This window comes from Copadichromis virginalis, linkage group LG17, assembly GCF_057382275.1.
Source record: "Copadichromis virginalis isolate Kocher_CV1m ecotype Utaka linkage group LG17, C_Virginalis_male_GT1.1, whole genome shotgun sequence".
Taxonomy (NCBI): domain Eukaryota; kingdom Metazoa; phylum Chordata; class Actinopteri; order Cichliformes; family Cichlidae; genus Copadichromis; species Copadichromis virginalis.
Genome location: NC_140634.1, coordinates 32,716,465 through 32,860,643, shown reverse-complemented (window position 1 = coordinate 32,860,643; position 144,179 = coordinate 32,716,465). Strand labels below are relative to the sequence as shown.

The window sequence follows — 144,179 nt, the reverse complement described above, 5'->3', positions numbered from 1 at the left end:
GTGCATTTTAAGGTCCTGCACCCATCCATCGGTAAACCAAGAACCGTATAATTATAAATATGAGCGTGGTGAAAGTTGGGCAGCACGCTAACATCTTTTGTCCACTCTGTGTGCTCGTAAGGGTCTAACCCTTTCACTCCTGATTTTTTCCTCGTATCTTTTTTTTGACTTTTCATCAAGTCTGTCTTTGTACGGACCGGCATTGTTCTCCTTCGTTTTGTACATACCTTTTTTGGGGGGCAAAGAAAAAGCAAGAATTTATTGGAACTGGAGAATGAACGTTTTGCGGTGCTGCAAATGCTTGCATTTGATGCGGTACTTGGATTGTTTTGCCACGAGTTCCCGGCATGCAATGCACGAAAGTCACGTGGTCTGTCAATCTCTATAGTTTTTGCCTCTCCCCCTCCATGCTTTACCCAAGAAGTTTCATCACCTAACCGTAGTATTACAAGCTGGCTACTCAAGTACAATTGTACTGTTGGCTACTACCAAGTTCTTTATTCAGATGCTATTCTTATTCGCTCTAAATGAATGCTCTGTATTGGACATATAGAGGACTTGATAGAAATGTTGACCTGCTTTCCAAGCGGCGCATATTTCTTTAATGCGTTTCTGCAAGACTCCCTCAGGACTGTAGATTAATGAGGAGAGAGCCCGAGCTGGAGAGGTTTTGGTGACAGGGCTCTCTATCTTTGTCTCTCTCTTCTCGACCTCCTGGAGTCTCACAAAACTGAGAAGGGCCCCAGTTGGAAGCAGGACCGCTGCTGGAAGCCATACCGCACTCATGACACAAACATGCATACACTCTTTTTCTCTGTCGGACACGAAGTACACTTAAAACAAGCGTATAAAACCTTTTAATTGCACGGGGTTTTTTTTGTTTACAGCAGGGATAATGTTTGAGTATTTCTGTATGGCAAGGAAGTTTTTGTGGACAGCTGGGGGATGAATTACAAAGAGAGAGGAGGATATAACAGGAGAAGGCAAAGAAAGAGGAAAAGCAGGAGAGAAGCAAGACGGCGATCTCTTGCATTTACATTCATGATTAGGAGAGTAAACACTAAGACCGAGTTTTGTGCGTTGCATGTGTTTTTCTTGTCAGTCATTATTTGTTACAAGCACAGGAAAGACGCACAAGACTGATTTCATTTGGACTATTAGGCCACTTTGTTTTGGCTATTGCTCAATGCTCTGCCTGCTGCAGAAATCAATTACATGTGTGGAACATTTGTAGTCCAATCTCCCAATGATTCACAATACAAATTGGGAATGTGGAGCTTTAATTGAGCCCAGAGCTGTTTTTTAAGCATTTATAATTCGCTGGTAAAGGGACAAATCAAACACTCCACAACATACACATGCAAGCCATCATTGCATGTGTATATTCAGTTGTTTAGAGTGGTTTATATAACATAGTTGTAGCCAAGGTCAATGAAATTGGAAACTACTGTATACAATGTACACAATATTAAATGTTGTATGTCTTTATATACATACAGTTATTCATTACAACAAATCACAGCAGTAGCAACAGACAAAGAAACAGAAGCTTTCCCAGTGCTGATTGAGGTTACAAGTTTACATATGCATAAACAGGTAAATATGAATATGAATCTATGAATCCTGTGCATGTGTGTGTGTGTGTGTGTGCGCATGCGCTATAGTGTGAGTGCATGGACACAGAGAGAGGTTGTTCGCAGGCCCCTGTCCCTCCCCATTCCTCTACAAGCCCACATGTGTTTTATTAGCAGGCAGGCTCATCGGACTGTAAATTCCAACGGCGGGATGGCCTGAGGATACGCACGGCCCGAGGTTGAGAAAGATGACAGGCATGGGAGGAATAACTTCCCTTCTTGTCTGGCCTCCATTTTTTCTGTCTTTTTAAGTGTCTGTCTTTTGAATGTACTCCAACGAATTCTTTCTGCTCCATCTTATACTTTCCTCACACTGTCTTTTGTTTCTGCAGCTCTACCTTTCTCTCTCGTTCCTCTTCCCTCCATCTGATTTCCTCCCCCTACTTACTTTGTTTCTCTGTTAGTGCGACTCTACTGATTGTTCTGTGACTCCAAAACCACAGCATTCCCACAACAGCAAACACTTATAAGACAAGAGCTGCGGCTTAAACAATGGTTTCCGTTTGCCCCGGGACAAAATAACTCACTCTCTTCCGCCTCCAAACACACAAAACCCTCTCTCTCCCTCTCTCTCTCGCTCCCTCTCTCTCTCTCTCTCTCTCACACACACACACACACACACACACACACACACACACACACAGAGATAAAGCAGAAACATGCGCACACTCCCACACAAACACTCAGACACTGATACTCACGCCCCAGTATCTATCATTACAATTTATGTTAGCTCTCCAATTCTCCAGCCCTTTCCCTCTCCATCAATATGACAATCACAATTAGAGCATGACACGGCAGGTCGTGACCTGCACCCCTCTGATGCCCCCTGAACCCTGACACCCTCATCACGGTGACTGACACACACACACACACACACACACACACACACACACACACACACACACACACACAAAATTGGGTACAACAGCAGGCTTTCACTTTTATAGTAGAAAAGAAAAGTGCAAGTGACTGAGGTTTAGCCTATAATCAGCATTTCCTCGTCCTCTAAAAAAAGCAAAGCCTAACCTAAAGGGAAAGTTAGAGTTTAATATAGGGATTAAACTTGATGCCGTTTTCCACTACACATTTTCTCCTATCAAAAGACCCAAAGATGGCTTGTGTGTTGGCATACTATACACATAACCAATGTGTCCAAAAACCTTTCTTTAGCCTTTTTAAAAATCTAGCACACTGATATGAAAAGTTGCATTCAATTGGAGTCATACTTCTGTAAAAAATTTGCTTGCCCTGAGGGAAGCTTTGCTAGTTTATTCACCAGCCACTGCTGTTAGTTAAGTGTAGCTTTTAATTATTGTCACATGCTGCAGTGCAACTAAGAAATAATCCATCAACAACTGTATGAACCTGATTAAAATCTGTTTCAATATCTATATTATATATATTATCCTGATAACGCTGTAAGACCTGCTAGGAAAGCCGTTCTTCTACTCCACCAGGCATAACAAGATATTTTAAAAAAGGATATTTATTTATTTATTTTTAGAAGCTTAGCATAAAGATATGCTAAGCTTGGTTTCTGTGCTAATGAAAACCCACAGAAACCAAGATTGACCACTGATCTTTCTTGCTATGGCTGGTGGAGGAGAAGAACAGCTTTCCCACCTGGTAATTATCAAGATGATTCGCAGCAGTAGACCCACAACACCCTGCGCACAAAAGGACCATCAAAACTTCTTCTGGAAACCCAAGGTCAAATCGCCACAGGCTAGCAACAAGGAAGCTTGACTATGCTTTGATGACTGCTTACCTATTGTCCTGAAGAAAGTGCTAAGAAACAGCTCAGATGCTACATATTTTGTCATCTCGTCTATGTGGAAGGGGAAAGCCAATTTGGAGACATGCCTAAAAGAACCACTGTTCCAGACAAAGCAAAAGACAAGAGGGAAATCCTACAGCTGGCCAAAGAATGTTGCCTTCTGAGGAAGTCATGGAGGAAAGCCGAGGGGGAAAAAAGGCTTAGGAACCTGGGAAAGATCAGTGAAAGGCTTTAGCACCTCAAGATAACTGAAAGATCAAGAAGTGCAGAGAGCGAGGGGAAGGTTTTTCCATGCCATACCAAGGCCATGCAGCTGGAGTGTTACACTAAAGACCAGCTGTGAAGTAGTTCAAATGCAAGACCCCTTCAATAACCAGGCAGTTCCCAGTCCACCTGAGTTTGATACCACTCCTTCAAAGTGGAGGTCAAACAGATAATAGAATGAGCAAGAGCATCATCGGAACCTGGATCTATCAGTGTACCCTTCAAGCTGCTCAACTGATCATGAAACTTTATGAGAGGTGTTTGGAAAAGTCTCTTTCTCACTTAAGGTTTCCCAAAACTGTAACCAGTTCAGAGGCATTGCTCTGTTGAATGTGGAGGGAAAGATCTTCTCTCAACTGAACCATTTAAATCCTGGCAAATAACTACTTCAATACTAGTTGTGAGCAGGCAGGTGTCCCAGGGTTCCCTATACTCCACAATGATGTAGGAGCACATCCAGATAGCCAAATTCAGCAAGTAACAAGTACTGCTCTCTTTATGGCCAGATTATCCTGATAGGTACAAGACAGACTGTGAGAGAGGGTAGATCCCTGTCAGACCAACAACTCCCAGCCATCTGTTGCTACATGGATTATTTTACCACTTTTCTCTAGACACAAGCTTGTACCTCTAGATTGGTTAAAAGTCTGGAGGAGCATCTATCCCTGGCCCAGAAGGAAATCAAGCCTGCCAAGTCCAGCAACTTGTCAGTCAGGAAACTGCAAAGGAACAATAAACACCTTCTACTCAACAGACTCCCCCTCTTGGTTGAAGGACTCCTGAGAAGACTTGATAGAGAAGCCAGCACTGGAAAGCGTATTTACTCCATGTCCACTGCAGTTACAGCCCAACATCAGGATGGTCTGCAGAAGATTGACCAGTGCTTCCTTCCAGGGAAATTCAAGGTTGGTGAGTGTTACTAGTCCATTTAATACCTACAGTCCATATTATATCGATACCTAATGTGACCTCTGAAACTAAGTGACATCACATTATCAACAGTCTTAAAATTGAAAGCAAAAGCTAACCATTTCCTTTGAAAAAGGATAAGTCTCACTTGCTGTCTTTGTATCACAGCACTGTTTGTCAGAGACATCTTGAAATTTCCATCCCTGGGTTACAAAAAGGAAAAGGGTAAGACTTAGTCGAGCTGAGAAAAATCACCAGATCTGGCAAATTAAATTGCCAGCCCTCAAGTTGGCACAGGAAATAAATGACATGTGACTTATCTCCTGTACTTATTTCATGCAGTACACTATTTTTACATAGAATAAATTAGATTTTAAAAAGCTATGAGATGTTGCCTTTTAAATGACATCTTGTGCATTATTTTTGGGATTACAATATCTTTTCAACAAATGTACTTTTCATTTTGTTTGGGTTGCGTTTTCTCAATAGGTGAAAATTCTATTAATAAAATAAACTTAATAAAAAGGTGGATGTTAAATGAACTCTACACTAGACTGATCACTGTAGACCTGATGAGATACCTAGTGGACCTGAATGCAAGATAAAAGTCCAAAATTGTACAACTTTAAACCAGAGATGAGCAGTAGATGTACGCAAAACCATAAAATCCAGGAAACAATCCAGCAGCCGTCAAAGAGAGGTAGGAAAAAATCCACACGGAATACTAAAAATGGCTGGAATGTTTCACAACAAAAAGCATATGAATACAAGATAATTTATCAAGGTGTAAGGGAAAAACTGTAATGTATAGACTGAGGAGACTGAATTGAAATTGGTGACACTAACAAGCACAGGGCAACTGAGGAAGGAAGGAAAACTGATAGGAAAACCAATAAAGACAGGAAGTGCAAATACAGCAGGAAGTAGCTTTAATAATTGTTTAGTTTAATATCTAAAGTGGCAAAAAAATTCACTGGATTTCTTGAACTTTGAATTTTAGATATCTCGTAGACAATGAGAAAAACTTAAATCCAAACAAGGACATAAAAAGGAAAAAGAATAGCAAAGATTTAACACAAGTTCACAGGCTTCATTAAGATATTCATTATTATACTTTTTCAAAGCAATTAATGACATTAAGCTGAAATAAGAAAAATCCTGACACTGTTCAGTTTTATCGCTTGTTACGTGGAAGTCAACTGGAAAAGAGTTAGGAGGTAAAAACTTCTTTAGAGGAGTTTATGAGTGGTGACGCCATTGTTCTGCGCAGTTTAATTACCTCTCTGCCAGCAGGTCTGGTTCCCATTATGTCTGCTAACAGCCAGCTCTCTTCTGCTCTCCTTCCCGCTGCCTTGTCCTCAGCTGGCATCTTTTTCACCACAAAATATACTCATCTCAACATGTATTGCACTCTAGCATTCAAACTTTCAGTGCTGGTTTCACTAGAACAATTGGAAATGTTTGCCAGCAGCGCTACCCGGTTGCATTTCTGTTCAGTTAAAGCCAGTTATCACGAGTTTTCTAATTCTACATGTGGTGTACTAATGTAAAATGTCAGTCACAATGGGATACTTGCATCGTGCTGCGCTATAAAAAACTATTAATCAGAACCAGGATGCTGGCTCATGAGGGTTTTTCCATATGACAAACTTGGCACTGGAAAAGGTGTTGCATACCTTAATAATATGCTTGAAGCTCAAAGTTTTGACAGTGTACTGGCTCTGACCCAAGTGATGTTAAGATGGAGAGTGTTTGGCTCTAGCAGACAGGCTTGTCACTGTTTTCCCCTGCTGAAGACAGGATGTGGACACAGTGTCTTAGCTTACCACTGAGCTAAGGATAAGCAGGATTCAGGAGACAGATGCCCTCTCTACCTTTGAGATGAGACTTATAGCTACTTTTTTAAATAAAGCTTGTAGTTATGGCTGGATCAGGTGACCCCCGAGTCCTCCCTTAGTTTTCCTGCAGTATGTTCAGGCTGCTGGAGGCCCTTCCCATGCATTTCACTACTATTGCATGCTGTTAAATTGTGTTTTCCTTCTCCCACAGTGTCCGTTTTATGCCGTCTCTCTATGATCTCTTCCCATTATGCTCTTCTCAGTATAGCCGCTAAACATTCAGTGTGTTGGTATAACAGCAGACAACATAGTTTGATTACAGTTTGTGAAATAAAATTCTATCATCTGTGGGGTTTTTTAGTGTTTCAACCCTGAAAAAGTGACAAAGACTGCTCAAGGTAAGAAGAGGCGGTTGGTTAAGGTGAGGAAAATGGTTCAGATTGCATTCCAGAACTAATGTTTGTATACTTTTGCTTTTACTCGCTGTTTAGTTTCTAAAACTACTCGAGTATTGTTAAGCACCAAAGTTTAGGCAACAGGAAAGATTGCATTTGGGGTTACAATACTAAAGTTTTAAGTAGATTTTAAGGTGCTTTTGTCTATCATTGTCTATCATTGGACAGTTTTGACAACAAAAAGTTGTGCAATCATAAACTTGGTAAGAAAAACATTCATTTCAGAATTGTGTGTGTGTGTGTGTGTGTGTGTGTGTGTGTTAAATACACTACATGGACACAAATATTAGGCCACACTTCTTAATCTTTGAATTCAGGTGTTTTCAGTCTGATTGTTTCAGGTAAAATAAATTAAAAATCAAGCATCCATGAGGTCTGCCTTTACAAACATTTGTATAAGAATTGCTCACTGAATTCATTGTATGCTAGCATTGCAACAAGCTAGTGTGTGAAGTTCTTTTCCTTCCTTGATATTCCACAATTAACCGCAAGTGGTATTAATGCAAAGTGGAAGCATTTAGAAGCCACAGCAACTCATCTATGAAGTGGCTGACCACATAAGGTTAGAGTGGGCTTTGAATAGTGTGCTAAAATTGGACAATGAAAGATAACACTGAGAGAAAAATCTGAAAATCTCTTTTTGAACTTCAAGGAAACATTTAAACTGTGGTCACTTATGCACACGACAGTAGCTGCATGCAAAATTCCTTTCTAATCTTTGTGCTTGCAGTCAGATTACAGCTCGCGGCTGCACACTCACCCACTCAAATGCAAATTAGTGTTTCCACTGGTGCTAAAGTATTGTGTGCTATATTGCAAATAAAATTTAAATGACATCAATTAAGCATCTTGTTCCCACGGATGTTTACCCACGACATCTAGAGCTGCTCCACTCAGAAGTGCCTCCCATCCCGCCCATAACCTCCCATCTCATTACCTACACGGCTTTAGGGTGAAGAGGATGTGGTCTGCTTAGGTAGGATTTGCTAATGTTTTCCCCCCAACACAATGTGCAGACTCCAGCTGTGGGTACAGACCCACAAGTTCATGTACTTCTAGGTGTACCTACACACGATTATCCAGTGCCGCTCAGGCACTGCATACCGGGCGCTGACCTCAGAATTACCTGTGGAAGATTTTTAAAAAAGGAGGGGGAAAAAGTGAGATAATTAAACACAGATTAAAAGCCAGAGATAGAAAGAAAAATGAAGAAGGAAGAATGAAGTAGCCTCTCTGTGACACAATCTGTTGATCTATAGCTCAGGTAATCTTGCACATCAAAGTACAATATTATTCATCTGTGATTGTATGTTTATCTGAGTGAGTGGGCAGCTATTAGTTGCCATACCTTTGCATTTCAGCGTGATTAGAGTGAAGACAGTGGGCAGTATGTGGGCAGAAACAAGGATATAACTCACATCAATGGTGAAGCCTGCTCCTACAGTTGGATTCACACTGTGAGCTGGGGTATCACAGGGCATTTCTTGCCGCTCTCTCAGCTGCACGAGAGTGGGAGACCGACACTCAGTTCAACACATTAAGGATGTATAAAGAATTAAAGCGGAGGAGATGACAGAAGAAAGACTGAAGTAAGAGCGTAGGATGTGACGAATGGCACAGAGAAATGAGGAGCCTGGTGTGGGAAAGAAGGGAGAGAAGGACACAGATATGATTAGTGCTCAGCCTGGGCTCTCTTTGTAACTCGTCCAAAGCGTCTCCTTATCTGGGCTGTTGCTGCATTTGTCTGGAATGCAGCCCTATGTCTCCTATCTCCGTGTTTAAGATGCTACTAATGTAGCCATTATGTCTGTGATTTGTTTATAGGGAATGTCCAGCAACTCTCTTTTCAATTAATTACATGCTCGCTAACCTCAGCCAGGTCAGTGTGACTCAGCTGCCTTGTCAAACAATGTATCTGAGGAAAGTTAGTTTGCACTGAATGACAAAAAAAAAGTTTCTTCCGCTCTTATTTATTGTCACATACTTCAGGAAATGGAGCTGGTCTCAATAGTACAAAATAAAGGAAATTCACAAATAAATGTTTAGTTTGTTAGAGCTAACAACATAACACTGAACTGCTGTAAACGCCCCAAATGTGAACTATTAGCAGCAGTCTGAGTCAGTGAGGATATTGCTTGAGAAAGGTCATACCTACAAAGAGCTATAGAGCTAAGTGGGAAACATTGCCTGTGTGCAAGACTGCAAATGCATTCAAGAGCTCATCGTTCCTTCCCAAGAGGTGAAATGAAGCCGTGGGCAGAAGGACCAGTTTGACCCTACACTGAATAATTGTGAGAGTGAGAAATGTCTGGTTTGCTACTTGGGATGTAGAAGATGGAGGGAGGGAGACTAAGGGAGAGCCAGAAAGGGGAGGCAAACAAAGTATCTATCATATAAAAGGTTAATGCTAAAGGGAGAAACAGAGAGAGAGAGAAAAAAAAAGAGACAGAGGGAGAGATAATGAAATAATGCTGATGGGCTCGAAGTCTGCAGGTAGAACTGATGCTATCTCGCCGACAAGCTTTTTCCTCTGCACACTCGACACTAAATCACTCACACTGACTCAGAAATGCCCAAGGAGATTGGGCTTTCAACAAATGCTAAATCTTTAATCTTTAATCTCAGAGTGCGTGCATGGTACAAATATGTACAGTCTGAGAAATTAGACATGTTGAAAAATTCAAGCTACATTTGATTAGTGCTGTGTAAAACGATCCCTGGGCTGCTATAACTGTTAAAATCAGCTGCAGTTTTATAGTTGGATCCATTTTAGCAGTTATAATCCAAAATAGAAATTATGCAGTTGCTTGTCTCACTCACATTTCTTCGTAACTCACATTGTACTGTAATGTGTGACATATGGAAACCAAGTGATGTTTTCTTTTGGATGTACGGCTGAATATTGTAAGAGGAGCAGCGGTTCTTGCGAATTTTGGAGGGACGATGGGCACCTTGCTGTGGCATGAGCTCATTGGTCCTTCCAATGATGTACTGATTTTGACTCCTATCCATCCTTGGTTACGCCCAATGAAAACCTCGGCATCTTCAGCTCTGCTTCTGCAATCCTTCTGTCAAAAATCTCTGCCGACACTCATCCACACACTCAACCCTCCCTGCATTGTCTTCTTCGCTACCTTTCACTACCTCTACACCTTATATGTTCACCTTTCCACCTGTTTCCTTCTTATTCACGCACATGTTCTGTCTTCCACTTCTACTGACTTTCACCCTTCTTCTCTCCAGTGCATACTGCTGCCTACTCTTACTCCAGATCACCATGTCATCTGCAAAGTCATCGTAGTCACCATACACCTCATCTGTCCTGTCCATCACCACTGCAAACCACCAAATCTCCTCATCTTTGTTCCTCAGTCCAGAGGATACACCAAACACCTTATTGGCAGTTTCCCCTCACCACTTCAGCTGTACTTTCCCACTCATCTGGTAACACTTCACTACCACCCAAAGCCTGTCTCAACTCCTCCCTGCAACATTCTTCCTTCCTCAGCATCTGCCATTTAATCCTTGCCTCTGCCTTCACTTGCTCCCCCTTCTTGATTTTCAAAATTAGCCTAAAGACTACTATTCAATGCTGCCAAGTTATATTCTCCCCTGCCACCACCTTGCAGTCTCCTATCTCTTTTAGCATAGTCAACCCCTCTGCAGTTTACAACAGCCATTCCCACCCTTTTTGTAAAATCTAGTAGTAGTGCTTAACAACACAACTACCCAACACCTGCTCGTCACCTCTGTTTCCTTCATCTATATTGAAGCTTTCTCCAATCACCACTCCAGATACTCTCTACCAATTCAACCACTACCATTTCTAACTTACATCAGAATTCCTCTCTCTCTCTTCTAGCTGACATCCAATGTTCAGCATCAGTTGTTCAGTGTCCAGCTTTAAACTTAGGATCCTGTCTCAGACTCTCTTTACCTTCACAACACCATCCACATGATTTTTCTTTAAAATTGCCTCTAGTTCAGCGGTCCCCAACCCCCGGGTCACGGACCGGTACTGGTTTGTGAGTCATTTGGTTACTGGCCACGAGAGCTGAGGCTCAAGTGTAAAATTTATGGTTTTCAGGGTTTTTATAGTTTTTTTTGTGTGCGTTTTTATCGTTAACTCTGTTTCCCGTGTGTTATGAATAAATCTTCTTTTGCTGCATTTACCCGCGACACCTTAAAGGCCGGTCCGTGAAAATATTGTTGGACATAAACCAGTCCATGGCGCAAAAAAGGTTGGGGACCACTGCTCTAGTTCATTTCTCTTTCTATCTACACCATGGCAAAACAGTTTGAATCTACCTTCAATGCTTCTGAGCTTGCTTCCATTCCACGTGGTCTCCTGTATAAAGAGTACACCAGTTTACCTTCCATCTTTCCATCATATCACATATCCATCTCTCTCTCCTTTACCAGTCAAAGTCCCTGGATTTAAGGTCTCTACTCTCACCTCCACACTCCTGTTAACCTGACCCCAATCAATCTAATGTGTAACTCTGAGTCTTATGATCTGCAAAGATTTTATGACAAACGCCCTTTCTGATATCATGTTTGCTATTTATCCAAGCTTGGGACTGGTAGTATGAGTACACTGGGTTGTGGCTCTGCAATTGCTGGATTAGAAAGGTTCTAACATAAACAAGATAACCCTCGAGTTGTTATAATATTAAATAATTAGCAAAGACGTAGAAATTAAAAATTAACCGGACATTTGCCTTCAACAAACAAAATCAGACTAAATGAGAAGCATCCAAGTTTGGAAATCAGATTATTTTCTGAAAGGAAGACGTCACAGAAAGTTTAGTTTGCGCATTTCCATTACTTCTGATGAATTTGTTTGTCGTCCACACGTTGGCTGAGTTGAAGTGGGAAGTGAATGGACTTTCTCTGACTTGATAATGGTGTTGCTTGCAGTGTGAACACTGAGTTCAGCCTTGTGTCCACCAGCCGCCTCTTTTTTTAGTCTGCAGTGTTAAACAGATGCTCGTGGGATGTGTAAACTCTGTTGTTGCAAAGTGACTACTGGAAATCTGCTTGTTATGTATTATACATGACCTACTTTTACACATTCTTACTGATAAATGAATGTCCAAAGTGTTATAAAAGAGAAGAAAAATATGATTCTGTATGTTTTGTCCTAAAATGTGATTCTGGCACATCAGCTGGGTGACCAAAGTGTATGTTTTTTCAAGAGCCATGACTCGCAGGAAAGAGTTGTGAAAGTGCTTCTTGCCTTAGCCCAGACCTCTCGCTGGTTTTCTGAGTAAGTGTGGAAAAGCTCATTGCACAACACTTTGGTGAGCAGTAATTCTCCCTTTTAGTCAGCAGTGCACATTAAATTTCAGAAGCTTTTGAGCAAAACGTATTAAAAGGGTGAGAATGATATAGGGGAATGTGGATAAAATTATCTTTTAGAGCAAAAGAGTAAGAAAAAAAACAGATGAGGTAGAAAGGAAAGAGTTGAGTGGAAAAAAACAAGAAATAAGAGCTTTTTATGGCTTTGATTTAAGAGGTGGTTATCCATCCAATGGAAGGAGGATGTAGTTTTTATATGACAGAGCAGTAAAAGTGAGCTGGATACATAGGAGCACTTTAAATCAATAAAGAGATCCTTGGTAGAAAGTACAAAAGATGAGCTTAATTCCACCGAGGACACAAATCTGCTGGATTATGAAGACAGGTTTGACTGTAATCAGATCAGCGTTGTCAAGCTCTTGCATGTTGTTATACATGTTTTTTAATTATGCAGTGTAATTAAACAAACTGAATTACGAATTACTTGGCTTTGCTTCTAACAATAGCTCATCAAATCTATCAACAAAGGCTGTTGTGTACAAATAAAAAACCAAAAAAAACCCCCAAAAAACCCTTTTGTCTGGAGCTAATGAGCCAGCAAACTGAACACCATGAACCATAAACACTGAAACACATAAAGTGATAGTGGTACAACAAAAAAAAATGCAGCATCTGACCTGGCAGCAGGCACATAGCGGGGCTGGGTAAGACAGACTAAAATGCCAGCAGCATCTTCGGTGTGTTATTTTATAGCCACATCATTCATCTTCCTACTCACACAACTATGCACCATTTGTCATCTGTTATGTTGGAGGATGTCATAAATCTGACCACTGAGAAGTGTGTGGGTTTACAAACGTGTGTGTGTGTTTGTGTCTCTGCTGTGAATGATAAAACAGACATTATCTCCAGTATTCTGAGATCCTGTTTTCTCCTGTTTGATTGGCTCGATCAGTTGTTTTGTTTTTTTTTGTTTGTTTGTTTGTTTATAGCCGAACCTTAATCAAACAGGATTGTGCTTGGTACATTGAAACACAGTTTTACTTTAATGAAGCAGAAGCCCATAATTGTTTTAAGAAGCACATGAGATTTCTGGCTATGTTGAGACAATTAATTATGAAGATCAAGAGGGTTTTTAAGGAATAAAGATGGGTTTGGTTTGGTTGGAATGGACTAGTTTTGTTGAAAATAGGCAACAACCACAGTTTGTAAAAATGGATGTAACAACCATGATGTCACTCACTGGTTTGAGCACTATTTTTCTGAAATCTCATGTATGGCATTCTGGCCGGTACCATTTTGGTTTCTCTTAAGGCAGGCATGTTAAACTAAACAGTACAAAATGTACTTACTAGGCAAAAGGACCACAAATTTTTAGTTTTCTAGTGCAATCAGTTTCACCTTCTAAAGGCCAAGTAATCACCTTAACAATCATCCTAACTCTAACCCTTAAATTATACTAGAAAATATGTAATTTATTGCCTATTACCATTTCTCCAAATGTGTAGAGCACAGAGGGTTTAAAAATTAAAAGTTACACCTTATCACTGTGGCTTTTGATGCTACAACTTTTACTTTGAAAGCAAATGTTTCCAGTTTGCGTCACACTTTCCCAAGTTTCACTACTGCTCAGTTAGTGGTTTGCATGTAGTTGCAGACAGTTGGGACCTTCCATGCCAACCACCGGCAGCTGCAGCAATCTGCTGGTGACCAAACTGAAAACAAGATTTTTGGTGGAGCACCCTGTTTGGAACAAATTTTACCTGGAAGCAGTCAGGAACCTCCACCAAACACTTGGCAACCTGTAAGGGAATGTACATTTTTCCCTCGAAACAAGAGTTTCCCAGAAGGTCTCTAGGCCTGTATGCCTATCAAGTTGGTCAGCCCCCTTATAGATTGGGCTCTAAAGGGATTGGACCAATTTTTTTAGCCAGCCTCAAATGCCCAATTGTGGAACTGCAGTTTTTAAACACTTTTTTTAATGGTTTAATTTAAAGAACATTGCACCTTTGAAAGAAAAGCTCTCTTTCTTTCCATCAGAGCTGTGAGCGAGTTAAAGGCTATGAGGGAGAGGTGGGAACTATTTATCACAGCCCTAACAGAGAGAGGGAGAGAGAGATAACTAATCACGCTCAATACCTGTCAATCTAACATGCATGTCCTTGGAGTGTGGGACAAACTTAGAGTGTCTCTGAGTACTCAGAGAGTGCCTGTGTGAGCACGGGCAGAATATGCAAGCTCCACGTAGAAAGGCCCCAGCAAGCCAGAACATTCAAATCCAGAATCTTCTTTTAACAGTGTGCCAGCACCTTAAATCACTGCCGCCCCCCCCCCCCCCCTTCCCCTTCCCTTTAAAAACAAAAAAACCAAAAAAAAAAAAAACCCCAAACATACATGGTAGTATGGACACACTGGTTGTTTTGGGGTTCAGGCTTGTGACTTTCAAATTAAAATTTTACTTCCTTCTTTAACCTCTTCTCCACTCTCTCTCCTTCTCTGTGTGTGCGTCTCGTAGTCTGCGTGATTACGACTGGTATGGCAGGAATGTCACACATCACACACATAGACCCAGCAGCTGTCATGGTGACCCCACTCTGGGCCTAGTTGACAAGTGGATTATCAGACCTTAAGGTAGAACAACATAAGGCACAGATATACCTCTTTTTTTTTTTTTTTTTTTTTAAAAAGCAGAATAAATTCATTAAAATCAAAGCAAAACCCAGCCAGCCACTCCTCTAGATAGTACCTGGTTACTATTTCACTTTTTTTGTGCTTGTTGAGTGAGTGTAACATCCCATACCTAAAACTTCAGAGACCTCCACATCTAATGAAAAATGAAGACCAACAGAGTCTTTATTGAAGACAAATAGTATACTCTCTGTTCATCCCTAACCCTTTATACACTGAATATAGGCCTAAATCTCAGCCATTATATTTGACTGCACCATGAGGAGCTTCAGTTTTGACTCCATTTTCAGATGCTCTTCGTCTGAGTGCAATTGTGGTAGATATAGTGTAGCAGATCACCATCTCCTCATGTAGACAAGTTGATCTTGGAATCAGCTTGGGGAAATGTCATAAAATCTACTTAGCAGCCCAGCTCCCTTCTGATGAAGTGCATATAGCCTCATGCATCGAGTTAATGTGAATTCATGGTGCACGATCCCATGGCATTATGATTAGTACTTTAAGAACATGGGACAAAGGGCCAACGGCTGCTCAGTAGAACTACAGGAGGACAGCAAAGCGATATTAAAAAAAAAAAAAATACAGATGTGCAGTAAATACAGAGAGGTTAATTCTAAGAAGCAGCGAGGAAGAGATGTCGGATAAAAGAGCGAAAACAAAGGACAAAGGAGCCGGAAAAAGAATTAAGTGACATGATTTCAGAGGGACGGTCTCAGACTACAGTAGGATGACAAACTGCAACTGAAGCCACAATGTGACATTTAGAGGAGACCATGAAAATGTTTTTCTCATTCAATGCAGCCTTTATCCAAACTGCCCATCTCTTTTTCCACTGCTGACAAATGACTTAATGTTTTTCACATTAGATGCCTTCCTTTAAGCTTTGGGAGCATCATCTGTGCTACAATATTTCCATTTCTGCCATATTGATTCTGAGTTAAGCGACTGTACAAAGGCTGCATCTTACTTAAGAGACACCAATTACAGTTTCAAAAGATTAACACAGAGGTTTAAATGTGGTCATCACATTTAGCTGTTTAATGATCAGCTGTAGAAATACTTTGTTTAGATAGAAATATCCTAACACCATCATCACCAGACGATGAACTCCTACAGACTTATCTTTAGCACATGAATGGGACTGAGTGAGAAATATCAGCAACTAATCAACAGATTGACGTGGGAAACTGGTAAACTACTGGTGTTCACAATAATAAATAAGAGTAATAATAAAGCTTCCAGGTGTACGTTTCCTACCTGGATGGAAGAAGTAACAGTACAGGATACACAGTATGACGTGACAAAGAACAGAAACAAACTGAGGGTATAAATACACACAGAGACACTTGGGGAAGGTGAACATACGGGTGTAAACAATCAAGGCATCGAGACTGGGGAAAGTATAACTGAACACGTGAGACAAAGGCTTCAAAAATAATTTAAACTAACAGGAACACCCAACACTGATACAAAGGGAACATGAGGAAAGTGCAGAACTATAACTATAAAACCTAAAAGACTAAACTGAGTACAAAAGCAAACATCACTTTTAACTGGGAATAAATACAAAAGAAATACACAAAAAGGTGAAAAACTAAACAGTAAGCAAACTAAGAATCAAACTGAAAACAACTAGCCAAAAAAAATGCAGGCCATTCAAGCCTGGAGTGTCTTGAATCGCCATTTGAAGCTAGCTCCAAAAGTTCAGTTCTCATATGAGTCATTCTTGCTAAAGACGCTGTTCAAAATAGGAAGAAATATTAGGGGAAAAAGAGATTCTCACTATGATCTGACAGATGGAAACATGCAAGTAGCCAAGAGCAAGTCTGCTTTATTGTTCACTGCCTGCCCCTGCTTTTCAGGCAAAAAGGCGAAAGATTTTGATAACTTTTTGCCTGCATTTGCATCCCTAAAAAACAAAAATAACAAGAAAAAAACCCCTATTAAACATTACTTGAAATGTAACAGAAAAATGAAATAGAAAAAAAATTCAAAAGTCCATCAGAAATTACCAAAAGCTCTTTACCACTTTGGAAAAAAGTAACACTAGCAGAGCAAACAAGAGAGATATTAAATCCAGGGACTCGGGATTATATCCATGGCTTCAATTTATCTCAGCGTAAAACTAAACTTGGCCGACCTTTCACCAAGAGTCACCAAGAGAGTGTTTAATGGAGGGCAATATGACATAAAACAACAAGCAGTTCCTCTGGGATTTTACAGAAGTATTGTGTTAATTGTTTTTAGCCATTTTTATTCATAGTACCTCATTTCCATAAGTTCAAATGTAATTGGACAAACTAACAATTTTAAATATAAAGTTTGTTTTCATTTTCCAGCTGAAATTCTTTTGGTGTCAATGGCTGCCGTTAGTTGCTGCTTGTATGTGGGTCTCTCTGTCTTCAGTTTGTCTCCCATAACTGAAAAGCACGCTCTACTGGTCTGAGATCAGGTCAACAGTTGTTGAAGAATATTATATTTCATCAGGCAGATGGCTGCCCCTTGTTGAGCCTGGTTCTCCTGGAGGTTTCTTCCTGTTAAAAGAGACTTTTTCCTTCCCACTGTTGCTTTTGTTGTTCTTTCTCAAAGGGGGAGTTAGATTGTTGGGGGTTTCTTCAGAATAGTGTAGGGTTTACAGTGTAACACACCTTGAGACAACTGTTGCCTCAAGATAATTTCATTATGGTTTTATTCTCCCAAGAATAATTTACTGGAGCTTTGATCTTTAAATTTAAAGAGTGGTTTTCACCTTCTAGTAAATTCTCTGTGTTGACATTTGATGGTGATTCTCCCCAAGAGCGTTGCTGATTTTGTTAGATGTGAAGGCGTTTTCCTTAACCATGGAAATATATCTTTATCGCGGAATTCTTTATTAAAAAGAAGTTACCATATTTTTTTAATTGGCCATCTCTCTGATAGTTTTACTTTTTCAGCCTGACAATGTTTATTTATGTTGTTGATTTTGCTTACCTGCTGTTTCCTGGAGACAATTGACAGGTCCCCTGTGGTTAGGTGGAGTCCACTGCTTTCTGTGCGTCAGCTGACACACCTGTTATTAATCAGTGCATCAACCAGCTGGTATTTAAGGGTGAGCTCAGTCTTCCAGTTGTACTTTTTTTTTTTGTTGTTGTTAATAATTTCCTGTATTTTTGCTAAAAGAAGACACCCAAGACCCAGGACGTCCTCTATTAAGTGCATCACGACTTCGTAGGATATATATGGTCTGTAATTATAATATTATGCAGACACACCAAGAAAAGGTTAAAGTCATTTCTTAATTTTTCACCATCATTTTTGATATGCTGACAGCTGAGGTGGGAAAAAAGAAAATGTACTTTTTTATATCCTAAAGAATTATAACCATCAATGTTTGAACTATCATTAAAATATTAAGTTAATTTGTCTGCCTTTGAAACAACGTTCAGCACCTCATTGTCATGGCAGATTTATGATGGTGAAGAGAAATTGTTTTCTGGTTAACCTGTAAGTGGGAGTGAAAAAAAAGCTGTGCTGTCATTTATCTGCAGGTCATATTCTCTCAGACAAATATACACATTTGGGCCTCCTTTAGAGCGATCGCCCCCCCCCCCCCCCCTCCAGTCTGTCTGTCAGAGAGGAATGAGTTTAGATTAATGAGAGAGGAAGAGAAAGTCACATTAAGAGCATATGTCATTATATCCTTACAGGAGCCGCAGAAGACAAAGAGAGAAGAAACAGTAAGAAGGCCTAAATAAGCTGAGACTGAAACAGCCTCTCGGCATTGCTTAAACATCTATCAAGTCAGCAACATATGATTCACAGTATTGCCAAGAATTTCTCCCACTTAAGACAAAGCCCATAACAGCTGCCCAGGAAAGACACTGACAGCAAGGCGAGCCAAAACCAGCCTCACTACATCTCGTGTGTGTGTGTGTGTGCGTGTGTGTGTGTGTGAGTGAGAGAGAGAGAGAAAGAAATAAACGCATGGTCACAGACAGAAATGGGTCAGAGCAAAAAAAATAATGAGTGGCAGCAGATAACAACTGTACCGACAAGATACGGTGCATACAAACGGCGCATCCTGCAGTGGTTTACACCTAAAATGACGGCAGTGCAAAAGGTGACGAACATCACAGCAAAACTATGTGGTGAGATCAGGAAGTTCCACAAACACAGAAAATTTAAAAACCAAATACGTGATTTGAATTCAGATGATTTCTCCTTAAGTGTAGCCTTCTTGGTCAGTGCGGCGACACTTTAACCAGTGCTGCAACTTTTTGATTGCACCACGTAAGTCCTATTGTGTGTTTGCGGCATTCCTCCAGTGTGTCAAAATGGCAATTCCAGTTAAGCTGGACATACACTGTGCAATTTTTTTTTTCTTTCCAGTTGCGTTATTCAGCTCCTGCTCAAACTGTACAATTGAGGCTACGTCCACACCTAACCCGGATAGATTTGAAAACGGCGTTTTCGTCTGAAAACGGCGTTTTCGTCTGAAAACGCTCCGCGTCCACACTGTCGTTTTCACAGAGTTGTTCGTCCACATTGAAACAGCCGAAAACGCTTACGTTCCAGTACTGCGCATGCGTGATACTCAAGACGATTTGACCTGCCTCGTTTCTGTCTGCCGTTTATTTACTTTCCGGCTCATTGAAATGTCGCGGCAAAATGTCGACTGCATCACATGACTAAAACGTGTCATTGTTTTCAAAAAGTCTCAGTTTTTGCTGTCCACACTGCGACGCGAAAGCACCGTTTTCAAACGTATTCGTTTTCAAGAGCGTTTTCCTTGAGCGAAAACGCCGTCTCAGTCTGGACGGGAGGCCAAAACGGAGAGAAAACGATGCGTATTCAAACGAAAACGCATTAGTGTGGACGTAGCCTGAATCGCAGGGGTGAGAAGTGTCATGGTCCGGGTGTGTGCCAGTGTGTCTCCCTCTGAGCCGGCGTCTCCACCCCGGGGCGGGGCCTCAGTGTTTTTGCTGATCGCTTACACCTGTGGGTAATTTAGCCGGGGACTCATAAGGCCAGCGTACTCAATCTCTCTTCGCCAGATTCTCTGCTAACATCACTACACCCAACTGTCAACCCCTGTCGAAGAGCACCTACTTGGATGCTGGACCATCTGGCAGTCCCACAGGCTATTACCCAAATTACCTACCTGCCTCTCTGCCTCCACGCCAGGAGTTTTTTGGATTTCACACCCGGACTACTCACCCCTCTACGTCATCTCCGACCTCCTTTGGCAAGTACGCAGTACGAAGGAGGATTCTGAACCAGCAACATATTCATATGTCTCCTTATCCGTATCTGAACATCTGCACTCTGTTACAGTGACCCCGACCTTTTCCTGGATCAAATGTGACTTGCTTTCCAGTCCAATCCCTGGAATAGCTGTCCTCTCTGACCCGGACCAGATCATTACTTAGTTTCAGTGGTGGAACGTCGTACTTGTCTACTCTCACCTTTTTGTTTATGAATATTTGTGGAAACATTAAACTTTATTCTTAAAATCTACTTACGAGCTGTTCGGCGTCCTGCGTTTGAGTCCTGTCACTCGTCCAAAACGGTCTCGGCCGTAACAAGAAGTCCGTAGGTCATGATGCATGGTCTCACACTATACGGCCCGATGCTCTGATGCGACCATAGTGCTCACACTGTGCGTCCATAACATGAAGCTTTTAACACAAAATCTGTCTCACGCTCTCTTTCTCTCTTCCTCTCTGTCTTTGACTCACACAGACACACACACCGCCACCATCAACTTTGATAAATTGCTAATGAAAAACATTGACCAGGCGGCTGCAATTGAGCAGCAATGTCTATCCAACTCTTTTCACGGTTGGTGGGGTAGTGATAATTTTGCGAGGCCACATCGAAAAGGCTCGGATGAGCTTGCCAAAGTTCTACAAGTTGTGCCTCCATCTCTTGTGTCCAGATCACACGCTGCACTGCCGTGCTACTCTGTTTTTCTACTTCAATTTCTGTTTGCGTGTGCGCAGTGTGAGAGGCTGCGTTGACACCCTTACGTAGGGTGACAGGATTTCAAACAGGTTTGATTTTCTTGCAACCATACGATTGATGATCGGGAGCTGGTCGTGAGGTGTTAATCGCTTCTCGTTATGCCATGTATACTACACGATGCATGACTCACGATTAAGGCGAAACTCGTGCCGATCCCCAAAACGGTCGCATGACTGAAAAGTCAGCTCAAAATGGGCCAAAAGTTGCACAGTGTATGCCCAGCTTTAGCGGAAGAACACAAAGTTCCTGGCGGCTAAATCTGCCAGAAGATATTAAGCAAAGATTATGTGGCGAGGCTAAAAATCTTTTTTTTAAATTTAATTATATATTTTTTAAAATGTGTTGCCAGGGTAATTTACACCAAACCATCTCCCTCAGACACTTCAGGACGTCACAGCAGAACTGTGTTGACACTTTGACGAGATGGATGGGGAATTTATGGTGCACAACCCTGTAATTGTCCGGAAAAATTACAAGCATGCGCCCAGTCATGCTCCTCACCTGAATACCAACTATAGCACTGAATACTGCTGTTTAGTTTCTGGGTCATCAACATTTCCTGCTCCTGCTTCATCCTTCACACCAAAAACGGGTCATTTTGATGCTTTTTCCCCAAATTGAGTCCACAGAAAGGAACAATAGAAGGTCCTTCCTCTCTCGAATCACAGTCTTTTTAGGCAGCGCTGCCTGAATAAATATTTCATGTTTCCCTATAATAACCAAGAAGAGCGGCTGAAAATATTACAGCAGAAATAATGAAGCTAAAGAAACAGTCTCAATCTGTTCTGCAACTTGAATCTCCACTAAAAATAGATGCTAAAAATAAAACTTGAACTAAGAGTGAAAGTGACAGAGAACAAAAGAAGAGAAGAGGAAAAAGAGAATATAGAGTTAAGCCAGGCAAAGCCACAGTCAACACAACCATGCTGAAATGATCAGATAGACTTCTCAGCAGACAGCTTATCAATCAGCGATAGGAGCCATAGCACGTGCACGCGCGTGTGTGTGTGTGTAATGTGTATCTAAAAGGGCGAGGGAGAGCATGTGACGTGATCTGCCAAGAGATGTTTGTCTTAAGGCTGACTACAAAGACATGCTAACAAATGCTGCGGTCCAAGTTGTGTGTACACAGACTGTGGCTCAACACGGACACAGAAAAACACACACAGACGCACCAGACGCACACAAACATACACACACACACACACGCACACACACGTACAATCCCACTGAGAAATTGCCCTGTGTTGGTCTTCAAATTTGATAGCGATCTTACAGATTTGGGGCACTTAGCCTTGGCAGCTGAACAGACAGCATGATTGCATCTCTGTGCTTGTGTGTGTTTCCACATCTGTGTGTGTGAGCATTCCTGCTGAAGACACTTTTCAGAACAGGCAGACAAGTTGGGAGGGGAGGGACAGAAAGATGCTCACCACGATCTCACAGCTGGAAACATGCAAGACGCCAAGGACAGGCCTGCTTTCTTTGTTCGCTGCCTCCCGTCACATCCTGCAAAAGTTTCTGCAACTTCTTGCACTAAATGTGTTGCCTGCTTCTTCATCCTGAAATCAACTAGCACACATTACTTAGAGGTGAGCACACAGAAAAAAAAATTAGTCATCCACCAGATATTGCCAAAGGCTCTATGTTGATTTGGGAATCAGCCACTCTGATGCAGCAGAAAGAGAGATATTTAATCCAGGGATTTGGGTTTTAACTCCAAGTCCATGGCTGCAATTTATCGCCATGTGGAACTAAACTTGGCCGGGTTTTCTGACAAGGAGTCCGTTTTCCTTGGAGCAGAATGCTGTAAGAGTGATTCGCAGAAAATGAAATGCATACCATCATTCAAATAAACATCTGGGCTACGGATTAAAGAGTTAAAAAATTTACACATTTAAAACCTCTAGGGAAAATGTTAAAATTTTATGATGTCGCACTGTTTGTGGTTGTAGGGTATTTTATGGGTAAGCAATACATTTCTTAACTATAAAGTTGATGCAGTAATTTGATAAGACAACCTACTTTGTTAGAGTAAAACTTGGAGAATAAATTCATAGTTTTAACCCCTTCTTGGGTAAGTGTGTGCTTTTAATTTGCATAGTCCCAGAGTCAGCCTTTCATTGAGGGCAGCACTGTTGCCCCATCATCAGAAACATATCTGATTTTTCTAACACCAATCATCTTGAGATGATTTGTTCCAGCATTCGACATGTCGGGCTTATTAAATCTTTTCTCCCTCACAGCATATTTTGACTGCAAGTCCGACCATGTCTCACCTCCTGCTGCTGCTGCTTGATTGATGACATTTTTTCACCATCTAGCCTGTCATTATCACATCCATACTAAGTAGATGTGCTTAATTTATTCATAGATGACGTCTGTTTATTATGGAGACAGGTAGTTGTCATGGAGGAATGAAAGCTGCCATCCTCAGAATAGAATCCAACTTAAAGGAAACAGATTTTTTTTTTCTTACTGAAAAAGCTGAAGAAAAAAAGACTTGTGCCGAGTTACAAATGTGGTGAATTCCAAGCAGGACGCCACAGTTTATTGAGGTCTGAGATGTTGACACAATACAGCGCCGTGATTCGACCATCTGCATATGAGATTGTTTTTATTTTCCAGCCCTCACGTGGATCCCGCTATTCTCCGCTCAGATAAATGCAACCTCATGTCCCCCCACCACCCCACCCCAAAACAGAGCTCACCGCACTGTCTTTCTCTCCGAATGTGTCATTCCTTCCCCTTATACTTCAGAAATTGCAACCACATGTCTGAGGGGACCCCAGGTTCAGGCCTACACCTTGAGGAGCAGCACTATTATCGCCAATTTACTTTAAAGTTTGAGTGTATAAGGAGAGGGAGCAATCATTCAGGGAGAGATGGTGGCAGAGGGTGGATGGAGAGATGGCGAGATTAAAAAAAAAGAGACAGACGAGGTTAAGAGGGGTGAGCCCGCCGGTGTATTTGTTTGGATGTGGATGTCTGCGTGCGTGCATTTACCCCCCTGCTGCTGTCCAAATCCCAGGGAAGATTGATTGCCTTCCAAGGATAATCTGTCCCAGACACTTTAAAACACCCCTCACCCAATCCCCATCATACTCCTCTCCCCTTCTCACCCTTCTCTACCTTCACTCCCCTTTGCTCTCCCAGCTGCTGTAACCTCTCCATCCTGTCTGTGAGCACCCTGTAACCCCTTTAAGTACTTTTCCTACCTTCCTAGTGATTTGTTATCTTTATCTTTATCTGAACGCACAAACATTTTACAGAAGAACAGGACAGAGCACAGCCCTGAGCTTACATTCCACTCAAATGAAGCTAAATATGTGACAGCACAGCTCCCATGTCCAGAAGAGATGTATCAACCTCTCTCCGTGTCCTGCTGTCTCAAAAAAAGACAAAATATCCACACTTTCCACAGCCAGTGTACCCAGAAAAGCTTGATTTTGTTCTCTCCATGCTTATGTCTTGAAGAATTTATGACTCGGCTGTGTTAGAAACCTCTTCCATCTGGTTTTAAGGTAGAAAATGATAAAAAAAAAAACATCTGACGGACAGAGAGGCACCTTTGCTCTTTTTTTTGTTTCCTGTTTGTCCTTTTCAACCTTCCACCAATTAACAAACTAAGAGGACAAGCATCTCTGGGTGATATATTAAGCCAAGGTAGCAAGTAAATCTCAGGTAAACAGTCCTGCCTACTTCTGCCTGTGCCTGACGACTAGCTCTGCAGTGGCTTGTACAAGAAATGCATACCACCCTTCACTTAATGTTCAGTTATAACATAACATAACATAACATAACATAACATAACATAACATAACATAACATAACATAACATAACATAACATAATTGTCCTACATTATGGTTCTGCTACAACTATGTGCATGCAGCTTCATTTCTTAGATTTTATTCATTTTTTTAGTGTCTGAGGCATATTCAGTTATAGCATGGCAACTATAGTGAATCGTTTCAGTTATATAATGATGCTGGCACTCTTTCAATATTCCTGTCAACAGATCATTTTAGTGTCTATGTTTGCTGAATGCTGCTTGCCTCAGGTGTGGGAAGCACTGCTCTGTACAAAACTGTTTTAGTTCGTCAATATTGCTGCAATGTCTTGACTAAATAGTGCACTCTTTGCTTTAACTTTGCTGTTCCAAAACCATCATTTTTATTTTTTTATTTACTTGCTTTGAGGTATTGTCTGGTTAGATTATCTAACCTTCTTTTGTCAAATATCCTGACACAAATTTGAATTAATTGCAATACTTTCAGGCCCATAATCATGATCCTTCCTCCACCATGCTCCATTGTTGGAATGTGGTTTCGACAATGGTGGCGCCCTTTTTGATTTAAATATGAAACTTTGTTCAAGGAGTGAAACTTCTACTTCATCTGTCCACAGAAGATTGTCCCATTGATTTTGTGGAACAACCCGATTGTGTTTTACAAGTTTAAAGACATGATGCAAAGTAGCTATATTTTAATATTTATTTATTTAGATGTAATGCAATAAATACCCAGACCAATTCAAATCCCTTTCTAGCCTTTTCAGATTCATACGTAACTGTTTCTTTTAAAAACATTTAGCGACTGCGTGGTAACCATGAATTGCTTGGGAAAATAAATATTTGCCAGCTGGTAATGAGTGGTTGCTGGTTGTCTAAAACTGACTACTAAAGTTCTAGTCACACAGGACTTGATACTGGTCAGTGACTCCCTGGCTAGGGAAAAATGTGTATTCCTGTTTGTTGGCTAACAATCCCTAAAGGTTGTATAGATTTTAATAGTAAAGCATAACTGTTCTCTGTTTCTGGCTTGCATCATCTTTTTCATTTCAGCTTAGAGTAAATGGCTAGTGTTTGTGTGTTATAAGTTACATATTTGAATGAAAATCCAACTATATTTTATTATTAATCATTAAAAAACCCCAGAAATGTTATTCTCCAGGAAAACTGACCGTCACAAAATGCCAATCAGTCCATTAAACTTCACACTTTCTTGTGTCACACTGCTAGCCTACATCTCTTGTGGATGTGGACAATGCTAGCAAAACAGCAATGTAAAATGACTTAAACATTCCTTCATTTAATGATATTGGCATTGTAATAATTGGAAACTATATATTCTAAAACCAATAAACACGTGTGGACCTGCAGATACAACTACCACCAAAAGCACAGCTTGGTTAAAGAAGAAATCAGATAGAGACAATGAGTCAAACCAGATGTGATCTAGCAGTAATGGAACTAATAAACACTGAAGTCAAAACCAAAAGCCTCAACCATGGCAAAAGGCCTCAGTACTTAGAGCGAGGCTAATTGTAAAAATGATGCCCCACTTTCCTTGAACTCCCTCTGAACCTGTTCACCGTCTCCAAATGATGCCCCTGTATGTGTGTTCGACCCCTGTGTGGAAATAACAACCTCAGTTGTCCTTGGGAAATTGCAGGGTATGAATGGAGATAACTGGGACTAGTCATGGCTGTTGGCAGCTAAAGCCCCGAAAAAAAGAGAGAAGACAACACACTGTTGCTATTAGCGTGTAAGTCTGCCTTTAACAAATGGCTGATGTGTCATGACATGCTCTTCCTTTCCCTGGTGGATCTGTGACAGCGTTGGTGCAAAGACAGGTCTCTGTCGGTTTGACTTGGCACGCCAAAAACTGTTGTTGATGAGATTTGTTACATATGGATTTCAGCTAGACTGAAAACTATAAGCTCAAGGTTTTGTTCAACAAATTATCAAGTACAAATTCAGGATTTTGTTGGTCCAAAAAATACTGATGTCTGCTTGTCAAACTGTAATCTTAGGTATTTATGTAAATTCCACTAAAGAAATAGGAACATTCCTTTTTGTAACAGGCTGCTAGTCACAAAGTGTCAAAAAGATACAATTTAAAACTGATTCTTTGTAACATTTCTAAATGTGCTAACTTTTAGAAATGGCACAACACTGGTTCATTCCTTGAGTTTGGTACTTTAAAAAAAATTGAATGATTTATAGTTCGGTGTTATGTGACTTAACAAAAAGTGGTTAGATACAATCACTGGACTGAATTTAAGATCTTTGCAGAGTGTTGGATATAACGATGAGTAAAATATATAATAACTCGTAAAATGATTAATATATGAAATCATTAAAATTGCACATAAATTTTAGACTCCTGTATTTGGTTGCATCAACTTTTACTCCTTCTGCCAGGTGTTCAAGATGAGGGGATGGAATGCATTTACTGTCGATTTTGCTCCAAAAAGGAACAAAAAACAAAGTATTCATCAAAATGCAAAATGATTCATACTAAATCACAAAATGAAAACACACTGAGGTTACTTGGGTTGATAAACTGAGTTTTTAAGGCCTGAAGATAAACCATTTGACAAGCATTTCCTTAACAGGAATGCTAATGTACACATGTGTTTTCAATTTTTGAGAAAAAGTAGGACGTTACCTTGAACTTGAGGAAGTTATGTCGCATGTTTTCTTCTTGTGTGTCAAGTGTCTTCAATTACACTGCCTACTAAGTGTATTAAAGTGAGTGCTTAAATGGCACAAAGTATTTTCAAGTGTGGGTGTCACTCTTTGTCGGCTAAGGATATCATATGTTGGCATAAACCTTTGTTTTGTTTAAACGGGCTGGTAAGCTTTGAGTCTGGAGTCAGATCTCAAGATAAAGCATTGTTTGGGCCAGAAAAGCCTGCAGTCAGGATACACAAAGGTTACATTCACACTGCAGGCGAAAGCGCATCAAATCCGACTTTTTTGACACTATGCGACCCATATCCAATCGTGGTATAACAGTGTGAACAGCACAAATCCGATATTTTCAAATCCGATCTGGGTCACTTTCGTATGTGGTACTGAATCCAATACGTATCTGATGTTTTAGAAAGCGACTGCTGTTTGAATGGTCATGTCGATTTAAATCCGTCTTTTACGTCACCGGCACAAGACAGACGCCAATTATCAGCACCGGAGAAGCGCATGATAAGACATCGCGAACGCTTCCTAGCCATCCAGTGAAACTGTTGGGAAGACAACGTTGGAGAAATGTGAACATTTTATTTGTACTGTAAAATCTGCAGATTCTGACAGAAATCTGCAACTATCCTTTGAAGCACCACTCCTCTCTAAAACAGCAACAAGGATAATTATTAGGCCATATGTAAATAACAAAATGTATATCCTGTATATAAATTATGGCTGTAGCTTCAGTGTCTGAGAAGTGAATCTAATGTAGAAGAGTCTCAAATGTGCATTCAGCACGTGGCGACTCCTCTGGTTGCAAAAAGAAGTCAGATTATATATGAGAAAACGATTCTACTTCTCTCTTGATTTACTACCTCAGTTAACACTCCTATTACGAGCTTATATTCTCAATCAGTAGTTTCCAATAATCTTGAAGATATCATTGCATACATTTTGTCAAATATGGCTTCATCTAGAGGAACACAGGACCTTTTTGCTAAAGCATATAGTTAGGGCTGGACCAGGTGACCCTGAATCCTCCCTTAGTTATGCTGCAATAGACGTAGGCTGCCGGGGATTCCCATGATGCATTGAGTTTTTCCTTTCCAGTCACCTTTCTCACTCACTATGTGTTAATAGACCTCTCTGCACTAAATCATATCTGTTATTAACCTCTGTCTCTCTTCCACAGCATGTCTTTTATCCTGTTTTCCTTCTCTTACCCCAACCGGTCGCAGCAGATGGCCCCGCCCCTCCCTGAGCCTGGTTCTGCCGGAGGTTTCTTCCTGTTAAAAGGGAGTTTTTCCTTCCCACTGTCGCCAAAGTGCTTGCTCATAGGGGGTCATATGATTGTTGGGTTTTTCTCTGTATCTATGAAGCGCCTTGAGGCGACTTTTGTTGTGATTTGGCGCTATATAAATAAAATTGAAATGAATTGAATTGAATTGAATTGAATTGAGGTAGTGGTCTGCGGTGCCACTGCAGGGGAGATGGACTCACCTGCGCTGCATCTGCAATCATGCCTCGCCAGCTTAAAAGTCTGTGATGTCATTAGAATGTTGTTGTTGGTAATGTGTTCCGCTGTCAGCTTTAAAGCTGCAGCCGAGGCTTTGTACAGCAACCGTGGGAGAAAATAAAGTATACTGAAAAGCATTGACACGTTGTCACGGAGGAGCAGGGAGGACTCGGCGCAGACTGAAATCTCAGAAAAACAGGTTTATTTACACACTCCAGGTGCACTATATACAGGTGAAGGAGAAGGGGGCCAGGGTTCCCAGGGGTGCAGAGCGGGGTCGGGAAAAGCGTCCAGAGTCTCCAAACCAAACACGAGAAATCTGCATACAGAGAACAAGGGTTAGCACGGAACTTTCACGGACAGAGCTCAAAACTGGCTGAGGCTAAAGTAGCACTGACGAGCGTTATTCAATAGTCCAGCGGCGAGGTGCTCTCAGTCACTGCCTTAAGTAGCGGGAGCAAACAAGGTGAGGAGCCACAGGTGATTGCCTACAGGTGGTGGAGGCCGGGAGCTCACAATGAGCTCCGCCCAGGCAGCGAGCAGAGAGAGAGGAGAGAGAGAAAAGACAAAACATAACATGTAGCCACACAGGGCCAGCCGAGCAGGCACGGGGACCATGACACACGTGGATTGGTCTGCCATGGAGTTATTACAATGACATTATTATCGACCAAAGCATCTGCACAAATAGCATGCTAACACTAAGCTACCCAAGAACCCAGAGTGATGTTAAAGCTTAGCTCTAAAGCCCAGCAGCAAGACCATGAACTTCAACAGGTAACTGGGGTTTAACTGGGGCAAGTGAGGCCTGCAGTTTTTCTTTAAATGTTGTTTTAGGTTCATTTATGATCTCCTGGATGAGCCGCTGAAGCACTCTTGGAGTAATTTTGGTAGGTTAGCCATTCCTGGGAAGGTTCATTGCTGTTCCAAGCTTTCTCCATCTGTGGATAATGGCTCTCACTGTGGTTTACTGGAGTCCCAAAGACTTAGTAATGGCTCTGTAACCCTTTCTAGACTGACAGAGGTCAGTGACTTTGTTTCAAATGTGTTCTTGATTTTCTTGTGTGTTTCATTTTGAGATTTTTTACTCTACTTCACTTTCTCAGAAAGGTTCTATTGAAGTGATTACTTGATTCAATAGGTCTGCCAGTAATCGGGCCTGGTTGTGGCTAGTGAAATTGAACTCAGCTTTCCAAAAATGCGGCTAATCACAATTAATTTATCATTTAACAAGAGGGGTAATTACTTTTTTACATGGGTCAAGGTAGGTTTTGATAACTTTTTCCCCCTTACTAAAATAAGTAATCATTTAACCCCTTCCTTTTTCTTTTATTTCCTTAGGTTATCTTTGTCAAATGTTAAAATCAGTTTGATGTGAAATATTTAAGCGTAACAATTATGCAATCAGGAAGATGACAAGCACTTTTTCACAGCGTTGTCCAAACAGAAACAGAACTGCTGTGAATTCAGTTCTGGTAAAAACTGTTACCCATCCCACTTCAAACACATGACAGAGCCTGGCAGGAAATTCTTATATTACTCAACAATAACATTCATTAGTGATGAAATGATTACCCTGATGCAGTTTATATTGGCTAGCTGAACCTCTCACATGGCCAAGAGAAAGTAAAATGACAAAAGAAGGGGGTATAATATAAGGGGGTATAAGTCAGAGACATTAAGGTATTATCACACGCTAATTTGGACTCATTTCACTAAATCCTGCTTTATGCAGTTCAGTCTAGGACATTGCTCAGCCTCTTATAAGGACGTTTAATCCAGGCTGAAGGTGATGGCCTGTGACACTAATAACCAGCCACCTAGTGACACCGACTACCACTCCAGAAAAAAAAGTACTAACGCTTGTTCTGAAATTCACACTGCATGTTGTTCTCATATGCCAGTAATGTGTAAGTCATGAATGAGATCACTTAATTTGATTTCCAGGACAAATTACGTTTTAAACAGCCATTCTCTTCAGTGGATGAAAGCCTATTAGCAAACAAAAGACCTCCATCTAACTACCCTGAGATGGACCCATGGGTGGAGATGTGCAGTCAGGGTAATGATCCCTTTGGGGTGACAAGGAACTGATGGCCAGAAATATGAAAGTTATAATTTCCATCATGCATATCCCTTTAGTCTTACTTAATGTGGGGAATGTTTTCTTCTAGGTTGGGTTTGCAGCAAGGACTCCACGCCTAAGGACTATACAGCACAGTCAGTGACATATCAGTAACATGCAGCATAGTCTGCTCCTTTACAAAAAAAAAATTTGCTGCCAGTGTGCTTTTTTTTTTTTTTTTTTTTTTTTTTTTCAACTTTGTTTTATTAATTTCAACAATGACATACAAAGTTAGCAACAGCTAAGTCCATCTTGATTTCAGAACAGTGGTATGTCCATTATACCCTCCAACCCCCCAACCCAAATTCTCCCCCTACCAGGTCTACAATAGACAAAACACTGCAGAAAACCAGTTTCTGCCCACACACACACACACACACACACACACACACACACACACACAAAAACCCAAAAAATAAATTTAGAAAAAAAAAAAAAAAAAAACAACAACACCTCAGGACCCATACACATAACAAGCATAACCCCCAAAAAAACAACAACAACCACAACTCCCCCCCCTCCCCCCGCCCCGTAACCAAACAGACAAACAAAAACAAACAAAACAAAAACAGAGAAAACAAATAACAGAGAAAGGACCAAGCAAAACAAAAGGAAAAACAAATAGATAAGGTATAAATAAGATTAAAAAAAACAAACAAAAAAACATTATAATGTAGCTTCGCTCAGTTCACTGCAGACTCAGGAAGTAAAGTAACAGTGTCGACCAGCAAGAGAAATGATTTCCAGATTTTATTAAATTCCCTAATAGAACCTTTTAGAGAGAATCTAAGTTTTTCCAGCTTTAAGTTAAAGAGTACATCTCTCACCCAATGGTCATGAGTTGGGGGGTGGGGAAGCTTCCACTTCAACAGAATAAGCCTCCGGGCCAGTAAAGTGGTAAAGGCTAGGGCCTGTTTGAGGGGACCAGATAAGTTCAAGTCAGGAGGAATGCCAAAAATTGCAGAGAGTGGGTTAGGAAGGACAGTCTGGCCATATGCTTGGCTAAGTGTGTCGAATATATTCCTCCAAAATGCACTCAGTTTCGAACATGACCAAAACATGTGGACATGGTTGGCAGGCGATAGTCCACATCTGCTACAGGCATCACTGATGGTTGGATAGATTTTAGATAATTTTGCGTTTGTATAGTGTACTTTATGCCAGTGTGCTTTTTAACAACGGCTCAACTATCTTTTTTTCTTGGATATTGTCTATTGTTACAAGACAAAATCTGTCCTTAATCAGCAATGTGCTCCATGGGGTGGTTCAATGGTACTTTTCATGATGAAATTGTATGCTCGATGGTAAAACCTCAAGCCAGAAACGATAAACATCACAAACATATGTTTGTTTGCTTGCCAGTCAGGACCTAAACATGTGGTTGCGGTGTGGTGAATTGGTGATACTGAGATGTAGAAAGCCCGATGCCTGTCAGGAATGGATTAGTTACAGATTTCCTTCTCTTCCCTCCTTTTTCAATATTGCACACTCACTAGCCGATGGTCACTAAAACTACTATTGAGGGCATGTGTGAAACCTTTCTTTGGCCAGTGTCAGTCCACTCACATGACAGTTCTGAACTCTGACGTTTGATTCTCACCCTTTAGTCCGTCGACCTGTGAAATGCGAGTCCCATGGGAGTGTTGTAAAAAGCACATGGGAGGACTGTTCTTACAAGAAAATGTTGCAGTGGGACCATGAACATCACAGACTCTTCACAAACCTCAATGACCTCACAGTAGTTTGATCAAATTTCTGATCCTTCACAGTCTCTTGCGCTGTTTTCATACATTGCAGTCCTGAAGCTTATTAGGCTTTACCTGATGAAACTGTGTTCAAGAATGGAAGTGTCCACATAAATCAGATCCGACTCTACATGGGCTTTTACCTGCCATCTCCTTAGTACAAAGCCTGTGTAATGTTTGAGCCCCAGTGACAATAAAGCAGGTAACTGTCCGGAGAATTCAGAGTGGAAGTGGGTGTCATGTGTCCTACCTCCTGCACGGTATGACCAGGCACTACCCTTCACCTAAATAAAGCAGGGCAGCACACAGCTGCCTGTTGTGAGAAAGGGCATATCAGGGCAGGATTTTCCCAAAAGTATGTGGTCTCTTATTGAGATTTTAATGTGCTTGATTTCCTTTTGAATCTAGTTTTTATGCTAATCTAAGTTACTGCTGGCAGTAGAATTGGCTTTTATTTCTAACTCTCAGCAGGAAAGCAAGTTGGAGTATTTCTCATTCCTTCTCATAACTGTCTGTCCTCTCATATCTCCACCTTTTCCTTTATTTTTCATTTCTCCTCCTCCCTCTCTGTGCTTAGATACCTTTACTCAAAAGGATCTGATCATCATCCTAATCTGATCAACAGTCTAAGCTTGTCTTCGGTGTTATCTTAGTGTACTTGTGCGTATGCATGCACGCTTTCTCAGTTCTTGCGTATTTTGCACGCTGCATACTCTTACAGTTTGTACATGCACACAGACATCACTGTGGATTATCTGCGTAGGTGTCTGCATCTACGTGGGCTAGTTCTGACAAAGGCAGCGAGGCACGTGTGAGGCCAGATCATGCCGTCTTACCCACCCACCCTATTCTCCCACGCCTGACTGGGAGTGTGGGAATGTGTCATTTGATATCACCTCCAGCAGGATCTGTGAGGACAGGGCAATGCAGCAGGAGCGGGGCGAGTCTTGATCTGATCAGCCCAGCTATGCAGATTTGGTTTTATAGCGTGCAACTACACTCTACTTTACATTACTATGCAGTTCACAACCTTGGAGTGGAGTTGGTTCTTGTTTTAGCAAGCTGAAACAAACAATGCCCAGCAGATGTAAGAACTTGGACTATGCATCAATTTAAATTCTTTCAGAACCGGTAACAGCTGCTCAGGGGCTGCCCCTGGAGCTGCAGTGGAAATAACCTCCTGGCTGTCCCAAGTGGACGCCATGGAGAAAACGAAAATCAGTGTCACACACTTTGCACTAAAGTCCAAGCTATACTGAAGCTGTTTTGGCAGTTTATAATGGGCCAGCACTCCATTAAGAAACGGATGCAGGTGTTTTCTTTAATATATGGAATTCCTAAAGTCCAAATCAGCACGTCATCATTTTGGTTTTTCCAGTGTATAAGTGTGTTTTACACACCCTTATTTAGAAAACCGTCCTGGTCAAAGTGCCACTAGGAAACCTTTTCCACCACAGATGTGCTGCTCTTCACGAGAAGCTTACATTACCTAAAAACAAATGATGCTTTTTCACTTTGCAGCAGGCACGTGAAACTAATTTCACACTGTGGGCCACATCTAATGAAATTCCCCTCTCAGCTTAAAGAAGTTTACCTACACATTTTAATTAATGAAAAAAATCCAGTACTGTATCTACATTGTACATCCAAACAGTGCAAATAGTTTCGATGTACAATGCCTCAGCAATGAAAAACTATTTTTTTAAATCCAATTTATTATCAAAGTGATTTTAGATTCAAAAAGAAGCCAAAAGATTTGTGTATATATATTGTATAATGTGACAACCAGTGTTGGTCAAGTTACTTGAAAAACGTAATTAGTAACTAATTACTCATTACTTCTCAAAAAAGTAATCCTGTTACTTTACTGATTACTTATTTTCAAAACTAATTAGTTACTTAGTTACTTTAAAAAAAAAAGAAAAAGATACACAACCTGAATACGTAATAAAGCAATAGACCTTTGACCCCAATTCTATTTTTATGCATAATCCATCATATAAAATGTAAAAAAAAAAAATGGAAAGCCTCTTTTTAAAAATAGTTTTATGAGTTTTAATCTTTTCATTTTATGCACATTGCATTAAGCAAAAATTTAATTATATGCAACTGTCTTTGACTTGATGAAATTCTTTAACATTTAACCCTATTTTCTGCATATTCCAGCATATAAAATAAAATTAAATATTTTTTTGTGTTTACACTCACTCTTTTCAAATAGATGCAAGTAAAACACAGCAAAAAAGATTCAGCGGCACTAAATCCTGTAGCTCTTAAATCTATTTTCACCTGTTTAGCAGGAGTGGGACGGGTGGAGGTTTGACCGGTGCTGCATCGGTCATGTCAGTGGGGGGATCCGGGGGGTTTCTCTGTGAATTTCACATTCCCGTGATGGCTTGCTAGGTGCTTGCTCAGATTTAAAGTTCAAGTTTTCTTCCACGCAGAGTGTGCAGCAGACGTTAATGTTTTGTCACTTTTTACTAAGTAACTAAAAGTTAAAGTAATGCAAGTACTTCCACGCTTTAAACGTTGCATGATCCTACTCTCTCCCGCACTATGTTATCCATTGTTGATCTACACACGTCTGTTGCTGCCACGGGTGTCGCACGTGCTTACATCATTGTCATGAAACACTCTCACAAACAAAATCACGACGGTTTAGTAACGCAGTAATGCAGCGTGCTTATGGGAAAGTAACAGTAATCTAATTACTTTTTTGCAATAGTAATCCCTTACATTACTTGTTACTTGAGAAAAGTAATCGGATTACCTGGTGACAACACCTTAAAGTCAGCTTGCCTGACCATCACATGCTCCCAGAATCAAAGCAGTCTGGCTTAAAAAGCCATTCAAAGTCAATTAAGTCATTTTGTTAGTAGACGAGGGGAAGATGAAAGGGAGCGGGAGGGAACTAGGAATGACGCAGCAATACACCAGAGAGAGAAGATAAACCTAATGTGAGCCAAAAATAGTGAGACATGATTATGAGTAAGATAGGGTGATCAAGCAAGAGACAGACAGAAATATACAATTGTATGAATTTTTCTCTTCAAGCTTTTTCTTAAAATGGGTGTTTTTGTACTCATGATGTAAAAAAAAAGGAGTATGGTAAGAATAATTAGTATTTACAAATTTCTTCTCCTTTGCTCCCAGTGAGGTTGTCAGGACCACAAATCCCAATGAGCTTTTCACAGGCGAGCACAGGAATTAAAGGGAATTAAAGAGACGGGTTACGTTATTCTTCATAAGCACACCGTTTTCTTTTTCTAACTCTAATCAGCCACATCGTTTAGATAAGCTTTCTTTAACCACTTTATTCTAAACAGCCCTAAATGGGGCAATTTCCCTTTCTCTCCTATGCTTTCTTTCCCTGTGGAGTTAAGAGAAAACACATGAAAAGGTTGACGAAAAATATATTATATTTGCATCATACAGTGCTGCACGTAACTCAGCAGATGTTCAGATGTAATCTTGCTCTGCCTTGATTTGTTCCTTGAATGCTGAATAATCCTGCATGAGAATGTTTTCTTGATGTTCTCTGACAGATTGCACATGAATATTAAAAAAACCCTCACAGACGTAGAAGGTGACTCCAGTAGGAAATCATGTAAACTAAGTGTGCAGCCACCCAGCCCTTATCTTGATAAATCACGCAGCCTTTACAAAACTAAGAATCAGAGTCAAGAGTATGAGCCCACAATCATTCCTGAAGTTCTGGCTAAGGTCAACACATTATGAGCAACTTTTTCCAATGTTATACACACAACTGTTCAAACTGTCAGAAATGAACAGTGTTGTTGAAATAAGCTGATGAATTTCACACCCTGGTCTCTTGCCAGTGTGCCAAAGCCCTGCGGACATGGCCGCATATTGCACGCATGGATGTGCTGTAGTAAGCACAGCCATTTCTTTCCAGTGGCCATTTGTAGTGGAAGCTATCATTATAGGTCACAGTAATTCAGCAGTGGCAGCTGATAGGATGTCAGAACTAACTTTAACCAATTAGCTCTAAATGCAAAGCAGAGCTGGGACTGTTGAGATTGAGATTTTTTCACTGTGTGTGTACAACTATTGTTCAATCCATTTTGACCTCATAATGCAGATAGATGAAAGGTTGAGATTATAGATTCTTGGCAATCCATCCAAGTGTTGTTGAGACATTTCACGCAAAAGTACAATGTCAGGTCTACACCTGCGTTATTCCTTCTGTATCTGCAAGTATGCGAGGGTCCATTTCACTCCGAGTGAAACAAGTCTTGCCATCAGATGTTTAACACAAGGTTTGATATAGACATCTGGGTACCCTCCAATTTGACTGCATGATCCTGTTCAGTGCATTTCAGGGCACTGACCACATATGCCAACCATATGTACCAAAAATAAAAACGTCCGTAGTTGGCTTTGGCTTTGCAATGCTCACAGTATCTTAACTGTGTAACATAATGTCTGCAGTTTGTGGATAATGGTAAATGAAATCAGCTTACGCCACATAAAAACTTTTAGAGTGAGTTAAAACTTATCATGAATGCAATACTTAGAAACCAACATAACAGTTTCAGAAAACACAAGCTGCATCTATGGATACAATGCTTTTTGTAGCGTTCATCCATCTATCCAGCCATCCAGTTTCCTTATGTCCGCAGCCGGTCACTACCCTGAGCTTGTGGCCAGAGGTGAAGGCAGGAACGTAGACAGACCAGTAAATGGACTGGCTCTAATATAGAACCTTTCTACTCTAGCACTTTTTTCAATGCTGAAGCGCTTTTTACCCATCATTCACACACATTCACAACTTGGGGTTCAGTATCTTGCACAGTCTTCAATGCAGACTGAAGGAGCCAAGGATTGAACCACCAACTTTCCAATTAGCAGATGATAAGTAGCTCTACCTCCTAGGCTACAGTCGACAGCTTCACGTTTACGATCACCTATCTCTTTCTGTCAATCTCTGACTCCACTCCCTAGCCACTCTTGAACAGGACCCGGAGATACTTGGGGACACCTGGAACAATAACTCCTTCCATACCCAGAGGGGCTACTTCATCCTTTTCTGGAAAAGTACTGTAACCTCAGAAATTAGATTTAGCACCTCCAAGTCAGTTGTTTCACTGCAAACCACCCGTGTGAGCTGGAGATTACCTACTGATGAAGCCAACAGAACCACACCTTCCACAAAAAGCAAAGGGGTGATCATGAGCTCAGGAAACCGGAAACCCTCCACCACTTGGCTGTGCCTAGAAATTTTGTCCAGGAACATACTTCATTTATTTACAACCAAAAAAAGTTGTAGAAAAGTCATCTGTTTGAACAGACTCTAACATGTTTGGGGTAAAAATACGATACACTACATGTGTATAGTCACTAAAGAATTGGGAACAAATCTGGAAGGCCTAGCAAGATTTTCTTAAAAGTAAATCTAATGGTAATATATACATTAATTCATTTAATATTTTATCTTGGACCAATGAATGAACCTGGTTAGAAACTTTAATTTCTTTGAAGAAAAAACGATTCATTTAATCCTTCCATGTTTTGCAACAAGGCAATAAAGCTGGTATGAAACCTCTTCAGTCATTAAAACTGGAAACACTGAACTGTGCTTTAGTGCTCTCTGAACAACCATGAGCAAAATCCTCCAGTTCACAGTCTCATCCAGGCTATGAATCATTCTTCTGTTTTTTTTTAGTAATATACAAGCAGTTAAGAATTGTCTTTACAACTGTATTTCTCCCAGATACACATTAATGTGTAACTACTCCAACACAAACACTCAGAAGTCAGAGGACAACCTGGACTTGCCCTTTGATCGGATATATTTTGACAGGTTGACAGTGTTGATGTAGCGGATTAATTCGTTTGGAATAAACTGACTGCAGCGGATGTTCTCTTTTCTCTATCTGAATGTGTTGAACTCTTATAAGAGATCAGGGAGCCATGCAAGCTTTATGCTCCTCCAAATAACTATTTCAGTGAGAAAAGGGAGGGCATGGCGGTCGACTTATCCTGCGCATTTGCTCAAACCATAGCGAGGTACTGATAAGAGTTTGCAGGGGTGTTAGGGATCAGTCATGGTATTGTTTTGTATTGTGTTGCTACAGAGTGGTTATATTTTATCATTGCAAACATCTACAATATTCACATTTGTTTCTCCCTGTGTGGCCTTACCCAAACCAACTGCACATGATCCCATCTGTTGTTCCGCTCAGTTCCTTCTGCTCAATAGAATGCCACCAATTCAGTGTTTTCGTGTTTCATTTATGATGATGAATGATTTTTTTTCTCATTCTCTCTTTTTTCCCTTCCCCTAACTGGACCGAGTCCACTTCCTCTGCAGAACAGTTCTTTTTAAAGGACCACGCACACAAATGGATGTCAGGTTTTTCCAGATGCTCCAGCACAAAGGCACCATGCTTGGAAAATCTCCCCTCATACTTAATTCAATTAGACACTGAACTGTTCCTGCTTCTCAGCCCTTTTGTTTTTTGTCATCTCTACCCTCTTCACCGGCAGTTAAAGTAATTTGGGTTTATAGCCTAGCCGAGTGATGGTCAGCTTTTCTGAATTAAGTTTAACGGTAAGAGACTGTAAATTTCACATGTGAAAGATGACAAAGAATGCATAGAGAATAGACTTTTAAACTGTGGTTGGAGTCTGGTGGGATATCTCTGTATATGTCTGGATTATAGGGAAGGATCCATCTAATTAGCTCTAGGAAGACTTGTAGTAAGTCAAATTTATTTATTAAGAGCTTTTCACAGACAGGTGGGACAAAGTGTTAAAATAAACAAGAACATTAGGTATAGACAATACAAAAGATGAAATAAAACAGTAAAATTAATAGGTAGTTTTAAAAAGCAGTTAAAAACTTTTCTGTCTAAACAGGCTTTCTGTTGAGAATTTTTCAAATTGATTTATTTTATTTTAAAAGTATCCACAGAGTCAACCAAACATAGTTGTAGTGGTTCACTGTTCCACAGCCTTGGTACCACAGACCGAAAGACAACAACTAACAACTAACAAACTCTGAGTGTGTGAACGGAGACAACGAGCAGCAGTGTATTTTGTGAGAATAGCCAAGATAGATAATCTAGAGCCTGGCCATTTAGTGCTCTGTATGTTAAAAGAAGAATTTTTTAAAAAAAAAGCTAAAATCTATTGGGAGCCAATAGGAAGAATATAAAATTGCAGTAATGTGAGCTCGCTTGCTAGAACGTGTTAGTAGTCTGGCCGAAACATTTTGTATAGCTTGGAGGCAAGAAAGAGATGATTTGTCCAAGCTGGTAAACAGGACATTACAATAATCTAAACACGATGACAGAAGTGCATGAACAATTTCTTTTCCAGTTCAGCTTAGGAGACCATGTGTCGCAAGTTAGAAATGTTCCTTAAATGAAAGAAACAGGAACGAGACAAAGGTTTTACAAGCAAGTCAAGGCCCAGAGAAGAATCATATATCACTCCCAAGATTTTGAATGTTTGACTTAGCAGTTGGACAGAAAGAAGCAGGAACCTGACTGATTTTAGAATGTAGTTCAGGAGGAGCTATAATCATGGTCTCAGTCTAGGTTTTTAAAACAAGGTCATTGTCACAGAGCCAATCCAGCTGATGAGGCTTAAAATACATATGCAGCTGAATGTCATCAGCATAGAAATGATTTCACTTCTAGTTAAAAACCAGTGACCAGTTTAAAGTAAAATGACTCCACTCTGTGGCAATCCTATCAACATGTAATCTTCCAAGCCATTAACATTAAATAGGCATGGCTCATCTTTAAACTGAAGCTTCATCGGATGTGCATGGGCTTTTGGAAGACTGGGGAAAAAATTCCCTGATCAAATGAGTCTCAATTTTGCAAAAAAAAAAAAAAGAAGGAAAAAAAAGTAGAAGAAGCATGGATCCATCCTGACTTGTATCAACATTTCACACTGGTGGTGTAATGATGTGTGGGATATTTTCTTGTCCAGCCCTTGACCACATTGTACCAATCTTCTGATGGCTACTTCCAGCAAAATAATCCACCGTGTCACAAAGCTCAGATAATCTCAAAGTGGTTTCTTGAGCATGATACTGAGTTTGATTTTCTCAAATGGCCTCCACAGTCACCAGATCTCACTCCAATAGAAAACCTTTGATATGTGGAATAGTAGATTCCCATAATGGATGTGCAGCCAACAAATCTGCAGCAACTGTTGATGTCAATATAGACCAAAATCTCTGAGGAATGCTTCCAGTACCTTGTTGAATTTATGCCATGATGAATTAAGGTCTCCAGTCTTTGGGATCTGGTGGAACAGCAAGTTCCCATAATGGATGTGTAAACAAATCTGCAGCAACTGTGCGACCAGGCGAAAAATCAGACCAAGACTAGGCCATTTGACCCACTTTGGTAATAAAAAAAATGTCTGTTAATTGTTGACTAAGAATTGACTAAGATCAGTAAGAGAGAAATATGTTGTGAGTGGCTTAAAAATGAATATTTAGGCAACACTAGCATGTTCAGGTCACAGCTGTTCTTTACATAAACACAATTTAATGTTATTGAGATGGCTTTATGGGCTTAGGTGATGTCAAAGTCAATTTGTTTTTCATACCTTTCAAAAAAGTAACATGAACCAACTGTTGCCATGTAGGTATGAAATCAAGCTAAAACCAACAGTATATTTTGGCAGTCAGAGCAAGTGTACATGCTTTGTGGTTAAATGGCTCACAGAAGCTCACAAGTCCTCTAAAACCCTGCAGTGCACTCTCAAAAACAATATGAGTGGATGGTTGTGGTGTTATGCGGACAACACAAAGTCAGAATAACAAAGTAATTCAGCTACTTTTGCAAATGATTGTGCAAATCTCAGCAAATATAAATGATATCTTATTGCACACACTTTAACTCATGTCAGGACACGACTTTTCATGTCAATGAAATGCATGTCTTCGTAAACCCTTTCTCATAAGTCTTAATGCTCTTCTTGAACATTTATTTGCAGTCAAATTAAACAAATGAGATACATGAATGAAGCTTAGTCACTCTGTGCTTATGCTAAGCTAAGCTAATTCTAGCCTTGCCCTAGCTTCTGGTTTACCTTGCTGACCAGAGTTTCGATTTTCAAAACATTCCTTCATGAGTTGTTACATTGTAGTGAAGACGTGAAGCTGAAGGAAAGTAAGTATGATGATAAACAAAGATAACAAGTGAGAGTAAAGCTGGAATGAATAGAGTGGGACTAGCTAAACACTAGCAAGATATATTTTCTACAGGCTCGACTGATTGTGTAGACAGAGAATAACAGCATGAAATATGTGCCATATCCAATTTTAGCAGGGTATAATGTGCTTGTAAGCTTACGTCTGTGATACGCTGTGTTCACTGCATCATTCCATGTTTGGCACTGATCACCACCTGCACTCATGTATATATCATGTATATATCTATCCACTTAGCACTTTTAATTCTTATTCTTATTTTTATATTTTTATGACAGTATGTTTGCACTGAAGCACCGCAGCAATTTCCTAATGTTGTAAACCTGCTCAACATTTGGCAATAAAACCCTTTCTGATTCTGATTCTGATAAATAGTGCTTTTACTTTCCTCAACACATTATCTAATTGTCCAAGCATGGCCACATGTGAGATACTGTGGAGATAATTTGGCATATGGCGATATCAGCAAGTCATATGTAAACAGTATGTCATTCCTTTGTAAAACAAAGGGGAGAGTTAAGGGAATGGAGCATGGAGCTTTAAAGAGAGGAGGGGGAAGCAGTAAGGAAGTAAAAAAGATGAAGGGGGTTTAGGGCAGAAAGAAGCAGAATATTTAAGAGGATTGGAAAACAACGACAGTCCCTCCAAGGTCTTCAATAACCTCTATCAGGACAGGAAGCTACTCCATCAATCACTGTGAAGACAACTTTCTTTTACTTTCTTCCTCGGGCACTAAACCCAACAGACGCAGCAGCGCAGCTGCTCCAAAGTGGCCTGCCTGCTATTTTCATTCCTATCTCTCCGTGAGCACACACATTTTGCAAATACACACATACAGCTGGGATTTAGTCGGTAATTACAGGACTACGGGCAGACTCCAAACCAGTTACACCGCCGAGAAACTGATTGATGTAAAAGAGTGAGGCTGATGGCAATGAAAGGACACAGGATGCGAAACCTCAGCACTGTAACTCTTAAGATCTGTGTGTGTGAGAGAGAGAGAGAGAGAGAGAGAGAGAGAGAGTGAGAGAGAGAGTGAAAACCACCTTAAACATTTCCAACATACAACACATTTTACAGAAAAGTAAAAACTATATTCAACATTGTAAAGAGAGTTGTTTTTTTAAAATACGCTCATTGCTAGCCTGGCATTAAGACTGAAATACAGAGCCTGAGAAATGCAGTGGTGCAAACTGTTTAAAAAAATACCTCCAACTTTATTCCAGTGTTGTTTTGTGGCAAATCCATGTGCAGAACACAACCAGTCAATTGAATCAAGTGGACATAAGGCGAAAATCTGCGTCTACCTGACCCTATCGCAAGTATTTCGTACCCTGAATGCATTAATGCTTAAAGTCTTCTTACCATAGTTAGGCTGCTAGAACTGTAGTTAAAAATAATGTATAAATTCTAAGAAATGTGAGCATGTAAATGCAGGTAAGATCAAAAGTTGTTGACATTAGATTATTTGTTAAATATTTAAATAAATAGTAAAGGGTAATGTGTTAACTGAAAAAATAATACTGCATATAGACAACAGAGAGTATAAAACATTGATGTAGCTTCGGGTGACCATATTTTGATTTCCAAAAAAAGAGGACATTTGGCCCAGTCATGAAGAATTTTAATAATACTGTTTGTTTCAAGAAAATTTTAACATATTTAAAAGATGCCTTCTTTGTGCGGTTAATGAATGGTGAAATAGAAAATGTCATATAGGCTTTTACAAGTCAACAAGTGCAAAAAAAAAAACTTAAAAACCACTGGAATTAAATAATGTTACAGAAATAATGCCTCATCCGTATAAGAAAAATTATAGTGAGGTACCAGTGAGGTACCAGTGAGGTATTGTGCAATAGTTTCTGCTGTCTCATTTGGCGTTTCTAACCTCAATTAATTTTGTTTGCGCACCACCATTCTTCCAGTCAAAGTATGATTGGGAATATTTTCCCTGTTCCATGGTTACTTAAGTCTGAGAAATGCCACAGTTCTGGATTTCATTAAGAGCTTCAAGAGTGACTTCCACTGAATGTAGCACTATCACACCATTGACAATAGCTTCAGTCTTGGTGTAGTGATGTTCGATTCGTGAACGAATCGTTCAATACTTGAGAATCACTTTACTGATTCGAGAATCATGATTCACAAGCGCAACTGACTCATCCCTGTTGCTGTTAACAATCTAATTCCATTAGTAGAAATATATCTAGCTTATAATTAAAATTGTGGGGGGAAAAACAACAGCCAGTTTCTTAACAAAAACATTTCTGCTCTGAACTGGAAGAAAAACCCCTGAGTAGAAGCTCACATCAAGACAATAGCTCCTCGGTTCACAGGAGCATCGCTCAGCTAACATGCTAACAGCACATTTGAGTTACTCATCCCCTCCCTCCTGTGCTGAATCGTAGCGTAAGCGAATCACTCAGGACTCACTCACCCCCTCCCTCCTGGCTCACAGCTTCTTCTTCTTCTTGGTTGGCAACCAATGTTAAGGCGCATTACCGCCCCCTGGCTGACAGCGCAGTGGACATTTAGATGAGAAAATATATATTTGACACATTTAAGGAAAATACTAATAAAATAAAATAAAAATAAATAAATGTTCCCTTTAGAATTTTTTTGCTCTTTTTAGCTGTATAAAATAGTTGTTTTCTTTTACAATCATTCATCTTTTCAGCGCACCACTCCATGCTCTGTCCCATCTGTGAGCGCGGAACAACCAGTTACAACACAGCAGTTCGGGGATGATGTTGCACATATGGCTCCTCTGTAGGCCTATAAGCAACCCGGACATTTTCATCCATCTCGAAAATCCCCCCGGATGCCCTGGACAGAATGTGAAAAGTGGACATGTCCGGGGAAAAGAGGACGGTTGGTCACCCTAATGTAGCTTCCACATCAGAGAAATGAAGAAAATGTGGAAGTATCTTAAACCTGCATTAAATAGCAATAGCTGTGGTTCCAAAAAGACTTCCAGTCCTATATAAGTCAGCGGGTTTAATATCCCGACAGTTTAGGTCATATTGAATACAAAATCAAATTGATTTTGTAAACCTTTGCCATACTATGTTTCAACAAGGAGGCTGATACCTGGTATGGTCATTCGCTAACAACTTATAGAAAACAAGTTGTTATCCAGTGAGCAAGTTGTTTCACATCCAGGCGCTCCCCCCTTCACATCTGGATTTCTTAAAAAACAACATGGGATCTTATTCAAAATGAGACTTCCAAAATCAGTGAGTGAGTTCCCTATAGCTATGTCTATTGATGCTAGCGGCTTCCTACCGTTTCCAACAAGCTATATGCTAAGCTAAGCTAACCATCGCCTAACTCTGACTTCCTAAAAAAAGGTGTCCTAAAAACACTTGTATTGATTTCGTTTTTACTCACATTTTGGTAAATCCATAAAGGTCCCTAAACTTAAAAACATTACTATAGAACAGCTTGCATAAACAACAACTTATCTGGTCATCTCTTAGCTTCATATGTAATGTTAAGGCACGAGAAATTATATATATATTCAGGTAGACCTAATGTTTCTGCTAAACACTGGTTGCAGTGCTGCAGTCTGGAACAAGCTATTGAGCCCTCTTTCTTTTTCTCTCTTAACCAGTGGAGAGACACCATTAAAAATAATGAGCTTTCCTCTGTTTCTCTGTGCCTTGCAGTCAGTGAGAGTCTTCTGCTCTGGCACAGAGTCCACAGTGTAGGGAAGAGGTTTAACAGGTTTTTTTTTTTTTTTATCTTAACTTTTACAATGTGAGAAAAATTCCCGGTTGTAGCAAGTAACCCATTAAGGGCTCATGTGGAGGCAGTTTACCACAATCCCGCTGGTGTGCCGGAGTGTGTAAAAAGTTGGGTCACAAACAGGGCAGGAAATTAACTTTTTCCATTGGCTGGACGTGGTACCTGGTCATATCCAAAAGTTAGCAACAGGCACTTCTTATATTTTAGCAGCCAGATGTTTTATAGCTTTTTATTTTATCTTAAAAAAAAGAGATATGTTGGAGCTGTGCTTTTTTCAGCTAGAAATGGAATTGGTCTAATGGTTATAAGATTAATTTTTCCACACAAAAAAGGGATTTCCTTAAACTCTAACTGGCACAGCAGGTTTGCTGTTTTTCACTGCTGCCTGAGCCGCACTCAAACCTGGCATCAGTGCTGCTCTACACATCTGCATCACATCATTTTAATAAAAAGGAATGATATGAAATTTATACACTACTTTGAGACCGCCATTCTCATTTAGACACAACACACTACGCATTGTGGACTGACATTACACCTTTCATCATCATTGTTTTGTCCTATGAAGTGGTAGCACATCTAACATGTGCTACCAGTACCGTTCCTGCAGCACGGCAGCATTAACTTATCCCATAATCAATCTTGTTTCACTCATTCATTCCCCTCCGTTCCACTTGTCAATACCACAGCTGCAGTTACTGGGTCAGTTCATTTTCCACATGGAGGCATCTCACATGTGGGACACTGGAGAACACTAAAATGGGTGACATGGCAGCCTCTGGGCAGCAAAGAGGTTGTGTGGTGTTACTGTTGAATGGCATGGTAGCATAATAAAAGGGCATGGCCATGTGCGTTTTTTAAAATTAAAAGAAAGGAAACATGCCCTGTTAGCTCGTGTACCAGTCCAAGAAATATATTTGGAGGAAAAACCCTAAACCAAATAATCTGAAAACATTCTCTTTTAATGACACTGTGTCAATCACAATCTGAATTTTGGGGGGTTTTTTTGCAGGAAGTGTCCAAAAACGTACCAGAAGGATAACAAGCATTCGCTTTTTGATACTTCTATGTCAGCTCTTAAGTTACTGATACTATGGCAGGGCTGGTATAATGGCCAATATTAGCTATTTGCCAATATATCAGTATGAACATTTATAACAGACGATAAATGAAAATTCAAAAACTAAAGAGGAAAAAAACCTTGGTCAACTATGTTGAATAGTTTTGCTGCTATAGGGCAAGCAGCTGCAAGCAGAGTCAGGCATGGCTTAAATCAGTAATACACAACTTTTTTGCCAATAACAGAAGATGCTTTTTAAAACTACATCTTAAATAACAGCGTCAAAAAGAAAAGATTGGCCCACATACCAAATTTTTAAACCACTTTTTAAAGGTCTTTGTTTTGACAACAGCTTCCTTCGTGTTAGTTTCATTTCCCGCAAAATGACTAGAATCCAATCCAAGAAGCGCCACTGAACTCAGTGCATCATTTGAATAAACAAATACCTTAAATGTAAGTGTATGAGCAGGTTCACAGCAATGATGGGAATGTTTTCTTTTATTAGGAAGAGTCAAAACATATTTTGACACGGTAACAATAGCAGCGTTGCTCGTCCTTATCCCACCTCCCATGACAATGATCAGCCTCCAGTCTGGAGAATACTCCGCAGTGGTTACTGCATTAACACGGTAGACAGGACTTAGAAACAACAACAACACACACAGAGACAGAAACAGAGACAGAGCAGATCAAAACAAACACAGGTCCACCTGCATATCAGTGTCTGTCTAACTACACTGTGCACCACCTGTCAGTCAACTGAGTGAGGGACAGGCAGTTTAGAGAGGTCAAATGTGTTTATATGTTCAATCAGTGTGTGTGGGCATGTTTTATATTTGTCAAACCAGAAACAGCAGTGTGCACTTCAAAAATTGCCCTTAATTTCACCATTAGTCATATATAGCATTTCATTGTTTTGCATTAGATTGCTAAGTGATTTTGCCTGCTTGCTTTCCTTACTTCTTCCATTGTTCATCCAGCATTCCTTCCTTTTGTCATATAAGGCTTCCTCCTCCTCAGTAACTACAGGAGCCTCCAAACCACTACCAGAAATGGCATAAACATATATTATTGACGACTGAGTAAGAAACAACCAAATTTCACCAGGTAATGAAAAACTAGGAAAATTAAGAGTGATATACAGTGCTTCCTCATTTGATGGTGTCGTGTCTTTCACAGCCTTTCCTCCATCTCTCTTTGTGAGGGGGAAAACGTCAGACCATATCAGTGCTAAATGTCTCTCATAACTTCCTTGTCATTCTCAGGCCTTTCAGCTAGTGAGATGTGCAGTAAATTTGTCATCTTTGCTGCTGAAGTGGGTCAACATTTCTCCACAGCCGGCTGGATTGCGAATTAGCCCGAGAGTGAGGAGAAGTCACTCATCCCGTGTGTCAGTCACTCTTTGCCTATAATGTAGAGTGATACTACTCGGCACTGGTTTTAAACTGCAAGTGAGCTAAATGTTAGTGTAAAGCAAAACATTTCAAAGTACTCAATGTAAAAACAGTTTATTACTGTGAGCAATGATACTTCTGACGCTCAAAATATTAAAAGCAACCAAATCTCTGGTATAATAAAATATTATATTCATTTTAAATTAAGACAGCATGCTAATGCAAATATGCAATTAGCTAATCACATCAAAGCAACACAGCAGTGGATTTAGGCATGTAGACATGTTAAATACTTTGCGGTGTGCTTGTCGGTGCCAGGCAGACTAAGCATTTCAGAAACTGGTCATCTACTGGGATTTTCCCACACAACCGTGTCTAGGATTACAGCAAATGGTCTCAAAAAGGCAAAATTTCCAATGAGCTGCAGTTCTCTGGGTGAAAATGGTTGATATCAGAGGTCAGAGGAGAATGGCCACACTTTCCATACCGATTACAACCAAGGTATGCAGAACAGTGTAAGGTCACACCTTGGAGCAGATAGGCTACAGCAGCAGACCACACCGGGTGCCACTCCTGGTATCTACAAACAAGAAACTAAGGCTACAGTTGAATTGAACAGTAGAAAACTGGAAAAACAATCAGATGAATCTTAATTTCTGCTGCCACATTAGGATGGTTGGGTCAGACAAGAACATGTCCACCTCTTTATGACCACAGTGTATCTTCTAATGGTTGCTTCTAGCAGGATAGCAAAGCTCATCTCAGATTGGCGCTTTAAACATGACAGTGAGTTCATTGGAGTCAAATGACCTCTAAGGTCTCCCAGATCTCAATCCAAGAGAACACCTATGGGATGTGGTGGAATGGGAGATTCCCATAATGGATGCGTAGCCCACAAATCTTCCACAACTGTTTGTGTCAATGTGGAGCAAAATCTCTGAGGAATGTTTCCGGCACCTTGTTGGATCAATGGAAAATTAAACGTTTAAGCTTATATCATTAGTTTAGTAGTTTTGAGATGGTTATTTTAGTTATTTTGCTCTTTGGATTTTGATTGGTGGAAGATGGATTGGATGGGTAGATCTTAAGGTTTAGCCACTGATAAGACTCTTTGTTTAAGAGTCTTGGTTTAAGACTAAAAATGACAAAATATCAATATATAACAGTGACCTAAAAACATTTGATATCCAGAGTACACCTGTGGCATCTAACAGAATGTTCAGTACTGTAGGATGTAGTCTGTGCGCTGTGCAAGCATGCAAGTTTGCCACAAAAATCTTCAACAAGTGAAGAAACTCATTAGTGCTGATGTATTTCTTTACCAGACAGTTTAGCTTACAGGCAGATATTTTATCAAGCAGTGCAGTGGTTTGATGACAGCCTGCATGTCAGAACCCACCTTTAACAACAACACCCATGCAAGCAGTCGCTTTTCGTATTACTTACAGTGATAGCTATTAAGAATAGCTTAGAGGTATGACCAGCATGAGTTATTCATGAGATTGGTTTCATATGCTGGTGTCTGTAAACATTCTCATCAAAATTCCATAAATTAGTCACATGAGGCAAAGCTGGCTCCGTTTTAATCCAGATCGAAAGCTGCCCCTTAGCAACGTAATTACACCCGAGTTTTATCCTTCATTATGCTTTTTATTGGTTCTTAAAATGGCTCTCTCACTGGTCCACCGCTCTATGTTTAAACGAGAGGGGATCATGTGAACTGGAGGGCTGGATTCAGTCACAGAAAAGGAGTGCACTGAAATCCTAAACATTATCATTAACCTTTCAGCTATGTGGGGCAGCTGCTGTTCTGTCAGATAAGATGATGAGCATAATACCAGTTTGGAAAATAGTAAACTGGTGAACACTTAAGGAGTCCATACTCTACAAAATAGTTTAAACCACTTTACTGTGTGACACTACACCGCTAGGAGTACCTGTGACGTTTGCTTGACTAATATGGTGTGTTTTCGCCATCTGGTGGTATCTGTTTGACAGTGTAATAAATCCATGCCAGTGTTCCAAATGGAAATATGAGTATCTTAATAGGAAACAAGCCATATGCAGATTAAATCCAATGGTGAAAAAATGGATAGCTGCATTATTTCAACACGTTGCCTTGTCAGTCTATAAATAAGAGAACGATCTAAAAGCACTGGTATTAATAGAGCACTTTTTAACTGAGTGGTCAAAGTGCTTTTTAGTGCAAGTCTGATTCACCCAACTACGCGCTCAGTGCTTTTTATTCTATGCCTAAGCACATTATATAACATTCACACACTCACATTATGATGAATCTATCAGCATTCATCACCAAGGATGCTTGGGCATGGACATGCTTGGGTAGGAGCTGGAGATTGAACCATAAATCTTTTGACTGGTATAAAACCCCCTGAGCCTCCTGAGCCCCAGCTGCCCATCAAGACTAGTCTAGGAGAGGATATCACTTACTGTGATTTAATCAATTTTTTAAAGCATCTAGATAATTTGGAAGAATACATTTCAAACCCCCATGAAAGATTTATTTATTTGCACTTCTTTAAAAAATAAATAAGAAATAAGGTAACGCTTGATAATCACAGTGACATAACATAAAGTCTGTTAAATTTAAATCTTTCTAGTTAGGAAGCATAAACATTTGCAAATCCATTTCATCAAAGTGATAACAGGTGGAGAAGCAACAAGATAAGCCCCAGAAAGGAAATGGTTTCACAGGTGGTGGCCACAGATCAGTGCTCGTTCCTTATCCTTCCTCTACTCTTGCTTATTGCTAGTGTGCTTGTCACTATTGGCAGCGTGAGATCATGTTTAGGCATGCCTCTGATGAGACAGTGGATGGTGTCCTGGGGAATCTCCTTTCAGACCTGGATGAGTGCATCCGTAAGCATCTGTGGCCCAATTTGCCTCAGCTGGATTCAGGTTTACCAAATGTGACGGTGGTTCATTAGCATCAATACATCAGTTATCCATGAGCGTCTCTTTCTGGTGCAGAGTATTGCCAACCCCATGTCACTAGCATAAGGTCTAACATGGATGTGGAGATCTGCGTGTTGCTCTAAGAATATTCTTCACCAGACCATCAGTGACCCATTGCCTAACTGGTCATGCTGGATGATCTTGCAATCAGCAAAACATTTACCACAATGTCTCCAGACTCTTTCAGGACTGTTACATGCGCTCAGTGTGAACTTTATCTTATCTGTGAAGAGAATAGGGCATCAGTGGCAGACCGGCCAGTCCCAGTGTTCTTTGGTGAAAGTCAGTTGATCTGTATGGTGCTGAGCTGTGAGCACAGGTAACTCTGCCAGATGTTGCCACCTCACCTCATACTATTGGAGTCCGTTTCTGACAGGTACACTGGAGGTCATTTTCAGGGCTCTGGCAGTGGGTTAATGCTTTTCAATGACCCTGTCCTGCTCTCCTCACTCAATGTTGGAGACTATGCTGGGAGACACTTTAAATATTCTTGTGATAGCACATATTGATATACCTTGCTGAGCAATCAGAATGGCAGTTGTGTAATCTAAATGCTACATAAGCCGGGATAAGAAGAGAACAGGGAGATGGAGTCCACCTGCAAAACAACTTTAAAACGACAACTGGGGAGAAGGGAAAAAGCAGACTCCAATCATGCCAGCAAAATGCTCCCAACAGCACAACAGAGGCTCTGGAACCTCTCTGGCTACGTTCAAACTGCAGATCTTAATGCTCAATTCCAATTTTTTGATCAAATCCGCTCTAGTGTGAACCCTCAAAGCGGCCCGCATGCGCAAAAGAAGACATCACACACAACGTGCTCTGTTTAGACCCAGACCAAACGTATTGTTTGACTGATGGCCCTTAATCTACAGACTTGTTTCGGACTTTACGTTTCCCAATGTTTCTTTAAGTTATATTGTTATTTACATATGGCCTAATAATTATCCTTATTGCTGTTTTAGAGTGGAGCGGTGCTTCAAAGGATAGTTGCAGATTTCTGTCAGAACCTGCAGATTATACAGTACAAATAAAATGTTCATGTTTCTCCAACGTTGTCTTCCCAACAGTTTCACTGGATGGCCAGGAAGCGTTCACGATGTCTTCTTGTGCCCTTCTCCAGCGCTAATTGCCGTCTGTCTTGTGTCAGTGACGTAAAAGACGGATTTAATGCGACATGACCGTTCAAACCGCAGTCGCTTTCTAAAACATCAGATACGTATCGGATTCAGTACCACATACGAAAGTGACCCAGATCGGATTTGAAAATATCGGATTTGTGCTGTTCATACTGTCATACCATGATCGGATATGGGTCGCATAAGGTCAAAAAAGTTGGATTTGATGCACCTTCGCCTGCAGTGTGAACAAAGCCTTTGTGAAGGTCAAAGGTTATTGGTCTCTCTTTTTAAAAAAAAAAAAAAAATCACATGCACATTTTAAGTGGACTTAGTTAAGATTGCAGTTAATTTCTGAAATTTTAGGTCAATGCTTTATTATCTTTAAGATGGAGAGTGTGGAGTTGAACCCACTCAAATTGTGTTTTTAAGATTTCAAACTTAAACATTCTGAATGAAAATACAGAAATTTTTTTTTTTAAAAATCAGAAACTTTGTTGTTTTACAGGATTTATTTATGGCACGAGAAACATACTGCATGAATTCTTTTACATAGACATTTGTTCACATTTGGCAGTGGCCTCCTTTCATTATGCTTTTTGAAGTGCACAATATGATTTTTCTTTATACTTACGGTCTTCAACAACAAACTAAAAGACTACTAGTAACATAATAACGGTCAATGAAAGTACAAAGTATTGTAGAAAAGCTGTTTTCTTCTCCTTCAAACAAATACAACAGCTATGTCCTCCTTTAACCTTCAGGGGTCACACTTCATGATCTCTCTGAGGCAGATGGTAGCATAGCACGAGGAGTCCAAGTCGAAGTTTAACGTGAGAGTGAGCGACTCCGAACCTGCCATCGTTCTTCCACCCTCTCTGCTGGCTGCTCTCTGCAGCTGATACCTGAGGTTGTGCGGCACTGCCAGCAGGGGGCGGTAGCAGCCAGGCAGGTTCAGTTTGAGGCTGCTGACTCTGAAGCGGCAATCTTCCAGTCCATCTCTGACCAGTCTCTCTCGGTACCAAGTTCCCATGGCATTTTCTGGATACTTCACAGTGTTTCCTGGCATCGGTAACACAACCTGGCAGAACAATAATATAACAAGTAGCAACTGCAGTGTTACTGTAGTGTACAAAAAACAGCATTTGGCAGAGACACAAATAGCTCCAAACACTCCCTACTTGTTCTAGTTTATAGATACCGTCTTGCTCCTCTTTATCTGTCACCACATGGATCTAGAAGAAAGCACAAACACAAAGTTAGTGGCACTGACAAGGTGTTTGAAAAAAGTAACAACGTGTCCTCACATCGAAAATGTGTCCTGTGACCAAAAGAGCACAAAAAAATGTGTCACTAAATAATCCTATTTACTGTTGAAATTACCAGGAGGTATTTCTGGACTGCAGCAGCAACAAAAGTACAGTAAGTGAAACCATAACAAAGTTACTGTTGTAAATCACAGCCTCAACAAGCAGAAAAAAAAGGAAGTAACCACAGTTTTCACCTCTATTCTGTCCTTTCATGCACACTAAAAAGGGTAGTTTACCTCACTAAAAGGAAACAAATAGAAACAATAAATAATTAATTGATAAAAAAATTTTAACGCACTGTTTGCTGATATACTTCGTGTTGTTCTCACCCCCCATTCTAACCCCAGCTTTGCAGTTTCAGGCCAAGATTATGCTTTCATTTCTCCAGCTTGGATTCTTAAATGCCACTCCTCCTTTATCCCCTCCTTTGGTGTTTGGCCTGTGCAAACTTTACTTTGAAAAATAAGACAAAACTTAAGCTCATGCTTGCATGAACATGTGAACACACAGGAGGAAACACTCAGCTTTAGATGTGCTTGTACTGGAAATACTGTGTGGTTTAAGCGGTGGGCACTGCCTGGGTAGCATGCAGGACGCAGCACACATGACTGTACCAAGTTTAAGATAGAAAAATTCAAGGATCTGGTAAATGTGTGAAAACGAACGCGGGAACTACAATTCTAGCATTTAGGTCCACGATGAAGTCAACAAGCTGGTTCCTGTACTTCTGTGATAATGTTTGTCACAGATGCAACCAAGTCACAAAGCCTGGAAAAGTGTTTGCTCTGATTATAACACAAAGCTATCCTAATTACTCCTGAGCTATCTTTTTAATCAGTTATCACTTTTAAAAGATCTCCTTTTCCTGTTTTATCTGCCTTCTTACCTGAGCCATGCTGGTTTCTCTAGCATCTTCCATTTTGTTTTGACCTTGTCGTAACCACACCAGGTCACCTCTTCGGACACTATGACCCATTGTAGTTAGCCTGTGTGCCGCCGCCTCGTTCCAAACTCTGACAACCACAAGAACATCGACATAATTTTTCAAATTAAAGATCTAAAGCACTGGGATGGCGTGTTATTAAAAATACTGTTTGGCTTTTATATAACATTTATTTTAATTTCCTAATAAATAAAAGAAACCACTTATTTGGGCTACACCTAAGGCCAATTTATCTCCCTCACCTATAATGGAAACCAGCTTTAATAAATGCACGACTTTTTTTTTTTTTACATATCGCTATCTGTCAAACCTGTTTATGTGTTACTTTCAAAGATTTTTATTTAATATCATAAAAAATAGTCAAAGACGTGCCCCGCCTTGTGCCCTATGACAGATGAGACAGGCTTCAACTCCCCCGCAACCCTGAACAGGAGAAGCAGTTAAGATAATGGATGGATGGGTAGATTCTCCTTGCAGCTGACCTGCTACAGTAAGCGTGAGGGTAGAAAATCCTCATGCTGTGTGGCAGGCTGAGCCAGGCTTGGTCACATCCATCAGGACCTGTACCATAGCGGTTCAGGGCCCGCAGCATCAACCGCTCCCTGGGCTTGGACAACGGCATCAAAGCTAAGGACTCCTTAGCGTTATCTGGAGTGGAGAGGGGTGAAAGACAGAAAAATAAAACGACAAAACATATTGAAATTGCAAATTCTAAAAAAAGCATTTGCATGACGTTAATTTAGTCACATTTCATAAACCAAAACTTGGTTTATGAAATGTGTCATGAATTCACTAGAACAGCAGACGCTGACATTACAGAATCATAAGGTTTTAGCCAAACATGGATGATGAATTTCAGCCAACTTTCAAAAATAAATAGAGGAACAGATCATCACACTGTTCTGCAAAAAAACCTCAGATTCAGCAAAGAATAGTTCTCATTTTAGAAATTTCTGAAGGAAGAAAAAGCCCCCATAAAACTAAAACAAACCTGTTTGGAGGAAGTGTCTCTTTGCATGACTCTGAGGATCATCGCCTTCCTCTGGAGTGAAGAAGAGACGTACAGCACTCACCTGACACACACATTACATACAGTAACTCAACAATGTGCTGTTTTCACTGAGCAATGCCGGTCGTGGATTAGCTTTATATGACTGTAACCAACAGTATTATCATCTTGAATACATAGCGAATGTCTCAAACGCTCACCATATCCTCTTTCAGTAGAGCTAGTCCTACTCGATCAGACTGAACGCTCTGTCCACTCCCAAACCTCTGTGGTCCATAGTAGTTGACAAACCCTCTGGCCTACAGTGAAAAACATCAGAGGTCAATGTGTGGTGGTGGCCATGTAGCTTGTATGAAGCAGACATTCTGGACCAACAAAACCACTTGCTAATGAGCAGACATATTTTAAAACTCTATCAGGAAAGACATGATTAGTCGAGGACTAATTTCAGCTGTGGCTTCTTGACAGCCACCCTTCCACTGAGACCTTTTCTGATGAGGCTTCAGTGAATAGCAGATGAAGGGCCAGATGAATCTCTCAGCTACTGTGTCAGGCCTTTGCCAGATTTTTCCCCCTCCTATTTTTAAAGGACATGACGTTCAGATTCTGTTTTTCTGCTGCAGTGAGGTTTTTTTTTAGGATTACCACTTCTTCTTTTTTCCTCTATTTGTTCACTTTCCTCAGATTTTGGAGGACTACACTAGGGCTGGGCCATATTATACCGTTCACGGTAATACCGGTATAATGTTAGGCAACGATAGGAAAATGAAATATCGCGATAGAATGGGAGTAAAACGCGCATGCGCAGTGCCTTTGTTTTCATACGCACATGGCCGATTGTTGGTTTGTAAAAATGGTGCAACTTCCGTGATGTGGAACTGGTTTGGTGTTTGTCCATCAGATACACAACAAAGCACATTTTTTTGCAGAACATGCAAGTGGCCGTTGTTATTGTCGTATTTGTCGGACTAAGATGCTCTTAAATCTGGGAGTAATCTGGGTCCCAAACTCCGTATATTTGACTTCAGGTCAAACAACCCTGCAGCATCACTGAGAGTTGAAAACTGTCTAAATTCTTTGATCTTTAATAAAACGATCAGCATTGCTGCTTTACCAAGTGTAACTATAAAGTTTAACTTCCAGGCATCCATGAAAACAAAAGTTATTACATTTAACGGAGTTAGAAGTTAGCAGGAAGCTAGCGGAAGTTAGCTCGCTAGTTTTGCTAGTTACCTAAGCATGATATTGCATGTTCTGACTGAGAGATTTCTGAAAAAATTCAAACGTACAGCTCTGCTATCACTTCCAACATAAATGAAGACAGGAAACTAAACAGCAGTGACGTTTTTAGGGTTACTGAAGTTGGGCTAGCTGATATATAATGATGTGCTACGTGATCGCTAGCGACACAGCTATGTTAGCATAACATAAACAGTGAAGCTGGAGGACGAACACTAACACTTTTCCACTTATAAAAGTTAACGTGAAGGTTCCTCATGGTTAGAGACAAATGCAATCGCATGGCAGGATGCTGTAAACGGACCAAACTTCAGTCAGGAGAACAACTGAGATAATCCATCCACAATACGAGGTTAGTCATTAATATACTGCAACAACATGGGAATAGCTCAGCTGCCAGAGAATTCAACATTAATGAATCAATGGTACAGAAGTGGAGGAAGCAAGAAGAATGAGTTTAATAAAGTTTGATTTATCTGACTGCTTTGTTTCGCTTAATGTGCCTTATAATCCCGTGTACCTTATGGTCCGAAAAATGCGTACTGCACACTGCAGTTTAATGTTGCAAAGCACCTCTTTTTAACTTCAGTGGATATTATACATGGTTATGCTCAGGATATGTCAGCCCATTTCTACTGGAAATGCCTTTGGGTTAAACTTTCAGCAAGGAATTTGCATTTGCACTGTTACATTTTTATAAAGCTTTAATGTACATAAAAACCAGCTTCTTGTTTACGTGAAAATAAATGGAAGGTTGTCTTTTTGCGCTAGTAATGTTGTGGAGTTGTATTTTGTCTCGCATCAATTATATCGTCAGTTATATCGTTATCGCAAATTTTCAAATATATATCGTGATAAATATTTTTGGCCATATCGCCCTGCTCTAGACTACACTGAGGTATACCAGGTTTTTAGCTAATAGCTCTTTGAGAATCACCTTGTTGGTCAAACTGTGATATCTTTGCATTATTAGAATCAAATAAATAAACTTTAACAAATGAAGAGTTTTTGTATACAATTCAAAATGTATTCTATGCCAAGCTGTGCAAGTGCAGACACAACACTGGTTCACTATTTAAGTTAGGTGCCTTTTTAAGTTTGTCAATATCCAATAAAAAAAAGTTTTTTAATAAAACATTAAAGAAAGCCTGGTTCCTGGCATATGCTTTTACCACAGGATTGCAGAAAACCTAAAACTCAAAATATACCTTGACATTCTCCACTGCTTCTTTCACCAGTGCTGCCAGCCGTGTGTGCACGTCTCCGCCAGAGGAGTGCGTGTCACCGGCACCGTGTGGTCTCAGGTCCCGGACAACCAGGTCGAAGTGATTCCCCTGCAGTCGTCCAAGCCGGAGAGGCTCGCTGACAGAACGCACCTGAAACACGCGGATCCCTCTGTTCTGAAACTCTGCATTCTTCTCTTTCAACCTAGTCACACAAAATGCAAAATATATAAATAGTATTTCAAGAAGAACTCTAACATAACACAACTTTTGGTGCTTTTATCCCATGATTTGTAAATAAGAAAAAGAAAAAATATATATATATAAATATATACTCAAAATGCATGAAAGAAACACAGCAGTACCGTTGAGGTGAGACCTTCTTTACCACCATGGACTGGTAGGTGATTGCTCTCTTATCCTTGATCCCAGCATAGGTGAAATCAGATGGCAGGACCCCGAGAGCTGCTGCCATGTAGCTGATGGCCTCCAGAGTCTCAAGGTTTTCCTTACACAGAGTGAACGCTGGAAAAACACGCAAAAAACATCTATATTTTTATCACATTTGAAAACGTTCCCTATGGGAAATCTGATTTTTTTAAACCATCTTTGATTTTCATTTTCTTAACCTGTGTCATCCTGCCCTTCTCACTAAGAGTTTTCTGGTCTTTTTCTCCTGCTTTGACCGATTCAAATCACAATTACTGTGAAATAAAGCTGCCATAATTATTTTATTTATATTTAAAATTCTTCATTCTTCTTCAGTTTTTTCTATATTATTTATTTGTTTACTTAAAGTAGGTAATTTGATCTAAAGCATTAACCTTGGAGTTTTCTCCTGTTGTTTACATTTTATAAATGATCAATAACATGCAATGCTATGCCTTACCAGTGTAAACTTCATCATCTTTACGTTCCTCTGCTGTTCGCTTCTTTGGCCTCCCTCGCTCCCTCAGCCTAACTGAGATCGATGTCCTCCCCTGGTCATTGAAGCTTTTAGTCTCCACCAGTTTCCCGAACCTTCGATTCAGGAAGTGATGGACTGCCGTCCTGTGCTCCTTATTGTCATCAGGTCCAAACGTATAGGACGAACCTCTCACTTTGGCATCTATAAATCTGAAAAAGTCCTCAGCCTCATCCTCCTTAACAAGCTGGGAGAGCTCTCTGTAGTCTGGGTCCTCCCTCACCCTGATCTCAGGCTGAATGGTGACAGTCATGAGAAAAGGGAAGCGGTGTCTGACAGCTCGGTGGACACTGGCTCTCTGGTGTTTGTCAGCAAAGGAACCAAGGGAGAGCTCCAGCTCAGGTGGATTTTTATCTCTGAGAGTTAACACAAACTGCTCGAGCTCCTCACTGACCGACTGACCTAAAATCAAACCTAAATCTAAACTCCCTAGACTAGGGAGTGGGTCGTGTACCCCCCAATCCAGAGGGACATCAACATCCTGTGAGGCTGAAGAATGACTGTCCTCTTTATATTCTGCATTGGTTCTGTCATTTCCAACTGAAGAGGCACAGCCCGGTGTCTGTGTGGCTGCTGCTGTGTTAACATGCTGTCCATAGATATCTATTTCAGTCACCACAAAATCCTCAATGAAGTTTTTGATGCTTCCAAGAAAGCCTTCATGGTTTGATATGAAGCATGCAGGGACATTCACAGCCTCACTAACCTGCTTCATGATCAATATATCTAAAATGTTTTTACTTACTCCTGAGGGTAAAAGAGGCAGAAATAAAACGTTATCAAAACCTGCTTCAATGTAACTGAAGACACATGTCATACCGTGTCATTGTTATAAAGCAAAAGTCAATGAAAATGAGGGCAATTTCAAAATGAGAGGATACATGCAAATCGGGAAACGTTAAAAACGTACGGCAGTAATATTTTTTTTGCTTACTTGAGATTTTTAAAACATCTGTAACACACCTGTGCGAAATACGAAGAGATGCTAATACATGACAAACGAGATTTGAGTCGGATTTTAAGCCTGCTAGTGTCGCCGCACACCATTAAAATAATGTTAGAATTCTATCGGTGATTTATTTCCGTGTAAGTTCTTTTACTGAGAGCAAAGCAATCCGTCTATTTCGAGTAAACCTAAAACCTTCACATAAACCTACCTCGACATTGATAGCAGAGAGCTGTGGCTGCTATACAAAAGAAAGCAGGTTACGTTACTATTCTTTGAATGATAATATAAACGTCTAAAGGATTAATTATCGTAAATTAACGGTTTATTTACAGCACAAACCTGCAGGCGCCAAGTAAACAACACGCCTGTAAACACAACCACGCTGAATGACTTCGGTATTCTTCCGGGTCATGTGACCATCATATGACTTTTCTTAAAGAGACAGGCAGGTAAGGGCAACGCAGAACCCAGATGTGGACCCTCTAGTAGGAGGGTTATGGGCAGATGGTTCTGACCTCTGGGCCATATTTGAAACCTTAGAGACATGAATGAACAACATACACAAAAATGTTTATTTATAAGTGCAACCTACATTTATTCTTATTCTTATTAACATTCTTGCTTAGGGGGAAGTTTTTTGGTTCTTTATTCAGTAAACATAATTTTTTAGGGGATTTTTACATGTGGTTTAATGACATAAGTAATGGTTCATCACTCGAGTAACATCCTTTTTTTAGTGTTTGAATGAGTCCTGTCACTGTGGCTTCACTAAAAATGAAATAGTCAGTTCATCAGCCACCGAAAAAACAACAACTTTGAAATACCATGAGAAAACCTAGAGAGCTGTTGGTCCACACCAGTTTAAAAAATTAAATGAAACTCTTGCTTTGTGAAGGAACTATTAAGAAATGTGAGGCAATTGTGTGGCAACATTAGAGCCTTTCAAACAACTAGTTGGGTGTTTAAATTCCTGCCAGGTCATGCATCCAGTAAGGATCCAAAATCAAATGTTCACTCTTACCAAGAAACACTTGGTAGCTCAGTACAATAACATCAGTACAAGACAGATATTATCACACATCAGTCTATCTGCACATGTTTTAGAGAGAGAGAGTCAGACCCCCTTTGGTCCTGAATGCATATTTCTATAAGGACGGTATTACTTACAACTAGTACGGATGCCCTCATAAAGTGTTATCTGTCTGAAAAGTCAGTCAGTGATTTAGGTGTGCTTTTATGTAAAGATTCACATGGCTGTATAGAAATCCTTCATTGTGTTTCAGGTTGAGCTGCTGAGTAGCCACAGTGCAAATGTTCCTTATAAAGATGAAAGATTCCAAAAACAATGGTGACATTGGGAGAAACACTCTGTCTTCTCATAAATGCAAAATTCAAAATACAGAACTACTTCAGTGATGGATTTCAGAAGATCAGAATCTTATTTCAACATGTTGTAAGACTGACAAGGTATTGTGTTCATTCATAAGTATATACAGATCTTATTAATAACATATGCAAAACCTGTATTATTTAAACTTTTTTAAGCTACTTTCAGCTGCTCCCTTGTTAGAAGGGGACATCACAGCGGGTAGCCCCACATGTTTGACTTGGCAGCGTTTTTACCCCAGATGCCCTCCTTCATGCAGTCCTCCCTCTATCCAGACTTGTAACAGTCATTATATTAGCTTGTGTACTCCTAGCTGGAATTTGTGTCTCTGGCTTGACTCAAACTAACAACTTTTCACTAGCAAAGTGAATGAGTAAACCACAGCATGTATGCAATAGAAAAAATAATAATAACTAGACATTCAGTGTAACCCTAATTTTAAAAAGGCAAAGGAATTTCTTTTTCTTTCAATATTTACACCAAGAGAATAAAAGGGTGCACTATTTGGGGGTTTTGACCCTTTGTACTTTTCCACCCACCAATATCCTCTGTTCAGTAGAATGGCTCTGTGCCTTTGGGTCACACAGTTTGAATGTGTGCCAAAGATGTTTTGAATGTGTACTGGAAACACTGGACAGAAAAATCTTACGATAAGGGTCCATACTCTTGCCAGCAGAGTGTGATGAGTGCGTTGATTATACTCTCCAGATGTTTCTGTAGTCCATCAGGAAATATTTTCCTCTGGAATGAGCCTTTGTAAGAAAGAATGTAGTGACTAATAACATTGCAGCAGTGCACATAATGTGTGTGGGTGAAATTGTGTGAGTTGCATAGACATATGGTGTGACTGTGTGTTTGTACATGCACGCAGGACTCCAGTGAGGGGGTCATGTGACAGAGTTTCTAACAATCTGTTCTTCCAAGACACCAGCAGACAAAAAGGCTTTTATTGAGGAGGACTGTGCCGAGCTGTCACAGAGGCACACAAAGAGGAAAACAAGGATCTGATGCAACTCCCCAATGTTAATTTTACATTCTTCTGTGTGATCTCTCTTCCTGTCAGTCCCCTCCCATCTTTTTTATTGTCAAGTTTTTCAAGCTTTTCCTCTTCTTTTCAATGGAAAATATTAGGATACGCTACCAATCCTTTTCTCTCCCTCTGTCTCTTTTTTTTAAAGTCCCCCCACTAATCATGCAAATACATCTGCAAAATAAACAGGAAATGGCTTTGACTCAATTTGTCAATAACAGTTGTAGATATCAAAACAATATTGTGAAACCCTTTGACTCAGTTTGTTAACAAGTTTGTTTACATTCTTTTTTAGTATTTTTAAATGTCTATGTTCAAAAGTCTTCATTTTGTAAAGTTTTTGGTTGGATATGCCTCTGAAGTCATAACATACAGAATTATCCAACTAATTGTCAAAATCTGCCAAGCCCACAGATGTGAGCATCAGTATAGTAGAACACATTTTGTGGCCCAGTTACAATTTTTGACTATGAAGGAGGTGCTCAGTTATACATTTTGGACAGATCAGGATGCAATGTCTAATATGTCATATATTTTGTTTTCGAGGTAGGTTTTTTAGGATTTGGTCTGTTAAATGAAAAAATAGATAACTACATTGCTTAACCACTGAAGGAAAACCTCAGCAGTGAAGATGCACCTCACAAAAGAGCTATAAGCCAGCTAGCTAGCTAATGAAAGAGCTAGCTAGATAAATCTTTTGTTAGATCAACCTCACATGCTAGCTGGCTATCTATCTATCTATCTATCTATCTATCTATCTATCTATCTATCTATCTATCTATCTATCTATCTATCTATCTATCTATCTATCTATCTATCTATCTATCTATCTATCTATCTATCTATCTATCGATCGCACATTGTTGTCATTCCTTTAAGATACATGTTTGGTTGTGCTGCAGGAAAAAGGGAGTTAATGTGTGCAGGAAGGGGAGGGGGGGGGGGTCCTTGTTGTTGTGTAACTGTACGGGGCTGAAGTGAGGTGTTGTACGAGAGTTACAACAGGTGTCCCCGGAGTTAACGGCCCATTTGCCTGTGTTACGGAATAAATGGACTAACTGAGATCAAAACGTCTGGTTCTTGAGAACGTTACAATACACACACACACACACACACACACACACACACACACACACACACACACACACACACACACACACACACACATATATATATATATATATATATATATATATATATATATATATATATATATATATATATATATATATATATATATATATATTGTAACGATGGTTAAGTGTTATTGTACAGTGACATGTTGGTGATCTCTGCACACTGTTGTTGTTCCTTTAAGATTCATGTTTGGTTGTGGTACAGGAAGGGGAGGGGGGACCTGGGGGTTTTTGTGTGTGTGTGCCAGGCTGGAGAGAGGAGTTGTACGAGGGCGCTCTCCCCGGAGTTAGCAACCCGCTTGCTTATGTGCCGAATAAACGGACAAACTGAGACCCAACCGTCTGGTTCTTGTGAATGTTACATTGGTGTCAGAAGTGGGATGGACCCAGGTTGGCGGCTTTTGCCATGTTCCAGTGACGATCGCGGGGGTGTCCTGTACGGCCCTGCGGGACACGGGGTCCAATGCAACGCTGGTCCGACCCGATATTGTCCCAACCGGAGCTGCTGTGCAACCGACTAATGTGCAACTTAAGACTGTGACCGGTGATCTGGCCCCAATGAGAGGGAGGGGAGTGTTCCAGTTCAAGGTGGGGGACCTCGGTGTGTCTTATGCTGCCTGGGTGGCTGACGTGCAGGACGCCTGCATCCTTGGGCTGGATTTTTTACGAGCCATTGGCGGTGTACTGGACTTAGGCAAAGGCTTCCTCGTAATCCCTGATGGGAAGAAGGTGCCGCTTATTCCTCCCCCGGTCTGCACAGCATCTGCCGCGGCGTCCACCTCCACCGCAGAGACCCCTGCAGACCCGCCAGCAGAACAGCAAGCGGAGGAGGAGGAGAGGCTCTTAGCAGTGAGGAGTATCTGGTCAAAGAACTGTGAGGGGCTGACTCCACAGCAGCAAGAGAGTCTATGGCAGGTACTAAAAGAGTTTAGTGACATTTTTGCCCTGAAAGAAAGTGATGTTGGCTTGACACACTTGGTAGAGCACGTCATTGAGACCGGGGATGCCCAGCCTATTAAAGTGCGCCCACGCCGCCTGCCCCTGGCTCATCAGGAGGCTGCGGACAGAGAGTTGTGTGAAATGATGAAGGCGGGCATCATAGAGCCATCTGATAGCCCGTGGGCCTCCGCGGTGGTGATGGTGCCTAAGAAAAAAAGTCCTAGGATGCGTTTCTGTGTGGACTACAGACCACTCAACAAAGTGACGAAGAAGGACTCTTACCCCCTTCCCAGGATTGATGAGTCTCTCGACTTAGTAGCCGGGTCCTCCTGGTTCTCCACCCTGGACCTGCGGAGTGGCTACTGGCAGGTGCCACTGTCCCCGGAATCCAGACCGAAGACAGCCTTCTGCACTAACAGGGGACTATGGCAGTTCAAAGTCCTGAGCTTTGGTCTTTGCAACGCTCCTGCGACCTTCGAGAGGCTTATGGACAGTGTGCTGGCTGGCGTCCCACGGCAACGGTGTCTGGTTTACCTGGATGACCTTCTAGTGCACGGGAGCTCCTTTGATGCTGCCCTGGATGCCCTGAGACAAGTGTTGGAGAGGGTGGCGGCTGCAGGCCTGAAGCTGCACCCCGACAAGTGCCACTTCATGAGGAGGGAGGTGGAGTTTCTGGGCCACAAGCTGGGTCGTGAGGGCATCAGCACGTTGGAGGAAAAAATCCACACCATTACCGAGTGGCCCACACCAGCAGACCAGAAACAGCTCAAAAGCTTCCTAGGACTGGCGTCTTATTACAGGAGGTTTGTGAAGGGCTTTTCCTCCATAGCCGCACCACTCTTCCACCTGCTGCAGAAGGACCGTGACTTCATCTGGACCCGGGACTGTCAGCAGGCGTTCGACACCCTCCGCAGATCGCTGACAGAGTCCCCAGTCCTTGCCCCCCCTGACCCCGCCCTGCCTTTTGTCCTGGACACTGACGCAAGTAATGTGGGGCTGGGAGCGGTGTTGTCGCAGGTTGGGCCGGAAGGGGAGAAGGTGGTGGTGTACTTCAGCCGGGTCCTGAACAGGAGTGAGCGGCGCTACTGTGTCACACGACGAGAGCTGTTGGCTGTGGTGGCGGGGGTGAGACACTTTAAGTACTACCTGTGCGGCACAGCATTTGTTATCAGAACTGATCATGCTGCCCTTCAGTGGCTGATGTCTTTCAGGGAGCCAGAGGGACAGGTGGCTCGCTGGCTGGAGGAGCTCCAAGCCTTCAATTTCACTGTGGAGCACAGAGCAGGGACGCACCATTCTAACGCAGACGCCCTCTCTCGCCGCCCATGTGCTGCAGCTGGCTGCCGTTACTGTGAGAAGCGAGAGGAAATAGAGCGGGAACTCACGACAATAGACGGAGCAGCACAGCTCGCCTGCAGGGCTCTTCTGGTGGTGGATGCAGCGGAGTGGAGGGCACGGCAGGAACAAGACACGGACCTGCTGCCGGTCCTGCAGTGGCTGGAGAAGGGGGAGCAACCCCTTTGGGATGAGGTCACTGGGTTTTCCATCTGTACCAGGGGGCTATGGGCCAAGTTTGCAGCTCTCAGGCTGAAGGATGGGGTGTTGGAGCGTGCCTGGAAGGACCCTGCCACGGGGGAGGAGAGGTGGCAGGTTGTGGTGCCAAGGTCGCTGAGGTCAGCTGTGCTGGAAGCCTGCCATGGGAGCACTGGCTCCGGCCACTTTGGGGTCTCCAAGACTCTCCGCCGCCTCCGCCAGGGCTATTACTGGGGTCAACAGCGGAGGGACGTGGAGGACTTTTGCCGCAGCTGTGATGCATGTTCCTCACACAAAGGGCCACAGGACCAGTCCCGGGCTCAGCTTCAGCAGCAACCAGCAGGAGCCCCAATGGAGCGAGTAGCTGTGGACGTCATGGGCCCATTTCCTCGCACAGACAGAGGAAACCGCTATGTTCTTGTGGCAATGGACTATTTTACCAAGTGGCCGGAAGCATACGCCATCCCAGATCAGGAGGCTGAGACTGTCGCTGATGTATTAGTGGAGGGGATGTTCAGCCGCTTTGGAACAGCAGAGACCCTCCACAGTGACCAGGGGCGTAACTTTGAGTCCAAGGTATTTGCTGCCATGTGTGGACGCCTTGGGATTAAGAAGACCCGCACCACCCCACTTCACCCCCAAAGCGATGGGCTGGTGGAAAGGTTTAACAGGACGCTGGCCCAGCAGCTAGCCATCCTTACCTCAGAACACCAACGGGACTGGGATTACCATCTTCCCCTTACCCTCATGGCCTACAGGTCGGCAGTACAGGACTCCACCCAATGTACGCCTGCCCTGCTCATGTTAGGGAGAGAGCTGAGAACTCCTGCAGAGTTGGCTTTTGGGAAGCCCCCGGACGCGCCAGAGGCACCACCGGGCCGGGACTACGCAACGAAGCTGCAGGACCGGCTGGATTCTGCACATTCCTACGCCCGAGAGCAGCTGGCGAAGGCAGGCCTGCGCCAAAAGAGGAATTACGACATCACCACTAAGGGGAGGCACTTCCATGCTGGGGAGCTGGTGTGGGTCTACAGCCCAAAGAGGAAGAAGGGACGGTGTCCTAAACTGGATAGCAGCTGGGTGGGGCCTTGCAGCGTCCTAGAGCGAGTAGGGGAGGTTGTTTACAGGGTGCAGTTGCCTCCTAGGGGGAGGATAGTAGCGCTGCACAGAGACCGGATGGCCCCCTACAGAGGGCAGTCCCTCCCCTCCTTTCCAGAGGGACGTGTACAGAGTGTCCGTGACCCTGCTCAGAGGGACCCCCAACCGGGGCTGCGTTCCCCTCCCTCGGACTCTCCACCCCAAAGCCCCGAAGCTCCGCGTCCACCTCAGGGGCTCAGGAGGTCAAGGAGGGAACGTAGGCTACCACCCCGCCTCAGAGACTGTGTCGTTCCCTCGGGGACGAGGAACTTATTGCTGGGGGGGCAGTGTAACGATGGTTAAGTGTTATTGTACAGTGACATGTTGGTGATCTCTGCACACTGTTGTTGTTCCTTTAAGATTCATGTTTGGTTGTGGTACAGGAAGGGGAGGGGGGACCTGGGGGTTTTTGTGTGTGTGTGCCAGGCTGGAGAGAGGAGTTGTACGAGGGCGCTCTCCCCGGAGTTAGCAACCCGCTTGCTTATGTGCCGAATAAACGGACAAACTGAGACCCAACCGTCTGGTTCTTGTGAATGTTACAATATATATATATATATATATATATATATATATATATATATATATATATATATATATATATATATATCCTCTTCTGTACAGTGAACAGGCTGTACAGTGTTTATCAGCGCATTTTCTGTGTTTACCCAATGCTGTAACTCTGCAGCTTAATGTATCTTGACTTATCAGTCACTTACAGCTGTGGCCTCAGCACATTTTAAGATAAGATAAGATAAGATAACCTTTATTAGTCCCACACGTGGGAAATTTGTTTTGTCACAGCAGGAAGTGGACAGTGCAAAAGTTATGACGCAAAAATTAGAATACAATAAGAATAAATACAGTACACAGCTGTACAGAATAGAATAAAATAATATACTATATACAGTAGAATAAAATAGAATAAAAATATACAATAAGATAAAAATAGAATACGAATGCTATATACAACTGAGTAAAAATACAACGATGCCAGAAAAGATTATTGCACTTAGTGTTATTGCACATGTGTGGATGTGTGTGTTTGTTCAGTTAAAGTCTTTGTTGTGGAGTCTGACAGCAGTGGGGAGGAAAGACCTGCGAAATCTCTCCGTCCCACACCGTGGATGCCGCAGTCTCCCACTGAAGGAGCTGCTCAGTGCTGTCACAGTCTGCTGCATGGGGTGGGAGACGTTGTCCAACAGGGATGACAGCTTAGCCGCCATTCTCCTGTCACTCACCACCTCCACTGGGTCCAGAGGGCATCCTAGAACAGAGCTGGCCCTTCGGATCACCCTGTTCAGTCTCTTCCTGTCCCCAGCAGAGATGCTGCCGCCCCAGCAGACCACACCATAAAAGATAGCAGAAGCCACCACAGAGTCATAGAAGGTCTTCAGGAGTGGGCCCTCCACCCCAAACGACCTGAGTCTCCGCAGCAGGTACAGCCTGCTCTGCCCTTTCCTGTAGAGGGCGTCTGAGTTATGAGTCCAGTCCAGTCTGTTGTTCAGATGAACACCAAGGTACCTGTAGCTGTCCACAGCCTCAATGTCCATACCCTGGATGTTCAGTGGTTGCAGTGGAGAATGCTTGTAACTTGCTTTGACAGTTAGATAAACTATTTTGCATATTCTGTGATGACTTGTGCAATGAAATGTTGCAGATATGTTATTGAAAGTTAAGGTAAGTAAATAAAGTTTATTTAAAAAGCGCTGTGTACAGAGAATCAGTCACAAAATGCTATAGAGCAAAATAGAGGAAAATAAAGAAAATGAAGTGCTGAAATAGGGGAAAAAACCAAACCAAACCATATTGAGGCAGAATGAAGGCATTTAACAGATTAAAAATACTACATTAACTGTCTTTTCAACACAGATAGACAATTCTGTATATGATCATTAATGCACCTAATGCTCTCTGCTTTGTAAATGTCATTAGAGAATTGAGCTGAAGCCACTGTCATTGTGTCTTCTGTGTTTTGCTGTATGTGTGAGCTACTTTGGAAAATGCACTTCCTATATCAAGAACTTGTTGCAGGAAACATGTCAGACAAAGTGAAAAAAAAAAAAACAACCCACACACTCCCACTCCATTTGCGGTCATATTTCCCAAGTACATCACATATAGCTAATTTTGATCTCATGTGGGCCAGACGGGTGCATCTCCCTTTTCTGTCAGTGTAGAGAAATTCAACTACAGATGAGAGATCTTAATATAAGAAAAAGAAGCACAACTTCAATGGTTTTAAAATATAACTATAACTTAATTTGGTGTAGTTGAATGCCCATAGAGGGAGTCTTTATCTGTTAGAAAAGCTGTAAAACTAATTAAAATACATTTCAAAATTTATGTCCTCTTTCATATTTTCCAAAACTTTACACTCCTGTTAATATGACACCCCATCCATATATGATCGTGCGTTTTTCGTGCTCATAAATATTGATCACATTGGTAATAAATATGTTACTTAGCAGTCACCTGCGTTTAGGGATTAAAGTCAATTGCATCATATTTAAATTTTGAGGCTTCTACGTTATTAGGGGACCGAAATAAATTATGTTGCAAATTTAAACACAGATTTGCAAATTAATGGTATTTTTTTATTTCGTAATAAGGTTAACAAAACATTCTATTTTGCAAAAAATAAATAAGATTTTTCTTCATTATTTCATGTTTCAGGCTTTAAATTAAGAGGGTTAAGCAACTTCATGAGCTGGAGAATAAGACTCCACCCACCCACATTCTCACCATTTCCAGGTGGGGAGCGCAGTAGTCTAGCGGGGAGGGACTTTAACGGGTCTCGCTTCTTTAAAAGTAGATTTATTTCTTTACGGGCACACAAACTATCACTTTTGAGGGACACATTCACTCGTGGAGCGACATCAGAAGACCCAAACATGGGAAGAGCGAATGTGTGGCTGAAACGGACTTTCATTGTCGTGATAAGTCTGATCGCGGTGAGTATGGTTACGAGGCGCTAAAAGATTGTTTAGATGCAGATGTTGAGACCCTCCTCGTGCTATGCGTAAAAATCTACTTTATCCAGATGCTGCAGTTAAACCCTTTTCAGTTTTACTCAATCGAGTTGCCAATGAAGGTTGTAGGAGGCCCTTTTTTAAAATTTTTGTTTTATTTATTCGAAACACATTGGAATAATTAGCGAGACGGGAAAACAACAGTGTCCAGGAAACGGTAAGATTGTTAAATAACAATTAAATTAGGGGCTGTATTAAACAATAATGTGTACTATAATGCTTGTAGTCTTATGTGATGTCATCATTGGTTTTCCTTTTTTTAAGTATGAAAACAAACAGTTAAAATGCGCATAATGTTTCCAAAAATCCAAAATATGATGTCATAAATTGCTTGTTTGGTTGTTTGTTTGTTAAATGAAGAGGAAAAAACAGAACAAAAGCTAGGAGTGACAAACGTACGGTGCAAATGTGGCCCACTCTTGGCACATAGTCAGCAACATGACATTAATGACTGTAGAAAACAGACTATGTGCCAGCATCGCCATCTTGGCACAACATCTGGGACCCACCAAACCTGATTGAGTGGCAGTTATACCACGTGATGCTCTGGTTTCCCCAACCTATTAACTCCCTCTTCTCCTTCTCCCACCTTATTCTTCTCATCATTCCCACAGTTGAGGGGAAGTGGATTATGCAACATGTTTTTCCCGCTAATACAGCTTGTCCCTCATGGTTTAGCTGTCACTATGTGTCTCATCACTTGCTTTGGATTTACTGATTTACAGTGGTTTACCAACACATGATTTAGCCCAGAGCTGTTACAAAAGAAACACATTGTGCAATACTTCACTAAGATTAGCACGAGCCTATAAGAGCTGATGCCAAATGTCAAAAGGGTAAACAAATGTACAGGGTGAACTATTTATCAGATTAACATAACAGTGTAAAGCTGGATTAACTTCTTCAGTAGTTCTACTCTTCATTGTAGTCATTAGTCAACACATTCTTGAAATTCAAATGATTCTATTTAACAAATATTGTTGGGTTTAACAGATGTCAGCACTTTCTTTAAACCAAACCATAATCCAAGAACCAAGATGGTTCAGAAGTACATCCCACCAAGTATACTTTGATTGTCTCAGATCTGCGCTTTGGGTCAATGGTTTTGCTGCAAAGTAGCATAATTATCAAGTTTCATTTCATGCCCCGAGCTCCTCATGTAGATGCCAAACTCTTAGGCTTCCAGTTCTTGTAACAACATAAGTCAATTATGGATCAATACTCAAGGGGTGGATTAAGTATCTTGCTGGTATTTAGGCGTTACCCCTGTTAAGTGAGAGATCTTATAAATGGATTTGTTCAAACCAGTTCCAGTTCCCAGGCTATTTTTTTTCTTGCATATTTTGGAGGAAAATGCATACGTCACAATAGTTAGGAACAGTTCTATGACTTTATTTGAAGAAATGCTAAAACCTTACTTGAAGACATGCAAGCACAAGCACAGTCATGGTAAAAACCAGGTGTACCCTCTATTAGTTGTGTGCAAAAAAAAAGGAGCAGCTAATTTGAAGTAATTGTTTCTTGTATGACTTTATCAGGTTCTCACTCTCCTTTAGGAGATTACTCTCTTAGTCTGCCACAGCATTTCAAATGAGTTCAGATATCGACTTTGATGGGGCATTTACAACACCTTCATTCTTTGTTTTTGAAGTCGTTCTGTTGAATGAATGTCCTGTTTCATGACCCTGTTTTGGCCAAGTGTTAACATTCAGAGGTGTCCTCAAATTTGACTGCAGAACATTTTTAGATAAAGCAGAGATCATGACTGACTGACAAACTGTACAGTGCCCAGGTCCTGTCTCTACAAAATAAGCCCAAGTCATCACCCCTCCATTACCGTGCTTGACAGTGGGTATGTTTGTGCTGAGTTTGCTGTAGTGTGGCATTGTGTATTATGGCCATATAGCTCCACTTTGGTCTTGTCGGTCCAAAAAGACATTGTTCCAGAAGTCTTATGGTTTGGTCAGATGCAAACGTACAAACCTAAGCTGTGCTGGCATGTTTTTGTTAGAGAGAAGAGGCTTTTCTCCTGACATCCCTTCCATTTTCTAAACGTGCTGTCATGAACCTGAACATCAAACTGAACCGTGTAGCATCTGATATTTAGCTCCTGTATTTGTTTGTTGCATGGCCAGACCCTGGATTGAATTCCTTAGACGTCCACTCCTTCTCTCTGTAGAACAAATGGACTAAAATTGTTTGGAAGTGATCGTATAAGCATTACCAGACTAATGAGCACCAGCAATCACATAGCTGATGTCTTTCCACTTTGACATATTGATTCCTGTGTAAGCAGTAAGAGTGGACTTAGTTTCCCACAGAGTGCTTCTGCATTTTTTCTTCATTTGTGTGCAATATGTCATGTTTTGCAGTTCATCTGATACAACAATGCTTACGTCAGTGTTGTTAAGTTCACAAAAGCTTATGTACCATGTTATAGTTTGCTAACCAACATATTGAGTGTTTGAAAAAAGGGTTTTGTATAAGGGGTTTAGTAATCATTACATCTTTTTACTACAAAAAAATATGTTTTTTGTAGCTTATATGTTCATATTTTCATTATTATTTTGATCAGGTGTCACATAACCTATTCAAGATCATTAATGTAAAGCATAGTAAATGTTTAAATATGTAAATGCTTATCATTTAATTCTAAATAAGCAGAATTAATACTTTCATTTGTACACAATTCTTTTGGGGATGAGGAGAAATCATTGATGACTTTCGGTAACCTTAGCGTTTCTCACTCTGCCTGTTACAGCCCTGAAAGTGTTGAACTGTCTCTTACTGTTTTTACAGATAATCAGTTTGTTGCTGCTGGGATTCAGTCTTTTTAGCCATGGACACTTACACCAACAGGAAGAGGTATAAAATGTATATTTATAGAACCTTGCATTATGACACATGAATGTGTGTGCGATTTAACAATGTCCTATTGTATGTACGACAACACATATATGGCTCAGCAGCAATTTCTATATTAGTGGCAAAATAAGTAAGCAAATATTATGCAGCCGTTGTCAGACAAATGCCAGCATGTAAGTGTTTTCTTTTCCTGTAGTATTCTTAATGACAAACAACATCTGCATGGGGCACTGAAGTCAGGTTACACCCTTGCTCACTCTCAACCTGCGTCTTTGTTTTTTCTCCACAGGCAGAACGCGAGATTGCAGTCATACATGTTATGTATGTTATTGCTGCGATAATTATTCTCTTGACCATCTTTGGCGCAATCGGTGTCTGGAAAGAGATACGGTGGGCTCTAATAGTGGTGGGTAAAGAAAAAAAGAAGACAAGAATCTTGGTAGCTGTAATAAAAATACAATTTATAACAAAAACAAATAGATCCTTATTCCCGTATTTCTGTGTGTATGTGTTTCTGTTTGTCAGTATGCAGTTGGAATGATTCTGAGTAGTCTACTCATGTTGGGGCTTAATATTCAAGGACTGGCTTCACAATCTCAGGTATTACCAAAGTGCCTTTCCACATTAGAAGATACAGAAATGTTTTTTAACTGTTTGTATATTACTTTGCTTTTGTTGCGCAGGTACGTCAAGATGTGAAGAAGCAGTACCTGAACCTTTTACCCCTGGTTAATGCTACTGAATTCCTCGATGATATACAGACAGAAGTAGGTAACCTTGTGTTGTGAAGTTGTGAATGAAGATGTGCATGTGTTTGTAGTGTGTGTGTGTGCTATTCATCTAGCTTCACAACCCATTAATAAGTAAATAAATTTAAGGTCTTTCAGATAACAAAATTTTGCAGTGTCAATTTGAGGCATCATATTGCCAGCTTATACTGAAAATTACTTGCAGCCAGTAGTGTAAACATGGCACAAGGAAATAATAGCCGATGAGGTCATAGAGATGTTTGTGAGCAGCGATAATGGATAGCCCGTGCCAGTTTTTGTAAGTATAATCTTGTAGAATTGCAGTTCCAAGTAGTTTCAGAGGTGATCAAACAAAACTAACTAAAAACAGAGCTCACATATAATATGTAAGGCTAATGGCATAACTAAACAATGCTGATACACAACTTAACTGGATGCTAGGCACATGCTCTTCTTATAATATTAGCAACTTAAAATAGCTGTTTTAGTGTTTTATAGAGAACTCTAGTGAGAACAGAGAAGAAATGCAGTATTCTTGATTTTAACAAAAGAAAGATAACACTCATAAATTTCTTGTTTGTGACGGACATATTTTTCCAAAAGTACAACCAGACTGTCCTGGCATGACTGATACAGTTTTCAGCAGCACAGATCAGATGCTGTTTGGTCAGACTTAACTGTTTGTAGAAGGGATTAGGAGATGGTTGTTTTGCAGTTGTCTCTTTATTTTCTTCTCTGATTCCATCTCAGTTGGAGTGTTGCGGACTGGAGAGCTACCGGGACTGGAAGTTCAACATCCCAAATTCCTGCCTATGCACCGACAAGTCCACTAATCCATGTGTAAGTGTGAAAGCTAACATGCCTACACGGTTAAAAACATTTTTCAATAAATTTTCATTTACAAAGCCCAACTTCCTCCCAAAGTAGCACCACCAGGCTCCTTTGTGCTACAGTAACACTTGGGAAAACAGTGGTTGGAGACTGTGGTACAACCAAACCATTTTCAGACGGTAAAGCAATTTTAGTGCATCAAGTCAGCGATAAAACGTCATTAAGATTTTGGCTCAGTGGGGTCAAGCTGGCATTTGTGATAATATGTCAATTAACTATTATTAACTGGTGAAAATTGCAATGATGTCAACGCCATTACCGCATTAACGCGGCAAATCTACATTAACGAGTTACCACGGATCGCCCCGTGCGTGGGGCTGCACGAAATCAACGTGTTAGCGTGGTTAGCTCGTTAACACGTTGACGCCATGCCCATCATGCAGTCTTATTTCGATTGTTTGCAGCATGTTGGCAGTCTGTCTGCATTAAAAATAAGACACCAGTTATTTGCAAATCTACTTGAAAATGACTGCAGTCAGTTAAAAAAGCATGTTTTAAAAGCTTTGACACACAAATATCATCACATTTTAAAAACTACATGTTGTCTGTGTGTGCATACACTTCATGCACAATTATAATTTCTGTGTTTTCCAGGTGGCGGCTCCTAGAAACAGCAGCCTCTTTAACAGCCAGATGGGTGACGAGCCTATTATGATTTATGAAAAGGTATTAAAGGCATTCTCATTAGAAATTATCTTTTTTTTTTTCAAGTACAGGTAGATGTGTAAACTCTATAAGCTGTTGTGAACTTTGTTTCCATTTATATCGGTTTATCTCATTAATCCTTTACTTGTTTTAGGGATGCCTTCCATACTTCATCGAGATCATAATGAGTCTGATTAGGATTGTGTTGGGCGTAACACTGGGAGTCATGTTATTGTGGGTGAGTACAATCAGTCTGTAGCTCTCATGGTTATAGCTCCTTTGATGTGATCTTTACAAAGCGTGCATGGCTGTTGACAGAAATGTTACGAGAATTTTGCTTAGGTGATCCCATTTGTACAAAGTCTTAATTTTTCCCTTAAAATTCGTCTTTCACTAATATTTTCAGTCATAGGGTTTCAAAAACTCTTTTCCATCCTGAAATCTTCCTATGCAGTTGCTAACTACAGATTTGAAAACTGAATGAAAGCGAGCAAGTATCTGTTTTCGCTGCGCTGGCAAACTTGCCTTTTTATTTTCTTTGACTATTCTGCTCTCTCTCAGCCTCTTTCTAAAATTGCAGGTGGACTCAAAGCAACTCAAGAAATAATAAAAAGATGAACAGGAAGTAAAATAAACCACCTCTGTTTGATTCTGTTTTAGATATTGTCAGCAGTATTGTGTATAGCCATCTTGTGCCAGCTCGATCGGAAGAAAGACACCCCCGCAGTGGTCTACAGTGCAGAGGCAAAAGCAGGCAACTACACCACCCTCGCAGAGGTTTCAGACCACTCCTGATTTCTTTGTTTCTGATTCAGCATGTTAAGCAAAGCTAAGGCAAACCTCGGAAGCAATGGGATTAATAGAAGACGTTGTGATGATTGGATATATTGACTATATCATACCATGTAAGTGTATTTTGAACTTCTTTGTTAAGGGTATTTTCTATGGTAAATGGTAAATGGCCTGCATTTGTATAGCGCTTTTCTAGTCCCTAAGGACCCCAAAGCGCTTTACACTACATTCAGTCATTCACCCATTCACACACACATTCACACACTGGCGATGGCAAGCTACATTCTATTCACTATGTAATCCCTAATGAGCTGTAAATTTGGGCTGTGCCACAAAAAACAGAACTGTGAAAGACTATGTTCCTTTTTTGATAAATATTTCTATCCAGTATAACCAAGAGGGATATGATAAGTGACAGAGTGTGTTACCTGCTTTGCGCCTTTGAGCTCTGTGTTTGGAGACTGGTGGTAATTCTGCACCAACATAGAGCGTAATCTAGTACCTCTGATCTGTGATTTTTAGCACCGGCAAGCAAGAAAATAAGTAAAAATTCAGAGTTTAAAGCTAATGTGCTCAGTAAAAAAGCACTTATGAGTAGTACGGGTGAATTAAAGCTTAACTGATATTTTGTAGTTTGGTAGCTTTTCATTTTTCTTTAACTCTGACTTTTTTTTCCATTCAAAGCTTTTTAATACTCTCATATTTGATAAGACTGGTATTCAGTATAAGGTGCCTTTTTTTCATTGCTCCGTATCGTTTAGATCAGCTGCTAAAGAAAAAAAAATCCTTCAATCCAGTTTCTTCCTTATCCTTGCTGTGGCACATCCTTTATCCACTGCATAAATGGTAAATGGCCTGTATTTGTATAGCGCTTTACTAGTCCCTAAGGACCCCAAAGCGCTAATAAATGAAAGGACAAAAGGAAAATATACAGCTTACAGTTTACACCTATAACTGTGTAAACCACAGTTAATGTATTGATTGTTGTTCCCCAGGTTTGTGGGAACATTTTAGAAAAATTCGAAAGACTGTTTTTCATTGTGTAATAAAACATTTTATATTCCCTTCATATAGCTTTGTTTTGTTTTGTAAACTTAAATTTGACATAAAATCAAGTGAAATGATGACACCAGTAATGATTTATCAAGTTATGCAACCCTTAGGTTACAAGCCCACTTCTTAATGGCTACAGCTTTCATAAACTAACAATACTAATTACTAAATAACTAATTAAGTAAAATGATCACTCAATTTTGACCTGTTCCACAGAATTTTTTAAAAGACATTTTACAATTAGAATTCATCTAAAAATTATTGATATGATGGCACTGATTAAACTAAAAAAGTCTCTACACTATTTTTTGAAAAGCCCCCTCTGTTTCATATGTCTTTGTGTATTTGTTGCAACACATCTGTTTTATATATCTTAAGAAAACCTTTTGTAGTGACGATTCCATTGTTTGTCCAAACAAACATTCAACAATTTAAAATTCACAAGCCACTGCTGCACTGTGGTGATATTTTACACACAAGCAAAAAAAAAAGTCCAATGTCCAAAACTTGAACATGGCATTTTATGGTTAATTTATTGAGTTTGGCAAGCAATAAACAAAAATCAGTTTTTACTCTTTCCTGTTGCTTCTGCTCTCGTAAAAAATAAATAAATAAAATAGGCCCACCCCAGTGCATGCTGGTCCTATACTAGTCCTAGTACTTACAGAAAATGGCCCTACAGTTCATCCTGGCTGACTTACAAAGATAAACAAATTTCAAAATAATAAAAATAAAGAATAAATGGCTCCAACACTCTGGCCCCTAATTGTGCATACAATCACAGTTACTTCAAAATTCTTTAAAAAAGGAGCTATTCCCTCCGGCATGTCCTTAATCTTCATTGATGATGTTACTTCTTCAAGAGGATGCTTCCAGTAGCAAAAGAAGTGTTGCCACTGGCCTTTCCAAAACACAGGTCTCTGTAGCATCTGCAATCAAGACAATATGTCCAGGTATAAGACATCTTTTAGTCCCCTGCTATTTTTGTCTTTCTTGCATCAGAGGTATGTCTTTAGAAAGCCATCTTTTCCAGAACAGCTTTGCCATGTACTGTACCCATTTCCACCTTTTCCTAGCATGAAGATCACATTGATCAAACACTCCTGGTGGCAAAATTGGTTTGTTTTACAGCAGCAACAAATAATTGGGTGCGAGTGCTTCAAGATCATTGAGTCACTGCAAACTCTGGTAAAGGCTCTGTCGTTCAATATAGCTTCAGCTTCACAGAGGACTGTTTGGAGGCCTTCATCTTCCAAAGCTTGTTTTTTGAGAACTGAGACTAAAATACTCCTTATGGAACGAATGAGATGCTCCCACACATCACTTTGGTGAGATGCTGCCGGGACATTAACGTCCCATTTGATGCCATCCTGAATAAAAGCGTTTTGAATTTTAGCATAGTTCAGCTCAGCCAAGCTCTCTTTCAGCTCTCAATTTGCACCAACAAAATTTTTAGCATTATCAGATCTGATGGACGAAACTGGGCCTTGTCTATAGATGAACCTCCAGACAGCATTTGTACAGCAGTCTTTACTGAGTGTTTATGCAATTTCCAGATGTACTGCACGACTGGTCAAACAAAGAATAAGAACCCCATACCTTTTAAAGAGACTTTGTCCTTATAGGCCCAAAGTAGACCACTCCAACATTTGTGAACGGAGCCGTGTCTGGCAGGACTCTCTCTGCGCCATCTTTTGTTCAACAAACTTTTCTTTGTTGCGTGTACACATGATACAACAAGAGATTATTTTCTTGGCAGCCGAATTTGCATTTACTATCCAGTCTTTTTGTCTTAGTTTTGACAGGATGTACGCTCTTCCTACATGTGCCAAGTTTTGACGGAAATGCCGTAAAATCAATGTTAACACGTTTATTCCCCTGCATCCAATGCTGGGTCGAGCTTGAAGGGAGAACTTCCCCTTGGAAACTGCTTTGAGGCCATTGCTTATTAAAGCCATTTCAGTTTTACATTTCTGTTGTTGTGCATGCTGAATAACAGCTTGTTCTGCTTTGGCCAAATCTTCTTGAGTCAGATTTTCCCATTCTTGTTTCCATTTCTTTCTTTTGACTTTCCAGATCATTTTCATTCAGATCTGCAACAACAAACTCTTTCCTCTTTTGTCCCAGCAACACCAAGGTCTCTTTCAGCTTTAAAACCAGGCTACTGAGATTTGAAGTTTTGTCCAAGATGAGAAGTAATGAATCAGACAGTTTGTAGCATCTTGTGATTCCTTCACAAAAAATGCTCACTGTCAGGTCCTTTGTGACCTCTGGGTCATTTGCAGGAATTGCACTGTGATCCACATCCATTTTAGGCCATTCCTCTGACTTCTGGCCTATTTATTCATCTCCTACATTTGAGAAAATCCTCAGCTTTCATGCCTCTGGATGCGTCGTCTGCATGGTTCTCCTTAGAGGAAACATATCTCCACTTATTCACATCTGTTGCTTCTTGAACAACATAAATTCTATTTGCAGCTAAGGTATTAAATCTTCTGGCTTCCTTGGAGATGTATTTCAGTACTGTTGTGCTATCAGTTCAAAAAACAGATTTTTCAAACTTTTCCTGCAACTCTTTTTGCAGAAGTTAGTTCACTCAAACTGCAAGAACTGAAGCTGTCAATTCCAGCCTGGAAATTGTAGTTTGCTTAAAAGAAGCAACTCTAGCTTTTCCCAGGTTAAAGGCAGCATTTGAGATGTTATTCTTTTCCAGTTTTAAATATGACACTATCCCATAACCATCTGGACTTGCATCAGAAAAATGATGAAGTTGTGCTTTATCTGGTCTTCCAGTGGAACTTGGTTTAAGAAAGCATTCCACTGAATCAGCTGGAGCTCCTCCACCCAATCACGCCCCCGCTTAGAGGGAGAGTGGGGAATAACTTCGTCCCACTTCAAATTTTGTCAACAAAAGTTCTTGTAGCAACAGTTTAGCTGGCATACTGAAAGCAGACAAAATTCCCAAAGGATCATGCAGTGAGCCGATCACAGACAAAATGCCCCTTCTACTTGGTGGACGATCCTGCGGAGAGTTTCTGAACTTGAACTAACCCAGTGCTCTCTCAATTGGAAATTGATCCAAATCCAGACCCTTGATTTCCTTTGCTCTTCTTTCCTTTGGGATTGAGATGTGCACTGTGTGACTGTTGCTGATCCATTTTGAAAGCTCCTCCTTTAATGCAGATATCAGCCTCTGCAGCATGCGCACTGCCTCTTCTTGTGAAGCAACAGATTTTAAACAGTCATCCACATAAATGTTCCTTCTCACAGTATCCATCCGTAGTGTGGTTATTTTAAATATAAGAGAAAGAGAAAACTCTAAGAATATAATAATTATAATTAACAATAATTAATATAGCCAATACCGCCACCAAGAGATACCAGCTTTTGAAGCTGGACAGCACAGCCCTGTTTTAAATACAGTCAGAACAACAACACCGGGCTGCTTGTCAACAATTTAGACGTGGATGCAAGATGACATGGAGCATGTTATAGTTTCCTTTTTAATATGATGGACTGAACACAGGCGGTATCTGCTTTTGTCTATGCAAAGGTGAATCTATTTCTATCTGTCTCTACTGTTTCAAGATTTAACTGAAGTGTGCTCAACTGTAACTGTCAGGATATGTTTATCCCAGCTCTCATAGGGCAATGAAATTAAACTGACTTGTGAAATGTTCTTTGATTAGGTACACATTGTGAAGTTCATCATTTTCTTACAAATAAAACTATAATGACAAACTCACATGCATAAGATGAGAGCACACTGTTGTTATTGACTCATCATTATTCTCAGCTGTCAGACCATCTACAAGACTAGATAATGTTTGACAACCGGGAAGCACTTTCTCTTCAGAGCGGGACCACGGCAGCCTTGTCCCGGGTGGACGAGGAGAAGCCTCCCATCATCCTGTAAGCAGACCGATATGGGCCAAAACCATCATCCGGGGAGCTGTCCTGGCTAATAGCCCTCCCCCAACACGACTGCACCCAGTAAACAACAGTGGAGATACACTACTCCAAAATTAGGCAGAGGTGCACCTCTGTCCTTATGATCACATGCATTGTCTCCTATTGTCACCACATTACACAACCTATCAGATACCTCACTTCTACACATTCCTTCTCATCATATCTGGGGCCTCCTCCATTGCTCTGCAGCTTCCCTTTAAATAGGTCCCGTGACCAGCTGATAGCCCACCTCAGGACACACCCACGCCTCAGCAGGTGATTGTTATTAGGCAATTTGTAGGAGTCCTTTAAACCAGTCCTTTATGCTTTCATTGCTCTCAGGCACCATAGTACTTTGGAACATAGTTCTGACAAATGCAGGCAGAGGTTCACCTCTGGAGCCTGAGAGCAATGAGAACATAAAACGCATGCACACAAGAAGGAGACGGGTGGTGGTTTAAAGGACTCCTTCAAAAAGCTACTTGTTGAGGCAAAGGTAAGCAAGATCAAACTCCTCTGTGGAGTTTACTGAAGGACACAGATCCAGATGTACAAATAAGATTTGTGAAATGGTGACTGTGATGCATACATTTCTCTATAAGAGGCACAGCTATAATCCAAAGAATGATCAGGAAGGGGCCTTATGCAAACCTGAAATGAAAGATGAGTGAAATGTCCTGTGGTATTTTTTTTAACTGGCATGATGGACAGATTTTGCAAACAGGCCAAGACTTCCTGTGGTGGTGGAGGACCTCCCTCTGGCTGAACGCAGTGACTGGTGTGAGGGTCAAAGCCCAGAGCTTTGAACACTTCCGAGCTACAACATAACAGAAACCAAAAGATTTCAGGGGGTCAGCAGAATGAACAAAAAACAAGCTACACTTCACCAAAGTGTGGTTTTTGTCCTGGCAAATTAGTTCATGTCACCAAGCATGGACTTTTTAATAACTGGGCTGGATTATTTTGTAATTTGTCAATTTCTTCCTCCACAATTAGAAAGATTTGGCTGTTATTTGCATTTTTGTTTTTTGTTGTTGTTCGTTTTTTCTTTTTCTTTTTTTTACAGCCATCATCATTATTAGAATCAATGTAGTTTATTAATCCCCGGGGAAATTATGTAAGAGACTTTACTCACTTTAAGTTTTTTTTCCCCAATACTACAGTGTTACAGCGGAATGCGACCACTTTTGAATTGATGGCGACATAGTTATTTAACTAAATCACAGCATATGTGCTGGTAAGTAATCCTAATTTGGTATCTGTAGTATAATCACCAGTGGAATCACAACACTCCAATAACAAAAACAACCACCTTAGATGATACAAATGAGAAAACATCCTCTCAAACACAGTCCATGCTTCCTGGTGAGAGTCTTCGTTCTTGTCGTCATCCCTCATGACGACATCACAGGTGGATTCTCCCTCTGTAGGAAGATTTGGCTGTTAAACAATTTGAAAAATACATTTAAAAAAAAATTGCTAATTAGAAAATACATACTTGTCTCTGGGTAATGTTTAGCTCATTATCAGACTTCTTAAGACCATAAAAATACATACCTTCCTGAGTACAGGCACAATATACATGACACAAAGAGACACAACAACCATAGTACATCATTAACTATTCATGTGGCTGCAAACAGTCATAACGTAAACATAAATCAATTGAATTAGGTCTTCAAATGTGCTCACTTGACATTGCAGGCTCATCAAAATGGCGAGAGATCGCTTTTGGAACCTGTGTTGATCTTATATTAAAAGCCTCCAGAAGCTCTAAGACTCCTTCAACGGCCACTGAGACAGCTCCACGGTCTGTCTCACTCACTGTTTTACCTGAGAACGAACACACACACAAAAAAAAACTGACTTATGGTTGTGTAATGTGGTGACAGTAGGAGACAATGCATGTGATCATAAGGACAGAGGTGCACCTCTGCCTAATTTTGCAGGGTTGCTGTATTACTGTTACAGTCAGGCGTGCCTTATAAACTTTAAACTGTCCATAAACATACATATAAACAGGAAAAAGAACTGGTGTGAATTTGAAAATAGAATACGAGCACAAAGTGACAAAGGTCCTACGCCTACTGCTTACATTATAACATAATATTGACACAGCAATGCCCTTGACAAGTTTACAATGTATATTATGGTGACTTTAATTTCTTGAGAAAGTGTTAGGTGTTAGTGCCACCTAGTGTCTGTGCAATGAAGTCAAGTAATGACAAAATGCTTCCTTTAATTGACAAACTGAAAAGAAGACAATTCTGTTGTAATGGATAGAAAGGTTTACCTGTTGCTGTTGTTTATAAGGGTGACATTTATTTATCAAGTCAACAATTTGCCCAACAGCCTGTCAGTCAGCTCTTATATCAGCTAATGGAGATTTAAGTAAGTAAGTGAAATTATATTTGTATAGAACCTTTCGAGATAAAAATCACAAAGTGCTTTAGAAAAGATAAAACAAAACTGAACCAAAAGCAAGTTTAAAAAAAAATGAGTTTTTAGCTGTTTTATAAAAGAGACCACTGAGTCCACAGATCTCAAACTCAAAGAGGGAGAGTGTCAGGCTCTGGGGCCACAGTTACAAAAGCTCTGTCACCTTTCGTTTTCAGCTTAGTTTTATGGACAACCTGCAAGAACTGATCACATGACCCCAGGGACCTGCTAGGGATGTACGGATGTAAACTATCTCTGATGTTGATTTTGGCGCTTGTCCATGCAGAGCCCCGAATGTCAAAGTCATAATCTTAAAGTGGACTCTGAATTTAATGGGGAGCTAGTACAGCTGCATCAGCAGGTGCGTGACATGCGAGTAGTTAGAAGACTTGGTCAGAGACCTTGCAGCAGCATTCTGAACAACCCAGCAGATGTTCCAAGGGGGCCTTACATAAACAAGTGAACAAACAATTACAATAGTGCAAATGAGATGAAACAAATGCATGTGTAACAATTTCCAATTCAGAGCATAATACAATGGGACTCAGTTTAGCAATATTTCTCAAGTGATAAAAACAAGAGCGAACCAGAGAAACAGGAGCATAATGGAGACATTAACTGTCTTTAATTTGTTTCTGCCGTCATAAGTTTCCACTCACTGATGCTCTCTGCGTCCTGCTGCATGGACTGGCCCCACAGGAGAGGTTCCTGGCTCCTCAAGCAGTTGTAGATGTAGGAGATGGCTGGAGTTGCCAGGTGGGTCACAGAACCTGACAGGCTTCTCCTTCTTTTAAGGGAGTTCATCTCCCGAAGCCCCATCCAGGGAATGACGATCACCGGGAAGCCCAGACCTAACAGAACATGAAGTAAACACAGAATAAGAAGGTAGTACTGATTAGAGTTAATCCATAACAATATATTCTTTAAACATGGAAGTGGCATTACCTTTTCTTAATTACAATTTTCTGATCAGGTCTCTTCTAACTGTATTGATCCTGGAATGAAAATTTTTTTTGGGTGCAATTGCATGATCATGAAGCCTGCTATGAAAGCTAAATCCCCCCTTACAGTCCCAGCATGTTACTTTAGGGAACGTTAAAATGTAATATGTTGTTCTATGGAGGTAGAAATACATTTTCAAGATAAAAGGCTAAATACATTGTTTGAAGATAACTTAAGCGTTTCACTCATGACTGAAAAATTACAACTCTAGCAAAATGCCTTAACAACATTAAATGTTAGAAATCATTCTACAAAACACGGTTAATATTAGTTACATCTTTAATAGCAGATTATAGAGTAAAACACCTCCAAGGCATGTCGCTAAAATCACATCTACAACCCCAGCAGTCTAAATATGTGACATACCAATACTCAAATGCATGCCCTGAGTTTCTGATGGCTTATTAATCTTTGCATTTATCAGCAAACTGACATGATGACAGTGTTTTAATACCATTTTAACATATTTCATGTGAAATAAATGAGTCCTATGGAGACAAAACCAAAACACTTTTTTTTTTTTTAACAACAAATTGAAATTCCTGGAAACTGAGAATAAAATAGAAAAATCTTATTGAATCTGTATCTGACCTCACAGGATGTGAGGATTTGTGACATCCAGTACAAATAGTAACTTTAGTAACTTGATACTGCTAGAAAACACATTCATGCCGGTTAGACGACAGATCTGGGACGCATAAGCCAAACCACAATCGGGCCAGATGTGGCATGCCATCACATAAACAGTGCCATCATTGCCAGACCTGGCCCACATCTGGTTGACATACCCCTTACCATGCCAGTCAGCCAGCAGTGTCTGGCTTCACACTAGAGCCGGGCCAGACCTGTCTGTTACGTGGGATTGTCTATAAAAACAGAATACTGTCACCTTGGACTGAAAATATGCAGTTTGCATTTTCACTTGTTCTTCTGGCAGTTGCAAACTTAAAAGGGATTCTTGCAAATCTGGTAAAAAAAACAAAAACCATAAGCCCACCCCAGTGCATGCTGGTCCTATACCAGTCCCTTTACTTAAAGTTAATGACCTTGCAGTTCTTCCTGGCTGACTTACAAAGATAAATAACAAAACAAAGAATTAAGCAATTATTAACCTACAAATAAAACGTGTAAATATCCCAAAATAGGTGAACCAAGAAAAAATTGTGACAGTGTGTGACAGTATGCAGTTGGAGTGATTTTTAGAGAGTATCGTCTTGTTGATGGTTATCATTCTATTATTCTTAGGACTGGCTTCCCACCCTGAGGTATCACCGAGTTGACTTTAAAATGTGGAGTTTCTGTGGGGTTTTTTTGGGGGGGTTTTTTTGTGTGTTTGTTTAGTTTAATCCAAAATGTGTTTTAGAAGACACAGTATTGTTTGTAATAATATTTTTAATATTACTTTGTTTTTGTTGTGCTGCTAGTTGAAGAGCTGAAGAAGGAATACCTGAGGCTTTTGCCGCTGACGGAAAGCAGCAAAGAGTTGCTCGACGATTTACAGACAGATGTAAGAAACCTCGTAGTTTGAGGTTGCGAGTCAGGATGTCCATGTTTTTGCAATCACACTAATACCTGTAGCCAATTTGAGGTAATTAGGAAGTGGTTGTTTTGCAGTTGTCTCTAAGTATTCTTATGTTCTCCTTTGACTTCCATCTCAGTTGGAGTGTTGTAGACTTCAGGGCTACCAGGACTGGAAGTCCAACATCCCAAAATCCTGCCTTTGTGCCAAAGAGTCCACTAATCTGTGTGTAAGTGTGAAAGCTAACATGCCTACACTGTGTTCTTCTGTAATAGAACCTGTTGATATAAGGCTGTCATTATTAGTAGTGTTCATTCATTATGGAGGACCAATTGATTTAAAAACACTTGAATGTTGAAATGTTGCTTCGAAGATGGGGACGAGTTCAGTGACCTCCTGTATCAGCTGCCAACTTCAAAACAATTTTAATGAGTCGAAACAAGGCAGAGTCGGCCTGGCATCACTTTGTGATTGAATGGCATCAAGTTGGCAATTACATGCAATCTGTTTTTGATAATACGGCAGTTAACTGGGATAAATTTGCAAATTTGCTCTCCACATACACCAAAATTATTCAGATTTTTTTAAAATTACAAATAAATTTTTAAACATTACTCTGGTCTCTGTTATCCCTGCTTGTCATTCTTTTTTTTCTTTTTCTTTTTTCTTAAAATGATTATGTTTTCTAGGTGGAAACTCTTGGAGGCAGCTGGGAGGAAAATCAGACTGTTATGATTTATGAACAGGTATTAAAGACATTCTCATCAGTTTTTCCAGGAACCTTTGCAAACTCTATAAGCTGTTATGGTGTCATCTGATGCAACTGAGATGCAAATTGTTTGTTTCATCTTTAGAAAATATGTATCCTATTAAGCCTTTCCTGTTTCAGGGATGCCTTACGTACCTTGTTGAAATCCTCATGCATGGATTTAAGATTTTTTTTGGGCACGTTACTGGGATTTTTATTATTGTGGGTAAGTACAGTCGCAATCTACTAATTTAGCATAAAAGACCAGAAAAATGGAGTTTAAAGAAACCAGAGGCGAGCAAGTGTCTGTTTTCTTTGGCTTTTCTGCCCTCCTCAGTCTCTTTCTAAAATTGCAAGAGGACTCAAAGCAAGTCAAGAAACAACAGAAGATGAACAGGAAGTAAAATAATCAATCTTTGTTTCACTTTCCTGTAGATGTAGTCCCTCGTGTTGTGTAGAGCCATCTTGTGCCAGCTGAATCGAAACAGAGACACCTCGGTAGTGAACTAAGGTGCAGAGGCAAAAGCAGGCAACTGCACCACCCTCACAGAGCCTCCAGACCACTTCCGATGTCTTTGCTAGTTCTGATGCTTCCAGCAGTGATGGCCATTATTTAAGCATGCTAAATAATAAATATATTTATGATAATTGGTTATATTGAATATATCATATCCTACAACTGCATTATGGACTGCTTTATTATGACTTTCTGAATTTCAACTCAGTTGATTGAGATTATTGATCTGGGATATCAACACTGAGTGAAAATGCACTGTTTAAAGCTAATATAACTAAACATATATCGAAAACAAACTGAATATCATGTGTGAATTGTTTTAATACTTGATGATTCGGTAGCTTTTAATTTTTTTATACTGTGTAAAATTTGGTTTGTCGATGTTTTGTTGTTTTTTTTTGTTTGTTTTTTTTTACTTTTTTTTTTTTTTTTTGTATTTCGAGTTTTACATTTCTACTTTGTGTTCATTTTTTAATACGATGTGTTTGTTATATACTGGTGTTTAGTATGAGGTGCCTTTTTTTTTCACTGTGCTGTATCATTTAGGCCAGCTGCCAAAATTTACATTTAAAATGCATACAACTATCATTTACATTCCTCAGCATCTGCTGCTGGGTTAACCGAGCTGTTAGCGTCATTAAGAGGACGGGCAGTTTCAGTTTCGTAAGAAAACAAAATAAAATGAAGACGTAAAAAAAAAAAAGACAAAACTTGTTTTATTCATTCTATTTACAAAATATTACATCATGTCATGCAAATAAAAAAACAAAAACAGTGTGTGACAGAAACAAAGACACCATACGTTGCCAGAACGTGTATATTAGGCAATAATGGTTAAAGTGCACAGGTAGACACTGGATCTGCTGCTTCAGATTAAATTAATTTGACAATATATGAGTCGAGTAGACGTTTCAACAGCAGGCAGCTCATGCAGCAAGTTAAAGTAGACGCGGCGTGGCATAAAGGCTTCTTTGGTGAGAGTTGCATCAGTTGGGACGTTACAGTCTCTGCAAGAAATTGGGTGGCACATTTTCCTACAAGAGCCTCTCACAACCTCTTTGCAGCAGCCTTGCCAACATCTGTGCAAAACCTTCAAATCAAAGAGGATTTTACTGCGTGTCTACTGTATGTGCAACAAAATAGAATCCCCTCTCCTCCTCCTCACCCGCTCCTCTCTGCTGGGCATGATCACACAAGGTCGAATTTTTAGATGTGCTTTAAGAAAAACTGAAATCAGCGACAAGGTTTCAGATATTCAGTGTGCATAACAAGGCATCAAAACATTCTGCCGTCCCAGAGACATGTGAATCATTCCCTTGTCTCACCTGATTATGCAGTAATATGCATGGCTAAATGAATAACTGAATCAAAGCACTTTGTAAACAGTGTTTAAAAAAGCTGCTACATAAAGGTTATTAATATTATTTTGCAAAGATTATTAGTTGCTCTAATGCTTAAAAGTCAATGTGTGCTTAAGACAAGTATTCGTGTTTCATTACGCCATCTTGACTTGAGGTACATACGTCAAAACTCAGAACTTAGTTGGCTTCAGTGAGGCAAGCTTTCAATAAAACATCGAAGCAGATTAATTATTATTAGATTAATATCTGCCTTTTGAAAGCCTCACTGATATATATCCAAAAGTCTTAATGTACAGAACAAAAAGCCAGAAAAAAAAGCATAAGAAAATGTGATAACTAGTTCAAATTGATTAATGTCATTAAATTGCACTTTTTTTCTCTCTCTCTCCTTTTTTAAAATTTTTTTTTACAGCAGTAAGGCAGACGAGTCATTTAAATCTTATCTACTGTGCGCAAGTAGATTACTTTTAGACATGCATTTAAACATCAACACAGAAAAATGATAAGACAGCCAGGTTATGGAAATTAGGATGCGTGTATTAAAACAGCAGGGGGCTAGAAAGCACCGGGAACGTATCTGTTTGATTCGAGAAGAGCCATAAAGTCCTGTTTCCTTCTGATCTGGTCCATCAACTTGATGCTCATAACAAGTAAAATAACCTGGAATAGAAAAGAAAAGAAAAGAAAAGGTAGCACAAGGAAAATATTTCAAGATGCTTTTCACCAACATATAACAATAAATATATATATATATATATATATATATATATATATATATATATATAAAAACCACATACCCAAAACACTCCGCTTCCAAACTGTATACCCATCGACAACGAGAATGCAAGCTTCAGCTCGGAAACGTAAATTGGAAGGCAAGGCTGTGAACGAAAAAGTGAAAGTACAGGTGGGTAGGGGAGCATAGTTAGTTTTGTCTTCATCTGTGCCAGATAACAAGATTATATCATAATTATATCATTATACTTTAAGTATACTGTGCAGGAAGGACACCTCCAGCAAAGTGGTGATGATTCACCGTGCAGGGGTTAAAAAACTTTGCCTGAATTTAAAAATCAGAAAGAAAGTCTACAAGAAATCAATATTTTTTTGTTTTTAAGAATTTTCTTTTTACCTCTTGATAAACATAGTGGTTCTTTGGAGCCCCGAGTGTGGCGCTGCCTCGTAGTCGAATCTGTCGAAGAGCACAAAATCTCACAGCACAATGCAACAAATTGAAGACAATTTCACCAGTTTTTGTTTTAGCTGTGCCCGGCGTTGATTGTTCCTTTCAGATTTTCTTGCTATTGCTTGCTGATCAGCACAACACACTCATGCTGATGAAGCTACACTGAAACCCAGAACTAAAAAAAACAAAAAACATAAAACGATTTAAGTTTAGAAATTCCCCAAAAACTAGGTTCGCTAAAAGATTATCTAGAAGAACCCAGAATGAGGTTAAAGTGTATGCGAACCCCTACCAAGTACCCAAAGCCTGATTTTTCTTTAGTAACTAACAAGTACTGTAACTCCTTATTTAAACACCGGGTGGCATGGTGGTGCAGTGGGTAGCGTTATTGCTTCACAGCAATCAGGCTTCTGCTTTGAGCCTCATCCTCCAAACACTAATAGTACTTCATCCCACGGTCCAAAGACATGCATACGACATGTAGGTTTATTGTGCATTAAACTGTGCATATATGCGAGTTAGATAAAGTGCTTTAACTGTATAGGATGACGTGGCGTATGAATGTATAGATAAAAATGTCACATTAATACAAAATGATTAATTATATTTATTAAAAAAGATGGAAATGCCACAGTTAGAATCAGAGTTATAGTCCTTGCCATTTTTTTTACCAAGTAAAAAAATAAAATATGCACAGCTTAATTGTTAGAAATTGTGTTGTCATTTAGGGCCAGATTAGGTAACTGCGCCAGTGAAAAACCCTTTTTTGGCATCAAAAAGCTACTGTGAGGTTTGCCAAAAAAACACTTTTGTGACATAAAGCCACAGGGCACATTAACATGATGATGCATTTGCAAAAACAATGCCCCTATGAGAATGGAAAGTCTGATGGGTGAACTATTAATGCACTCATTTGTCCACAAAGACGCAGTTACTTCGTATACAAATTAGGGCTGCCACAAACGATTATTTTGATAGTCGACTAGTCACCGATTATTTTTGCGATTAGTCGACTAATCAGATCATCATCCATTGGACGTACAGCGTACAGCTTATTGCACCAGCAGCATCTGGTCTTATATAACTATCATTAGCTTACAGCTTGAAGTTTTTGTGCTAACTAAAAATAAAGACAAGATGGTAGTTTATTAATTTTTAATTAAATTTGCAGATTCTTTCGGTGAAGTTTAATAAACTCCTTGCTTTCTAAAATATAACAGGACACCGGAGTATATTCTCCAGCGTCTCACACTTCTGATAATCAGCTGTCTGCTTGACAGTTTTAGCTGTGCAAAAAACTATAACTTTAATCTCAGCCAAACAGATTTACTCAGGAACAAATAAAATACTAAAGAAAGCCAAACAATAACATTTTTAAGTTATCTAAGTGACTTATATATATGTTTAACCTGACTAGCGAAAGACGGCGGTGGGTTTGAAAACGATTTGCCGGGAGTCCGGTGTTCTCACGGCTCTAGTTAGCCTTGCCCCCGCCTAGCTAACGAGCTAGTGGGTAACAGACGTCTCCGAAAACGTCGGAGCGCTTTTGAAAATATGTGGTGTCTTGATAAACTGAGCAGATATTTGAGGTTTACACAGCTACATTCTCGCCTGAAAATATGTTAAACGTTTATTTTGTGACCCAGAAAGAATAATAAGAGTAAAGTTAAAACTAACTAGCTGCCGCCATTGTTGACAGCTGCGCTATGAATTCTGGGACACAGCTTCTTCTTCTTCGGGGTTTAACGGCAGCTGGCATCCTTGTACATGCAGTGCTGCCATCTTCTGTTTCAGTCCGTTATTACACTCTTAAATCCTACTACTCATTCCTGCGTCCTTTGTGATCTTACAAAGCTTCAAACAATGCGTCGACTATTAAATTAGTCGTCGACGATTTTAATAGTCGACATAATCGTGACTAGTCGACTAATCGTGGCAGCCCTAATACAAATACAAGTGCAGATTCGTGGCTCCAAAACATGCGCAGCTGATGAGGAAGTGAGGACGAGCAATTTATATCCTAACATAAATGACAGTGTAAGCTCAAGCTTTACACGTGTCTCTAGATGAGAATAGACTGAAGAAAAATGGGTTGTTTTTTTTTATAACTGTGAACTTATCTTTCCTCCAAAGGACAGAGTGTAGGATTATTATTCAGTGTGCTATTGCAAACCTTTCCACCACATAAACCTGAAATCTATGACAGCTGCCCTGTGTGATGCACAGAACACCAAACATTATTTAACCATCAGATCATGAGTCGTCCCTGCATTAATTAACATTTGTTCCACATGCACAAATATGCACATTCTTCTTGTTTTTTTCTGGAGTCTGTGTGAGGCTGCACGCACTAATAGTGTAAGTCTGACACACTAGCACAGTTAAGTTAATCGCTGTATGTTGGCAGACATTTCAATATGGCTCCAATGTAGAGACTTTTTTTAAAAGAGAGAAAATACCCAAAAGCCACTCTGTGTGCGCACTACTGAGAAAAGACATCCAGAGACTTTTTAAATATAAAATACTAGCATTAATAATGAGCGGCAAAAAGAAATGGCTATAAACATTCTCTGTGAAAAGTGACAGAACATATAGTACTGCTCTCAAGGCTTTAAGTCGTCCACACATCATCGCTACACGCTCTTTCTGATAACATTTCCCCTTCTCATTCCCAACTATCACAACTCACACGCCCAAAATAACAAATGCTTTTTTCAGCATTAAATTTAATATTGCACTGCATGCTACAAAAGTTAATAAATCGAATTTGCAAGATTCATATTCTCCTTCCAAAACTTTGTGCAGTGATAGGGAAATTCCTACTAATACATATACAGTAAGGCCAACCACCAAAACATCTTTCTCTGCGTTTCAGTCAGAAAACTGACACTGCACCCCTTTGTTAAATCCTGACAACAGCTTTTTAAAGCCTAAAGAGGGTTCTTTAGGCTTCACTGTCGTGCTGTGTTAGTGAATCTGGCCCATGGACACAGTTATTTTTGCAGCTGATCTCATTAAATATGTATTTAGATTCCCTTTCAGAGTGCCGCAGGGGAGCCACAACACGCATGCGGGCAATTGGGATATTTTTTAAAGTGAGCCAACAGATTTGCAGCGTTTCAGAGTCAAATTCATGCTACAAATTACAGAAAGGTTAATGAAATCATAAACATAAATGTCTGACTTTGACAAAAAATGGTTGAAATAAATAACCCAAATGTGTACGTACTTGCATGATGTGCTGAGAGGACTAAATAGCACTTACTTTTTTACTATTAACTATATTCCTTTTACATTTGGGTTTACAGTGTAGAATACATTCAACTTTAGTTTCCATTTAGATTTTTTATTTAGGTATGCCTGAATCTTTTTCAGAAATATCTCAAATGCAGTATTCCATTAAAACTGTATGAGTTCTCCTTTGGTCTGTGGATAAACAACAACTAGTTAACCTCAATCCAAGACAACTTAAGCTATACACAGAGTCAAAGAGGAATAAATAACTACATTCATCGTATTGCTAGTTGGATATTTAAATGAAAAAACTGCTTTACTTGGACTCAAATTACACTGGCACTTGCTATGGGGAAAACCAATTGTGTCTTCAAGTTTCACCAGTGAAACTGCTAATTTAAATATGTCATTGGTTCCTCAGTTTCTAGAGGACAATGTGTGGTTACAGGACCAGAGATGAACATAATGACCACTGTTCTTATAAAAGAAAGACACTCACGCATTTTCCTGGATATTGGCAGTTACAGGATGAAGGGATGGAAGAGCCCCAGTCTTTGTAACCTTCAACGAGACCGCAGCATTCCAGCTGGAGGTGAAACACAAAGGTTCAAAACAGGTCCAGCAGTAATTATTTTTTGTATCATTTAGTAAAAAGTTGCAACAGTTCTTTAAAGTTTCATTAACACAAGGTGTAGCACTGATTTCTGACCTTTAGTTCGGTTTGGATTTGGAAACCTTCACTACAGACTTGTGTTTATTCCAAAGATACGAGTTTCAGGAAGGCTCTTGGCGTCAGAGGGAGAGTATTGTCATTAAAGCAACGGGTCTGAACATCGCTACTGTAATGGGCCTATTCTTTTGTTTAAGCATAATGCATGCAACCCAACATTTCCTTCCTGAGGTAGCCAAATTAAAAAAAACAAAACCAAACAACACTCACGAGTGGTCAGTGGTGACCAGAAAACAAGTAATAGCAGATGTTTCTGGCGTGCATGATTGACAACAAAGCACTTTCACACTAGCAAAGTGTAGCTAGCACAGCTGCACTATGCTAGCTGTATACAAAAAAGGCAAAAGTCAGCAGTTAGCAGAGGCAGGCACACTTTGGATCTTTTTAATACTCAAAAAGAGGTTAGTGTTTTTAACATAAAACATACTTTTATGTCAGAGTATCCTAGCATACTGTAGATTTAAAAGTTGCTAAAAGCTGGCTGAAACAAACAGGGCAAAAATAAGTCATGACCTTTATCATAATGTTACATTATAGTTTCTATTTACAGTTCCATAACTAGCAACACTTATCAGCCAAATTGGAATGAAATACAACAAAAAGTCTACCAGGGTGAACCACGCCTCTTGCTCTATGGTAGCTGGAATAGGCTGCACACCGCTCGCTGATATAAGGATAAGTGTAAGAAAATGGATAAATGGCCAATCAAATTTTATTTTAGATTACAGCGGAATATACTGGGTTTGGGAGCTAGCAGGGAGCCTGAACTTCAGTTTCTTCAGTTTGTTTCTAAAGGGAATAAGCAAGTATATAATGGTCTGTGTTACCACAGAGAACCAAGGTTGTATCGCCAAGGTGTTTGAGATGTTTGTACTGGAGAACTTAAACACATAGTATTAAAAACTTGGCCCTAACATGGGGGAAATAGTTATTTGATTCCCTGCTGAAATGATAGGTTTGCTCACTTACAAAGAAATAAACTGTTTAATATACAGTTTCGTTTTATTGGCGACAGACCAGAAAGCCAGAAAAAACACATTGCATAAAAGTTTTTAAGTGATTTGCATGTAAATGAGTGAAATAAGTATTTGATCGCCTCTAACCCAGCCAGAATTCTGGTTCGCACAGACTTGCTGTTTCACAATCAATCAATCGATTGCAGATACTCCTGATCTCAAAGTTATGTGTGTAAATCCCAGCTGTCCACAGAATCCATTTCTTGCATTCCAACCTCTCCACTACCGTGGGAAACACCAAAGAGCTTGCAAAGGATGTCAGAGACAAGATTGTAGACCTGCACAGACTCAACGAACACCTTCCCAAAGTTAGGCACAGAGTTGGTGAACATTATGCTTTGTGGGTGTTTTTCTGCTAAGGGTACAGGATGGCTTCACCGCGCTGAGGGGTCAACAGATGGGGCAGTGTACCGTTGAATGTACGTCTTCCGTTAGACAGACAGAACACAGTAGATGCATCATGGATGGATCTTCCAGCATGACAATGACCCAAAACATGCTAAGACGAATCAAAGGAGTGCATAAAGAAGAAGCTCATTAATGCCTACCCAGTTTCCAAATCTCAGTCCTATAGAAAAAATGTCAAAGGAGCTGAAGGAGCAGAAGCTTCTCTTTACAGTTTCTGTAAAGAGAAGTGGGTCAAACCCCCTCCTTAGATGTGTGCAAACCTGGTGACCAACTACAAGAAACATCTTATTACTGAGCTTGCCAACAACGGCTTCACCACCAAGTCAATGACATGCAAATCAAGTTATCACTTTTATGTAAAATGAAACTATCATCAAAATCAGTTCAATTCGATTTTATTTATATAGTGCCAACAACAACAACAACAGTTGCCTCAAGGTACTAATTAGAAGGCTGTCCATTTGTATGGACAAACTTACAAATTCAGCAGGGGATCAAATAATCATTTCCCCCACTGTATAAGTAACTTCTGCTTACTTCTTGCTGAATATGATACAGCCATGTCTTGTTGGCTTGGCTTGTTGTAGTGAGTGGCATCATGGACAGCAGCTTGGACTCTTCATTGACCACACGTTTCTGAGGAGAAAGAAATCAACATTAAAATCTTCTCTTAGCATATTAAGACCACAGCAAAAGCTTTTTTTTAGCAGCTTTAGGTGACATTTTACTGCAGGGCCTTCACGTAATGTCATACCTCATAAATATCTTGGTAACTTAGTGCTGCTTTAACAATTATTGTTTGACTGGCTGCTGCCATCCCAGCTGCATACTGCACACAAACAAAATCAGTGAAAGTTTTAGTGACAAAGAAATCAAATGAACGAAATCGAAAACAAGAATAATGAATGAGTCGAGCTTTGTTATTTGACATAGATTTGACCCACATGCGCAGCAGCAACACAAACACACTTTTACCAGAATAAAACACCATCTCTTTTCTTTGAAGGCTCCGAACACGCCGAGCACCGAGAGCAGCAGGCAGCCAATCTCTATCACGTACAACATCACTACGGAAACAGTAGACACCATCTGAAGAGGAAAAACCACAATGGTGTTAAAATGATACACCGACTGGACTTGTCAGTTTTGATGAATAAGCCTTGAATCAAACATTTGTGAAAGATTTCACCCGACCTGAATTTCGCTTACACTTAACATTCACTTTTAAGGTTTGTTTGAGGCTAACAGTCATGCTTGCATTCAGAAGATGTGCACTGAGCATGATGATTATTCACTGTCTTCCTCAAGGACACTGATGAGACCCCTAGTATAAATCCCCAGTTGTCTCCACTGAAGCCTGACAAGCATTATTGCCACCTTCAATAAATGCACACATCTGAAACTATTTTTTCCAAACCCCAAAACCATGAGAAGTCGGTCTTACTTTTCCAGTTTGTAAGATATCTCGATGATAAGCCACTGTCATTGTCAGCAAGAAGAAGCACAGCGCCTTTGGAGAGGAAGAACGCAAACATGTGTTAAGTGTGCAAACAGCTTTGAGTTAAGAGGATGTCACAATGAAATAAATATTTGAGGTTAATGATAGGTCTGCTTGTTTTGCAGCTCGGGGAATGTGGAACTGCAAAGATTCTCAGTTTAGGGCTTAAATCATGGGTGTCACTTCTTAAAGGAGCAGCAGCTCCTTTGAGTGCAGATGGAAGGCAGAAGTACTGAACAGCAAGGTAACAGCACAGCAAAACAGAAGGCCTTTACATGTGACTCAGCTGGGAAAACACAGAACACTGTAAACATTACCAATGTGAGAATACTGCATATGTGATTTGAAGGGAAGATGCTGGGGTGAAGATGGACGGAAAAGGATGGGTGTCCTTATATTAAGGCAGAAATTCATCACAATGGCAATTTCACCCCCATTTCTGATGACTTCTTAGTGTATAACCTTAAAAACACATTGGAAGAACCATACAGCAAACACTGCAGTACACTACACGCGATACGCGTGGTATACAGACAAAACAGCATTGTTTGGTTTAGATTAATTGATCTGAGTGGGAACACGACAACAAATGAACTACTTAACCTTATAAAAAGATATCAAACAGGCCCCTGGGCTTTAAATGCATTGATTTAAAATTCCTACCATATGGACTGAATTTGCAAAAATAAACGGCCTTTTCAAGCTCGTTTTATCCGCCACCACGACCACCGCGCTCCGCTGCATTCTGCTGCTGCTCCCCCGGGCTTTAAAACGCCCTTTTACATGGAGAAAACGTTACGGATGTAGACCTGGGACCGTAGCAGTCAGGGCATCTGTCTGCTGTATCCGCACAGGACGTCACTGTGATGTGCTGGATGAGGAGTCTGTGCCGCTTTCAGGTGCATTCGGAAATATTGCAATCCGGGAGTAATGCTTAGCTTAACCGCGGTTAAAGGCAGTGGCTCTTGCCACATGGCCACAGCTAGCATCGAGGAAGCGCTCGTATCCTCTGAACAAAACTCAGTAAGACAGGCTAATTTATTCGAGCCGCCAAATGTTAATCTGTGCATGTCTAACTACAATGTGCCAGGTTTGCTGAATCCATACAAGCATACAAATGTATATATTTGTATGCCTATTTTACATTATATATAATGTAAAACAAAAATGCTGTATTTCACCTAAAAAAATGACAAAACGAAAGTACACCCTCTATCACTTCTAAGGTTTTATGTGTTAGGATACAATTCAAAGTTATGTGGTCCTTAAATGGTCATTTTTTGTGGTCTTTAATTATGAAAATACAGTCTGAGATGAACTGTGACACATGGCATTACACCATGTCATTATTTATTGAACAAAAATGAAAGTAAATTGCAGATGCAGTTTTTGAAAGTACACATTTTGAGTACGCCTGTGGGCTTATTTTGCAGCCACAGAACTCCTCTGTGCATCTCAGTGTTCTACAGTCAGATGTGAGGACATCCATCTGATGGCTAAAGCTTGGCTGAAAAGGGGTCATGCGTCATGACCATGAGGTGATAGATCTTTTAGAGCGGTGGCCCCCAGGTTGTGGAACGCTCTCCCTCCATCATTACGTTGCCTTGATTGTATTTATTCTTTTAAAAAGCAGCTTAAGACTCATTTATTTAGATTTTAATTAGATTTGTGCTGTATGTTTGTTTATTAATGTATTTTATGTATTCCTGTTTTATATTACTGCGAAGCACTTTGTGGTTTTTATCCTGTGAAAAGTGCTATATAAATAAATTGATTTGATTTGATTTGATGATTCCAAGCACAGCATCAAATCTACAACAGAATGGCTGAAAAGGGTGCTGCAATGTCCCAGTCGAAGTCAAAACTTCTACCTCAACCTCTCTTAAGGCAAGACCTTAAGAGAGCTGTGCATAAATTAGCGAACTGAAACTTATACAGTAAAAAGAATTGGGACAAAGGCTGACGATGTCACAGTAATAGCTACTAAAGTTGGTGCTTCAAGCTACTGAATAATTGAATTTTCTCCGTTTTTCACACATTTCTTTGATTTTTGTGTAGTTTTTCCTAAAAATGTTTTAGAAACTAGTAAGGCCGAAATTTTTACTATGTTCTAATATGCAAAATTTTAAAAGTGACTTAAAAGAGTGCACTTTCTCTTTCCCATCAGAATAGAATAGAATAGAATAGAATAGAATTCAACTTTATTGTCATTGCACATGCACAGGTACAGGGCAACGAAATGCAGTTTGCATCCATCCAGAAGTGCTTTAGTGATATAGATATATTACAATATATATTAGCAATAATATAGATATGTAAGTATATTACAGAAATGGGTCTATTATGTTATAATGTACACAGTATGAGGTATGTTGTGAATATTCTATAACTATAAGTATGTACAGGCTGTAGTGAGTACAAGCTATGTACAGGCTATGAACAGGATATAAATATGAAAAACCTATGCACCTAAAATGTAAATAGCTTTGAGTTCAAGTATAATACTTAAAGAAATATGCTTAGTTTCAATAATGTAATATTCTCTGATTTTCAGCAGACATATTGTGTGTGTAGGTGGTCAACAGACTCCATTTCCCAGGATCCAACAATGATGCTGGGCTGGGTTACTTGCGAAAAGCAGGTAGAGCAGGTTTCTATTGTTACGACAGGTGCTCTAAACAGCGAAAAAGAAAACAGGAAGAACTGGTGAGGGAAGAAAATAAAAGGGAGGGAGAGAGTCAGGTGGAGGAAAGTGACACGTGTGTGAAAGAGCAGCAGGTGGATTAGACAACCTGGATTACGGACACACATCTTTAAAAATTCTTATTTTGAGGAAGCTCTCCTTTGCTGCGACAGCCAGAACCTGTGCAAAGGGGCAACAGGCCGTGTGCTGTTTTTTGCTGGGGGCTAAAAAGTGGGTCAACAACTGAGAAGTTGCTGAAAAGAAAAGCAGAACTCAGACGGTTTTGTTTGAAAGAACACAAGAGGGGCAGACTGAACTAAAAACAGAAGACATGCAGACTTATTAGGAAATTTTTTTGAATGACTGGATGGATTGTCTGAAGCTTTTTTAACCTTTGAACTGCTCTCTATCTTGACAAACCTTCCACCAGCCTTAAACTGGTTTTGCAGGCCATATTTACCTAAACCTACTCTGCTGATGGAAATCTAGCCTGCTTACCAACTGTAGATTTTGTTAGAAGAAGAAGGAGCCAGGGCATTTTTTCAGTTGTTCCCTGTTGAAACTTTGAACACACCACAAGTTTGATATCCATATTCCTTCTTGTGACTGAGTCTTGATTCAAATTCAAAGATAACCCAGCGTCTCTTACCCTCAAAGAAAACCCATTCCTAGCGATCTACATTACTGGAGGGATCATTTCCTTCCATTTATTCCCAGGAAAAGACACACATTCCACTGTGACTTCATCATGGAGATGCCAGCACCTGAACATGATGATACTTTTGACTTCCTGTTTAAGTTAATCCTTATTGGAGACTCAAACGTGGGGAAGACCTGCGTGATTCAGAATTTCAAGTCTGGGATTTTCTCAGAGAAACAGCAGAACACCATCGGAGTAGATTTCACTGTACGGACACTGAACATTGAGGGGAAGAAGGTGAAGGTGAGTTCCCCGTAATGTGCGTGTCTGTGCGTGTGTGTGTGAAAGGCAGTTGGTAGCGTTTGTGGGAGAGAGTTTGGGTTTTTCTGAGGCTTGAGTTAGGCTAAAAAAAAAAATCCAAGTTAAGTTTCTGGCTTACTAGTTAATGTACTAGTTAATACATCTATTTTAAGTCACTTTAGCCGGTCCATATGCTGTTGATTAGATTAAATATATCATTTAGGACAGGTCTGCTCATGTCATGAGGAGTGAGGAACCTGGATGAATGGAACAATAGTTCTTTTAAATGTGCAGATGTGATGAACTTCTCTCATTTTCTCAGTAAATGATATAACAATGGGGAGTCGTTCGGTTACAGTGCGAGTTACTGTATGCTGAGTTGTAAACGGGTCACGCCAGCCACTCACACGAAGGACCTGTAGTTCAGGTTTCTCTGCTTGACCTTTTGTATGAGTAAAAATAAACCTCTCTGTGCTGTCATTACACACAAAAAAAGGAACTAATTGTTTGGGTGGATCATGATTGCTGTGATATACTTCTGGTCTGAATGCCTACTTGGATAAATACATCTAGCTCCTTATTCATACAGTTAAGTCGTGGCTTGTGTATAATACATGTTCATTCACTATCTGCACTGATCAGTAAACACAGACATGGTAGTGTGGCTTTTTAATGCCTCCTTTTTGTTCCCCTAATTTCTAACTTCATCAATCACAGGGGAAGAAACAGTATGTCATTCAAGACAAACACACAAATACAGTAACTGCAGTGTTTGGTGGGCAAACAGATGGTTGCATGATATAAATTCATGGCATGCATTCTCTCCTTAACTAATAGATCATCTTTTTAAAGCTAGGGGAAATATTACAACTATCCGTGCGTTAGTATAGCAATGATGTGAACTATTTCTAAAAAAAAAAAAAAGCACGCAAAGGGAAGTAGTCCAACTTCAAATGGCGAGTTTTAACTGTGGATGTTTAAAGATTCTGTGTTAACTGGTATCATTTCAGCTGCATTGAATCTTCTGAAAACTTTCTATTTTTCACTTTAGCCTGTCTGTTTTTAAGCATCGGCAAATCACAGTGTAGGATCATCTTAAAGATTCAATCAATTCATGGTAAAATGGTAAATGGCCTGTATTTTTATAGCGCTTTACTAGTCCCTAAGGACCCCAAAGCGCTTTACATATCCAGTCATCCACCCATTCACACACACATTCACACACTGGTGATGTAATTCATAAGTAGTCTTACAACACCATCTAATTTTGCAAGCCTGAGACCTCATAATTCAGACTATTGGTATTAAAAATATCTGGATATCTTGGTGATCAGAAGTTATATCACAGTCGTATGGACCAATAGGAACTTAAAATTAATTTCTTATAAATTATTTTGTTGGGTTCTTCTGTTATTGAAATGATAGACTTTTCGTATGATGTTCATTAAGGCAGAAAAGCAGGTATTTGAAAGCCCCTACAAAGAGTTACTTAGTCACAAAACGAGGCCGTTCACATCGACATAAAAGAGTCATTAGCCTGTTTTAAAGGCATTGCAGATTTATATTGATCAGCATCATATGCATGTAGAAGTCTATGCTCAAAAAAGATCTGAGCATATGTCTATAATCTGCATTAGGTGTAACCATCACATAGCATTAAAACAAATGGGGTGGGGTTGGTGAGTCTTGTTTGTTACTATGACAGTTGTTACCACACTAACAAGGTCTGTCTGGTCCTCGGGGACTGTTATTCAGGGGAAGACTAATGAGTGCTCAACTGTGTGAGCATTTATGTGTGTAGGTGGGTGGTCCAGATAGCACTCGTGTTGCGGGGCACTCCATATCACATTTTGAAAGATTAACATCTGTATCCACTGAGCTGCCTTGCACTAGGTGGAAATTTTCATGTTCCAAAATCCTGATATCTTTATTTGGAGTAAGTACTTCACTGATACAGAGCACTGAGAACAAAAACCTTAATCCAGAAATGATTGTCTCGATATAGTAATAATACTCTTTACTTTACTATGATACCATCCTCCTGTAATTTCTTAAATATGATTTATTGTTGCAGATGCAAGTATGGGACACAGCAGGTCAGGAAAGATTTCGTACGATCACCCAGAGCTACTACCGCAGCGCTCACGGCGCGGTGATTGCCTATGACATCACACGGCGTTCAACTTTTGACTCGGTGAAGCACTGGATAGAAGAGGTGGAGCTATATGGAGCAGCCAATGTGGTTCTCGTACTCATAGGTGAGTGCTGATAGGACTGATAACGACTGAAAGCATTAAGGAAATGAAGATTTCTTGGTATGCTGTTAGCCCTAAAGAATACTGGGAATTTGATTACAATAGCCTTTAAATGAGAAAAAGCCTCTTCTCCTGGCAGTTTTTACACAGATTACTGTGAAAACGTTCTCCTGTGATGTGGCTAAGGAGTTCGAAAGGCTTGTTCACACAGATGTTCAGTGGTTGAATCATGAATGTCTTTCCCAATTCCCCCCCAAAACTGGTGTGATGCATCAGTCATTGTGTAAATAAGTGAATGCTGCTTGGTGAGTAGGATGCTTTGACTGAAGAAATGCACTTTTGTTTTTAAGTGAAAATGATACCAAGCTCAACTAAATAAAGAAATATTGTAGTTAGCATGGCCTGCTTATGCAAAATATACAATTGTATCATTTTCAACTGTTCCTGCGATCTGCAAGCCACTTTGCAACCCAGCCACCTCTGTTTTTGTTCTTTCTAACTTAATGCCCTATCTTTAGTCAATTAAGCTTGATTTGTGTCTTGGGAGTCTTGCTGCTGCTTACTACATTTTAAAATTAACATGTGTTACTGCTCACAGTACTGTATGGACACGAGTAGAGTTTGACTTTATTATGTAAATTAGGTGCAAGGTAATATTAACAGAACCTGTGTCACTGTGTGTACATCACTTAGCTTCTTTATTCTCTCCATTTAGGTAATAAATGTGACCTGGAGCAGGAACGGGAGGTTCAGTTTCAAGAAGCCTGCAATCTGGCAAAACAAAAAGGCATTTTGGCTGCACTAGAAACATCTGCAAAGGTAATACACGCATATAATAAATAGATGGGACCATTTAATGCTGATGATACTTGTTATATAGAGCTTTTTTTATATTTTTCTAGGATAGTCAGCATGTGGACGAAGCCTTCATGCTGATGGCCAGAGAGCTGCTGTCTCGTAACGGCCTTAACGTGCAGCCTGAAGACTCCGAGAGCAAGGACACGCCTCGAGTTCTGCTGCGAGCCAACTCTCGGCCAATCAATGGCACCATAAGTGCCAACACACACACACCAGAAAAAAAATCGTGTTGCTGATACAAATGCAGACAGGACAAGAAAAGGGACCGACGTTGGATGTTGGCAGCAAGAGAAAGATGGAGCTGAAGAACTGAAGGAGATACATCACTGTGGGAATAAGGGCGAGCACAGGCTCAAGAACATTCAACAATATATGCATCGAGGGGATTCAGGCAATTATCAGAAAATAATTGCCTTAAAAAAACAAGCAAGAAAACAACCAGTGTACTTTTTTTGTGACTTACCTGACCTGAAAAATAGTTGACCAGTCTTTTCATTTAGAGAATAACAGAGTGGTGATGGGAGTAATCAGTGTTGTGGGAAAGTTCCAGTAAACGTTTCTCATTCATGTCAAGCATTACTTGGACTGCTTTTGTCTCCCATTTAATACCATTTTATTTCCACAAGATGTCATGAGGCTACTTAAAATGAATCCAGCAATTCATTTATAAACTGAAGAGCTATTATGGCTGTTTTTACAAGTTACAATCACACCTACTGGGAACAAATGTGCAATCAGTTAAACACAAAAAAGTCCCAATTTTCTTTCTTACTTTCTTTTTTTTTTTGTTGAAGTTTTTTCTTTGTGCCTTTATAGAGCTTTTGAAAAGCCAGTGAAAGACAATTAGATGTTGTTACTAAATGCTTTCAGAGGACTGAGTATTTCACCCAAGTGACCTCTTGTGTTGTCTCTGTAATGAGCTGTGATCCTCTGCTGCTGCAGTGTGTTTGAAAAAGTCCAGAGGGGGGTCTGCTATGAGCCAAATCACTGTGAATAATGTCATTTTTAAGCCCTTGTTTTTTTCTAAGATACAAAAGATACACGGATAATGATATCTTACATGCTTAAAAATGTCTGTGAGAGGTTGCACTTTGTTGTGCTTTAATGCTTGTGAACAAAATGAAACTGCCTTTAATGCACCATGGTCTGCACTTGTGAAATTTTCTGAAGGTTGGGGTTTTTTTTCCAACATATGTCCTTATTTTTAGTGTGTTAATGAGGGGGATCCTGAGACTAAGAAGGCCACATTCACCAGAAATTAATATAGTTCACAGTTCATACAGTAATTCATACTTGCTTTTAAGTTCCCAGCCGATTATAGGGGAACTTTCCTGAGAAGGGCTGGGCTGATGAGTACTGAATGGGTGCCTTCCTTATGAGTTAACACAAGATGGCACTGTGCTGTTACACATTGTGCATGAGGTAGGCTGATTGTTTATTGACTTAAAGACTAAGGTTATTTGGAACATCTGTCAGGGCACTAAAAACAATTAACCAAGTTTATATGAAAACCAGGAGGCAGGAAAAAGTCTCATTAGCCTAAAGGCAGAACCACGCCAAGACTACTTCCTCTAAACATAGCTGACAGGGTCAAAACCAGGATGCAAAGTTGGCAGACCTCACTGAAACACCAGCCTTGAAGCAATGTAACAAATGCTATGCTGATCATCAGTGTTTGTTGTTTTGGTTATCCAGTGCTTAAAAAGACCATCCAGGTGTAGCCTGGTCCCTTATCAGTAACATTGTGCTGCATCTGACAAGCAACAAATTATAAATACATGTGAGTTTTGTATTTTTTTTCTCCTTGATCCAGTCTGTGAGTTATTCTTTAAGAATGAATTATTGCTTGGATTATCATTTCTTTGCACGCAGTCTGGTTTAAAAGCAGTTAGATTGCCATCATCGGTGCTCACTTCCTTTCCTTTTAGTCAGTTTTGTCTGATTAGTTAGCTTAATCTTTGTCATCTGTAATGTAAAGGACTGTTATGTCATTATGGTTTAACTGACTCTGCTGTTTGTTCCAGACTCCTTTTTATGTTATACACAGTACTGCGCAAAAGTCTTGAGCCACTCATCAATTCCTTATATTTTGTCTCAAAGGAACCAGACTTTTAAAAGCCATATTTTAAAGTGGTACTTTTTCACTCATTTTCAATCCAGTCCTTGTTTCTCACCAGAAAAGTGTTTGTTTGTTTTTTATGTCAAACTATTTAACACAGACCTATGAATCATTCAAGCTTAAAAAGGCATCTAGGTTTAAGGGCAAACCAGTGTTGTGTCTATGTGCAACAGACAACTTAGCAAAGAACAACTTTTTAAATTATATATCTTTACTTCATTTTGTTACTAGCTGGCTTTATCACAAACACATTTGTTCCCATTTCTTTGGGTGAATCCAGGAAAAAAAAAATCCAACAATAACACAGATCAACAGTCATAAAATTGTAATTTTGCAATAATAAGGTGATTCCCAAAGCCAAAAACCATGAAATTAGACAACTGGAGGAGAAAAGAAGTGGTAGGTGTATAAAACTATCCACAACAGATGAACAGTATCTGACAGCCATGCCTTTAAGAAATAAAGTCCAGTCCAGTAAAGACCTAACAAGGGACCTGAGAGATGGATCTGGACCTTCAGTTGATCCATCTGCTTTTCACTGAAGCCTCAGTTCACATAGTCTAGGTGGAAGGATGACTGTCAAGAATCCTTTCTTAGGAAAGGGAAACGGGAAGAAAAAGCTGAGGTATGCCAAATTACACAAGCACTGAACTGAAGTTCACTGGAAACAGATCTTATGGAGGGATAAATCCAAATTTGTAATTTCTGCCTGAAATAATCACTATACACAGAGAAATTAAGGAAAGGGGTGTCTACAGCCATCTATAAAACACTCTGGAGGCTCTGTGATGGTTTGGGGCTGCATTTCAGTGGTATAGGAGATCTTGCCTAAATTGATGGAATTATGAATTCAAGAATTTTTCCTATAAGAGTTCAGGGTGTGTTGAAGAATAACAGTGGTCACACCAAATACTGACTTTAAAGCTTGCTAGACTTCAGCAAACACACATTTCCCATTTTCCTAGACTATTGCACAGCATTGTTTCCATGCTACCTGCTCCATTCTCTCAAGTTTTGACCCTGTTTTATTTTTTCCTTCCTCTATTTTCTAATGGCCTTTAATTGTGTTCTTTTATGTTTTACAGCCCTTTAATGGATAATTTAACATCTGGCCCAGGAACAGCAACTCAAAATGAGCCATTTGGCAAAAAATAGCACATTTATACTAATGGTGATTAATGTGCCTTGTCCTTGAAAAAAAAAAAAAACGAACATTAAATTGTATTAGGTTCGTCTTGGGACTCATTATGTTATGTATTTAAGAAAAAAAAACATTATAAATTTAAGCTTCTTGGGTACCTTTTAAATTGATCAGTATTACATTGTATGGATAATTTTTCATTGCTTGGGAGTCTCCGGTGGCGATCAGTAAACAGCAAGAACCTTCTTATCGTGTTGGGAGTTTCTATGTGGTGTTTAGATACCCTTCTCTGTGCCTGTGCCTGAAATGGGCTCCAGCACCCCCCCCCCCCACCATAAGCAGCTAATGATATGGAATATGGAACACTTTAGCAATAATCATTTGTGATCCTTGACACATTACCTGCAATGTATCTGGAAATTTTCGATCACATAGTAAAACACATTTTCAGAAAAAAACAATACAAAAAACAACAAATTTTATTTCCTGAAAACAAGTAGACAAAAGCATACGTTAATACCAAAAGACCAAAAACTACTTTTTAGAAGAAAAAAAAAGTATATCCTGAAGTCAAAATTAAAATTACTGTAAGAGAGAAAAGTGATAGAGTTAGGTATTTCTGCAACCCATACAGAACAGGGAAGCTTTATCCCTAATAGCCTACGTAATGGATTTTACCACAAAACAGAGTTCCTCCTTTTATTAAGCCATCGTTCAGCTTGTTCTCAGACATCCATTTCAATCTTATTGTATACGTTTCTACCAGTCCTCTGAGCCGTCTGCATTTTAGCTCAGCCTGATGATTTTAAATTTGTTTGGTGCCGCCTTTTTCAGGTGTTGTGGAAGATTTGCACCCTGTCCATCACTATTGTCCATCCCTGGCTTCTGTGCGTCATTTTCTGACTGTTCTTGTGCCCCCTGTCCTGTATCTGTCCCTTCTGTTTGTTTATCTACAGGACATTCCCCGTTGTAGGTCTTGACGTAATCCGCGACACGCCAGCCCTTGAACTCAGGCGGCCCTGAGCAGATCAAGCCAGTGTGATGGACGCCAGGATGGTGCTTGAGCCAGTAATTTAGGTAGTGGATGTTGTAGTCGCAGAACCACGGGTTGTTGTCCAGTGAGAGCTTCCGTAGGAAGTAGAGGTCCTCTAGTACACTGTACTGGAAGTATTGGAGACTGTTGTTGGAGAGGTCAAGCTCACGGAGGTACAGCAGGCCTGCAAATGCAGCTGGGAGCAGGGAAAAGTGCAAACTAAATTAGTTAGCATTCTGTTGGCATTCATGAGGTTTAAAGAGCAATTTAAGACTCAACAGAGAATAAAATGACTAAAAAGGAAGAAAAATACACACAAAGAAATTGCCACAGTTTAAACTCTACCATAGTTTCTCACAGTCTTTGACATATTTTTTGGCTTTTGGACCGTTTTAGTTCATTGTTGACTGATTGATTATCTTTAAGAATAATCAAGTAATCAAGTCTTTTTATAACCCAGTTCCATAAAAGTTGCAAAACAACGCAAACTTTTTTTTCTAGCTTTTTTTCTAGCTTATCAACATACCTGGGTCTTCTAGGTCACATTTTTGGTTTCATGCTGTGCCAAATTTTTTCAATTGGTGAAAGGCTGATTCCATTCATGACGTATGAAGTTTAGCCTTGTCTTACTTAAAATATGCAAGACCTGAAAAAGATGCCATCTGAATAGGAGCATACGTTGCTCTAAAACCTTTCAGTATTGACGGTGCTTTTCCAGATGTGCAAGCTGCCGAGGCCAGTTTCCCTGTATAGACACTGGGTTTCAGCTGGGCTTCATGACACGCAAAATCAAACATTTTGATTTAAAAGGTGACTGCTGATATTCTCAAATGTTTCCAGTCACTGTTAGCTGTCTGATTTTCTAATGTGTGCACGTGCATGCCCATGGATGCATTCTCAGTGGGAGTAATGGGACAGCAAAGACCATTTCACGCTCCCCAGCCTTTGGCCAGGCTTTGATCTTTACAGAGCGGAAAGGGGGGGAGGAACGTATGGAGGTAGAGAACTAAGAAGGAGGAAATTCATGACATTGGGAACTTGAAAAGGAAGACTGAAAAAGTTTTTTTTTGGTTTGGTTGGGTGTTGAGGTTCTTTCAGTGTCTACATTAGCTTTATGAACATTCATCTCCAAGAACAACACAGACAAAGGAAACTATAGCAGAGGAAGGAAGTGTAATAAAGGGGGCAGGGATGCTCGTTTCACCTCCTCCTCCCATGTCTTATCTCTGGACTCATGAGGCTTGAGGCTCTCCCAAATTGGATACTATTCATGTGCTTGTTGGAGCCACAATGACCACATTCATGCTACTTTCCCAGGAACTGAAATACATGAATCCTTTCATCCAACTTTGCCAGAAAGTCTGAAGCACATTTCCTAAAGGCTAAACTGTTTATTAGGGACACTTACCTTTTCTTCCATGCTCTTCAAGAGATCCTAATCTAAGCATCTAAACTTAGAGTCGCGATCCGGTCACTGAAACTTCACTTGCAATAACACAGAAATAATGCCAGCTGGATAAACTGACTTAGTTAAAGACTATTATGAACTTTTATTTATTTATTTATTTAACCTTGGGTGGGACCCTTTCCTTTTACATTTTCTAAGATATAAAGTTATTAGTCTGAGGAAAATTAGGAAAATTAGGCTTTAAGTGCACTGCATTATCCTGTGACCATCAAATTACTGCTTTGTCTATTCTGGGGTTTTGCCTGGCCTAGAAAACCAAAACAATCTGCCAAAGACTTCCATGAAAAAAGTAACACAAATAAGAGAACACTGATGCAATGTGCCAGATTTTTTTATGTTGCATTTTCATTCATGTTTCTTTTCTCTCTGGCCACCTTTCCCATGAAAAGCATAAATAAACAACTTTTTCTTTTGAATATACTCTGAATGTGGACATGATTAAAAAGAGGGTTTGGGGATTTAAACCACATGCCACTGGCAATCACAAGCTCTCACAATTATACTGAATTTCTGTTTGAGTTTCCAGAGAATGTTAGACACAGTGGGGTGAGCTACAGTAGATTGTTTGCATGTGCTGTTGCAGGATAATGAAGCTTTTTGAATTTCCCTCTTTGCCAGAAAAGGGATGGACTCGCACATAATTAGCTCGGTGAGATTAATGAATTCTCACTTTTTAATGGTACTCCTCTATTTCTGAGGTCGAATTTGTATTCCGAATACTTTCTCATCTAGTCCATGTCAATGTCCAATGTTACATATTTCCATAAAAATTGGGTTTTTTTCTCATGAACTATAGGGTAATTTTACATTATTTTGGGAACTGCTGAAATAAACAAGGAAAGAAGCATTTATGTGCCTCTGAAGGAAGGAAAGGATTTGGGAACTCTCTAATAAATCAGTCACAATGCAGTTAAGTAAACTACATTGCAATTTTTTGCCTCTTGAGGCCAGTTGCGAGTAGTTGTAGTGGTTGGTTGCCCAGTGGTTGAGCGTGCAACAACCATCAATGTATTGATAGCCATTATAGGTCAAGGTTGACAAGCAGCTATGTCATTTTGCAGTTAAATTGCTGTCCTGCAGCAACTATTATATGTAAATGGCAACTTGATTAAATTTAATCAGAAACTGACAGCAGACTTTTTCCGTCTTATTGCCATTTTATTGCTGCCTTGACTTGCTTGACTTGCTTTGAAGATAACAGCTAACTGCGAGTGGTCACAGACCTGGTCCCTGTCTTCAAAACAGCCATTTCAAAGGTAATGAGATTGCAAGTTCATTGCATATTCAATCATTTTGCTTGCACTGCAATTTCTAGCCACATTTTCCCCAGTGTGTACCATGAACCTGTTCACAATTTTAAATATGTCACATTTTGATTGACTTGGATGTCCTCAAAATGAACCCTGAGCACAAGCCAGTGAGGCTTAGAGATGAGGTGATAAACAACATCTTTCTAATAAATCACAGATATCTGTTTTCCCTGTGAGTGGAACGTGCTTCTTTCTCGGGTTCATCTCAATAAATTTTAAATAAAAATAATAATAATTGTGCAGTATTTCTTGAGGGAAAAAAGTGAAATATCGCAATGTGTTCAAGGAGTTTAATCCTCTAGTGGGACATTATAAGACATTCCTGAATAGAGAACTGTGGGAGAATCTGTAGGCAAAGAGGATGGTTGTCCTGCCCCTGCCCTCAAGGAGTAGCCAGAATTTCTGCTTGTTATCATTACAAAAATGTAGTCAAGTATAATTATTGTTTTTCTTGGCTTATTGTAACTAAAATATGAAATTGCATGGTCTTAGTCATTAATGATGCATAGTAAATGCAAGTTAGAGGGAAAAGCTTTTTGAATCTTATTTTAGGAAAAGCCTACAAATATTGTTTGAGTTATTTAAAAAAATCTTTTGATGCAGAACTCAAAATATTGCTAAGAATGCTATCAAGTTATCGATAGTGAATGCAGCCTATCACAAGTACGTCTGCCTGGCAAATAGCAGAAGTAAAAGTTCAAACCTTTGATTTATATTGTTGATTAAAAAACACTTTCTCAAGAGCTAGAAGCATCTATATGATATCATAGGTATGGTAAAATCATTGGACCGCCTTTAGCTTTGATTACGGCACACATTCGCTGTGGCATTGTTTCGGTAAGCTTCTGCAATGACACAAGATTTATTTCAATCCAGTGCATTAATTTTTCACCTAGAACTTGCACTGATGGTAGAGACTGACCGCTGCGCAAAGCCTTCTCCAGCACATCCCAAAGACTCTCAATGGGGTTAAGGTCTGGACTCTGTGGTGGCTAATCCATGTGTGAAAATGATGTTTCCTGGCATTGTCATCTTGGAACATGTCCATGCCATCAGGGAAGAAAAAACCTATTGATGGAATAACCTTGTCATTCACTATAGTCAGACCTCCTTCTTGGAGCACATACTGTTGCTGAACCTAGACCTGACCAACCCCAGATCATAGCACGTTCCCCACAGGCTTGTACAGTAGGCACTAGGCACGATGGGTACATCACTTCATCTGCCTCGCTTCGAATCCTGATGCGCCCATCACTCTGAAACAAGGTAAATCTAGACTCATCAGACCACATGACCTTCTTCCATTGCTCCAGAGTCCAATCGTTATGCTCCCTAGTCAATTGAAGCCTTTTTTCCTGGTTTGCCAAACTGATTAGTGGTTTTCCCTTGAGTTCCCTTCGCTTTGTGCATGTTTACTATTAAACCTAGCTCTGAGTTCTACTTTTTTTTTTCTGATGATGGGTATCCTTCCACTTTTTAATAATGCACTAGACAGTTCTTAACCCAGTTTTAGTAGTTTCTGCAATCTCCTTAGATGTTTTCTCAGCTTGATGGGTGCCAATGATTTAACCCTTCTCAAACACACTAACATCTTTTTCACGATCATGAGATGTGTCTTTCGACGCGGTTGTTTATGAAATGAGAAAGAACTCATTGCACCAGTTGGGGTTAAATAAGTTGTTGCCAGCTGAAAGATAATCCCCCATGCAGTAATTGTCCAATATGAGGCTTGTACCTATTTGCTTAGTTAAATCCAAGCCAGGTAGTGTAGTTAGGTGACCCCGAATCCTGCAAAAGCTCCTATGAAAAGCTGCAATAGGCCTAAACGGCTGAGGCTTCCCATGATGTACTGAGCATTTCTTCTTCACTCACCACTTTTAAATCTCTTTGTTTATACACCACTCTGTATTTAATTATTTTTTATTATTAATCCCTGGCAGAAAACACCTTAAAGAGATTGTTGTGATTGGCTGCTATATAGATACAATTGAATTGAACCACCCTTAAAAATGTAATTTATCTATCTGAGTTGTGCAGTTGGGTCTGTTTTCTGTGCTGTGACAACACAAAATACTTGGATATCCAGATATGAGTGCTCAGATTCACATGTGTGTGTGGGAGAGAGAGAATATGTGAGCGGTGCTTCTGTTACCTGTGTCTATATGGTGCAGGTTGTTACTGCTGAGGTTGAGAAGTTTGAGGTCTTTGGACAGCACAAAATGTTTTGGCTTGAGATGTTTTATTTTATTGTTGGACAGATCCATCCTCACTATGTCAGATGGCAGGTCAGGTGGGATGCTAATCAAATCTGCAGACAGAAAAAGTTCAGAAACATTAGGCCTTCAACTTTCATGATACCTGAAAGACAAAAGTTTTTACTATCATCAGTGCACACAAAAAAAAGATATGTGAACAGAGGGTGTGAACATTTCCGGCTCTTCAACTCAGACAGAAATGTGTCTGCATCTTTATGGCTTCAAGATGGCTTGCAGGTTGTGTGCAACTTTTTACATTTTCAAGATGTAGTCAAAGGGGACATCATGTATGACAACATTTCACTTATTTGCCAGAGGGATCTCTTTTCTGCTTACACTGGAAGCATCACTCACACACACTCATACTTGTCTTTGAAGTCAGTAATGCACTAAACAGTCAAAGCGTCCTACGTATCGCAATCTCTATAACAGAGCCTCTCTGGAGTTTTGAATTAAAGTCCCACACCGGAGGTAGATTTTATAAATGTTCCTCCTGCCGTGATGGGGGAGGTGAAATAAAGATTTGACGCTGTCACTACAAAACCACTGAAAATAAAAGGCTGAAACCTGTATGTTCGGCACTAACAATGAATAGATTCAGGTTTCTCTGATCACAGTTTACCTTTTGGATGTTTTGGATCAAAGCCTTCACAGATTAGACTTTGTGGCTTTGTGGTTTTTTGAGTCATTAGATTTGTTGAACCTGTCATGGTGGGCAACATCATGAATATCTTTTAAATTGGAAGTCCCATCTGCCGTGCCAATCACATTGTAGCGCTGTTTAAAACAGACTAGGTGGCCCATGCAACCTGTATCATCAAAAGGATCATAGCTGATTGTTTGTGAAGCAAAATAGACTGGAGGAAACATAAGTGTGCATAGGCAGCAAGCGCGGCCTAAGACATAATTAAACAATGCTTTGCTTTGGTATTGAATGCCAACTTTTTGTAGATTTGTAAGTAAAATCATGAATGAAATGTGTGTGGCAAAGCATACAAAGATGTTTCCTGAATGTATTTATTTACACAGGCTGCATCAGAAGTATGCTTATGGACACATTTATAGCGCAGATGTTGTACTCTTTACTGCCACAGATGTTATAGCTGGTTTTATTATGCAGGCATGGTGCCATTAATCATCACAGACTCCAAGAAAACACACACACATGCAGCACACACACAGATGTAGCCAACAGACTCAGGAAGTGTAATGATTATTGTTTTGTGATGTGATGCAGGGAAGCAAAAATTGTCTTCAGAGAGCATTCCAGCACGTTATCAGTCCAATGTGGCGAGAAATTTTCTTCTGGAAAACCTAAAGGGAATCCCAGCCTGCCAATAGGTGTAAATGTGTCTGAAATGTTGTCAAAGCAGCTTTTTAGGAAAGGGAAATGCGGTCATTCCAACATTAGACTTAAACTTCCTGATTCCCTTGTGAGAAATCGGACTTCAGTTTTCCGAGCCAAACGCAAATCCTCCATTGCAAAGACAGATACATCTGTGGTCTTCGGTGTTTTACCATAAATAAAGACCTACGCCTACACTGTGTATTCAGCTGTGACAGTAGTGTCTGTGACCAGAAGTCCATGTTTCCCTCTGGGTAGTAAAAGTTCAACAAAAAGCTGAGCTACGGTGTTTTATCAGGAAGCTTTTATCAGGAGTCACTTTTTTCATGGCACAGATATGGCAGATAAAGTGTTAAGCACTTTCCTGCTTTAACATCTGTTAACATGTATCTACTGATGAGACAGATGAATGAAGGAAGATACGGAGGAAGGACCTGGGTCAGGAAGTGTGAAAGTCATTTATCACTGCACTGGGCTCTCGCTGAATCTGCTGAAGTCATTAGTTCGGTGAACAGCTGTACCTCTTGGACTTTTCTTTTTGGAAACCCAATCTATTTAAAAAATCCATTATAAATATATATATATATTTTAAATTCTCACAGATGTCATAATCTATTATTTGTAGTCTAAGTTGAATCACCTGGTTCACTTCAACAGGCCAACTTTAAATAACTTTTTAGCACTAATATACGTGGCCACTCACCAATGCAGTGCATAGAGGTTCCTGTATTAGTACAACTAATACTAGTTAAACACAGGAACACAGGGAGTAAATGCAGTATTTACACAGTCTCAATACAAAGAACGAAGCTATTTACATTATTTAGTAGGAGTGCAGAGCATCAATCTGGAAATTTATCTGTGTAACCCACTCTACTATTTATGTGCTAGCACTAAGGATGATTTAAATAGATATGTGGAGTGAAGTACCGGACCGTAGCCAGAGTCTTTTCTTTCTTGGCTTCAGATTCCATAAAATATCATGAAGCGCTTCAGTCATTCCTGCAAAGCAAATATTCAATTTGTGCAAAAACACTGAACTCACTCAGAGCACGTGTTGCAAAACCTTTTTATACTGTTTAGACAGCAGAAAGTGAAGCCATTAATTTTTTACAGTGCTGATGTGATTACAGGGGGTCCACTGTGCATAGTGAATAGTAAGCAGCCATTTATGGCTTTTTTGGAAGCACGCCCCACTTTTGACGGGGGAAAAGGTTACTTCACATGTTTATGTTAGGCAGTATTATGTGTTGCATAGTAGCACTAGGATGCAATAAAGTAGTTTATATATTAGGATGGGCCTTTCTCGGTTCCACATGTCATGTGAGGTCAAATGCACCTTACTTGTTAAATTGTAAATGTAAATGCTTTCATGGCAGAGAAAGAAACACAGATATGCAGTGCAATGAATCTTAGTCTATTCAGAACCCTTAGCAACAGAGTTGAGATTATTATTAAGTGGAAAACCTATTAGTAACTCTGTTTACTTTATATTTATGACGGTGACCAACTCAGTGCTCCTCCCATGCTACATTGATTGCTTCTGTGACCGTTTCACCCCAGTGTGAAAAAGTAAAAAAGTTTCCCAAAAGGTAAACAGTTAACATTGCAGTCAGGACCCTTGAAACCACAGCAACTTCTCCTCAACCTAAAATATGGTCTTTTTTTTTTCTGCTAACGATCTGCCCGCTGTCTGTGATCCACGAGATCCATAGAGAGCTATAACAGTGCTATGAGTGTGGGTGTATGTGCAGCCAAGTCACCATATACAAATGACTCATTTTTGTGCTGCCTACTCAGATGTCAAATGTCCCAAGTTTTTACACAGCACTTGTTACCACTGAAATCTATGATTTACCGGCTGTAACAGCAGCTTTGAAAACAATGTCTAGGAACATAAAACTGGGTTTCTGAGCATCATCATGAGATTTATAATGTTGGGCGGGGGGACTGTTAAAAGATGGAAGATTTTTGCTCTCATTTAACACGTCTGGCTTATGTATAACATCTTACAATATCAGAAGTGATGGGGCTTCCTAGAATATTTTATATACTCTAGTGTAGTTAAGGTTTCTGTTATGCGTAGACACAACACTGGTTCATCCATCAAGTTGGGTGCTTTTTTTATGAGTTTTCAGAATGTCTGTCAGGCTACTCAGCCTGACAGACATTCTGAAAATGGTCATGTACCAAGACTGGACTAAAAATGAGTGAAAAAGCAGCCAATGTCCAAAGGAAAACCTTAAAAGCCTGTGAAAAACACAGAAGAGCTATTGCTCAAGAGTACTTTAACAACTAAAAGATAGTGTGGGTCCTTGGAAGCAAACTATAAAGAACTCAAACTGTTCTTATAACAGTGGCCAAGGACTTTACTAAGACACTGTAGATAAATGGGCATTAACATCACATCATGGCCCTAAAACCAATATAATCACAGTGCTCTGTATAACCTGAGGGGGGTGTCTACTTATCCCTCCTTCTCCTGCTGGGTGAAGATGTTTGGCCTTAGGTCTTCAGTACTCTTGGGGGCTGCGGGTGGCCCGGTTTTCCCCGATCCATCTCTGTCTGCTTCTGGCTCCCGGGCTTCGTTTTTGTGGCTTCTAACCATCATTTTCAAGTACATTCGTGACAAAGACCCATACACATACACACACACTCACACTCGACACTCTCTTTCTCTTTCTCTCTCACACTCACACTCACACACACACACACACACCTACACACGCACACACACACACCTACACACATACACACTCACACTCTCTCTCTCTTTCTCTCTCTCACACTCACTCACACTCACACACACACACACAGGTATATTGTTGATTTATGCACCTGTGCATTTTCAAAAGTTTGTGTTCCAGGTGTTGTATGTTTATTTTTCTTACAGGTGTGGCAGTTGGAGATACATTGTGCTATTTGTACTCTATCCTTTTATTACAGTATGCCTTCCCCATCATCTTCACCTATAACATCTCAAAGTTTCTGGCTTCAATTCTCAACACGTTGGTAGGCAGCTCTAAACACCACATCCAAAAGACATTAGATTTTGTTGACAAAGGGATGTTATTACATCTTTCATTACTGAAGCAGTGGACGCAGCTCGTAAGAAATTACAGAATGACCTCAACTTCAACAACAGGAGCACTCTCAGCACTGACCAAGTGTGTTTGCTTTTGGAACTGTCTTCTTTCCACATTTTTTACAAAAACTGGTCAGCCCAAAACATGGGCAAACAACAGTTTCCCAGTTTCACCCACTGTGGCCAACTTGTTCATGGAAGAAGTGGAAAAGAGGGCTCTGCTGTCCTACCCTGGAACACCACCAAATCATTGGTTCAGGTATGTGGATGACACCTGGGTGAAAATCAAATCTGACGATATACCACGGTTCACTGGTCACATTAACTCAGTGGACCAACACATCAAGTTAACCAAAATATCAAGTTAGCCTTCTTAGACTGTGAGATTCAAAAGTTGATGTGTAACATAAACCAATGCATACAGATCAGTATTTAAGATTTGTTAGTATTTAAGCCACAGAGACACTGTGTCCCTGTGGCTTTCAAACACCAAAATACTCTGTGCCAAAAATTGGTCCACCCCAAGGATCTGGTCCCCCACAGAGTAACGGGGAAAACCCCACAACCTCTGGTGAAGTGCATGGCAAAACACAAAAGAGCTAACTCATCAGACCAAGACTCCGCACTCTATTCACACCTACAGGTTAGTTGAAGAAATCAAGGAGGCCGTTTACTGAAAAAGGGAAAGACCATCTCTGAATTGAAGGAATCACAGCATCTTACAATGTTATGATTGCAGCAATTCCACAACCCTGTGTGAATGGCCATTGATCAGTGGTCTCTGATCAGTGGTTGTTGTTGGTCATGACAATTTCCATATTAATAGTCAAGAAACTGACCTCAGTAGTGCTAGTTTCATGCATCAAGACACTACAACAGTAGTTCATTTGGGCTGAATTACAGCAAAGAAAACTCTAAGCACTTAGATTGTCAAATAGACAAACGATTAGGGGGAAATCATGTAAGTGTAATGCTTAGATTAGATTTCACACGGCTAATACAACTATTAAATGAAAACACAAGTGCTGGAAAAGAACAAAATGAGAAGTAAATATGCAGCGTGGGCATCCTTTCAAATCAAAAGCACAAAACCAGGAATTAACTGTCATGCACAACAGCTGCACCATATTAAGGAATATTCACACAACACATACAGCTTTTATGGTGCGGTGTGGTTTAGAAAGAGGCAGGATGGGGAGAACCATTACTGGGCATAAAAAAGGAAAGTTGTGGAGAGATGGATGGGATGTTCACCCTGTGAGCAAAACAGAGAAACCTTATGATGCTTCAGATAAAGAACATATTCAAATGTCTTACTGTAGAAAAAAAATCATTAGGAAAATATGCAAAAGCTTCTTCAAGTCCTTACAACACAGAAGCTGCATTGTGTGGTTTTGGCTTGTCGATTCTCTATGAAAGACTGCTTTCTCAGGAGGATACAAGCTCGCCATTGATAGATGTATTCAAATCCTCATGTGGGACTTGGTCAGAATAATGGACGCAGAAAGTGTCAGAGTTTCAGTGTGTGTTAAACAGTGTGTTAAATTAAATGGATGGTGAGAGGACAACAAAAAGAAGATAGAAGAGGAACTGGAGAGGCCACATGAAAGTAACCACAAGGGATCTGCACAAATTCAGAAATTGCCATCTGTCTTTTTGAAGGCAACACTGGGGTCACTATGACAACAGTCTCATAGTGACAGCTTAATGCAAAGATAGAACCAGATGTGAAAACCTGGGTGAGAACTTGGACTATATTTGCAAAGTTTAGAGCGCACGTGTAGTGCTGTGATAAAGTAATTGCCCCTAAACCTAAAAACTGGTAAGCACAAGTCCTTGTCAATCAAGTGTTTGCAATGACTGGCAGTGAGTCTTTCACATCGCTGTGGAGGAATTCTGTTGAAGGTCATGCAACAGCATCTCAAATGCCTTTAAGTTTGCACTTTGACTCGGCCAATCCAAAATGTTCATTTTGTTTTGGGGTCAGAAAAGGTGGCTCAGAAAAACAAAGAAACCTTTAGCATGACCCACATGTTAAACGCTGCAAAGCCTCAAAAACCCTCCAATGTGGCTGAATTAAAACAATTCTGCAAAAACGAGTGGGCCAAAATTCCTCTACAGCGATGTCAAAGACTCATTGGCTTCATTGCAATTTTTTTTTCTTTTATTCAGGTGGTCTGTCTAATATTAATATTTATTTGATGATGTGAAAAATCCTATAAAATTCACACAAAAAGAAAAAAGAAAAGAAACGAAGAAGAAGTCAGGAAGGGGCAAATACTTTTTCATAGTACTGCAAAAGTTTAACTCATCAAATGTCACATTACATGATGGGTAATAACAAGAACAAGCCTAAAATACTGGCTGATCAGATAAAGACATCTGCCTTCACACAAAAACCTGTACATGTATGATATATATGAAACCTTACTTTTTAATCCTAACTTTTCCACTACTGAGCAAGAGTTTGAAAAAGGAGAAGAGAGCGCCCAGCCAGGCTCAGACAGCCAGTGTAGAAATTGCTAATAAAACAAACACGTCTCTGCTTGCCGCCTGATTATAATCCAAACATAATTCAACAAAAAAAACTCTTGCGCCTAATTTCAATGAACAAATAAGCAGGACTGTGTCCCGAAGAGCGCTGAGCAAAGCTAATAAATGTGCCTTTTCATATGAAGTACTCCTCTCACAGCAGTTTATCTGTTTGCAACAAAGAAGCGGCCAAGTTTAGCAAAGCACCTGAAATTGGACAAATACTGTCTGATTCAGAAACAATGAAATTGTTCTTTGTCAGAGTTTATTTCATTCCTACATTTAGTTTAATTAAAGCTGATCATTTTTCTGTTATTGCACTAATAATAAACATCTGTGTTTTTCTATAATGTCTTTTTAACTTTGACTAAAAGTTATATCAATATACTAAAGCTAGGATGATACACGAGGTCAAAGTCACATTCCAGAACAACATTCCTTCAATTAGAGAAAATTAATTAAATCGGATTGACAGGTTAGTGAAAACAACTGTTAAATGCCATAATTTTCTATGTACTGCACCCTGGCTTTTCTTTCAGTGAAGTCCTCGAGATACTTTGTCAGTGATAAGAAAATAATCACATCCTACTCCCCACATGGCTTCTTCTTTGTGTTGCGTTTATGGCGTAAATGTAAAGTTGGGCTACTCAGCATCTAATTAGTCTTATAAAGTACTTTGTAGTTAATTTGAAATGCAACTTTTCTAACAGGCAAACAAACATGTAGTATAAAGATTACTATGTTTCACCAGCTCAGTTTAGTACATGGTAATATTTTCTTATTTTCACCACATTTCCAAGAATAAAGCTTGGATGTAAGATGATTTTTGTGTGGTCTTACTAACCACAACTTCCCCATCCAGTACATAATGCTCACCGTCCAAAAAAAATATCCCCCCCCCCTCCCCCATTTCACAGTTAATAAAAAAACATTTGAACATAACAAACTCTGTAAATGAGTTTTTTAATAAGGTGCTTTTAGTCCAAGTTTTTCTGCACAAACCTTCACACCAGTCCTTCTAAAACATCTGGACAAACCAGCATCCTCATAGCAATGCTGCTAATAGGTAACCTCTGCTGCCCCAACCAAGACCTGCATACGTCAACTTATATTATAATGGCATCCAAGTTGTGTCTTCTTGCCTCAGATTTCAAGGCAAGAAGACACAGATTTAAAGAATAGGTCACAATGTATAGATAAAGATATAGAGAGACAGAACTTGACAATCTCTCACCTTTGTTGCTGCAGTCCAGCAGCGGTTTGGGAAACATGTACGTGAGGCACATGGAGGTGGCATCTGGCTTCCTTATTTTTGGCGGAGGCTTTGGCCGTTCTACAACTCCAGGTTCTGGCCCCTTGTCTTCCTCACACAGCAGGTCTACAGTCAACTTTTTTAGTTTCTGACCCTTCAGTGAAAGAGGCTCTGCACATATGGCGTAATTGCCCAAGTTGCGGTTGCCTGGCAGCTGCAGTTTTCTGATCAAGCTTTCCAAGGGACACAGGCAGCTCCACGGGTTGTCATAGAGACGGAGATAAGTAAGGCGGGGTAGGGGGAGCAGGACCTCCTCGGAGGCTGTTGTCATTTGGTTGTGCTGGAGGAGCAGGGTTTTGAGCTGGGAGAGGCCACTGAACGCATCATCCTCCACCCTGGAGATGCGGTTCTGCTGGAGATCCAAGCTCTTCAGCTGGGTGAACTGAGCAAACATGTTGTCCCTCAAAACCTGAAAGGAGAGATGTACTTGAGTTGTTTTATTTGCATTTCTGGACAATATGGTAGCATTTACCATCAGCTTACTTGTGCATTATTCTTATCTTTACTGTACTAAAAAACTTCAATCGTCTGCAGTTTGCAGCTTGTAGGAATTTAGCCTCCTACGGCCATTTGACCCCATGTTATACCACAGATTCTATATAAAAAATGGCCATAACTACTGTGGCATTACCCACTGATGTATAGGCAACTGTTTCAGAGCCTGAAGTTTAAAATTCCCATATTGCTGGAGCCAGATGTCAGACATTTGGAAAATACAGTGGTGCACTATGTTAAGATTACCATTTCTGAACAGCAACAGTAAACCCAAAGTGCTGCAAGTGGTGAAAGACACAGCATGGATCAGTTTTCTCTATCTGTAATTCCAAGTATCTAACTTTTCAAATTACATATTTTTAGTGTAAAAAATACATGTTAAAGATGTTTTAAATGATAAAATATATCCTATTTAAATCCAAAACAAAGTGCCGAAGACTTCCCGCATAAGTTATACCTGTTTTCATTGCTTTCATCAGTGTCTATTGCTCAGTCATTTCCACTTATTAACCTGCAGGCTAACATTTTGTTTCAGTTCTCTCAGCACCTGCGACATAAACATCCTGTACTTGCTCAGACATGCAAAAAGCTGCACACATAAGGAAGAAAAGTCTGTCTTTGATCTTGCTCCCAAATAACTGGTGCACAGATGCTCATGGCATCAACAAGCCATCTGAAGCATAGAGAGTAATAGATTATGGATACTTAACTCAGGCTTAATTGCTGCAAAGAACCCAATTTCTTGCAAAAAAAAAAAGATCTCCAGTCCGCTGTAATTAACATCAGTTGTTATTTTTGCACCAGGTGAACAGAAATCTGCCTGTAAATACCTGAATCCTATTTCTCGCCAGCAGTAGGTGGTGGATATCTTTGGGCCAGTCCTGCATCACAGTGGTCAGCTGCCTATCCTGGCAGTCAAGGTATTTTTCTCCTGACTCCATGTATTCCAAGCACACCTCAGTTTGACGCCTCATGACGCCGGGCCTGCCTCTACCCCGTACATGGCCCCGTGCGCCCCTCTCCACAGCCTTTGACCGAGGGCCTCTCCGGGGTTCCGCTGATCCAAGGAGTAGCAAGAGCAGGAGGGAAACAAGGAGATGCATGACAGGAGAGGAGAGGATGGAGCCTGGCAATCAGGTCAATTTCGGAAGTTGGATGAGGAAGGGATACAGGTCAGTCACTGCTGGTGGCACAAACAGAGGAAGAGAGGGAGAGAAGAAAATGAATTTTCAAAGGTCTTCAGTGGAAACTTCTCACAAAATCCTAAAAGATTTGCAAGAGAGTCCTTAATAAGAACCTGCATCTTGGGCCTTACTGTGTGGAGTTTGGATGTTCTCCTGGTCCATATGCAGGTTTTCCTCAGTACTCTTTATACCAGGAATTTGAGGATTACCTGAACCCATTTGCTGAGTATCACACTTTTTTTTTTAATCTTCATGAGCACTTTGCATTGAATGCTTTTATAGAATAGAAAACATGAAAATGTCAGTGTTTGACATCACATTATTGTGTGCATTTATGTGCAACATAAAGGAGAAGTTGACACAGATAAAGAGTATCTGCTTTATTACAGCATATCTGTCAACATCTGGCAATCTGTCAATATCTGGCAACAACTAAAGCAGTAATGCTGAACATGTTGAAAGAATTAGTGGGAAAGCTGAGTGATTGTGGAGTGGGCAGAAATGGGGTGTGGGGTGGAAAAGGGGTTTTTGAGAAAAAACGAAAAGACATTTCTCGAGGTTGATGTGTGTTCATAACAGTTTTCTTTTATTTTTTCTTTCAGTTTTCTTTGTTTTCTGCCTCCAGCCAAACAAAGCTGAATGTTCAAGATCTTCTAAACACAGTTTTTCTCCTTATAATATAGGAATTGTTTGTGTTATAAAGTAGAGGGTCGGGGTGTGTGTGTATTGCATTTGAAATCATGTAGTTTCATGTGTTTAGAGCTATTTTCCTTTATCTAAAAACACCAAGAGTGCTCGATACAGTAACAAGTGTGTTATGTGTATAAATATCTGCCACATGTACGTGTTAGTTGGACAGTTTGACAATACAATATATGTTTCATTATCTGTCAGGTTCCCAGACAACTAGTGAAGATCATCCAGAACCACAGAAACCTGGCCTGGATGTAGTACTGCACATAAAAAGCCATGTAAAGCCACAAGTTTGCGGTTTGTTCACACACCATTTACTATATAGGTCAAACCACCAAAATGTGGCGTGTTAATTAGTGAACTTAAAAGGTAATGTAAGCAGTTTTGTTTTTTTAAATATCAGGGCACATGCAGGCAAGCTGTTTCTACTGGTTTCCAGTCATTTTGCTAAGCAAACAAGGCTGATTGTAGTTTCATATTTACAGCAGCCTACCAAATTTCCCAAATAAACCATTTCTTTTAAAACCACATAGAGCCTGTATGTCTGTTTCTTGGTCTGCTGTTCTTGCCATTTGCACTGTCAAACTCCAACACTGTCATCAGGTGCAAATATGAATATGTCAAGACTGTAAATATTATTATTTATTGCCTAATAATGATGGTAATTGTCTTTTTTTTACTCTACAGTTGGTTGTTCTCACAGCCTGCTGGCTATGTTAATATGCGCATGTGTATGGGTGTGCACATTTCATGCCAAAATATATGAGTCATGAATCCCTTGTGTTATCAGAGCCAAAAAGAAAAAAAGAGGGGGAGGCCGACAGGTCTGCCAACGTGCACCCCGCGCACACATACAGACACACATGTGTGCTGACTAAGGCCAACTGTACCAAACCGCAGCTCTCTTACCGTCTTTCAGACTCATACAGTGGAACAAGCCTGTCAATGCAGATGGTGTCGTTCCATTGTGAAGAACAGACAGGGCATGTAGCTAGCTACAAGCAAAAACAGCTGAGAATGTATCTGGGGAAATACTTTGCACTTCACTGAGAAATCTTCTGTCCATCTACAAATGATCTCTAATCAAATGAAGCAAACATAAACCTTCAGTTTCTTTCACTGAAGCCATTATATGGAGCAATTCCCTTCCAGCGAGCTGTCTCTCCAAACCCAAGAAGAACTTAATGAATTGGTCTTCTAAGTCACTACCTAACATTATCTGCCTAACTGTGCCTGTCTTTCTTCTTTCTATGTATTTATGTGCCAGTGTGCAAGCAAGAGAACATGTTATAGATCCTGTGGTAAATGTTTATGAAGCTGATGAGTGGCATGTTTTAACACAATGAGAGACTTGTGCCACGTATAAAGTCCAGACTAGATTAGACTCAGGTTGAAAGCACAGAGAGACTTGTTGAGGAGATCCAGACACATCCCCTGTGTATCACTATTTAAGTATTTGCCAACGTAAGTGCTTTCAGTTTAAGCCATTTAAACTGGCATAATAATAATAATAATAATTGTATTATATTATATAAATGACCTCTGCTTACAACCAAGCTATGCAGAAGGGCATCACTGAACCCAGAAGCAAACATCCTACAGCAGCAGAAGATCACACTGGGTGCCGTTCATGTCCACTAAGAACAGAAAACTGAGGCTACAGTTCACACTCACTCGCTCAAAATTAGACAACAGATGATTGGAAAAATGTTGGCTTGTCTCATGAGTATCAATTTCTGCTGTGACATTGTTGGCTGAGTTAAAATTTGGCATAAAAAACATGAAAGCATGGATCCACCTTGCCGTGAATCAATAGTTCAGGCTGCTGGTGGGGTAATGGTGTGGAAGATATTTTCTTGGTGAAAATATTTGAGCCCCATAAAATACTGAGAATGATTCAAACACCACAGCTTAAGTATTGTTGCTGAACATGTCTAGCCCTTTATGTCCACAGTGTACTGATCTTGTGATGGATACTTTGACCAGGATAACAAGCCATGTCACAATAGAGCACCTTTGGGCTGTGGTGGAATGGAAGATTTGCATAACAGATGTGAAGTTGACAAATCTGCAGGAATTGCAGATGCTATCATGTCAATATGGACCAAAATCTATAAAGAATATTTCCAGAAGCTTTTGAATCTATGCCATGAAGAAAAGGGGGTCAAACCCACTTGTGATGTATACCTACCCATTTATATATGTAACTGTGGTGCTGGTCTATCTCTCTTTTTATCTAGTTTATCTGGTTATCAAGCTTCTAGACAACTATTGGCATAGTCACTCTACATTATCCAGCACACATTCCAGCTGTGACCATAATAAACCCACTCAGGCTAAACCCGTCCCTTTGGTTAGCCCCATGGCCACAGCAGACTAGTTTAGTCCTTCCACTCTGGTATTATTTCCCACTCCAGCTACCACTGGTCAGTGTATGCCAACCCAAAGTGGTCAAAGAAAAAGAAAAAAACAAAACTATCTCCCTCCATCTTAGAACATCTACAGAAGGCCCATTTATCCTCAGGGGCGTCTCTAAATATCACACAGACTGTTTTCCTGCCACTATAACATCTGTCCTGAACAAGAATAGAGTTTGGTCTAGACGTAAAATGTGGTAGCAACGTGTCCCTGCGTTTTGACTACGTGAAAATAAACCTCTGCAAAGAATTCGAGTCCTCTCTTTTGCCTCAGAGACCTTAATCATAGTTCATTTTTTTGTTCATAATTTTTGTGTGGATAGTGTCATGTCTGTGCCCAGTCTGGAACACAGTTGTATCCACAAGTTCAGCAAAAGTCCTGCCTGCTAGCAAGAGTGACATTTAATTGTCTCCGGGTTACTTTACAACAATAAAGATACAGCATGTTCTTTGAGGGGTTTTTTTTTCTTTTTTCTTGTTGCTAATTACTTTTTTGCATTTCTGGCTCAGTTGTGAGGAATTTATTTTTCAAAGAAACCAATAACTTTTTAATAAGACAATTGATGCATGCAGTCTTTAGATGAGCAAAAGAGCTTTAAGTTGTCGACACAAATGAAAACAAACCGCTGAATAAATACCCAAGTCTGAGGAATATGTTTTGGGGACAGTTTGCAGGGAGTGTTGATCTAACTGAATATATTGTCTCCCTGCTGAACCAGCTTTAATGTGCCTTATCCAAAGTCCTATTATTTTTTACCTTATGTCATTTTATGAGCAGCGCTCGGTGTAACACATAAAAAATTAACAGATTATAACATTCATATTACATTCATACATCTGTAATGCCGTGAACGCACAACCATTCCTACCTTCAGTATTGGAATTAGAGTTACTAATCAAACAGTGAGATTACTTTTGTTGTAGTCTCAGTTTTTAAGCATTCTCTGATTATATACAAAAAGCATATGATCAAAATCAAATTGGATTTTAATTTGCATTGCAACAATTGCCCAATTTTAGTTCACGCATGAGATGTTGTCAGAGGGTGTGGACATTTGCACATATGAATCATAAAATATTTCACATAACAACAACAAAGTGACAGTGAAGTGCAAACTGGACCCTGCCCAGAGACAGCTCTGGTCTGTTGAGAACACAGCATCAAATGCCTTCAAGCACCTACCAAAGTAACGTGTTATAATAAAGCAATAAGTGAAAGATCTCCAGACCCAAGCTGAGTGTATACTGACCCCAACTAAGCACCAATTAAAAGTAGCTTGATTTTTTGGACAGGGATTAAGGCTGAAAATGTCATCCATTTCTACAGTAATCTCTCTTACATTTTTCTGTGAAGTGCTCTCCAGGATGGATTTTACCAATTATGCTACACTGACCAATCACTTTGTCAGGTACACATGTTGTGTGGCTTTTTAACACAAATTACTAACCAGCCAATCACACAGGAGGAATTGAATGCATTTAGGCATTTAGACATGGTCTAGCTGGCCTGCCGACATTCAAACCATGGATGAGAATGGGGAAAAAAGGAGATTTAAGTGGCTTTGAACGTGGCATGCTTGTTAGCGCCAGACAGGCTGGTCTGAGCATGTCAGAAAGTGCTGATTTATGAATATTCCCACACAATCTTCTCTAGAGTTTACAGAAAATGGCCCGAAAAACAGGGAAAATATGCAATAAGTGGCAGAAAAAGTGCCTTGTTGATTTCAGAGGAGCACTATCACTCTTATAGGAAGTTAACAGTAACTCAAAAAATGTACTATGTGTTCATTTAATCTCGAACTGGTTTGTTGACCATGACATTGGGTTCACTGTACTCAGATGATCTGACACAGTTATCAGGTCTCAATCCAATAGAGTACCATTGGGATGCGGTGGAAGATTTGAATAACAGGTATTCAGCTGACAAATCTGCAAAAACTGTGTGTTACTAACATGTCAACATGGACCAAAATCTCTGCAGAATGTTTTCAGCACCTTATTGAATTAATGCCATGAAGAGTTGAAGTGCGTCCAACGACTAAAGGATACTAGCAAATTGAGTGTCTTGTGAGTTTATCTTTAAATGCAACATCTTCTGTATCCAGACAAAATAAGGTATTAGGGATTTGTGTTCATATGCGAATATTTGTATGATTACTCTCAAGGAATCTCTAGTAGTGTAATAGTAACGTAATAAAAGTTTACAGCATTGCAATAAAAATGGATATTGTGCAAAAAACGAAAAGATACAAGTGATTCATTGACTATATGTACAGTAGTACCCACACTGCACAAAATATACACATAATTTAGGGCTGTCAGTACTGGATAACAAAGCAGATAGCAAAGTATGCATACAACAGACACCCGCAGACATATGCCTGAGCATGCTCTGTCTTTGAGTGTCTGTGTATGTTTCTTGAATTGTCTGTGTGGGCTCAAATGGGCCATTTGGGCTCAGTAGACCAGAGCAGACAGGTTGGCCTCTAAAACCATCGCATACCACCTACATCAGGAAGAGGCACTGACTGCAGTTTGGACAAATACAGATGGTAGCTGCTCGTTTATTCGAAAACCAGATGCAAAAGATGTTTCAGACTAAATAGAAACCGCAGGAAGAAAGTGCAAGTCCCAAAGGCAAAATTTAAGTTACCAAAAAAGTGACATCAGCAAAAGGGAAATTCCTGCTGGCAAAGAGGAGATATTTTTTGTTTGGTTTTAAGTGTCACTGTTTTTGTTAAGCCAAGAACAAAGAAGAAAGCCTTTTGGTTAAAACCCTGGCTAGCTGGGGGAAAACTGCAACAGCAAAGGGTGCCCGTGTAATAGATCTAGTCAGATTATATCTGTGGGTCAAAGCACAGACCACCGGTGACCTCTCGATGACTGCAGGGATATTACATAATCAGGATAGAGCGCTGTTGCTGGTTTACAAATGGTGAAAAGACAAGTCAAAACCACGGCAATGACTTCCAGACTGATGATGAAGCAGGGCGTACCTAAAAAGCAAAAAAATAAATAAAATAAAAAATAAACCCTGAAAATTGTAGTGATTAGTGTAACAGTATATCGCCAGCAAAGCCTTGAGACTGCACAGTGGCTACCTGCACTGGTCGACCACAGAGGATCTTGGTGGTAACAGTGGACAGGCCACTTGGTATGGAAAGAGTTCAGACCGCCAGGGGAAACAGTTCAGAAACACAAGGGCCACTGTGTTAGAGAGAGAAGTGAGAACAAGAAGGGGAGGCTGTAAAAACAAGAATGAGGTTTTCCTGCTTAGCTACTAATACAAAATGTAAAAATTCCATCCAAGTCGCATGCACACGGAAGCCATCAATTGGTAAGTCAGGCAGTTAATAAGAGAAGAAAAAAAGACAGAAAATCGGAGAGCATAGACAAGGAGTGAGCTTATATGTGATAGGTGACTTTTCTTCTTTAATACACTGGAAAGCCTCCCTTGCTTTGACCTTGCTTTGTTTCCTTTGGGTTAACTCTCCTGCATGCCCAAGTGCAACTGTTTAACAGACCTACCGACAAGCTACTCCAAACAGAGAGAGATGAAGACAGGGAAAGAATAAAAGTGCAGACAGTGGGAATGTATAGAAAACAGAAGTGGGAGGGAAGTCTAATAATAATAATCCCTTAATGCTAAAGGAGAGGATGAGACAGTAACAGAGACAGACATGCTGCGCATGTAGAAAGCATTCAAGAGAGAACCCTCACACGTCCCTGAGAGCCTAATTGAAACCATACAAGTTCATTTCTGCAGTGGAGGAAAACTGAGAGTGCTGTGAAAGAAATGTTTGGAGACAGAAAGTGAACGCTTGAGTGTTTCGGAGAGGGTCAGAGGTGCCCCCGCTCACAAAAGCAAACAGCAGAAGGACTTTTCTGACAGAAACGAGCCATTTTGCCTGTCTTTGTGTCTTCCCCCTGCAAGACCCACGAGAAACAGCTTTCTAGAACACTTTGAAATCCAAACACGTGCAAAAGCATGTCCAAAATCAGCAGTTGGTCACCTTTGAGAGTGGCCAGAGTCCAGCTGCATCTGTGCAACTCCTGTACGGGAAAAATGGCCAGCTTTAAGTAAAGATTATGGAGTCATTACCCTACCACCACCACCCATCCTAAAAAACAAAGAGCAGGGGAGGTGCTTTATCTTATTATTATACAATATTTTGCGGTGTTTGATAACATAGTATGTCCTCAACCTTCAGTGTCTACTTTTTTTTAAAAGGGAGTTCAAAAGCTGACACAAGATGTTTAACAGAGTTCAAACACATGCACAATGCCTTCCCCCACCACCCAGCTTTGGTTTGGTGCCAGACACATCTGAGCGGTAAAGACAAACAGAGTTCTCCCACTCGTGTTCTTACCCCAGCGTGCTCTATTTAAATGTAACTGCAACAAGACTGAGAAGAAGGAAGTTTTACTAAAAGGCACCAATGCACTTTGTAATCAGAGTAAACCTGCAACTTTACCAAGTTTCTCTTCTCTCGTTTTCTCCCTGAAGAATTTCAGGGTGAAACCACACACTGCTCCCACTTCCCAAGCATACGTTTGGAATTTCAGTTAAAAGAGGGCACGTAAATCTGTGTGTGCATATTGCTGCAAGGACATGCGCAAATATAATCAAATATAAGCAACCTGCGAGAAAACAGCACAATCTGTGCAGCAGTGTGTGGATCCTTTAGAATATTCTAACATCAAGCTTTTTGAAAATGTGAATGTTTTTTGCCATTTCCTTGAACTCTCTTGCAGTCCTTCTTCATTTTCAACGAGATAGAGAACCGGCTGCATTCAATGAACATGAAGTAGCACACAACAGGGTTCTAAGGGCATGGCTATCTATAATTTCTTCCTTACAGTGCAAAGAGGGTCCAAGAAAAGAAATTCACCTCTCTCCCTGGCAGAAGTGGTGCTCGGCTCAATCTGTCGCAGCAGTGTGAGCGGGACCACCAGCCAGTTACATAACATAAGAAGGAAGCATCTGAAACAGGAACTTGGATGTTTCATTCCTGTTTTTTTTTTTTTTTTTTCTCTTTTGCTGCTTTTGCAGAGATTTCAAAATTAATCTCTGGCGACAATGATCCCCATCCGCCCACACGCACATTTTAAAATAAACTTGGCACCTCTTCAGCACTTCCAGCTAAAAATTTCATAGTGGAAAGAATGCTTACTTCAGCAATTCAACAAATCAACAAATACAGAGCAAGAAACAAGAGAGAGCTTTGCTGAAATTATTTTTTAAAAGATTTTCTAATCTCCTCCCTGTTTATGAGTTTTAATTGCATTTTGCATGTTCTACACACTTGTGTGTTGCTCATTTCTGCCCTTTCAAAGCTTCACATTTGTGATGAGTTGTTATTGAGTTAGTGTCTGACACTCAATCCAGAATTTCAATTTTGCTTCTGCATTTGCCAAAACTTGTCTTTGACTCTCTTACTATCAATCCTTTGGTAAGTAATGAAAACTGACAGAGTTTTTTCATTCATTGTTAGTGCACGCCTTTAAACTCCCTGTAATTTCTAAAGAACAAAGGGGTTAAAACAAAGGGGAAGTAATATATGTCTGTTAAAATTAAAAGTCAACACTTTGGTACATTTTATTGCTACATACTCTGCAACTTTGCACCCTTTACTTTATGATTTAACTGGTTCACTGTGGCCTTTTGTTAACACTTGGAGAATCAGATTTTGTTAAAGAAATACACTTTGAACAATCCCAAGGTTGCAAACTTTTATATATAAAGGTCTGATGCACTATTTTTTTTCCTACCTGTGCAGGGTGAGAATCTGACCTGGGCTCATCCACTAGAACCTGCAGATCTCCGGTTGATCCTGTATCCCAGGCTCCTAATCCTGTCATGAGCGCTGCATCCAAGCCAAGAAAATCTGCCTGGCTGCCTGTAAACTTAGAGCCTGGAGTGAGGGACGAATGAGTGGCTGCGCTTGCTCTCTCTCTCTCTCTCTCTCACCTTCCCTCTCTCTCTCTCTCTCCTTTTCTCTCTCATGAACTCCTTGCTTTTCACCCACTCAGCTAGACTGTACTGAAAGTGTGAAGAGAGAGACACAGAGAGAGAGACTGCAAGCAATGTAAAACTGATTCTCGAAGGAGCTACAAGGCTTTGTCTGGTTTAGCAGTATGCACACACACACACAGACATGTGTGGGAGGGCTCCAACCCTGCACTGATTCCGTCTTGAAGCAGTGGACTTACCCCCAAGATGTGCTGCTAACTGGCCTGATAGAGAGTACTCTGAGTAAGAGAGAGCTTGTGAAGTCATGCACTCGCCCACCAATGCAAACACCAGTGTGCCAGCCTGTCTGTCTCTTTCTTTTTTCTGTTGTGCTACTCAAGGAAGAAAGAACCTTCTAGATTTACCTTAAATCTTTACAGGCTTGTTCCAAAATAACTTTGGTCCACTTCCAACATCTGCTTCAGTGGTGAAGCACTGTTTTGTTATTAGTCCTTGGAAGATGTTACATACATCTTGCAAGCAGAGCGTGGGGTTTCACAAAGTTTTGCAAACAGTTTGCCACTCAACACCTGGATTGCATCAATTTAGGATACAACAGCACAAGAGAAGTAACCAGAGCTCATTTGGAGTTTTATACTATGTCCTCACAGTATGGGTTTAAGTATCAGCACCTTAACATTTGTGCTTTGTACTCCCCATAAATCATTGCCATTACATTTGGCTGATGTTCATGCAACGATTAATCTGTCATATTTGATTGCTTGTTACAAGAACCGTGTCAGAAATTGTCTTTGGAAACTATTTGACAAAGGGCAGGTCCTTTCACAAACAGATGACTGAATGGATCTTCTATTTTTAACCAATCAGCAATGAAACATTGGGTGCAGAGAGCATCAAAGAAGAAAAACAAGCTGCAATCTAAGAATTCAAGAGAATTAACAAGCGGTTTGTGTTGTCAGCTGTGTATTTAGTATATAATCAGATGATTCTGCATTTGTCCATAAAAAGCAAGCAAGCCAATATATTCTACAGGTTGGTGAATGGCAAGAACCTGCAGCAGTTCAGCTCTAAACACATAACCTCGACTCAAGATGGGCTCTCTTCTAACACTGTCTTGCAAATTCTGCAAGAATCCCAACCACAAGTAAAGCTGCTCCATCTTGACTTTAAGCACGATTCTTACATTAAAATTGTATCCAGTGTGTTAAAATACTTGAACCATGAATTTCTGGTAGAGAGCAGATTTCATGGTTCTATCAATAGCAAGTAATCCAGGCCCAGACCATCACACTCCCATCACCATGCTTTGCTACTGGTATGATCATCTTTTTATAAAATGCTATATTAGTTTTACATCAGATGTGATGGCACTCAAACCTTCCAAAAAGTTGAACTTTTGCCTCATTGGTCAACAGAATATTTTCTCCAAACTCTTGTGCATTGTTATTTTTGGTCAGCAGTGGTGTTTTCCTTGGAAATCTGCCATGGATGTCATTTTTTCCCAGTCTATTACTAATTGTTGAATCATGATCACTGACCTCAACTGAGGTAACTGAGGCCTGCAGTTCTTCAGATATTGTTCTGGGTTCTTTTGTGACCCCCTACATGAGTCATCGATGAGCTCTTGGAGTAATTTTTGTAGGCCGGCCACTTGTGGGAAGATTTACCAGTGTTCCAGATTTTCTCCATTTGTGGATAACAGCTCTCGTCATGGTTCACCGAAGACCTAAAACCATACAAATAGCTTTATAACCCTTCCCAGACTCATAGATGTCAATAATTTTGTCTCTCATCTGTTCTTGAATTTCATTAGATTCTCATATAATATATATGCGGCAGCACGTGGTCTGTGGCGCTGCAGGGGAGGTGGACACACCTGAGCTGCATCCACAATCATGCTGAAAAGCATTGAATTGTCAACTGGTCTGTGGTGTGTTTACTACAATATTGTTTACTGAGATCTTAATAAAAAAATTCTCATTTAAAAACTGCATTTTGCATTATCATCTTATCATCTTTGTCTAACATTAACATTTGTTTGATGATGTGAAACATGTGAATGTGACACATATGCAGCAAAATAAGACACTTACACTTCTCCAGCACAGTTCTCACATCAGCAAAAATGAAATGGCACACACACTCTGCAGTAAGGAGTTTGGAGGGTGAAGACTATTTAAACTCTGATAATACTGCAGTGGGCATCTACATTCTCACATGCAACTTAGGACTGCAGTGGATGTACAAACAGTGTATTTTTTTGCTTTAGCACTTCTGTAACACAAGACTACTCGCGCATTTTTAATAATTTCTTTGATAAAAGTTGACATTTTTGTTTAATAATAAACATATTCACTTGACACACTTGCAGTTTGTTGCAAACATGAGTAAGAAAACAAAGCAGAATAGTGTTTTTGTCATGAATCGCTGTGCGGCAGGCAGGAGTTGGACCCAAAATGCAGGACTCACAGACTCGGGGAGGTGAACTCAAAACACAGCTTTATTTGCTGGTAGAACAAACATACAAAACTAGACTAAACTGGGAAACCATAAACTAAGAACTCACAGGGAGATCCACACACAGCATGAGGGACGACGCGACACTGACTCAGAGAAACACAGGGTTTAAATACACTGGGAAGTAACGAGGGGAATGAGACACAGAAGGAGGGCACAGCTGGGAGAAATCAGGACTGACGAGACAAGCAAAGCAGGACGCATTCACATGAGACACGGACCATCAAAGTAAAACAGGAAGTATCACACAGAGACGCGAACTTGACACAGTGGAGACAGCAACTAAGAAATACAGAGACATAAACCATAAGGCAGAGGTCTAAGAACCAAAATACACAGGGAAATACTCAGCTGGGAACACAAGAGACTAGACTAGAGAGAGTAACAAAAAACCAACCATGAGAACATAATGCACAATGCAGAGTGACAGAAAACAAGAAACTCAAACATGCAAAGACACACAATTACACAGAACAGAGGGGACACAGAGAGACATGAAGGGCAAGGGATCAAAACTAGAAGCCATAGAATAAATCACACACAAGTACAATAATACAAAAATCACAAAGAACTAAAAACGCTGGGTCAGGAGACCCAGGACCGTGACAGTTTTGTTGATCTGTGAAGTTTAATTTAGTAGGAGACAAGTAATCCCTGATAGTCAACATACTGCTCAGCACTTCTGGTCTCTAGATCAACACTGAGTGGAACAGTTCCATATTAGGACCACCATTCTGCAGCTTCTTAAAGGGATTGTTTACTGGCAAACACTTCAAAAGGCCTGGGGGTACTTATAACAGAACACTTATTTTTAGTACGTAGGACAGCAGGTATGGGGACATGCAAAGCATTTTTAGTTTCTCAAAAGGCTATATAACCTGTCTACTTAACAGTGGTAAATGAACATACACTGAAGCTAAGTATATATACACACATGCACAAAAGCAGGCTTGCAGGGCAGTCAGAAAACCTTTGCCTGAATGTGTGTTTGTTAATACCCAGGAATGAGAAGGTCTGTTTGTGTGCCAGGCCAGCTGTGCTGCCAGTGGGGAGATGAAGGATGTGTGCCTTGTTAAAATGTCTCAAACATTCTTTGAGAGCCAGGTCAACCTGACAATCCACTGCATCCATTTAAAACGTTTTTATAACCTCCAAACGGTGTATAAACTTCCAAAATAATCTTTGATGAAAGCAGTTCTAATAGATGGCTTTAAAAAACAAAGCAAAACAAAGCTTATAAAATCACTCTATATATTTCTATTCTACTCTATACAGGAGTAAATGGGAACTAAAGGCTTAAATCAACAAAGAAATTCATCTGATCTTTTTATGGCCTTTTGTTTAGCCACACAAAAACAGCTTTCTAATGAAGCTTATGCGGAAGTTCAGCAATTAAGATCTGTAATCGCTTTTCAGCTGCTAGTCTGTTCTTCATATTACTACCGCTACCCACGCTGTCTAGCTCAATACTCTGCTCCAATCATCTTCTTGCGTGCCTGCTTTGAACCAATCAGCATCTACGCTGCAGGGTTTAAATCTATGCTCTCTGTCATTCTCCCTTTCAGACTGTGCTTTGTGCAACTCATCTCCTACCGGAGTCTAATCTCCAAATACACTGATTAATTACGTTTAATTTTTCCTAATGATCTCTCCTCATTCAAATGAAGTTAAAGCTGAATTTCATTCAGACTTTTTCCCTGTGAAATGGGGGTGTGAAAGACACACAGAGAAGCAGCAGTACTGAAAGTAATTGAAGAGTTGCACGAGGACACATATTGGATGTTTTCTTTGCAACAACATCAGAGATATTGGTAAGCTTTTAGTATTGTACCACCTATGAGACACCTTTGAATAACCTGCATGTTTAGTCACTTAACTCTGCTCTCTTCTTCTCATTTGTATTGGCTGACTTTATTTGACCTTGGTTCTGTCTGAGTCCCATGCTTCTCTACCTGGCCGCAATCCATAACAGTCTGGAAGCATGCTGAAGCAACACATGTACACGCTGTTCATGCGGATACAAGTATTTAGACAAACCAGATGACCCAGTATCTCCATCTGCTCTGGCTATAAATGTAGATCCAATTTTAAGCAAAGTGCTGCACACTGAATCCCTTCTGTTACACTCTGTCAGTGTACAGCAGTGATTCAGCACACACTCCACAGGTAATTGCTCACTTCAAAGACAACAAGCATTAATAACTCCTTTGCTCTGGAAATCACGTCACCTTCTTCCCCCCCCCCTTCTTTATTTCCTCACTGTTTACATGCCCCTTTCCTCCTCTTTCCACTCCTTTAGGTGATTAATTTGTTTTGCGTTGTCATCTTTCAGCCGCTTCCGCTTTTCTTCTTCAGTTTTCTTCTCCTGCTTTTTTTTCCATCCCCCGTTTGCTTTATTGTACTTGAAGAAGAGTTTAAGGAAGTAAAAGATGCCAGAATGGTAGAATATGGCTGTTTTACTCAGTGAAATAGAGAGCAAAACACTGACTCGAAGAAATAAAAAGAGTCATTCTTACATACTTTTTGCTCTCACATGGGTAATTAACTGGGTGTCTGTGACAGTGTGTTTCTCTGGATGTCATTGTGGATTAAAAATCATAACATTTCGCAAACAGACAAATGAAGATTGGACTGAGAATAGAGAAATAGACATCAATAAGACAATAACACAACTGCCTTCGGCTCCGTGCTTTCCGCTGATTAATACATTGCTTAGCTGTAACTGCGTTTAGCGTAATATTGACCATTAATCGAGGCTAACAGGAGGGTGGAAAGAAGATTGTTTGGATATATTTTCTTCATCAGCTGCTGTCACAATTTGTCATCCCGAGAGCCACGGCAGATTTGAATCACATCATGATGAACTGTAAGTAATATTTTCTGGAATTTGGCAATGATTATTAAATAAGTGACAGTGTTGGTTTAAACCCTGGGCTGTGGATAATTCTAGACAAATATGAGCAATGTCTCCATGGCAGTATGTTGCAGCTCTCAATATAACTCTAAACCATGGTTCATCCCTAAAGTATTCCTGGGAGTAAGGTGAATAATGACTACTGACAGCATTTATTGGTTGCAGGCCTCATGCTCCTCTGTTCATTGTTTATTTGAAAAATGAATACAGTGATGTTGTGAGCCATCTAGCTCCGTAGCTCAGTTGGTATGCTATACCCAAATGGTAGGCGGTTAGCCGCTAGCTAATGCCTAGCTTTAACCACTAGCTAGAGAACACAGTGGAAGATTTAGCAGGAAAGAGCCTTATTTTGTACCGTGGATTTAGTGAAGACCAAATTCAGAGATAAAACTAGAGAATTTGTTATTCTTAATCGTAAACTATTCTAAATGTAAGTTCTTTTCAGTGTCTTCATTATTTGTTGTTCTGTGTTCTGCCAAAAGCTCAAAAGCAATAAAAAAAATTCTAATAAAAATCAAACACATTATTTTCATAAACAACAATGTGCCTTGTATTGAATTCAAGATGATGTGTTTTTATGAACAGCACTGTGAAAAATTCTTGAGCCAACCCCATTTCTTTAGATTTTGCTTGGAAAATGGGAAATAGGTGATTTATTGAAAGCATGCAAAGAGATACAGCATATAATAAAAAACCAGAGATTGTACAATTCCAATGAGACTGAAAATGAGCAATATTTGGTACGACCATCTTTTTCAACACAGCCTGAACTTTCTCTCTTATGTTTGGCATCATTGTCATGATGAAAAATGAAGCCACTGCCAAACAGACGCTTTCCAGATGGTATTGCATGTGGATCATGTAATATCATCTGTTGGTACTTTTCTGTGTTCATTATTCCATCATTTTTGACAAGATCCCCAATTCATATTGGGGCCTTTACTGATGGCTGTGGACACTGTTCTACCTCTCTTTTGACCTCCTCCACAAAATATTGAAAATATTGACACTGACTTGATCCAGAAATTTAAATTTGGATTCAATTATCCATAACACATGTTGCCACTAATTTACTTCACTGTGTGATTCATAACTCATCATTTCTCCCTTTTTTTTCTCTTGACAGCCAGCCTCCGACTGAGACCATTTTCTGATGAGGCTTCCGTGAACAGCAGCTGGAGCCGCTGCAGGGCCAGATGCATTTCTCAGGTTCTGTGTCAGGTCTTTGCTGGATTTTTTTCCTATGACTTTTAAATACTGTTCATCTGTTGTAGATGGGTTTTAAGCCTGACACTTCTTCTCTTTAATCCTCAATTTGTTCACTGTCCTGTTTTTCTAAGTATGCTCACCACCCTGGGACATGCCAGTGTATCCGTCATTTCTGGCTGCATTAGTATTCTGTGTGGGCTGTGGGTGTAAGGTGGGCTACAGTTTCTCTTAAAAGTATCACATAAATACCAACAGGGCAGGACAGAGTTTACTCAACCTTTACTCCAATCTCTTCCCAACTGACATTCAGAGCATGTCGAACTCTAAAAACAGGCACTACTAGTTAGGAACCAAATTTACCACTCAAAAGTGACCATAATAAATACCCTAAATGTTACACATAAATTAATAAGGTGAGGTAAATGATAGTAAAGTAAATAATTATATAATAATCTAGGACAGGGCTTGCAAAATCGCTAGCCCGACGTCCCGGGGCTAGCGATTTTTCCAGTCGGGCTACCAAAATCTATCTCTGCCCTGCCCGTCGGGTTATTGTAGGAAGGAAAAATATATGTCAATGCTTTTGCATTCTTTCGGAAATGTAGCTGGGTAATTATGTCATTGGCATCGGTGAGCCACTGTCAATATGTGACATATTGAAATCGCGTTTGAATTTGCGCTTGTTTTTTGCTTTCACTTTGCAATCGCGCGAACTGTGTATAGAGAGCGACAGCACTGATTGGTGAGTGATGATAATTTGCGCACCAATTCCTCTGACATCGTCTTATCAATCGTTAGCTTACTATGCAAACATGACAAGTGAAATCTCCCGCAGCAAGCTTAAACATGTGAGAGGTTGATCGCGCAGAGAATCGCTGACCGTTATGTGAGTGTGTGTGTAAAAGCAGCAGGATATATATTTTAGTTCTGCTGAGCCAAATAAGACAGGTCAGGGTGAAGAAGTGACAGCCAAAGAAAAGCTTACCACAAAACGGAAAAGTTATGACAAATCAGACTATAAGACAAAAAGAAAGTGCAGCTTTATGGTTTCATGGACAAAAGAATTTCTGTGGCTGCAATATGACGAGCTATATAATCGGGGCTGCACATAAGTGGTCCGCAGGTGCGCATTCGCAGTCAAAAAAAAAAAAAAAAAACGCGCACGAGATATGAAGTTGCAACGCGTGTTTGCATACATAAGATTTTCTGGAGGAGGATAGACATTTGTTTAGAACTCTTAAAGATGTCGAAGAAGCTCCTTTAAGCAATTACTTTGGTGTTCCTCCACCTCCAAAGAAATGTCAGAAGGAGTCCGAACCACAAAAGAAAAGTGGTTGCAGGAGGTGAGCTGGCTTCAAACAAATGATGAACGCACAGAGATGTGGTGCGGAATGTGCCGTGAAAATCCCACTCTAGCGGACAAAAACAGTGATTTTTATATGGACGCAAACGCGCGTTGCAACTTTTTACCTGGTGCGCCTCTTTTATTTTGACAGCGAATGCGCACATGCGGACCACTTATGTGCACCCGTGTAAATAACATAATGTTCTGCCGGGTGTGTTGTTGGTTTTCTCTCGATTTCTGAGTCGACAAGCGCCTTTGTTACCGGGACCAGTCATTTTAAGAAAGGCCCCATTAGAAGCCATGAGAAATGCAAGAAATGCATTATTGCTCAGTCTGCAATATCTTTCCCAGAACAAACACCAATTGCAAATAACATACTAAAAATAAACCTGAAAAATCTGTTTAGAACAGCGTACTATGTTGCAAAGAGTGAACTACCACTGGCAAAATTTAGCAGTCTTTGCAAACTTCAAAAAGCAAATGGCCTAGATCTTGGTTCCACTTGTCTCTTACCCGTGACTTCAGCGGAAATTTCAAATTCAGGATCTGACACAGACTGATTCATGTCCTACACAGTTCTTACAAGTTCATAGAAATTTCTGTTCAATTAGAACCAAGTATTTGAGTTGATGATTGTAATTTTTATACAATGTTGTAATTTGTTTTTCAACAATTTTTTGATTAATGTTTTGTTTCCTTTACAATATTATACTTTAATGTATAATATTGTAAAGGAAACAAAACGTCAATCAAAAAATTGCTCTCTTTTTTTATTCGGGCTACTTAGATTTATTTTGGGCTACCAAAAACTGAAGAGTCCCTGCCCGAAGGGCTACCAGGGATTTTGAAATTTTGAGAGCCCTGTAGGATATGTAAAAAGCATGCAATATTAGTGCAAAACATATTATGAAGCATACATTTATTTTATAATCTATACAACTTCAGTGTGTAAATAAATAAGTAAATACATATGCCAAAACTAAGGTTATGTCAGGGTCCTGGGTCTGAGCGACCCAGAATCCCTGAGCAGTTATGGACTAATATTATAATATATATTTTGTATTGCTGTCCCTCGTTATCCCTGCTTGTGTGTGTGTGTGTGTGTGTGTGTGTGTGTGTGTGTGTGTGTGTGTGTGTGTGTTTGTTTCTGCGGGCGCCTTCAGGCCTGGTGGGTGTGGCCCTGCTGGCGGACTGGCCACACCCGAAGCCACACACCTGCTGCTGATCAGGCCTCGTCGGGGGAGCTACTTAAGAGAGTCTTGGAGCTCCCACCGGCGTGGGATCATTTCGTGAGACTTCCTGTCAGTTCTCCAGCTGGTCTGTTTGTGAGTGTGAGCTTACCAAGTGAACTGAGGGTACTAACTACTGCCTCTATTTTCCCAGGAAGGATTGCTGGATGAGAGGGCAGCAGACACAGAGTGCACTGGCACGAGGGAGCAGACACATGGGCACAAACACTGGGAGAAGACACGGAGTGGAAGTCGGGAGCACACGGGGATGTATTATTGTTGTGTATCAGTTCCATCACTGTAAATAAATGCATAGAGCACCGCGCCTGGGTCCTCCTTCCCCACACCCCCCACGGTTTGCCATGCCAAACCGTGACAGGTTACACCAAGATTTTAGCTAATAGCTCCCTGGGAATCACCTTGTTGGTGTAAAAAAAAAAAAAAAAAGGTCTAACTGTTTTGGAGATGACAAAAAAAAGCCCTATTGCTCAAAGCCAAGAGTCTGGAGCCCAAGCTCAAGAGTCTGGAAGCAAAATATCAAGAAATGAGGGGTGGCTGTAGACTTTGGATTAGTTTTTTAGATTAGCTACTGCAATTATTTCCATCTTACTACTTGAGGAGTTGATACATATCACTATTAGGTAGGCACAACTAAATAAAAAACAGACTGGACATAGTAATAAAATCATCACACTAAGTTCTAATAAAAGTTCCAAATTAAACCAGCATGCTTTCTATTCCTCTAATGGCCATATCCCATTTCAGAGTTGTTACCATCATTTCAGCGCTTTCCTCCAATGAGATAAAATAACAAGCCAGAGAGGCAGGCATGGTTATCCAACTTATCTTCCTTTCTGTTTTCCCTCAGGACCAAAGATTATAAAATGGGAGTTTGAACAAAGACAATGCAAACTTTAGTCAACCTGACAAAAGCTTAAACTAAAGACATACTATCCCTTAGGCAACATAGCTGTACTCCCTGTGTGGAGTGCACCATGAGGTCACCAGGACAAGTTATCCGGGACCGGAAATTTCCTCTACCAAGCCAACACTATTCCAGGGAAGCTCGGTGTTTTCAGTGCTGCGAAAGAAAATATAGATACATTCATTTAAAAATAATCTGCACGAATCATTTGACCTCCTAAGGAAGCTGCCAGATGAGTGGTGTTAAGAAAGACCCTTGCAGATAATAAGGTGTTTAAAATAATATGTGCAAGCTGGGGCCAGATGTATCTTTTTGTGCTGTATCTTTCCCCAACAGAGATAAAAGCAGGAACATCCAGAGTAAATCATATTTAAATACAATTCTGACTGGCTGCAAATGTTTCTAGCACTGATCAGAGTCTGTATTAGTAGTCTACTTTGTTCTATGTTTTCTATTTTTAAGATTTAAAAGATCAAGACAACAATGCTGATATTGGCTGTGTCGCCAGTTACTATTCCATAAAGGGGGAAAACTGGGGAAAGCAGTAGAACAGTTTTCCACAAACCCCAAATAGCTCTGTCTCGGAGATATCAAGGCCAATTCCATAACTTCTTCAAGATGTCAAAATAAATTTCAGTGTTGTTGTGTAAAGCAATTTCAGCATATGAAACCATTTTAATTAGAAGGACTGTGGTTAATTACTGCTTTGGTCTGCTGTTTTTAAAAGCGCTTTACACTGAGCTGTGAATATGAAAATATCACAGACTTATTTATTTGCTGGGGTTTTATTTCCGTTTGAAATGCTTCATCTTTAGTTTATTTTAGATGACTTGCCCTTAGATTTATAACTTGACTTCCCTGAAAATGTTGAAGAAAATCCTGACACGTGTCCAAACTTTACCTGTCTTTCTACATCAGCTCATCATTTGCGAACCATAATACGCTTTCATTCCACATTACTTTATTTCACAGCTGCACAAGAAGCAAACCAAAAGTGACAGCATTCTGGAAAGAGTAGAAGGAACATCTTTGTAGTTTGTTCCAAGCAGAATTGCATTGACCTAAGACTCTCTGCTCCCTCTGCTCCTCTGCAGCAAAATGAGTTCTTCTTAACGTCAAAGATAGATTGAATTCAAACAGAAGAGAGAACATTTTATAAAAGAAATAAAAGCTCACTGTGCATTTTTATTTTATAACTTACACAATTTCCTCAGTGTGACTTTTTTAATATCCAATCTGCTCTCATTAACTTCTCCCTCTTTCATGTAAGGTGGCTTGAAGCTTCTATCCTCACTTCTGGCTTTCTCCCTCTGCCATCGCTCCATTTTCTTAACTGCAGTTATAGAATAAGTTATATTATATATATTATATATATATATTCTTTATCTATTTTGCTGTTTAGTCCTGTTCTCAGTTTTTGGTTGTTAAGAGTTTAGTTCCATCGTCTCGTGTCTTTTCCACCTTATTAAGTTCATTAGTGTCTCTTGCACCATTTAGTAATCGCTTTTTACTTCCTGTTTTAATTAGAAACTATTGTCATTTTTTCCCTCATCTTATTTTCTCCAGTTGTTCCTTGCATCTGTCTCCACTTCCCTTTTCCCCTCAGTGTGTGTGCTTTAACCCGGTCAGTCCTTTGTTGCTGGCGGTGCTTTGTTATCTCCCATCATGTTTCTGGTTGGTTTGGTTTCCTATCCGGTCGTTAAGTCTGACGTCACTAGCCGTGTCTGGGCCTAAACTCCGCTGCAGGTCCATATATCAAACGATCACTATGGCATTACTGAGAGTTGAAAACTGTCTAAAGTCTTTCATCTTTAATAAAATGATCAGCGTTCTGCTCTACCAGGTGTAACAATTGAGTTTAACATTCAGGCATCCATGAAAACGGAATTTATGACATTTAACTGAGTTAGAAGTTAGCAGGAAGTTAGCTTGCTAGCTTCTATCTAAATACAATATAGCATGTCCTGACTGCGGGGTTTTGGAAACAAATTAAAACATACAGCTCTGTTATCACTTCCAACATAAATGAAGACAGAAAACTAAACAGCAGTGACGTTTGTAGGATTACTGAAGATTGGCTAGCTGGTATATAATGATGTGCTACGTGACCGCTAGCGACACAGCTATGTTAGCATAATATAAACAAGCTAACTTTTTTTTCCACTCGATAAGTTAACGTGAGTGTTCTCGGTGGTCAGGAACAAATGTAATCGCATGGCAAGATGCTGTAAAAGGACCAAACTTCAGCCAGGAGAACAACTTAGATAATCCATCCACAATACAAGG

The 144,179-nt window shown here is 40.1% G+C and overlaps 5 protein-coding genes, 3 long non-coding RNA genes and 1 pseudogene across 14 annotated transcripts; 4 read left to right on the top strand and 5 right to left on the bottom strand.

Annotated features, from left to right (window-relative positions):
• Positions 1 to 29,044: 29,044 nt before the first annotated feature.
• Positions 29,045 to 29,758, bottom strand: LOC146689754 (uncharacterized). The gene is made up of 2 exons (XR_014916143.1): positions 29,258 to 29,758; positions 29,045 to 29,178 (listed from the first exon to the last, which is right to left on the bottom strand). It is a non-coding gene; the product is annotated as an uncharacterized LOC146689754 (long non-coding RNA).
• Positions 29,759 to 52,692: 22,934 nt separating this feature from the next.
• On the bottom strand, positions 52,693 to 60,265 carry LOC146689753 (pseudouridylate synthase PUS7L-like). Of its 4 annotated transcripts, XM_085437052.1 has the most exons (11): positions 60,200 to 60,260; positions 60,069 to 60,098; positions 58,837 to 59,658; positions 58,313 to 58,472; positions 57,933 to 58,152; positions 55,686 to 55,784; positions 55,468 to 55,549; positions 54,959 to 55,124; positions 54,420 to 54,546; positions 53,405 to 53,458; positions 52,694 to 53,304 (listed from the first exon to the last, which is right to left on the bottom strand). In XM_085437052.1, exons 3-11 carry the CDS (start codon positions 59,624 to 59,626, stop codon positions 52,984 to 52,986), a joined length of 2,019 nt encoding a protein of 672 aa, XP_085293178.1. In that variant the 5' UTR covers positions 59,627 to 59,658; positions 60,069 to 60,098; positions 60,200 to 60,260; the 3' UTR covers positions 52,694 to 52,983. The 4 variants fall into 4 exon arrangements, with proteins under 4 accessions (XP_085293177.1, XP_085293176.1, XP_085293178.1 ...); XM_085437051.1 differs by having other exon boundaries at positions 52,693 to 53,304; positions 58,837 to 60,098; XM_085437053.1 differs by lacking the exon at positions 60,069 to 60,098 and having other exon boundaries at positions 60,200 to 60,265.
• Positions 60,266 to 69,767: 9,502 nt separating this feature from the next.
• On the top strand, positions 69,768 to 77,062 carry LOC146689752 (tetraspanin-8-like). Its single transcript, XM_085437784.1, has 9 exons — positions 69,768 to 69,973; positions 72,851 to 72,916; positions 73,206 to 73,322; positions 73,442 to 73,516; positions 73,600 to 73,683; positions 74,416 to 74,505; positions 75,151 to 75,222; positions 75,356 to 75,439; positions 75,862 to 77,062. Exons 1-9 carry the CDS (start codon positions 69,914 to 69,916, stop codon positions 75,994 to 75,996), a joined length of 783 nt encoding a protein of 260 aa, XP_085293910.1. The 5' UTR covers positions 69,768 to 69,913; the 3' UTR covers positions 75,997 to 77,062.
• Positions 77,063 to 79,140: 2,078 nt separating this feature from the next.
• Positions 79,141 to 82,438, bottom strand: LOC146689751 (uncharacterized). The gene is made up of 2 exons (XR_014916196.1): positions 82,310 to 82,438; positions 79,141 to 81,814 (listed from the first exon to the last, which is right to left on the bottom strand). It is a non-coding gene; the product is annotated as an uncharacterized LOC146689751 (long non-coding RNA).
• A 3,402-nt stretch (positions 82,439 to 85,840) lies between these two features.
• LOC146689750 (uncharacterized) lies at positions 85,841 to 87,470 on the top strand (annotated as a pseudogene). The gene is made up of 6 exons (XR_014915909.1): positions 85,841 to 85,945; positions 86,097 to 86,186; positions 86,647 to 86,703; positions 86,847 to 86,940; positions 87,063 to 87,076; positions 87,147 to 87,470. The product of XR_014915909.1 is annotated as an uncharacterized LOC146689750 (transcript).
• A 450-nt stretch (positions 87,471 to 87,920) lies between these two features.
• LOC146689749 (tetraspanin-8-like) lies at positions 87,921 to 97,595 on the bottom strand. Of its 2 annotated transcripts, none has more exons than XM_085437786.1 (9): positions 97,319 to 97,595; positions 96,602 to 96,667; positions 96,127 to 96,246; positions 95,912 to 95,986; positions 95,695 to 95,793; positions 93,503 to 93,589; positions 89,716 to 89,775; positions 89,381 to 89,464; positions 87,921 to 89,243 (listed from the first exon to the last, which is right to left on the bottom strand). In XM_085437786.1, the coding sequence occupies exons 1-9, from the start codon at positions 97,397 to 97,399 to the stop codon at positions 89,139 to 89,141; spliced, it is 777 nt and encodes a 258-aa protein (XP_085293912.1). In that variant the 5' UTR covers positions 97,400 to 97,595; the 3' UTR covers positions 87,921 to 89,138. The 2 variants fall into 2 exon arrangements, with proteins under 2 accessions (XP_085293912.1, XP_085293913.1); XM_085437787.1 differs by having other exon boundaries at positions 96,133 to 96,246; positions 97,319 to 97,592.
• A 1,506-nt stretch (positions 97,596 to 99,101) lies between these two features.
• LOC146689748 (ras-related protein Rab-19-like) lies at positions 99,102 to 105,199 on the top strand. The gene is made up of 4 exons (XM_085436394.1): positions 99,102 to 100,281; positions 102,353 to 102,536; positions 103,249 to 103,352; positions 103,436 to 105,199. The coding sequence occupies exons 1-4, from the start codon at positions 100,087 to 100,089 to the stop codon at positions 103,625 to 103,627; spliced, it is 675 nt and encodes a 224-aa protein (XP_085292520.1). The 5' UTR covers positions 99,102 to 100,086; the 3' UTR covers positions 103,628 to 105,199.
• Positions 105,200 to 107,112: 1,913 nt separating this feature from the next.
• On the bottom strand, positions 107,113 to 131,886 carry lrrc17 (leucine rich repeat containing 17). 2 transcript variants are annotated; one of them, XM_085436392.1, is made up of 5 exons: positions 131,553 to 131,886; positions 122,317 to 122,669; positions 120,914 to 121,400; positions 112,615 to 112,770; positions 107,113 to 107,880 (listed from the first exon to the last, which is right to left on the bottom strand). In XM_085436392.1, the coding sequence occupies exons 2-5, from the start codon at positions 122,587 to 122,589 to the stop codon at positions 107,438 to 107,440; spliced, it is 1,359 nt and encodes a 452-aa protein (XP_085292518.1). In that variant the 5' UTR covers positions 122,590 to 122,669; positions 131,553 to 131,886; the 3' UTR covers positions 107,113 to 107,437. The 2 variants fall into 2 exon arrangements, with proteins under 2 accessions (XP_085292518.1, XP_085292519.1); XM_085436393.1 differs by having other exon boundaries at positions 122,317 to 122,666.
• Positions 131,887 to 136,819: 4,933 nt separating this feature from the next.
• LOC146689746 (uncharacterized) lies at positions 136,820 to 141,307 on the top strand. Its single transcript, XR_014915976.1, has 4 exons — positions 136,820 to 137,137; positions 138,312 to 138,394; positions 140,903 to 141,040; positions 141,123 to 141,307. It is a non-coding gene; the product is annotated as an uncharacterized LOC146689746 (long non-coding RNA).
• The last annotated feature ends 2,872 nt before the right edge of the window (positions 141,308 to 144,179 follow it).

Bases quoted from the DNA above. Each gene is read 5' to 3' on its own strand.
- lrrc17 (XM_085436392.1), bottom strand. From the start codon at position 122,589: ATGCATCTCCTTGTTTCCCTCCTGCTCTTGCTACTCCTTGGATCAGCG. The intron at 112,771-120,913 runs GTGAGAGATTGT...TTCTGTCTGCAG, and splicing joins GCTGGACTGCAGCAACAAAG to ATTTGATTAGCATCCCACCT. The intron at 107,881-112,614 runs GTAACAGAAGCA...CCCTGCTCCCAG, and splicing joins CCTGCACCATATAGACACAG to CTGCATTTGCAGGCCTGCTG.
- LOC146689749 (XM_085437786.1), bottom strand. From the start codon at position 97,399: ATGCAGCGGAGCGCGGTGGTCGTGGTGGCGGATAAAACGAGCTTGAAA. The intron at 96,247-96,601 runs GTAAGACCGACT...TTTCCTCTTCAG, and splicing joins ATATCTTACAAACTGGAAAA to ATGGTGTCTACTGTTTCCGT. The intron at 93,590-95,694 runs GTAAGCAGAAGT...TTTCACCTCCAG, and splicing joins TGTATCATATTCAGCAAGAA to CTGGAATGCTGCGGTCTCGT.
- LOC146689753 (XM_085437050.1), bottom strand. From the start codon at position 59,728: ATGACATGTGTCTTCAGTTACATTGAAGCAGGTTTTGATAACGTTTTA. The intron at 58,473-58,836 runs GTAAGGCATAGC...GTGTTTTTCCAG, and splicing joins AGATGATGAAGTTTACACTG to CGTTCACTCTGTGTAAGGAA. The intron at 54,547-54,958 runs GTCAGCTGCAAG...TGTGGTTGTCAG, and splicing joins CCTCACGCTTACTGTAGCAG to AGTTTGGAACGAGGCGGCGG.
- LOC146689748 (XM_085436394.1), top strand. From the start codon at position 100,087: ATGGAGATGCCAGCACCTGAACATGATGATACTTTTGACTTCCTGTTT. The intron at 100,282-102,352 runs GTGAGTTCCCCG...TTATTGTTGCAG, and splicing joins TTGAGGGGAAGAAGGTGAAG to ATGCAAGTATGGGACACAGC. The intron at 102,537-103,248 runs GTGAGTGCTGAT...CTCTCCATTTAG, and splicing joins TGTGGTTCTCGTACTCATAG to GTAATAAATGTGACCTGGAG.
- LOC146689752 (XM_085437784.1), top strand. From the start codon at position 69,914: ATGGGAAGAGCGAATGTGTGGCTGAAACGGACTTTCATTGTCGTGATA. The intron at 69,974-72,850 runs GTGAGTATGGTT...CTGTTTTTACAG, and splicing joins TCGTGATAAGTCTGATCGCG to ATAATCAGTTTGTTGCTGCT. The intron at 73,684-74,415 runs GTAGGTAACCTT...ATTCCATCTCAG, and splicing joins TCGATGATATACAGACAGAA to TTGGAGTGTTGCGGACTGGA.